The sequence below is a fragment of the Apteryx mantelli genome, chromosome 20 (assembly GCF_036417845.1).
Source record: "Apteryx mantelli isolate bAptMan1 chromosome 20, bAptMan1.hap1, whole genome shotgun sequence".
Classification (NCBI taxonomy): Eukaryota; Metazoa; Chordata; class Aves; order Apterygiformes; family Apterygidae; genus Apteryx; species Apteryx mantelli.
The window spans coordinates 5168258-5312436 of NC_089997.1; the positions used below are offsets into that span (position 1 = coordinate 5168258).

At 51.5% G+C, this 144179-nt stretch overlaps 1 protein-coding gene and 1 non-coding gene across 2 annotated transcripts; one reads left to right on the plus strand and one right to left on the minus strand.

The window, feature by feature from the left end:
- Positions 1-35409: 35409 nt before the first annotated feature.
- Positions 35410-119981, plus strand: LOC136993763 (scavenger receptor cysteine-rich type 1 protein M130-like; the record flags this gene model as incomplete). The annotated part of the gene is made up of 6 exons (XM_067308707.1): positions 35410-35711; positions 36072-36082; positions 37298-37509; positions 38601-38646; positions 39192-39287; positions 119830-119981. Coding segments are annotated over 6 exons (819 nt in total), but the record flags the coding sequence as incomplete, so codon positions are not given.
- TRNAA-UGC (transfer RNA alanine (anticodon UGC)) lies at positions 46028-46098 on the minus strand. Its single transcript has one exon. It is a non-coding gene; the product is annotated as a tRNA-Ala (tRNA).
- Positions 119982-144179: the final 24198 nt, after the last annotated feature.

Below are 144179 nucleotides of genomic sequence, written 5' to 3' on the forward strand. Positions count from 1 at the left end.
CCCGCCCTGGTGGGAGGCACCTGCCGCCATTTGAACGCGCCCGCAGCCCCCACCAAACCCACTCCCACCCGATCTCTCCTCGCCTCCTTTGCTCCTGCTCTGCTTTCACCGCTTTCTTTGATGTCTTTTTTTTCCCTACAGACTGTACTGCAATTGGCTGAGAGAGCTATCAGTGAAATCGATGCCCGCCCTCCTCCTCCTGATAGCCAATAGGAGGGCTGCACTGGGCAATGCCATGGCAACATTTGGCCCTCCTGCCCTGGAAGCCAGCTCCGCCCCCTCCCCCGCAGTCGGGCGCCATGTTGTGGGAGGCAGTGTGGGGTGCGGTGGGGCCTGGGGGCAGCGCGGCACCATGTGGGCGGGCAGTGCGGGGCCCCGTGGCGCGGCCGCTGTCCCGGTGGGACTGGGCTGTGTGGCAGGGTCCCCGCGGGGCTGCTGGGTGACCTGCGCCCTGGGGGCCATGTGGGGCATGGGGGGACAGCGCTGGGGCGTGTGCTGGTGGCAGCCGTGGTGCCAGTGTGGGGGCCCTGGGGCTGGCCAGGGCAGCGGAGCCCACGGGCAGTGTCCTGCTGCCCCCAGGGCAGGGCAGGGTAGGGCAATGTCCTCTCGCCCCTCCTACCCCATCAGGACCCTCAGGCAGAGCTCTCACGGCAGCCCCCAGCCCTGACCAGCTACCCCCACAGCCTGGGATCCACAGCAGTTTTTGCAGTTAACAGTCTCAGTGCGACACCTTGGGAAGGAGCTCCCGAAGCCCTTACCCTTGTTGGAGAGCCTCAGGAGCATTGGGAACAAGGAACAGCAGTGCAGGCTGATAGTATCCGTCCAGCAGTCCTCCATCTCACTTGCCCCCTTGTCCTCGTTTCACCTCTCCAGCCGGGGAGGAAGGACACTCTTCCCATCTCATCACCCAAAACACCTCTCCAACATGCCCCTGCTCCTCTGCCTGTTGGTGAAGTTCCCAGCATGGCTCCCGTCCCTCCTCCTTACCATGGCATGGCTCCAAAGGGCAGCAGTGAGGAGTGCATCAGCAGTGTCCAGCAGCAACCAGGCCTTGCAGAGATGTGAGGGCACCGCTGCATCACCAGAGAGACCTCCCTGTGATGCGGCACATCCCACCGTGACCTCAGCTGGTGTCATCTGGGGGCTCAGTAGGTCACTGCCATGGAGATGGCACAGCCAGGGAGAGAGCAGAGAGATTTCCCCTCACATCCTGGAAGCAGTCACCTCCCTTCAAAACAGTTATTTTCCAAAACTTGCTGATAAATCCTTCAGGAATGTCTCTAGATGGCGTCAAAGACTGTGAAATATCTCAAATGGGGCACTGGAGAAGTCACTTCTGCACCCCTGCACTGACGGGTCTCTGCGCTGGGCAGACCTGTGTGGGAAGCCTGGGCTTTGGGATTAGTCTGGGGTTTGGCATTTTTCAAAGCTGAGATCAAAGTCACATGGGATGAAACATCACAAAGTGTGGCCACGGGCTGAGATGCTTTGGTGAGCCTCAAAACTGGTTTCTCCTGTGGGTCACTGTTTTTGTAGAAGTAGGATGTAGGACAATATGGGACAGGATGTAGCCTTCCTCTTTCAGACACTAAAGCCACACTCTGCTTTTAAAAGTCCTCAACAAGGTTTCTCAGTCTGCAGTGCTTAAGATAGAGATGATCTGCCAGAAAAAAGCAAACATGCCCCTAAGATACATCATCCAGAGGGCTTTATCCAGGACCCTGATCTCTGCCAGGCTCCAAAGCCATGGCGAGGCCAGGGAGCAAGTCTGGGCAAGTTTTCTCATTTCCCATGAATTTTTCCCAGCTTTCCTTCTGGCTGAGTTTGCAGAAAGACAATTCTCATCTCTGAGCTTCAGTTGGTCCTTGTGCTTTTCAGTGTCACCTTGGGGCAGTGCTTCTCCCTGGGTACACTCCCTGGCACCCTGGACACCCCTGGGAGTTGTGCCGCCCTGGTACCCTGGATCTCCCACAGTTTTGACCCTGGGCTTCTCAGGACATGCCCACACACTGCTGTGCTGCTGTCCAGGCTCCGGTGCAGAGTCTATGAGGCAGCGAAATGCCTCAGGACCTGCATTTTGACTCATTCAGAAGTTGGTGAGATGACCAGCTCCCAGCTCTGCAGCTGCTGAAGCTTGAGAGCATCCCTGCAACCAGCCTTCGTGCTCTTCCTAGTCTCTGCACAGTCCTGGGGCAAATCTTGCAGAAGGGAGACTCCATCCCCTTGAATACTGTCAGAGATGTGGCTTTCCAAGTCACTGCAAAGGGAAGGATGCGTTTACTCATTTCTTTTGGTTGCTTATTCAGCCTCTGGCATTCCGTCTATGGCACTGTGAGCCCTGCTCTGCACCCTGGGGTCTCTGCCCTTTCTCTCCCCCATCTCCTGTGTGTCCACCCAAAGTCTTCTCTATGCACCAGGGGCATGGGAAGTGTTGCTTTAGAGAGCTCACTTGAAGCTGTGACATGTTGTGGAGCTGAAGGCTTGATTGAGGCTAGTCTGGGATACGGCTGTGCCCCCACACCCCCTCCTGCTCCCTGCCTGAGGGTCCAAGAAGGTCTCCAGGGAGAGCAGTGGGTTTAGTGTGGGTGGGATGGGTTTCTTGCGACAACCCCAAGTCCTGCCTGGGCTGCTCTGAGCGCCCAGGAAAATTCTTCTTCCCTAGGGGCTTGCATCAAGGCTTTTCCGGACTTTTGTACAGAAACACAGCCTGGTCCAGGATCCCCAAGAGCAGCATGGCCCCTGGCATGACCAGGACCCCCAGGAGCTGTATGGCTCTCACTTCCATTTCCACATGCCCTGATTAAATTGACAGTGTCTAACATCACCTTTACGGCATATTATCTGGACATTGCAACATTACAACATTGTGACACCTCCCCTAACTCTTTGTTCATTCAAATTGACAAAGCTGAACCTAGCTGCTGATTTGCACTTCAGGGAGTTTAAAACTTGCTCTGCTTTTCAGTAGTCTCTCCCTTTAGCCAAGTCCTAAATTCTGTTTATATCTAGCCTTTCCTATCTATTAAAAAGATTTTTATTAAGGCTGTCCCTTGTGGAAAGTGGACCTCATTGGAGGCAGCTGCGACTCAGCATGAAGTTGAGGAGTGCATTTTATTTTTTATAAACTGTATCATATTTTATTTTTCTCTGTTTGCAGTTAAGAGAAATCTTGCTGTATCTGCAGCTAGTTGTCTAAGGAAAGCAGGTGGGAATTGGGGCATATAAGCTGTAACATTCAGTTGCAGACTTCGCTGGAATAAGGGTGGCTTTTAACCAGAGTGATGTAAGGTCCAGGTGGCTGATGAGAGAAATGGCAGGGTTGGGGAGATGGGGAGGAAGGTTGTCCATACAGTGCCTGACCTCTGGGACACTGCTTTTCCTGCATGTCCAGACTTCAAGGGAGACACTCTGGATTGATATCAATTGGAGAATGTTCCTGTCACTTATTCTGTAGCTGAATAATAATAATAATAATAATAATAATAATAATGATAATAATAATAATAATAATACCCTTTAAAAGAAGAAATACTTGTATGTTATTGAAGTCTCCACCTTTTGGCTACACTCCTGAAACCTCTCCAATTAGCCATGCAAGACTTGAAGAAAATTACAGGGAGAGACCTGGTTCATCAGGGCTTTTTGCATTTTAATGAGCCCCATGGTGTATTTGGTGCTGAGTCCGTGAACCTCAGCTACTGAGATGAGATTTAGCAAAACATTCAAGAAGTCCAAGTCAGAAGCAAACGCCAAAGTTTTGTAGAGCATTAATGGGTCCCATTGAGGGCCATTGGCAACAACAACTCCCCAGGGGCTGATTAGAGCAGAAAATTGTAATCCCTGGTTACAGGTAGGCAGAGGAAATGTGCAGGTGGCTCTGATGCCATGTAAACCCTTCATGTGTTTTATCAAACCAAAAAGCCAAGCATGGCCACTGAGGCTCTGGAAGGGAGATCCTTTCCCTCATGCATTGCCCAGGGCTCTTCCTGGTGTCAGTGTGCAGGTGAGGGTGTGCAACGCTGAGTGCAGGACAATGATATGTCACCTCTCAGGGTCCCCGGGGAGGGCATGGGGGCAATGAGGCCCTGGTGTCTCCTGGTAGGCCTCAGTGGCAGAGACAACAGCCAAGGGGACAAAGACCTCAGTTCTGTCGGGGCCCTTCAGCCTTGGCAGCACCCTTGGCCATCTCCACCACAGGCTGTCCTATGCTGTCCCACACCTGTGCCTGTGTCCCTGCAGACTGTAGACACCCAACCTGCTTCCCCACCTTGCTCTCACCCAGAGATCTCCCTCCCTTCACTGATGTCTCTCCATCCTCACTGGCTATTCCTTGAAACACAAAGCCAAGGGCTGATCACAGACTCCCTCTGGGTGGCCTGCTCCACCACAGCAATACTCTTCAAGTGATAGTTCTTCATCCTAATGTCCAGTCTGAACTTCCCAAGCTACAGTTTGGGGCTGTTTCCTCTTTTCATGCAGGTTCCCAGTACCAAGAAAAGCTCCTGGCAGCCCCCAAATAGGACACACTAGTGCTGAGTGGAGGGGGATAATAACTCCCCTTGTCTGGGTGGCCACCTTCCTCCTAATGCACCCCCATAGGTGTCTGGCCTTATTTGCAGTGAGCATGTACCACTGGCTCATATGGCATCCCTCGTAACGCCTAGGCCCTTCTCCTCAGGCCACTCCTGAGCTGGTCAGATCCCAACCTGTCCTGATGCATAGGGTTATTCTTCCCCATGGGCAGGACTTGCCACTTCTCTTTGTAAAACTTCCTGAGGTTTCTGTTGGCTGAATCCCCAAGTTTCTCTAGGTCCCCCACAGTGAAGCTCATTGTGTCAGCTGTTAATGTGTGCATGGAGATGGCTCACCCGGACTTGCAATGCCTTTAACAAGACAACAGTATGAGGAATTGGAGGTCACCTCAAGTACTAAAAGGAGGTACTAGTTGAATGGAATTGCTGACCTAGGTAGGAATTACAGTGGCAAGCATCTCAGAAATGCCAAGTGAGCGTACAAAGCAAGCACAACCAGGGCCTATGAAGAAAGGGTAAAGAGAGGTGGGCTGTTTGTATGGGAGGGTATGAGGATAGTAAGAGAGCAGAACTTGGAAGGAGTATAGGGGAGAAAAAGTGAATAAAAGGTGAAGCAAAGGAGTGATCAGGGCTGTTCGGGGTACCTGCGAAGCAGCTCTGCTTCTGCACATCTCTGACTGGAGCAGGAGAGGAAAGCTGCTTGATCTGATCACTTGTGTCTAACTTACTTCCATGGTCAGGACAACTGAGTGCTTTCCCTACCATCAGAGAGAGAAGACCCTTGGTGGAAGGAATGCAATAATGTTGGAGGCTGGATGGGACTTCATGTGGCCTCTAGCCCAACCTTGTGCTCCCTGCAGGGTCAGCTTTGGGGTGAGACCAGGTTGCTGAGGGCTTGATCCAGTCTTGAAAACCTCCAGGGACGGAGATGGCACAGCTCCCCTGGGCAACAGAGACCCTGCAGTATCCAAGGCCAGAGGGAAACAGAGCTGGGCCATGCAGCTATGGCAGGAGAGGTGTTTGGCTCCTGAGCTGACTCTGCAGCACCTTAGCACCTGTGATGGAGATGACTGGATCTCCAGGAAGGACAAGCTGCCCCTGAGAAAGTCCCTGGGTCTGAACAGCCTGCAATGCAGCCACGCTGTGGGTGAACAAAGGTTTCAGGAGAGGAGAGCTAGTGGGGTTTGAAAGTGTAGGCATATGTGTGGAGACCTTGGTGTGATGTGCCTTCCATCTTGGCAGCATGCTCAGATGTAGATGGGATAGACTTTGCCTAAAGGCAGTGGTGGGAATCCCTTGTTTGGGAACAGGTAGGAAATCTGAGATGCCCTGGGGTGTTTGTTCACCAGCCACTCCAAAAGGGCCTGATTTTCTTGTTGGTCCCATGCTGTATCTGCTAGAAACATGGTGGTTTTGTCAGACACCCCATGCATGTGACATGGCCCTGCAGGCCTATTGTCATTGCATGAAATCAAGTGTCTGCACTGAATTACATAAGCTATTTGCAATGTCTGGATTTGCATAGGTCTGAGCTCCTTAGTGAGTGGAGCTCTGGGGATAGCAGGCATCAAGTGTCCTTTCAGATGGCCAAGGAGATTCTCCACCTGGTCCCCAGCTGATGCTCTAGAAGGATGTGGGTCTCCTAGTTGTTCCATTAGAGCAAGAAGACAATTGCACATGTGTTGGACCACCTCTGTCCCTTCAGAAGTCCAAGGGGGTGTGAGTGTGTAGAGCTGACTCCCTCCCTCCATCTCCATTGATTACAGTGAGAGCTTAGACAAGGAGCTCGTATACAGACACCCACTGTGTGCATCCCAAAACTTGGGCAAGGGGAAACCTCCTGTGAGCTTGTGGAGTGCATGGGAGGGAACTGAATCCCACACTGTCCCAGGGGATTCTCAATGGGCAATAGATATATTGATTAAGTCCTCTAAATAAGTCCTTGAAGCACGAATAAATGAACTCCCTTCTCATCCCTGTGCAGGTGTCCTGTCTTCTTATGAGATGGGAAAAGGGCCTTTCCAAAGTGGGACATTTCCACCTGTCTTAGATAACTATCCTCTGATGAGACCAACTGCAATGCTGGGATCAGTCTCTCTCCACTGTTTAGAGATCACCATTGGTGATCATTTTAGACTACTTCAGCATATATTTTCCAGGGGTGACCCTGCAGCCTTTCAGGAACTGTCAGCCCTGGAGCCCTGGAAACATCTCAAGGCTTCACAGGGGACAGAATATGTCACATCTTCAGCTGGGCATGTGTTCCTCAGCTGGGCCTGGCTCCTGGGACTGCAGGAGCCCATGGCAACCTGGCAGATGCTGCACAGACGCAGCTCTGTCCAGGAGCAGCTCCTCTTAAAGGAGCAGCAAGACTCAGGGCACTGCCTGCAGGCTCCAGGATGAGATGAGGCACTCAGAAGTTAAAGACAGTCAGGAATGGGAAGACAGCTGAGAGCTCACTGCAGGGAGAAATCTTCACAGCCCTTCACACAGTAAGTCTCTGGCTGCAGGGCAACACTGCTGCAGTTCCTGGAGAGTTTTTCTGAAGCTGGCATCTCCTACAGCTGACAGGATCTGTCAGGATGGCTCTCCCAGCTTCTCCTCTGTGGAGCAGTCATGCTTTAGAGCAAGGATTCCCTGCCACACCATCAGAGGGACAGGGCATCACGGCTACCTTCTCCCAGCGATGGTGGAGGGTTGTGAATCCAGGGAGTGCAGCCAGGTCTGCACGGACTGTAATTCAGAGCAGTGTCCCTGCACCCCAGGGTGCTGTGTGCCTGGGGCAGAGACTCTGCCTCCTGCGAGGGTCAGCACTTAGCCTGCCTGGAGACCTTCCCACAGCGCTGCAGGAAGAATCTCTGGGTGGAAGGAGCGACCCCTGGCAGGGCAGGTTCGTTTTCCAGTTTAGAGGGTGCCGTGTGGGTCAGGGCTGCCCACAGCTCTAGCTCACCCCCAGAACATTTTCTGAAGGAGCCTTTTCAAGAGGACAGCCAAGGCAGTGTTTACCTCAAAGATTAGGAGCTTTCCTGAATGTCTGTTTTCAGTTTCCTACTGTTTCGGGGGGGGGGGGGGAGGGTGTGGATAAGGAGCTGTCAGATTTGGACAAGAGACTAACACTCTTAGTCCTTTATACTGAGAGATCAGGAGGTCTGTGAGGAACCTCAGAAAGCCCTTTCCCCACTCCCCTGACTACAGAAAGCACCACTATCATCATCTTCTCTGGCCTCATCAGCATTTGTCTAACTGTCTCCTTACCACCTGCAAAGATGGAGGTGCCCCTGGACAGTGCCCTGCTGCCGAGAGACTTCTGTAGGGCAGACTGAGTGCTCAGAGGGTGGGATGGGGTCTGTGAGCACCGACAGGGAAAAGACATGGGACAGAGAAACAGCAGCCAGCAGGAAAAGCTCCGGGCAGTGGAGATACGATCAGCGAATGGGAGGAAAATAGAAGCATAAATGCTGTGGGAGGAGGAATTTGGAACACTGCTGGTCAGTACCTACACTGCAGACATCTTTCTCTAAGCAAGCCCCCCTGTGTCTCTGCTCCCACCCAGCAGAGCCTCTGCCCTCAAGGCCATGGGGTCCAGGCCATGAGCCACCTCCTTGGTAGAAGAGGGGGTGCATCTCTCCTGCGATGTGCCCATTTCCCTCTGCAGGACAAAGGGACTGAGAGTGACTGTCCTGAGATGTTGCTGTCTAGGAGGTGGTGTGCACAGCTGGGTGAGGTGAAGGCTTTCCTGAGTGCTCATCTGTCTGTCAGTCCTTACTTCCCCTTGGTAGAAGGGTCATAGAATTGCTCTTCATTTCTTCTCCTCTCCGTGCTGGTCTGGTTCTTGCTCTCTGGAGTTAAGGAGGGGCTTCAGCTGCAGTTAAGGCAGTAACTTCGCACTCCCACTACATTGCCTGAAGCAACAGTGAAGACAGTAAACTGATGTGAGGACAGGGTCCATCTCAATGGGACAGAGATGTCTGGGAAGGGTCAGGTCAGCCCCTGCCTTCACTGCCCTGTTTCTCTCCTTTGCCAGAGTGGGAGCTGGTGTGGCTGATTCAGCTACCGACACCTCTGTTCAAGAGGACAAGGTTGGGGGGGATGAATCCCTCACAAGGATCTTCTCTTTCAGACACAGCTGGCATGAGTGCTGTATTCATCTCTCACAATAGTAAACAGAGAATATTCCCACTGGGTCACTGGACCAAATCCCCTTCGCTCGGTTCACAGTGCCCATCCCCAGGTATCCCCACCGAATACACAGGGCAGTTTGACACCTCCATTTGCACACCCCAACAGAGCAGGACTGAGGGCAGAAGCCCCTGCTCTGCACGGCACACTCAGCCAGCACAAGCCAGAGGTCAGGAAAGGGAGCGGAACAAAGGTAAAGGAGAGAGGAAATGTGGGGGATACTACGAGAAGTGGAATGGATTTTGCTCAGAGAAGCCTCTTCTAACATGTCAATGCGTTTTCCTCCTCGGACAGTGCCCCGAACCAAGAGAAAATGTCCAACAGCAGCTTCCTCAATGAATTCCTCCTCCTGGCATTTGCAGATACATGGGAGATGCAGCTCTTGCACTTCTCACTGTTCCTGGGCATCTACCTGGTTGCCCTCGTGGGCACCGGCCTCATCATCACAGCCATAGCCTGTGACCACCACCTCCACACCCCCATGTACTTCTTCTTCCTCAACCTCTCCCTCCTCGACCTTGGCAACATCTCCACCACTGTCCCCAAATCCATGGCCAATTCCCTCTGGAACACCAGGGCCATTTCCTACTCAGGATGTGCTGCCCAGATATTTTTGTTTGTCTTTTTCATGTCAGCTGAGTATTATCTTCTCACAGTCATGGCCTATGACCGCTTTGTTGCCATCTGCAAACCCCTGCACTACGGGACCCTCCTGGGAAGCAGAGCCTGTGTCAAAATGGCAGCAGCTGCCTGGACCAGTGGTTTTCTCTATGCTCTCGTGCACACTGGAAACACATTTTCACTACCACTCTGCCAAGGCAATGTCGTGGAGCAGTTCTTCTGTGAAATTCCCCAGATCCTCAAGCTCTCCTGCTCAGACTCCTACCTCAGGGAAGTTGGGGTTCTTGTGGTTAGTATTTGTTTCGCTTTGGGGTGTTTTGCTTTCATTGTGCTGTCCTATGTGCAGATCTTCACAGCTGTGCTGAGGATCCCCTCTGAGCAGGGCAGGCACAAAGCCTTTTCCATGTGCCTCCCTCACCTGGCCGTGGTCTCCCTGTTTGTCAGCACCTCATTTTTTGCCTACCTGAAGCCCCACTCTGCCTCCTCTGCACTTCTGGATCTGGCGCTGGCCGTTTTGTATGCGGTGGTGCCTCCAGCAGTGAACCCTCTCATCTACAGCATGAGGAACAAGGAGCTCAGGGATGCACTGAAGAAATTGATCCAATTGGTACTAGTTCAGCAGCAATGAGGTGCCCATCCCTCTTCACAAGTGATTTCTAATTCATCTCAGACAACTCCTGTGCTTTGGGCATTCTCACTGTGATGATAATGTTTGTGCAGAAGTGTTTGATTTCATCCCACTTCTCCAGAGGCACAAATCCAGTTGGTCTGACCCAGAGGCCTTCTGCGAATTTGTCTATCACTGTGTCAGAGCTGGCCTTTCTGTAATAAAAGGGGATTTCCTCAGTGCAGTGCTTGAGGGTTGGTTTCTTCTTCCAAAGCTGGAGCCAAGAATGCGCTCCAGGACTTTCACCCTGAAAGGGCCTGTTGCTTTTCCAGGGCTCTCCATGGGCTCAAGGCAATGAGCTCATGGGGTGATGTGTTAGGGAATGAGGCTGGATTCAGCTTTCACTTGTGGGTTCCCAGTGCTCCTGAGAGTGGTGAATGATCATGTGGTATCTGCCTGAGACTGTCTCCCATATGACAGGGCTGGTGACAGATACCCACAGTGCAGACCCTGCAGGCACAGGGAAGGGTACCTGCAGAGTGGTTCATGTACACTTTTCATTTTCAGTGAAAAACCACAGGTTGGGTCTAGGGACACACCTGACCACAGCCTGAGCCATTTGAAATGCGCTGTGATTGCTCAGAGCATCACTTTTGGCCACAGACCCCTTGGTAGGGGGTTTTCAGGTGCAGTGATGCCTGTCCATCTGGGTCAGCTTCCTGCCCTGCCCACCATAGCCAGTGCAGCATCACCCCATGGTCCCAGGGCACCACAGCCCACTCGCTTTGCAGAGCAGCACCACCAGCTCGAGACCCTGCAGGGAGCACAGAAGGGGGTCTAGAAACGGCTGAGTAGGCCAGCACTGACGCACTCATTTGGGGAAAGGCTCTCCGGGGAGCAGGGACGTCCCTGGAGAAGAGGAAAGGAGCAATTGTGTGCTTGGAAAGAGGAAGAAATGAGAAAAAGAAATCTGTTTCTATGTACATCAACTAAGGGCAGGCTGCTGCATCCTTGGGGCAACAAGAGCTGCCTGAGGAGCCCCAGGGCAGGGCCTCATATGCTGTCCTGGAGAAAGGGGCTGGCACGGGGGGCTGCAGGCAGTCTGGGGGTAGGGAATCTCCTGGACACAAGAACAAGGGACACGGAGTGTCACTGTCCTCTGGGTCCTTGTGCCACGGGGGCCAGTTCCAGCTTGGAGGCTCATGGGGCAGTTGACACACATCCCTGCCCCCCGGAGCTGCTGTGCCCACAGTGGGGCTTGGGTTGTGGTGTGAGTGCCCAGAGCTCTGCAGCACCCTGCGCTGGGCACTGCTGCAGGGCGACCCCAGCCGGGGCTGCTGTGCTGGGTGGGCTGGGGAGAGGGCAGGGGATGTGGGGAGAGTCAAGGAGGAGCTGGGCTGGGCTGGGCTGAAAAGGGCCCTGGAGAGGAAAACAGCAGTGTTAGCTAATCTATGTGAAGAGGCAGGGTGAGGACATGCACTGGTGGGTTTGTGGTGCAGAGCCAGGTCTTGTGGAGGGGAACCAAGACATGCCAAGCACAGAAGAGAGGAGGCCAGTCTGTGCCTTTGGTTGCATGGGCCGACCAGGAAGGCTCCCCCGGGCATTTGTCACACACCAGCCTCTCACATCATCTCTTTCTAGCCCTGGTGGTGCACCCCAGGTTTCGGGGTGCATCTTGTTGCATGGCCAGCTCTGTCCTGCTGGGCTCAGTGCTGTATTGAGGGGAATGGCCAGCCTTGCTTGGCCTCTCTCCTGGCCAAGACCCTGGCACACCCTGGGGATGGCAGTGTGCTAACCCCTGAGTGGGACGCAGCCAGGGCTGGGCAGGGGCTGGGTGCTGGGGGAGGCTGCCAAAGCAGGAGGGCTGTGGAGGGATGGGGCACAGAGGGCCCCATCATGGGGACCGCATTGGGGGGAAGTTTCCCCAACCCAGAATGCACCTTGTCCTATGCGGTGCCTGCACAGTCTGGCCATGGGGCTGTATGTGGGGCAGGAAGGCTGAGTGGGCACAGGGACGGGACACACATGGGAGCCATGATGCTCCTTACTGCTCCTCTGCAAAAGAGAAAATCCCAGGGGAGCTCTCCCAGCCCTGCCCAACGAGCTCTTGTCCCTGTTCCAGCCATGGCGGAGCAGAGGCCGAGGACCAAGAGGTCCCTCAGGCAAAGCTGTGACAGCCTTGGGGAGCTGCCCTGAGTACCAGGAGGCCCCCTCCTCCTACGTCCCTGTCCTGCTGGGAGGGTGGCACGGGCACCAGGGATATAGCCTGTTTCTGCCTGGGGTCAGCGTGAGACTTTTGCATGTGAGATGAATGCAACAGCCACTGCGCTGCAGAAATGCCGGCCCCAATCCCTCGCTGCAGCCCCCACTGCCCCCTGCCCCTGCTGACCTGCTGCCACCCCTGTGCTGCCCCATCTCCTGTCCCCTCTCCCCACACTGCAGGGACCTGTGGTGCAGCAGAACCATCACAGCCCCACAGCCACTTCCTGGCCCCTGACACTCTCCATCCCCCTCCCAAGCACTACATCCATCTTCAAGAAGGAAAGAGGATGTGGGGAATGACAGGCTGGTCAGCGTCACTCCTGTCCCTAGGAAGCAAATCTTCCTGGAAGCTACTTCCAGCCACATGAAGGGACTGGGAACAGCCAGCGTGAAATCCTCAAGGGCAAATGGTGCCTGACCAACCTGATTGCTTTCTGTGATGGGGTGACTGGCTGTGTGGACAAGAGGAGAGCAGTGCATGCTGTATACCTTGAATTTCAGAAGGCCTTTGGCATGCTCTTCCATAACTCCTTTGTAGCCATACTGGGGAGGTGTGGAATGGAGGAGTAGGCAATGGAGGTGGGGGAAATGAGCTGGAAGCCTCCTGGCTCAAAGGGTGGAGAACAGTGGTCCAAACTCCACCTGACTAATGGTTACCAATGCTGTTCTTCAGAGGTCAATACTGGAGCCAATGCTGTTTGTTTTTATGAATGATTTAGATGATGGGATGGAGTGTACTCTCAGCCAGTTCATGGACGATGCCAAATTGGGGTGAGTGGCTGATATGCTGCAGGGCAGGGCTGCTAAGCAGAGGGGCAGTGGCAGGCTGTGATACGGGCTGAGAGGAACATGGGAGGATCAATCAAGTCCTGTCCCTGGGATGAAATAACTCCATGCAGCAGGACCAGGTGGGGCTGGCTGGATGGAAAGCAACTTTGCAGGAAAGGGCCTGCAGGGTCCTGGTGGACATCAAGTTGACAAGAAGTCCTCAGGGTGCTCTTGTAGCAAAGACAACCACCCTTATTTTGGGTTGTATTAGCAAGAGTGCAGGCAGCAAGGCGAGTGCAGAGGGACAGATGAAATATCCTGTCAGCCTTGAAGAAAGAGAAGATAAAGAAAGGGTAGAATTGGCAGACTACCAATCTTGGAGAGAGAGGTATGAGCAATGGAGTGCCCAGGTACTGCAAACATTTGAAAACAGCCCAAAACGTGGCATTTCAGCCTGCTGCCAAGGGGCTAGAGCCAGATGTACCCAGACTTGCTCAAGGGTGGGAGCTCCAGGCAACTTCTGATTTACTCTACCTCTAATAGCATGGCCAGGATTATGCTTTTTTAGTGACAGAACATGTTTTTGCAAGTCTAACTTTTTAATTAAAGCATTAGAACAAACGCTCAAGCACACCAATGGGGGGGGGGGGGGGGGACACTGTTTCCATTGGCTCCAGCGGCTGTGGGATGAAGCCTGAGTTTGGTTTGAAAGAGAAAAGATTAGGACTGAATGTCCTGCAAGTGACTATAAACTACTTGATGCCTTCTGTGCTTTTCAGGGATATTTCTTCTGGTTGCTACTCAGTCTACAACACACTCTAATTTTTCCTTTGCATAACAGATCAGATGTGTGGAGAAAGAACGGAATCCAGGGAAACAACATGCAAATAATCTGGGCAGCCCACTGAAATGGTACGTGTGTGTGAGAGAGCTCACAGCAAAGGCCTGGAAAAGCCAGTTGCCGTGGGGCTGGATACGGCCTCCTCTGATTGCTCATGACACGGGCTCATGACACACCTCACAGAGTCAAATAAATTTCTGTGGGAGAATAGAAGGAAGAAAGTAGAAATGAATCAAAAGATGGGAAATGGAGGGCAGGAGTCCTATCAGTAAACATCTCCAAATACAGCTCTCCAGCAAAGCTGTTTCTTCCATGACAAGCAGCACATGGGGGAAGGAGGGTCTTTTCCTGACGCCCCTCTCGGGATGGAGGGCAGCAACATTGGAGAGACCCCTTCCAGCCAAGGAGGAGTTGCTGGGCACTCAAGCAAAGATTTCAGTCTGGGACCTTAAAGTCCTGGGTGGCTGAAGACTACAAGATGCCACCAATGTTTGGCTCTCCTGTTTTAAACCAGAGTCTCTTTGCTCTCTCAGAGGATCAAAACCAAGATGCCTTTCCCTGGGGGTCGATACTTGCTCAGACCAAGGTTTCAGCCCTGCAGGATTCAGCCCCAGGCTGATAAGCTGCGCACGGGACTGTGTAACTGGCTTGGTCTCAAGGGACCTGAGTCATATCACAGTGACCATTGAAATACCCCCAGAAGCAGATCCTGTGACATCTGGCCTGAACGAGACCTGCTGTATTTCTCTGCCTTTCTCCCTGCACCTAAAACTTTCTCTTTAGCTCCTTAGTACTGGGGAGAAGACTCAGCTCCTGGACTGGCGGGGAAGGCACCAGTGCCTGCCAGTCCTGACGCTACACTCACATTTTCCTTCTGTTGAACTAAACCAAGTCCCCAGGTGACCAGCTCTGCAGTGTAACTGTCTGTGTGTCCACACTTTTCTCCAGTCCAGGAAAATGGGCTGCAGGTGGGAGGGAGCCAGCTCAAGGTAGGAATGGAAATGCCTCCGCTCACCACCACCTGCCCTGGGGTGAGGGAGGAAAAGAGGCCCTGAGGCCAGTGCCCGCTGTCTGCGTGGCTTTCTCTGCAATTGTCTCCTTTTCTGTTCCAGGCTCTGGAGACGAAGGGGCTCGCTGGCTGCAGCCAGCCTGGACACATGGAGTGGCAGAGCTATGGGAACAGTGGCCAGGTCCCCCCTGCAGGCAGCTGGACAGGCACAGATGGGACCTGGCCCTTCCTGCTCTTCCCAAGCATGTCATTCGAGGAAGTGCTGGAAGAACAGGCCTGGAGGGATCCTCATGGAACTGCAATGCCTGTGGCTGTGATAACTGACCAGCCCACTCCTGCAAACGCTTCCTGGGCCAGGCGCTTGGGGACAAGCAGCTGGCAGTGCTTATGGGAGTCCATCAGCACCATGCCCTCTGGGTGGGCAAGGACACCTCAGGTTCTTGGTACCCTATTGGAGAGGAGCTGGCTGTCGAGAGGACTGAGGGGAGGTGGGACAGCTTCCGTGACTCACGAGGTGAAGGTGCTGACACATGCCTGGGTCTAGGGCCGTGCAACCTCCTAGGCCTCTCCCAGCTGCTGGGAAGCCACTGCAGAAGCAAGCAAATCCCAGAGAACAACCTTTCCCATGTTCCTGGGAGCCAATGACAGGGACACTTGCGTGTGAGAACATGACAGACCAGCAGCAGGGAGATGACTGGGGTTTGTGCTTGTGGGGTCCCTTCTGCCTGAGGAAATGATAGGCCAGTGCTAGGCACATGCTCAGCTATGGGCCTGTGAGGTCACTGCTGCCTCAGCACCTGATAGGCCAGCAGCAGGCACATGGCTTCAATGCTGATTGTGAGGTCACTTATTCCCTGGAGCTGATAGGTCAACAGGGGGCCCTTGGCTCATGTAGGTTCTTCTGATGTCACTTCAGTCTCTGCTGCTGATAGGCCAGAAACAGGCTTCATGCTAGGATGTTGATTGTGAGGTCACTGCTGCCTCAGCACCTGATAGGCCAGCAGCAGGCACATGGCTTCAATGCTGATTGTGAGGTCACTTATTCCCTGGAGCTGATAGGTCAACAGGGGGCCCTTGGCTCATGTAGGTTCTTCTGATGTCACTTCAGTCTCTGCTGCTGATAGGCCAGAAACAGGCTTCATGCTAGGATGTTGATTGTGAGGTCACTGCTGCCTCAGTACCTGATAGGCCAGCAGCAGGCACATGGCTCGGATGTTGATTGTGAGGTCACTTCCTTCTCTGTAGACTGTCTGCCATCAGCAGGCTCTCGGTTCCTGTGGTTTCTTGTGAAGTCCCCTCTGTCTCTGCTGCTGACAGGCCAGAAGCAGGTTGATGGCTTCAGTGCAGACTGTGAGGTCCCTGCTGCCTGTGCACCGGATCGGCCAGCAGCAGGAACAGCGTCAGCAAAGCAGCTGTGAGGTCACTTCAGCCCAAGCAGCTGAGCAGCAGCAACAGGGCTGTGAAATGGCTTGTGAGGACGCTGCTGTCTCTGAAGACGACAGGCCAGAAAGGCGCTGGCCTTGCAGGGCTGGTCCCTGCTGGACTGGGGCTCTCCAGGGAGGCCTAAGCTGCCCCAGGCTGCGCTGGGCAGGGGGCTTGTGCCGGGCTCCCGCTGCCGTGGATCCAGCAGGGTGCCTGGAGTCCACTGAACAGCCTCATCACCGAGTTCACACAAGCAGGGATTTGGTTGCTTTGTTTGGGATATTTTGCATGCCGAAAGAAAGAGCCTGCTGTTGCCTTTAAAAACAAGTATTTATCAGCCTGCACAAATGAGCTATGATAATACAGTTCATGCAGTTGTGTGGTGACTCTGTTGTTCTACGCAAGTGCTCTGTCATGAAATATGTATATATACATATGTACATATATATGTATATATAAATACACACACACACACATATGTATATACATATATACATTATATATATTGTATAGGTGTCTAGGAACTACAGAATGTGTTCCTGATCATCATCTACTTTTATTCTTAGGAGAACAGGTGTTTTCAGCACTGGAGAAATATAGTGAGGCAAATCACGATATTTAGGAGAGCTTTGCAGACACTTGTACAGTCTCTTTTGCTGTGTGCTACGATGAAGACTTCAGAATATAGTCTGTTCCCATTAAATCAAGAACTGCAAGAGAATGTATTTCAGCACTAATTGAGAAGGTGTACTAGTGCAAGTGGGGGATATGGACGATTTAGGGACTATGAGGACATGTTGATTTAATCCATAGTATTCCTTCAGGGACTCAAGACCAAAGAAACATGTTGTCTAGCCTTTTAGATAAAAAAACATACGAGTTTGTGTAGCCATCTCTGCCTTTCTAGGATTGTTAAAACAGCAATGAATTATGTAGTGGGAACAAAATTGAGAAAGAGTTTGTTAAAACAGCATAAGAAAAAACTTGAAACAATGTCGGCGTTTGTTACCTTTAAGCCTCTAAGCTTATGTTAATTTTTTGATATTTCCCTGTGGAAGTCATTTAAACCCTCAGGTGAAAAGTGAGGTTGGATTGTCCCGGTTGGGTCAATCATTTATCTCCATTTCTGTTACTGTGCTGGTCAGGAAATCCTCTGACCTACCAAACTCAGTTATGGCTCTAGGATCTGTGACTTGAGCCAGTAAAGGTACTGCAGTGCTGTGGTGGCACAAAGAAATGCTGTCCACAAATGTATTTCCTAATACTAAAGCAGCATAGCTAGAAAGCTTATTTGCAGTTCAGGTTAGTAATCAACACACAAGGAAAGATGAAACCAGTGGAATGGCTGAACAAAATAAGTATCTTTCATGCACTTATGGTAATGCTGTAACTTCACCCATCCAATTTGCAATTCTTTAGATACAGCTCCTGTGTTTCAATGCCGATGCTTTTTTCTAAAAATGTTATTCTGCTCCTTCTTCACCTCCCACCTTCTTTGATAACTGTTGGCCAATTTCAGCTAAATTTGACAAATGTAGAGATGTCAAAGTTTTTGAACTCCTGGCATCACAAAAATTAGTGCCTGGATGGTGAAGAGAACCCGTCAGGTGTGTGCTGAGAGAGAAAGCTGAAATTCTCCCCCAATCAGCTAACTGACCCCTTGCCCTGCGTGCTTTTGGCTGGCCAGTGCCCATGTGTGATGGGAGATGATCACTTCCCCAGCCAACATGGTGGGGACCAGCAGACATGGTGGGGATCGGCAGGATTGCTTAGGGGAGGGATGGTACGAGCCAGCAAGGAAATGGGCTTTGGGAGTCGTCCTGACCACTGAACAGCTTATTCCTTGCTGGAGGATGGAAAGTATTAACAACAACAACAAAAAGTGGTGGGGAGGGGGAAAGAAAAGACAAGAACATTAACATCTTTGTCTTCCGTGGTCACTTTATTTTTAAAATTCTTGCTTGATAAATATTGTTCTAGAAATGCTTCTTGCCAGCCAGCATAGTACAGGCCAGGGTTCAAAACATCTGGAGAGCCAGGATACAGGCAAAGGTCTCCCTTGGAGCCTGCAGGAACACGTGCTCGGGAAAAGCTTGCAGTTCATACCCTGGACCTGTCAGCTCTGGTTTTTAGCACCACATCCCCTGAAGAAAGATGCATGCAGGTCTCTCTTCACTTCTTTAATCTCACAGGATTAACTGACTCAAGTGAGGTAGGTGGAACTTATGGTTAAGGAAGTGGCCTGGTTTTAATGTCCTTTATGTTATTTTCACCTGAAAATCCACATTTCTTTTAGATTGAATGAAATAGAGCAAGGATGTTGTGCATGGCCATATTTTCCATTCCAAATTAAACAGTCAGAAGGTTGCTGGCAGCTCAGGGAGCTGGAAAATGCTGCTCATAAACTTCTCTCCATGGGCAGAACTCCTGCTGACCTCAGTGGGATTCAGACTGTGGTTCTCATCACCTTTTAAGACTCTGTTGCTCCTAGTAGAGCTCCCAATAGCTCCATCAGCCTGATGGCATGTCATGCTGTTTTTCTAGCTTCTTTTTATAATGGTGTAATGCAACAAAGGATTTTTTGCACAAACAAATCTGTTTTTTTTTTCCTGTCGTTGTACTGAGGAGGAAATATTATAACACACTTGTCAGTTAATATAAACATTTCCTTTAGTTGAGTACATTTACCAAGCGTAGACAATGCCACAGCCTGTAATGCTGCATTGTAGGCACTAAAAGCATTTCAACTCTCAGAACACTTCTATCTGCACATGTGTGTCTTTTTCTTAAGGAGAAAAAGCATAAACAGACTTAGTGCTGCTTTGTTCCTTTTTACTTTTAGGCAGGAAATCCATTCTGTTGTTTGCCATCCCTGTATTACAGCATCTGGAGCTTTAGTAGAAGCATTTGGGAGCTGTCACAGTATGGACAGGCATGTTACATGGTTGAGGGCTCATCTGTCACATAAGAGGAAGATCTCCATTTGGGTTATGTGATGGTTGTCCCTGTGGTCATCTACCAATAATGTCTAGTCAGTGCCCGCATGTACCAGCAGCATGTGCTAATGTGCTTGAGGCACCACGTACAGGCAACGGCTTGTGATGTTCCTGAGCAAGAAACCTGGTCTGAAGGAGCCTCTGGAAATGAGGCAGCAGCCTGTGAGCTGGGGAGCTCTTCAGACAGCTTGAAGGCTGGTCACCTCTGACAAAATGACCTTTGAAATTACGATTCATGACCAGGCGAATAGCACAGTGCCTGCCCTCACCTTTCCTGCCTTGTGCTGCAGACTGACTTGGGCACAAGCTCATCCTGACCTGAAAACTTGGCAGTCCCGGGGGTGCAGCAGTGCAGCCAGGCTCATCCACCTTGCTGAAGGGCTCGGCTTCTTTTCTCAAGTACACCCCCACATGAATCGAGCTGTGAGGCTCCTTAGCAGTGACCTTACAGCTCAGTAGCTCTGAAGTCGTGCAGAGGTTAAGGTCCATTTCTGTCTGTGTAGCCATATCTGTAATTTAATCGAAGTAGAAATTATTAAGGAATTGTTCTCTCCTGGCAGGTGTTTTCTGACACTTTGTCTCTTTGTCTCTACTATCTGGTTGATACAGCTTACATTTTACATCCTGTTTACATGTGTTTACATGTGTTAGTTTGCATAGATGCATAGTTATTAGTTACATAGCAGCCTATTCTACATGGCTCAATATTCCCATACAAACTTCCTTTTCACCAGCACATGGGAAGCCCAGAGGACAGCACCAACTATCATTTATGTTCCACATGTCCATGTATAATGGGAGGATACTGGAGTCTCACTGAAAGCTACATTACCACATTATTACAGAACAGTCCAGCATATGCACCAGTTTTGTTGCTTGCAACTTCAGATGGATGGATACGTATATTTTTGAGTTTCATTTCATTTTCCTTTTCCAGTTTCATTTTCATTTATGTGCCCTTGAAGCACCTGACCACTGCACTTTCCCAAGCAACTGGATACTGTTATCACAAGGGCACCTACCTGAAGACCTTACAAGTTGCTTACAAAAACCTTGACTGGATGCGTTTACCATCAAAGGCTTTGAAAGTGCATAACTTGGATACTGTTGGCAAATTCCTTCTAAAATTGAATACTGAAATTCCAGCATGTCAACAGTTTCTGGCATCAAAGCAGGTCCCTTTTCTCACAGAAGACTCCAGTAGTTCAGGGCTAAGTCCCCAGGTCAGGGCTCAGTGCTGGCCCTGGAAGCAGTCCTCCATTTCCTCAGGATCACCTCTCTGATGTCCAGTAGCCAGGGGGCAAAGGTTCTACCTCATTTTTCCAAAGAGGATGAGAAAAAGTGGATTTAGGATAAAATAGTTAATGTAGGCCTCCTCAAAGAGTTCAAAGCCATTCAGCCCAAGAAGCACTACCTCAAACATTGACACCTTTGAGGCTCTACCTGAAGCCATTCTTGCAGTTCCTTCAAATGATATCAAATATCATGACTAATGCTGTCCTGCTATCTAAAGCCTTGCAGCGTCTCCACAAACTTTTGCTGCTTCCTCACAGTCCATCTGCCTCCTCCCATTTCCACTTCATATCTTTAACAGTTCACTAAATTCAGTCTGCTAGTCCATGGATCTGATCTATCTCCAGACAGACAAACTGGACTTGATAGGAAAGCCTTTCATTCCTCCTTAAAAAGTTGCAAGTTATTGGATTTTGTCTCCCAGATTTGGTCAGCAATAACTGAGGAGAAATTCTAAGGCTAGGAGGAAGAAAAAGGTATTCTGCGTTTCCAGATAATACTTAAATAGCAACTAGAAAAGCTAACCTGCTGTTGTTTAGAAGAGAATGTCAATGAAGAAAGCAGCAAAACATTTGAAGGTTTTTGTTTCCTTATTGGCAGTACTTTTAACCTTATTGAAAGAGAAGAATTTAAAGTTATATTTTATCATACTGTGAGCTGAGTTTTGCTGATAGAGAATACATACAGCTAACTGTTAAATCTACAGATATTGTGCCCATAAAGGGAAACACCTGGTCTTTCAAGCAAAAAATTACAATCGACTTCCAACAGATAAACCTCTCCTGCTTATAATCTCATCAAGGTCACATGTACGTAAAACACTCAAAGACAACAAAACCCCCCAAACCACCTTTTGAAACCGGGACACCTTTTGAGTATACTTTCCTTTTATCACACAAGACACTAAGCCTTTAACTATGGCAAGGAATTCCCTCTACTTTGAATCTACAGATATGCTGCATTTTAAAAATTCTTAAGAAATGACTTTTTACTGCTACTATAAAAGCTCAGTATTGGCAGAAGTTTTTCAAGCACACAAATGTATTGATGCCTCAGTTTACCTAAAGATAAATTCAACAGAACTCATGTCCTAGGTTAAAGGAAGGCAAAGAAACCCCATCCTTGCCTCTATTTATACTTTTTGTGTTATGGGGGTTGTCTTTCTGAATAGCCTACTGTAAAGCAGAGGGGCAGTAGAATTTTACATTAAAATATTTAGAGTTTACACCTAACCTCTCCAGAGAAATCCAATTGCTCTTAAAGAATCAATTGTAGAAGTCCAATGGTAGGGAGGTCACTTAAGAGCCACCAGTGCCAACAAATTACATATTATGCCAATGGATTAAATATTGCCACTGTTTAGACTCTGTACAGGAGCAGGGAGGAGAACACTTCCCAGTCAGGCAGCTGTTCCTCCTCTTCAGTAGATTCCTGGGCAAACTGTTCCTCATCATCATCAGCGGAGGATGGGGAATCAGTGCTGTAGACTGCATGTTTCCATCTGCAAGCATTTCAAGGCAATAACAAAAACAAGATTAGGTCACACTATGTCACATCAAAAATCAAGTGAAGTCTACCCCAGAAGGTACTGTGAGATCTGTGAAGTTTCCAGCCCATTATATGTATACCTCATGCATCTGATTTCAAACTGCATTACATGTTCTTCCTTGGGAGAGCAAAATTCTGTCTTTGTTGGGAAGTTAAAAAAAAAAAGTACATGGTACTTATATGCAGCTTGACTTTGGCATATGATAGGCCAGAGCCTTGCAAAGTAACTGTATTTGTGAATCTAGTCCCCCTGATTTCCCCTGAACTTCATGTTCACAGCTGTTACCAAAAACAGCAGGACAGGTCAAGAAGGGGGCTCCTGAGAGAGTTTCAATTAATTATGATGCATACAGGAGGATAATTATGATGCATACAAGTTTTGGCTTGAGCCTTTTTATAGGTTTTTATTCCCCTCGTTCAAGTCTTGAACAGGCTGTGGAACATAGGCGAGGTACTGCCTTCATGAGGTATTGCATAATTACACCTCTTCCTCAAGGCATGATCAGCTCAACTACTGCAACATCCTCTTCTCTCCTGAAGTACAGCCTTGCCCCACTCACATCCATTCAGAAAGTTGCTCTAAAGATCTTCTTCTGAACTTATTCCCTTCATCACAAAACACATGCTCCTGAAACCCTTCAAATTTATTCTCTCACAGCAAACAGAGTTGCAAAGGCCTTTCACGAATCACCCTCATTCCTACAGTATTTCCCACTGAGTGCCCACAGGAGAGCTCTGAATTCCGAGCTGGCCCTGACAGCACCTCTCACTGACGAACCTCTCAATACAAAAATGCAGAAGCATGTTCTCTTCTCACCTGCCACCTTCACGCTTGGCAAAAGGTTTTCATATGCATCTAGCAGTCTTCCTTACCTCCTGAAAATTCTCTCTGCGCTGCTCAAAACTCATGAAAACTGTCAGGCTACTGCTGCAGGGAGAGCAGTGCTCATCATTCAGAGTAGGACTGTGCATTTCCTTGTATTCCCACCTGTCAACAGCCATCTCTTGCCTTTTCTCTTGTGCTCGGTTATAAGCATTTGGGAAAAGGACTGGTTTTGTTTCCTGACTCTTTGTCCGGAGCTTATTAGCAGGGCCCTGGAGTCCCTGACTATGGCTTGTAAGTGCTAAGGTATACAGAAATGTGAATAGATAAAAAATGGCCAGTAGTCCAGCTCCTTTCAGATGCTTCAGAGGAGACTTTTGGCCAAAACACAGTGAAGAAAATTGAAAGCCAGAACTAACCTGCACTGCCATCTTGAGTGTCAGCGATCTCATCAACAGTTCTTTCTTTAAGTTTTTTTCTGGTTCTTCCCTCCTTGGGAGTATGCCTCAAGGTTTTCCTAATGACAAGAAACAAGAAGGATCAGTCACAAACACGCAGAAAATCTGACATGTGCACACTTGGTGCCTACACAGTAGCTTTATCAAGGCTCTGCATGTACACAAAAGATTAGCATGCAGTTCTACGATGCAGAAAACAAGGAAGGATCACTGGAATCCAACCATAAAGGTCTACTTGTTTTCACAAGAGGCCCATTCTATTTTAGGCCTGTATCTGTCAGTCTAAAAAGAGATGAGAAAATGGACGAATATTTTAATACAAGAAGAAAAACAGTACTTTTAAATTTAGTTTGTGGCCTACTTTGCCTCTCTGTTAACATGTTGACTCATGGACCAGGACATGTTAAAAAAAAAAAAAGAAAAAAAAAGAGATTAGCAGAACAAAAAGCATGACATGCACAGGGATTCCTGAAGTACATGAATCTATCTTTGCTTTTTATCCTAGAGTTCTCAAAGAACAGGGCAGTAGTACCCACAGGAAGCACCCAGCAGAGAGAATTTAATTTAATGGAGCAAAACGAAGACAGAGGAAACATGGTTGGTAGAAGTTGCTCTAGGGACAGAGAACCAGCTACACTCACAGGTAATGCTGGCACAGGAACAAATACACATAGAGTTGCCATCAGGAAATGCAGCCTGGATTTGAGGAGGCTTCAGATCCATGAAAAGCAAATTCTGGAAGTGGCTCTCCATGAAGGGAGCAGTTCACAAGGGAGCTTAAGTCCATTTATGAAAACGATCCTAGCACACATTTCCCTCTAACAGGCGACTAAACTACAAGACCCAGGAGATTCTCTGGGAGGTGATGAGATGTCAAGGAAAAACAGGCAAACGGGAATCCAAACCTCAGTCACTGGGACAAGCACAGGAAGCTGTACAGCACCTTTTTAGCCCGTAGGCTAACCACCCTGCCCAAGCAAACATCATTCCTTTGTGCATGAGGAAAAGTAATATTTAGTAACTGAGAACTAAAAGCACAACAGATAAACAGCTTAGTTGTGCCTATGCGATGGAAGGCATCACACAGTCTTCCTGCATATTTCAACGCCAGCCATTATTTTTGGTAAGTTTTAGAGTGAAAAAGCAAGTCCTGAAACAGCTGTTTGTAAACAGAGTGTCCATTCAAAAAAATCACAAAAAGGCAATTCAGAGAATGCAGCATAAGATGTAGACAACTTCTGACTGCTATTTCACATTTTCTGAGGAAGAAGATATGTCCTCCCTGCTCAGAGGATGCCTCTAGTATGGTCATACCTATCAATATGTAAGTTATAATTAGAGAAGAAAAAAAAAGCTTTCTCAGACTGTGGTACTCTGTGGAAGAAGTTACTTCAGCTACATTAGAAGTATTATTTTGCTGTGTGAAATATATTACACAAAAAGAGCAAGATAAATGAATACTTAGATTTTTCTGCGTTGCTGAATAACCCAAGATCTTCCATCACCTTCACGTCATGCGCTGGTTTGCAGTACTGCTTCTGCAGGACCAATACAGAGCTGCACTTGTAAGAGCAAAGAAAAGCAAGTGTGAAAAAAGGTTTGAAAAAATAAATATAAGCAGTAGGGCATCTTAATATAGAATGCACATAATGACAGAGTCAAACTGACACTTAGCCAGGTTCCTAAAACCTAAAAAAAAATAAAAAAAAATAGTTCAAATGTTCCCTTCTGATAGAGACTTAAGAACACGTTTGAGAATTTGCAGTCACGCTCTGTACTTTGGTTCATTTTCCCTCCCACTGAATACAGTGAAAAATCCACTTTTGTACGAGAAAAAGAGAAATTTTAAAGATCAGAATAAGATATTATAAAGAAATTATGGCAGCTTTTAACAGTACTTCAACTGCTCTGCATGGTAGCAGTAAGTCATTCACAGCTAACACCTTCCCCAGATACAGCGACTCTTTATTCTTAACTGTGGTGCAAACTGCAGCATTTCTTCCACGGTTGCACCCATCACACAGGCCACCCCATGGCTGGGACACACTGCAAGTCCTTGAGAAGACAACGCCAGCCTGGGCTGCGCAAAGGCCATGTCGGGAAGGAGGCCGCAGGCAGAGCTGCAGAAACGCCAGGACTCCTTCAGGTGGGCTGCAGCCCCCTCTTCCTCCGTGTCCTGACTCGCCCCATGCACGAACCGTGTTTCAACGTGCTTCAGCCCGGAACAGCAGCTCATCAGCACTGAAGGGGCCTCTCACATTGCAGCCACCACTAAGATGGCGCCATCCTGCCCCGGGGGGGGGGGGGTCGCCGCCGGGACACGTGGCCATGGCATTGCCATGGCAACGCCCGCAGTGCGGTCCTCCTGTTGGCTGGCAAGAGGAGGAGGGCGGGGCTCCCTCAGACTGATGTCTCTATCAGCCAATCAGAGTCCAGAATGCAGGGCCCGCAGGAAGGGGAGGAAGGGGTGGGGCCTGACCTGGGGGAGAGGAGAGGGAGGAGAGAAAGAGGGAGCGAGGGGGAGAGGGAGGAAAAGGCGTGAAAGAGCGAAGCGAAAGGGAAGGCAGAGTGGAGAGGAGAGCGGAGAGGAGAGCGGAGGAGCAGGAGAGCAGGGCAGCGCTGAGAGCAGGGCAGAACCATGCAGCAGCGGCACCCTGCGGCCCCGCAGGGCCGGTCACTCAGGGCAGGGCACAAACAGCCCCCTCAGGCAGGGGCGTCAGGAGCGAGGCAGCTCCCTGCGCCAGCAGCCGGCAGGGCAGCTTCCTCCACTGCCAGGTCTGTGCCCGGAGCAGGGCGCTGCGCTGCTCTGCAGCGACCCCCGGGGAGAGGGAGGCCGTGCCCTGAACCACAGCAGGTCCCTGGGGAGCCAGTGGGGAAGAGGGGAGGGAGGAAAGGAGAGAAGGGAGCGGGAGAGAGAGCGGGTGCGAGTGGGTTTGGTGGGGGCTGCAGGCGTGTTCAAATGCGGCGGGTGCCCTCATGCCGGCGATGGGGCTGCTTTGCTGCAGGAGCTCCAGAAGGTGAAACCATGAAATAGGAGAATGCTTGTTGTCCTGGATGTGTGGAGGATTTGCTGGGTTTGTTCAGCATTGGGGAAGGAACCAGACTTCTGAGTTGTGGGAAGGCTTCTCCCTCTGCCTGGGACATGAGGCCCTGCTGTCTTCAGTTGCAAGATCACTGCTCCCATACAATGCCCCTGTTAGAAAATGTTGCCAGGAATTACAGGCTGTTCCCCAATTCCTAAGTATCATAGACTAGGTGTAGGTAATACCTGGGCAGAAGTTAATCCTTTTTTGGTGTAGTAACTGGTACATAACGGGTGTTTTGCTCACTATGAGTGTTACCAGGGGCCTCAGACAAGGAGTCTCAAAAGGGGGAGAAAAAGGGGGGAACTGTTACCAGGAGCTTCAGACAAGAATGCACCCAAAGACAGAATTCTCGCAACTGTAACTGACACATCCTAGAGGAGTACAGCTAAAGCAGCAGAAACCAGTTGAAACCAAGATTAGGAACCAGACAGCTTTCTCAAGCAAAGAAATGAGCCAAGCTGAGACCGTATATGGAAAAGGAGCTCAGAGTTCATGGAAAAGGCACCTCTTCAGCAACCACTAGGGACCACCAGAGACCCCCATAGAAGACCCCCAGAGACTCAAACTGCATTCGTAATGACTACGTAAATATGATAATTAGTTCCAGGAAGTAGAATGAATATGTATAATCATTCTGGGAAATTTAATGCATATGTATGTAACAGAGCAATATAAGCTTTGGCTAATGCAACATACGGCATGCACATTGGGTGGAGCGATCCCCCGTGCATCCGGTGCCTGCTTCTGAATAGTACATTATTGTTAAGGAGTTTTACTTCCGATTTCAGTGACATGAGCGTTGTGAAGCCACGAGGTGATTCACGGAGTCCGTTCAGGAGCTGGCTCAACCTTGGGGGAGGGCAGGGAGAGCTGCAGGTGGCAATAGCCCCGTGGCCGGGGTGTGGGTAGTGAGGCCACCACTGTTTGAGAGAACTATGCCAGAAAATCACCAGTGTCAGGTTAATTCTTTGTAAGTAGCTGACAGGCCAGCAGGAGGCACATGGCTCAGCTATTGATGATGAGGTCACTTCTGCCTGAGTACCTGATAGGCCATCTGGAGGAAGAAGGCTTGTCTGTTGATTGTGAGGTCACTTGTGCATGATGAACTGATTGGATAGCAGCAGAGATGTGTCTGGAAAGGTGATTGTGAGGTCACTTCTACCTGAGCGGTTGATAGGGCAGCATTTGGTTCATGGCTGGGGAAGTTATAGTGAGGTAACTTCTGTCTCAGAGGCTTCTAGGCCAGTGACAGAGACGTGGCTGTGAAGGTGAGTGTGAGGTCATGTCTTTCTGAGTCCCTGCTAGGCCAGCAACAAGCACATGGCTAGGAACTGACTTTGAGGTCACTGCTGTCCCAGCAGCCTATAGGCCTGCAGCATTGGTCATCTCTGATTTCCAGGGTCTGTGTGCTGTAGAAATTCCCCCTGTCCAACAGCAGGGAGCTTGTGAGATTTTCCTGCAAGGTCCGTACTGGGTCTCTGTTCTTCATGTGTTCACCTGCTTTAATATCACCTTTGGGACTGTAACATGTTAGTGGTCTCCGATTCTCTGTCCAAGTATGTGCTGATTGGAGGCTGGGTGCAAAGGCTCTTGGAGGAGACAGAGGTAATGTCAGCCCCAAAGAAAGGCATGAGAAAAATTCCCACAGAGGCCTCTCTTTGGCAGCAGATTAGGCACAAGAGAGAGGACAGATTCGGCCAGGTAAAGCCCCTTGGGACCACTTCATCTGCTTCCTTGAGGTGGGAAGTGAACATGAGCAGGGCTGAAAATGGATGTTCCCAGAAAGTCCATTTTCAAAGCCTTTGGTGGAATAAAAGGAACTTCCAGGGATGGAGAGTTGGCCTTGCTGCGTTTTCAGGCCCTTGGGGGGCTCTGCCTGCTGCCATGTCTAGTCGTGTCCCCTCTGTGTCCCTGATGCACCATGCTAAGGCAGCAGTGACCTCAGAATCCAGATCCAAGCCAAGTGCCTTCTACTGGCCTATCAGGTACTCGGGAAGAAGTGATGTCACAGTCAACAACCAAGCCATGTGCTTGCTCCTTGCCTATGAGGGACTCAGTCAGTAGTGACCTCACAATCACCATGCAAGCCAAGTGCCTGCTGCTGGCATATCAGGCATTCAAGCTGCAGTGACCTCACAATCAGCATCAAAGCTATGTGCCTGCTGCTGGCCTATCAGGGGCTCTGGGAGAAGTGACCTCAGAATCAACATTCAAGCCCTGTGCCTGCTGCTGGCCTATCAGTTACTGCAGCAGGAATGACCTCAAAAGCACATGTCCCACCCATGTGCCTGCTGCTGGCCTATCAGGCACTCTGGCAGCAGTGACCTCACAATCAGTATCCAAGCCGTGTGCCTGTTGGGAAGGGAAGGGAAGGTGAATAAGTTAAATGCAAAGTGCTCCTGAGAGGATAAGGACAGCATCCCATGGAAGGGGAACATAATGCAGTAATGTGAGAAAAGAAAGGCACAATGATATTCAAAGAGCCTAATAAAATGCCCCAGCATTTCTGAATAGAAAACCACTGAGTAAGTGGAAAAGTAAAATACATGACCATACGTGAAAGTCTAATGGCACTGAAATGTATGAAGGTGTGCAATAGCAGCATGGTGGGGTGGTGTGAGATGCAGCGTCACTAATGAGAAACTGCAGTGAAATGTGTGTGGTGTTTTGCATAAATGGTGGTGTGCGATGGACGGGAGTTACAGAGAGATGGCGAGGTGCCAAGTGCCGATGGCCCTGGGCTGTGGTAGCGCTGTGAGCTGTGAGCACTGAGACCCTGCTGCACAGGGGACACCCGTCCCCCTGCCCAGCTTTGAGTGCAGGGCCCGGGGGGTGGTTAGGTCACCTGCGAGGAAAAATCCCCCTCTAGGAGCTGTGCCCAGCAGCCGTGTCTGCAAAGGCAGCGAGAGCAGCCCCTGCAGCGCCATCCCTGGGAGCAGGTTTGGGGCTGGAGCTGGCACAGTGGCTACATGCAGTGACAGTGCTTGGGGAAGCAAGCCCAGAGAGAAACCACCGTCTTCCTGGCTCGGGCGCTGCTGCGGGGAGAGCGCAGCGCAGGCTGCCGAGATCACGTGGGCTGTGGTTTGTGCACCTGCAGGCGAGGCTTTGATCTCCCGATCAGCCCCTGCGAGGGAATAACGGGCTGTGGGGTGAACATGCTGAGAGTCGGGGGGGTCTGAACGCCTGGGCTGCCCTGTGTGCTGTCAGAGGAGTGAAATGGCCCAGCTCCCTGCTCCTGACCAGGGCACCCACCGCGGGGCTGTCCAGGAAGGGATCGACGAGCCCGCACTCACGGGATGGGGCTCTGGCCATGGCAAAGAGGCCTTTCACCGCTGCTGCTCCCGACACAGCAGGGCTGTAGCAGGGTGAGGGGCTGTTTCTGTTTCCTTCCCTTCCTGACACAGCCCGTCCCAGGGGCAATCCCAGCTCCACGGTTCCCATGGTGCGGGGACAGCTGGACACTCACACCTTGGGCACTCGGGCAAACACAGCGTACGACATGCCCAAAGCTCCCGGTCCCCACAGTGGGGTACAAGGGGCGACAGACCCATTTCCCCACCATGATCTGCCCTGTCGCACTGGGATGGGCCCCGTGATGATGCCCCAGAGCAGCGACCGTGACATCCGCAGTGGAGCCGTGCCTCATATATGGTCATGAAGAGCGCTGGAGAAGTTCATTGGAGGGCTGGGCTGTGTCAGAAGGGAGATAACCCCTGATAATGTCTAAAAAGGTGCCTGCTGCTTCGATTGGCTCCTCCTGCAGCTGAGCCAGCACCTGCAGATATATATTGGCCTCCCATCTTTGTTGTCCTGTGCGAGTCCGCAGGAGCTGTGTCAGGGAGTGGGGTGCATCAGGGCAGTGCTGTCAGGGCAGGAGGCTGCAGATGGAGGCAGAGGGACTCCTCGTCCCTCGGGTGCTGTGGCTGCTCCTCTGGGTGCAGCTCTGCTGGGGTAAGTGCCTGCTTTCTTGTCCCACAGCCCTGGGTCCAATGGGCACCAGTGGGGTCATGGGGATCCCTCTGGAAAAGGGGTTTCATCCCAGAAAGCAGTGAGACATGGGTCAGGAGGTACTCAAATCCATCGACCTGTGCCTCTCTGGGTGGGAGAAGGGTATTGGTGCTTCCAGGGCTCGTGTGCTTATGGCAGTCAGTGCCTGGGTGTGCTTATAGACACCTTGTCCTTGGGCACCCTTTGGGGATCCCTGTTCCCCCAGTGCTGTGCCCCAGAGCTGGCAGTGGGTCAGCTGGTGGCTGCAGAACTCAGCGATCCCCAGGACACAGCCAACCCTCAGGGTGCCCAGGAGGGTTTCTGTGCTGTTCGCTGCCCTGGGGTCAGGGTGTGCCTGGCCCGAGGAGGGGCAGTTTGTGCCCTGCAGAGAGAAGGGAACGAGGGGATCTGCATCCACAGCACAGCAGAGAGATGTCCTTTGCAGCGGCCCTGGCCAAGGGCAGGGGCTGGGCTCATCCCCGTGGGTGAGGAGGGGATATGGGTTGGGAGGGATCGTGGAGATCATCTCGGTGCTCTCTGGGGACACAGAAAGCCTTGTGGGAGGTGGGTGGGTTTGGGTGGTGCCCAGGGCAGGTGGTGGGCAGGAGGCTGGCGTCCTGGGGAGAGCAGCCTGGGGATTTGGGGCTTCTCACAGAGAACTGGACTGGGGAGGAGCAGGTGCCCTGTGCAGAGCCTGGTGTGGTGTCTCCGTGGACATGTGCAAGGTGCAGGGGGGCTGATGGGGTGCCAGGAGGTGCCAAGGGTTCTGGGGTGGGAATGACCCGGCAGGGCCAGAGCTGGGCATCCCCCAGCCCAGCCCAGTGCAGCCTGCAGGGAGAGGAGGGACCCCGACACTGCCCCTGGGACAGCCCAGAAGGATGAGGGCTCACAGCCCCGGTGCCTGGGACTCGGCCCTGGGCAGGGGATCCTGCACAGCCGCAGCGCAGGGCCTCGGCACTCTCCTAACCATCCCCGTGTCTGTGTTTGAAGGTGCTGCGGAAGTGAGGCTGGAGGCTGGAGACTCTCCCTGTGCTGGGAGAGTGGAGGTGAAACACCAGGACCAGTGGGGGACGGTGTGTGGTTTGGGCTGGGACATAAAAGACGCTGCTGTAGTTTGTAAGCAGCTGGGCTGTGGATCTGCTCTCAAAGTTCCTCAGTATGGATATTTTGGGCCAGGATCTGGCCCGATTTGGCTTAGCTGGCTTCGCTGCACTGGCACCGAGACTGCTCTGTCTGAGTGCAAACATGCTGGTTGGGGTGGACATGACTGCGTTCATGCTTGGGATGCTGGAGTGATTTGTTCAGGTAAGGAGTCAGCCAGTTCCTCACCTTTGGGGCGGGTCCTGGGATCAGGGACTAACTGGGCTGTGCCCTGAAGGAGAAATACGTGGGTACTGGAGTAGGCCCTGACGTGGCTACTCTCACAGCCGAGCTGGGACTGTTGCTGATGCTGTCCCTGGGGAAAGCCCCGGGTGAGCCCACTGCAGCGGTGTGCAGACCCCATCAGGGTCCCGGGGGCCCAGCCACCCTCAGGCAGTGCCTCAGGCTGGGAGATGAATCCCCCACCCTGCCTCTTGGTCTCTATCAATCTCCTCCTGTTCTGCCAGGACCTGGCTGGCAATGCTGGGGGTCCCCGTAACCCAGACACCGGGGACGACTTGCTCAGTACCCAACAGCCAGGGGAACAGCACAAGATGGCCAGGGCCCCTCAGGTCATTCCCCTCACAGACAGGAGTCTCTGGCTGAACCAAAGGGGCTTGTCAGAGAGTAAAAAAGCAGGGCCTGCGGTGGAGGAGCAGGGCGACATGCAGCACCTTGCATGCCATGCCCAGTGCCTCCCTGCGAGGACCAGCCCCATGCAGGCTTGGGGCTTGGCATCTGCAGGGCTGCAGACTGCTCCCTCCCACATCACCGCATGCTCAGGTTGGCCCTGCCGGGTCCCTGGGTCTGAAACAGCCCTGTGGGAACTCAGCCTGTCCAGGCAGCACTGACCCACTGTCCAGCTGCTCCTGCCGGCCCTCGGCTCCCTGTGCTACCCCATGCCACAGGGCTTTGCCAGAACTTGCTGACCCTTGTCTGTGCCTGCTTTTGCAGTGCATGCCAGCGTTGGCCCAGGGCTGCATGCGGATCTCCTGCTCCTCTGCCCAGTCACTGGCCTGAGATGTGCACACCCCCAGCAGTGTGCTGTGGCCTTGCCTGGGGACACCACTCCCTGGGAACATGTTGGAGGGGGGATCTGGCCCCCAAACCAACACAGTTACAGCTGCACCATTTCTGTGCCTGGGACGTGTCTCCCCTCACAGACACCCCAACACCCCAGGACACCCCCAGGAACAGGGAGCATTTTGGGCTGCTCTGAGGTGATTCCCCAGCCTGGCTCTGAGCTTCGCAGCGCCTGGGCCTGTTTCCCTGGTCCAGGCACTGTGGTGCTGGGGGCCTGTGCCGGGCAGTGCCAGGCTTCTGGGGCAGCAGCATTTGCCTGAGCAGTGCCTGTGGCTGTGGGTCTAGGATAGACACAAGCTCTGGAGTGCTGTGTGGCTGTGAGAGAAGATGCAGGTGGGAGCCCTGAAAGGTTTGTGTCATCAACACCCACTGACGGCTGCTGCTGGGATGTTCAGAGGTCATTTTGGATGTGGCTGCCTTGGAAATCATGTGGGATGCAGGTATGTAACTGCTGGAAGCCTCTGGGAACTGCCTGTCATTGGTGTTTTCTCCAGGATTTGTCCAGCTGGTTGGAGGGGCCAGCCCCTGCTCAGGACGTGTGGAGATCAGAGATGGAGACCTGAGGAGAACAGTCTGTGACTCACACTTTGGTGTCAAAGCCGCTGACATTATCTGCAGGGAGCTGCAGTGTGGCACAGTCCTGTCCATCCCTGGGGCAGCTCACTTTGGAGAGGGGGTCGGTGCCATCTGGGACGAAGAGCTGCAGTGTGTGGGGAATGAATCCCTCCTCTCCTCCTGCCCCAGGATGTCCCTCAGCAACCAGACCTGCACCCACGCGAACGACGCTGGTGTCACCTGCACACGTGAGCATTCAGGGAGGAGGTGTGAAATGCCTCCTGTGAGCTGTGCACTGCGGGGTAGGGGAGCAGGGGAGTGATGGTGCTGAGCATGGTGTGAGTGCGGGAGGGGTGGAGTTGTTCGTAATCTTAAAATGATGTGGAAGGAGCAGAAAGGGCTGCTATCCCTTTGGCATCTCCTTCAACACCTGAGGGTGCAAGAGCACAAAGCCATCCTCACTTTTTCTCCTCTTTCCCCAGAGTACACAGGATTCAGGCTGGTGAATGGCAGCACGGTGTGTTCGGGGCGGGTGGAGATCCAGGTGCTGGGTACCTGGGGAACCCTCTGTGACTCTCACTGGGACATCTCCGACGCCCACGTTCTCTGTCATCACCTCAACTGTGGATTTGCTGAGTCTGTTCCTGGAGGAGGGTATTTTGGGAGAGGAACCGGCCCTGTCTGGAGAGACACCTTCCACTGTGAGGGGACCGAATCCCATTTGAGACAGTGCCCTGTGACTGCCCTGGGGGCCTCCCCATGCTCACATGACAACGATGCTGGTGTTTTTTGCTCAGGTGAGTGCAGGGAAAATGGAGGATTAACTAAACTTGCCCTTTCTGTGTGACACGGCAACCCAAAGCTGGGGAGCCCATGGCAATGACAAACTGAATTTCTCCCTGGAGAAATCCTGGTTTCCCGTGGAGGGGTTCAAAGGGCTTTACCTGCTCAGGTGTCTGCCTCCCCAGGGCAGCTGGTTCAGGTCTCAGAGACTGCCGCCGGGCCTGGGCTCCTCCGCTCCCCTCCTGCAGCACAGGCACAGGACGGGGCTGTGGGACACAGCTCCACTCAGTGCAGCTGTGAAGGACCCTCCGCTCCCTCCTGCAGCACACAGCCCCGTCCCAGACCACAGAGAGCCCTGCAGACCCTGATCCCACCGCCTGCAGGGGCTGCTGTGGGTGCGTCCAGCAGGAGCAATCCCTGAGGCCGAGCTGCAGAGCGGGGCTGGGATTTGCCCTTGCTTCTTGTCAGTATGAACCCCAAACTCATCCTGTTTTGTAAGAAAGGCCCTTGTGCTTCTGCTTCCTGCCCAGGACACAAGCTCCACATCCCCGATCCCTAGGGATGCAGAGGGGTAGAGACATGTGGGTTCTCCCCTGGGTGTCTCATCAGGGGCCAGTCCCAGCGTGGAGATGGAGCAAGGCTTGTGCTCATCCTGTCCATCACCCAGGCCATTGCACAGGCCAGTGCTTCCTCCTGCTGAAGCTGCTCCACATTCATCATTAAGGACATATCTGGTGGCTCTGGGATTTGCCCTCACCTCCCATGCTTCCCCATCCCTGTCCCTTCCTGAGAAATGACATTTGTAGTCAGCAAGGTTTAGTGACTGGAGGAAAAAAAAAAAACCTTGGAAAACTTCCATCCTCAAGTTCCTCACTGTGAGCCGGCTACAGATGGGTGAGTCCCTGGGTGTCCCAGGGCATCAGAAATGGGAGACACATGGCAGGGTGCAGGGGTCCCTGGTGTCACAGAGGGTCCAGGGCATTTTGCCTGTCTCTGAGCAGGATCCTCTGAATCCCTGCAGCTGGTGGACGGAGGGAGCCGCTGTGACGGGCGAGTGGAGATGCTGCTGCACGGGACATGGGGCAGAGTCCTGGATGACCAGTGGGATGTGAACGATGCCAGCGTGGTGTGCCGGCAGCTCCAGTGTGGAGAGGCAGAGCGAGCCTACAACCCGCCAAAGTCTGAGCGAGGGACGGGCCCCGTGGGGCTGAGAAGGGTCCAGTGTGCAGGGAAGGAGACTCGCCTGACCCTCTGCAACACCTCCCTTCCTGAGGCAGAGCCGGAAGGAATTGTGGAGGATGTGGGAGTGGTTTGCTCAGGTGAGTCGCTGACAGTCCCCAACACACTGTGCTCCCCAGGGCCGCGAGCACCTGACAGCTGGGGTTTCTCCCGGCTGCAGGGAGCCGGCGGGTCCGGCTGGTGAACGGGGCAGGGCGCTGTGCCGGGAGAGTGGAGATCTACTACGAGGGCACCTGGGGGACCGTCTGCGACGACTCCTGGGACCTGTCCGACGCCACTGTTGTTTGCCGCCAGCTGGGCTGTGGGGTGGCTGTGGAGGCGGCCGGCTCTGCTCATTACGGGGAAGGCTCCGGGCAGATCTGGCTGGACGAGGTGAACTGCTCCGGGGGTGAAGCTGCTCTCTGGGACTGCCCTGCCGAGGCCTGGGGGCAGCACGACTGCATGCACAAAGAGGACGCAGGAGTCGTCTGCTCAGGTCTGTGTGGGGAGCAGTGGTGGGAGCCTGGTGCTTGGGGAGGTAGGGATGCAGGGAGAGCAGGGCATGGCCGAGCCTGTCCCTGGCTGCCCTGAGCCCCCTTCCTGCCCCCATCCTGGGGACATCCGTGCACAGTCCTCACTGGACCTAGTCAGGGTTATAGGGAGAGCACAGACGTCCCCAGGACTTAGAGGGGAGGGTAGTGCTGCACGTTGGGGACTTCTCTCTGCTTCCTTGGTGAAACAGTGACTTGCTGGCAGTGCCCTCTGCCTGTCTGAGCCCTGGGGTGTCCAGAAGAGTTCCTGCTCCTTGCAGTAAGCCTTCCTGCCCATGGATGCCATAGAATAACCTGGGGGATTTTCAGGGATGCTTCAGGTTTCTCTCTCCTCACCCCAGGACCAGCTTGTTCCCCCCAACTTTGTGCCTTTCCTTCCAGAGTTCACGGCCCTGAGGCTGGAGAAGAGCGACGGCTGCTCTGGGCGCCTGCAGGTTTTCTACAATGGGACATGGGGGAGTGTTTGCTCCAACTCAATGACTTTTGACACCGCATCCCTGGTGTGCAAACAGCTGGGCTGTGGAGATGAAGGGTTCATTGAAACAGTCCTGCCATATGGCAGGGTATCTGGCCCCGCATGGCTGGATCGTGTTCAGTGTGGGAAGATGAACAGCTCCTTTTGGCAGTGCCCCTCTGCTCCCTGGGACCCGCAGTCATGTGATGACCAACGAGAAGAGACTCACATCACCTGCAGTGGTAAGGCTGGAGCCACCTGGGCACAAAGGCTCACAGCAGGTCCTGCTCCCTGTTCAGCAAGGTGCAATGCAGAGAAAGAGCTTGGAGTGGCTTTTACGTTCCATTTCGGACCACTGTGCTGTCAGTGACACAAACAAGACTTCATCTCTCAGAGTGACACGTGTCCATCAGCAATAGCTGTCCTGAGTTCCCTGCGTAGCCCAAGGAGGGGCAGAGGCACCTCCAGGCAGGGTCTCCTCCAGCTCCCCTTGGACACCTCTTGGAGGTGCCTGTTGCTCTCTGTTGCCCATAGAGAGGGCCCAGACAACCACCTTTTAGCTTGGGAAGTCCATGCAGAGCATCGTGCTCATGGCTGTGTTTTGCTGAGGGAACGGGAAGGGGGAGAGTGAAACCAGTCCTGGTGGCTGAGGGTTATGTAGGAAACAGGCAGCGTGCAGGGCACTGCTGGCAGCAGAGCTCAGAGAAGCCTCCCCTCTGGGAACATCCTTCTGCTCCTCTGCTAACCAGGGAGCCTTTGGGGGTGAGCAGGCAGGGGTAAGCCTTCAGTGCTGTGCTGTTCTACCCTGAATTGCCAGGGATCCAGCTGTGTCCAAGAGCAAGGAGGCACTGGGAGGTTCAAGCACAGGTCAGTCCTGCTCCTGTCCACATGACTCCCATGAAGCAGCCCCTTCACTGCAGCATTTCCTTCTGCAGGGAGACGACCAGAAGCCACTCCAGCCCCGGTGGCCAAATGTCCCAACTCTACGAACTGCACAGGTAGCTGCTCCTCCATGTGCCCTTCTCACTTGGTCAGGCTCTCCCAGCTGCTCCAGTGACATGGGGGGTTCTGTGTTTTCCAGAGATGGAGAAGATTCGTGCTGTGGGAGGGGAGGACGGGTGCTCAGGCAGAGTGGAGGTTTGGCACCACAGCTCCTGGGGGACGGTGTGCGATGACTCCTGGGACATGAAGGATGCCGAGGTCGCCTGCAGGCAGCTGGGCTGTGGCCCTGCAGTGTCTGCCCTGCGGAAGGCTTCATTTGGGAAGGGGACAGGTCCCATCTGGCTGGAGCGGGTGGAGTGCAGAGGGATGGAGCGATCTCTCTGGGACTGCTGCACCCAGCCTGGGGACAGCGGTGCCTGCCAGCACAAGGAAGATGCTGCTGTGAATTGCTCCGGTGAGTAGCAGTGCTTCATCCCCTTGTTCCAGGACATGTCTCCCCAGCTGTGTCCTCACAAGGCTCCAGAGCTCCTCAGAGCAAGGATGTCCCTGGGGAGGTCAGGTGTCTGGTGTCAGGTGGGGAGCAGCTGTTGTGGGTCTGGGTGTCCTCGGGCCTCTGCCCGTGGGACTCCTGCAACCCCTGTTAGTGCATCCCCTGGTCTGCCGGTGCTGTCCTCCCCATGGCCCAGAGCAGAGGACCCTGGGCCTGTCACGGGGACCCAGAGAAGGACAGTTTAGATGGGACTTTAAGGGGATGTCTGCGCGCGTGCGCACACACACACACACACACACCCCTCTATCTCTCTCTCTGCTCTGCAGCTGCACCGAGGACAACAACGTCACCTCCTCGAGCAGGTAACCTCCCCTCCTCCCTGGGGTTGATCTCTCTGGGGCCAGGTTGTGACCTGCAGCCCGAGGGAAGGGGCTCTGTGCTGGGGTGTGAAGCCCCGGATAGGAGGCCCTGGGGTAGGAGCAGGTGTCTTTGGGGAGGGTTGTGATTCACCCAGCAGGGTGGGAACTGCCCCATGACCCAACCCTGTGCCCCCACCCCCTGCTGCCGTGTGAGTGGGGGCAGGGGTCAGGACTGGAATGTCCCTGGACCCCCACCTCCCCCAGACCAGGGCTGCCTCGTCCATGTCCCTGCCCATGCAGATCTCACCCAGGGCCGTGTGAGGGACAGCGGGAGAATCTCGGTGCCTGTCGTCATCTGCATCATCCTGGGGGCCCTGCTCTGCCTGCTGCTGGCCCTCCTGGTGGGACAAGTGCGAAGTGCCAGGGCTCAGCGCAGAGGTGGGTCCTTCCCCATCGGTCCCAGGGTGGGCAATGCCTCTTGGCAGCCCCGTGGGTGCTGTGGGTGTCTGTGAGGAGCATAGATGGAGCTGGGGTGGGGGTGCTGCCTCCTGCCCTATTCCCTGCCCCTCCACTGTCTGGCTGTGGGACACCAGCAACCAGGGGAGGAGAGAGTCCAGATGCAGGAGGAGATGGTGATGGGTGAGGAGAAAAATGGAAGCAAGAGGCCGGGGGAGATGGGAGCAGCAGGAGACATCTGAGGATGCTGCTGGCTGTGCTCTGGGCAGCGTTGGAGGGGAGGCTGTGGGGCAGGAGCGATGCCAGGAGGAGCCCAGGGCAGGGGATCCCTCAGTGCGGGTGTCTGGTCCCCAGGCTGCTCTTTCTGTCCAGTTCTGCCCACCCATGGCAGGGCAGGGCCGTGTTATGGACCTGTCTGGCATAGAGTGGGGAGCTCCCTGGGGAGAGGAGCCACAGGAGCTGCTCCAGGGTCAGACCAGGGACCAGACTCGGTGCCAAAAGGGGCATGGGGCTGTCTCTGAAGGGACAGGGTGAGGGTGACATTGTCCCAGACCATCTCCACAGAGATGTTGCTGTCACTGGGGATGTGGCAGTGGTGCCTGGACAGAGCAGTGCGTCTGGGCTGTGGGGTCAGTGCTGGTCTGGCCTGGGGGGAAGGGCTGGGCGACCACATCGGAGTCTGGTCTCCTGTCTCCATGTCCCTGTGCCGACCCTGCCTCTGTCGCCAGGCTCCAGGAGGTCTCTGGAGCCCTTCTCTGAGGCCATGTACCAGGATATCGACTACGGCCTGACTTGGGAGAAGCAGGCGAGGTTCAGTTGCTCAGGTCAGTGTGGGTCCCTCCTGGGAAAGAGAACATCTGCAGGGCCCCTTTCCCTGGCCCTGACCCAGGACAGGACCTTGGCAGCACCCAGACCAGTGGTCCCCATAGCACTGGGCCACAGGGTCTGTGGGGAGAGCAGCCCAGTGAGGAGCTTCCTCCCCACCAGCTCTGCCCATCCCAGCCCGGGGCACAGCTCCTCCCTGCCTGCCGGGCTGCCTGTCCAGGGTTGTACCTGGTGGGTGAGGGAAGGGGCTGTCCCAGGGCAGCTCCGAAAGGCCCTTTGAGATGGGGTTTGTCCCATGGGAGCAGGACGAGCCCTGAGCCCTCCTCCCCATGCAGTCCCTGCTGTGTGGGTCCCCGTCCCCAGCAGTGCTGGCTATGAGCAGGGTCAGCAGGGCTCACCCCAATAACACCCGCTGCTCCTCTCGCCAGGCTCCTCTTTGGAGGGGTCCCTGACCAAGCTGCAGCCCGAGCCTGGGGACAGCGAGGAGGAGGACGGTCCTGGGTCAGCACCAGGTAATGGAGGGTGAGGCAGAGGAAGGGTTGGTCTCTCCTCCCTGTAGCTGTGTGACCAACAGCGTTGTCACTGGGTGTCTCTGTCAGGGTGGGGAGGAATCGCCCTCGGGAGTGACTCCAGAGCCATGCAGAGCATGTGAGGGTCGCACATGCCCGTCTGAGCTGGGTGTCTGCAGCCCTGTGCCCCAGCGGGTCGCAGGGGGACTTCCCGGGCTCAACTTATCCCTGCCTCCGGCAGGCCCCAAGCTCACCCTGAGGCATTGACGTCTCCCTGAGCACACAGGGAGTCTCCATAGCCAGATCCGGTGCAGATCCCAGCACTGCTGTCCCTGCAGCTGGGCGAGAGGGATCCCCGCTGCCATATGCACACTCCCACAACCCCGGGGGAGGTGGGACGGATGCTGAGTCTCCTGTGGCCCTGCCAACACCGGTGTCTCAGCCCCTCATTCCTGCACATCCTTCCTTCCTCCACTCTGCAGGAGGGCTCTTCTCATTGCCACCAGTTCCCCTCTCCTTTCAGATGTCCCCGTCCTGCCCAGAGGTGACCCAGCAGACGGCTATGATGATGCCAGAGAAGTCTCTGACCCTGGGGAGGATGTTGTTCCTGGGCAGCGAGACTGGGAAGTGCCCAGGGAAGCAGAGGAGGGAAACAGGCCTGGGGAAGCTCAGAGAGGTGAGGGGGAAGTGCAGTGCTGCCGGCTCCTGGGGTGCCGTCCCCAGTGCCTGGAGAGTCACTGCATACTGAGAGCCCGACCTCCCGGGACAGGGAGGGAACCTGCGCCAGGAGTTTTCCTGCTATGGAAAGTGGGGTGGGATAAGGGGCCAGACATCTCGGGACAGTGAGAGGAGGGAGAGGAAGGGGATTTACAGCCCAGGAGGGGCACGTGCATGGGGCCAACTGCAATGCAGCGGCCTTGCTGCTTCCAGAGGGGAGCCTGCACTCCTGGGGAAGTGATGGGGCCCCAGGAGCCAAGAGAGACGCCCCATCCCTGATCCCCACAGACACAGGGTACGATGATGCTGAAGAGGCAACTCTGACACATCCCCATGAGGACACCAAGGCTGAGAGACTGGACCCTGGTGCCCAAAGGTCCCTGAGCCCAGGGCCAGGAGAGCCCACCCCTGCCATGCGGTTGGGTGCACCTGGGATGGAAGAGAGGTCTGTGCAGCTGGGAGAGCCATGAGTGCCAGAGACCAGTCTCCCTTCTCCCACTGGTAGCAGAAAGAGCTGGGCATTTTGTCTGTTTTTGTCTACTTCTATGCCATGCATTGGTATTTGTTCTTATTAAAACCATTTGGGAGTTTGATCCAGAGCTGGTGCTTCCCTCCCCAGGTGTCGGGGTGTCTCCCCGAGGCTGATCAGGGAGGGTGAAGCACCAAGAACCAGCAGTGGGGAAGGGGCACATCTTGGGACCAGCGGGCTCTGAGACAGGCTGTGCACCTGCAAGTGCCCATGGACCCTGGAGTGCGGGAATAGTGAACAGTCCAGCTGGAGGATATTCCTGCTGGCAGAGACATTTCCATCCTGCAAACCACACGCAGAGCTTCCAGCCAAACTGGGTCTCTCTGCAGGGTCCCGTAATGCCCCTCTGGGCAGGGAGGTCCAGTCCCCTCACCCCGGGAGTGCCCCTGCTTGCTCTTTTCCCAGGGGCTCTGCCCGGGCCACCCTGGTCCCAGGCAAGGATGCCACCACCGAGAGGCAGTGACAGGGTTGGTCCTGGGCTGTGGCCCCACAGCAGTGAACCTGGAGGTGACAGCAGAGCCCTGAACACCCCAGCCAGCCCCAGAGGGGCTCATTGCCTGGGGATCACCTCCCCACAGTAGCTGGGAGGCAGCTCTGCTTCCCGCTGACCCTGCACATGATGCAGAGCAGCTTGTTGAGGTGCCAGGGGCTGGGATTTCCCCTCCTGTGGCTCCACAGGATCTCCCATTTCCAGGGGCTGCTCCTGGCTCCCGTGGCCCTCACGGACCCCCGAGCACTCCTGGCACAGCCCAGAGCTGGCTCCTTCCTGGCAGGGGCTGTGAGGCACCAGGGCTCAGGGAAGCCCTGAGACGCCCCCCTGCTCCCATCCACCCCCACCCCTCTGCCCTCCCGCTGATGGGCTGCAAGGGCAGAAGAAGGAGCTGCCTCAGCTGGGGCACCAGTTTGGCTCTGTGCAGGGGAATATCTGCATGCAGACGCAGGGGACGGGAGCAGTCAGTGACAGGAGAGGACATTTCCTTCAGCAGGGTGGGAGGCAGAAGAGGGAGAGGGCAGTGGGCTGGAGAAGGGACCACCACAATATGCAGGCTCCAGCCCAAAGTCACGATTCAGCCCCCGGCCTTGGGACAGGCCCATCCCTGAAGATGCTCACAAGGGCATATTTCCATGGAGAGAAGATTTCACGCCCATCCCTAAAGCAGGTGCCAATGGCAGCTGAGAGAGGATCCCTGGTCCTAGGCCGGGTTTTAACCAACTGCGCCCCAGCACCCACAGGTGAGAAACTTCTCACACAGGAGCTGAGTGGGGAGGAGGGTTCAGCAGCTGTGCAGCATCTGGCACCCAAACTGCCCTCCCTCCTCCAGCCGGGGGGGGGGGGGGGTCTCCGCACCCTGCTGGCTCTTCCTGATGGATTCCCCATGCCACACACTGACAGGCAGTGGGGCTAAGGCCAAGCGCACAAAAACACACTCCGCCTTCACCCTGGCTCATTTCCTTTCCTGTTCCCTACTTTTTGCCTTGCATTTTTCTCTTTCCTTCCTTTTCTCATCCCCCCACCCCACCACTTCTGCATCCATCCTCCACTCATTTACCGATTTCAGCCTTGGCAGGCACAGGAAAGCATGGGACCACGCCACTGCCGTCAGCTCTCCCTGCCCAGCTGCCCCATCACAGCTCGCCTCTCCCCCGCAACAGGCACCATCAGGCCAGGAGACAAAAATCAGATGTCTCTGCCCAGGGTCTGGGGCCTCTCTTGGGGAGGCAGAGGATAACGTCCCCAGCCCCAGTGCTGCCCAGCGCTGACTCAGCTTCACAGGAGGGTTTCAGCTCTGGGTCCCAGGAGGGGCAGCTCTCCTCTGCCCCAGCAGCCAAGCCACAGCCCGGCAGTGGGGCTGTGTGAGCCCCCTCCACCCCCCCCCCCAGCCGGGTCAGGGCAAAGCTGGGCTCCCTGCTGGGAACAGCCACAGCTCGGTAGTGCTGCAAACAGCAGGATCCTGCCCTCGAGGAGAGGAGGGAGCCAGTGGCTGTCACCAGCACCCTCTCCCATGGCAGCGTTTCCCCATGTTGGGCTGGGAACTCCTCCAGCCCCAGGCCCTGTACTGACCCTCCACGGGCAGCAGCATGTCCCAGGGCTGGGGATGTCTTGGCTCCTCTCCAGGACAGAGCCCTGCTGCTGGGGACCTTGCAGGATGGCTGGGCCGTGTGTGCAGAGCTGGGAAGGGATCACAGGAGGGGCCTGGACCTTCAGTGTAGGCGTGAGGGAAAAGTACCAGCACTGCTCAGCAAGGGCTCTCAGACATCTCTGTCCCACTGGCCTCAGGGCTCAGCCCCAGCAGCCCTGCATGTGCCAGGGCAGGGGGACACTGGGGCGCAGAGGGGCTCTTGCTCTGGGGCAGACACCTCTGTGCTGGAGCACCCGCTCTGCAGGGACCTCGTCCTGCACCAGGCGCCCCTAACCAGCCTCTTCTGCCCTGGAGCTCTGCCCATGCCGAGCTGTGGCAAAGACCGAGATTTACACCTCAGGACCATAGCGCAGTGTGAGCAAGGGCCGGATCCTGCTCCCTCCCCTCGCTGCTCCCAGACCAGCCACTCTCCCCTCGGGGCTGGGCAGGGGTCCTGCATGAGCCCTGGGCTCTGGGACTTGCGCAGCTGCGAGGAGCGCAGGGGTCAGCTGGCGCTTGGTGCCATGTCCAGCCCTCGGCTGGGCTGCAGGAGAGCTGGGCTGTGCCGGCCCCGCTCAGGGTCTGCCCTGCCCTCCTGCCCCTTCCCGGGAACACGGCCCTGCTCAGCCTGGCTCTGGCCCCACATGCACTGCTCTCTGCCAGGGACACCCATGGTGTCACCAGCACAGCCCCAGGGCGGTGGGGCAGGGCAGGGGTGACCCTGGGGGCTCTGGGGGGAGCTGGGGCTCAGATACCACCTCTGTCCCCAGGACCTGGAGCCTCCCTGCTGGCAGCCCCTGCCCTGAGACAGCCCCCTCCCTCCCCAGCCCCTGGCCCCTCTCTCCCTGTGGGAGATGCAGGGCTCAAGCCTGAGTCCAGTGGGAGTGGGGGTTTCCCATGCGGAAGGGGGTTGGGTTTGCAGCGCCCACGTGCATTACTCACCTCCATGGGGGGGGTCTTGCTCTGTGAACACCCTTCTCCCATGGGCTTCCCACAGTCTGGCTGGAGACAAGTGGTGCCGGCTTTGCTCAGCCCCATGGCCCCTCCACCATGGGGTTAGCACCTGCTCAGACAGTCCTGGGGCTGCATCAGGCCGTGCCCTTCCCCATAAGGGCATGCGGGGCTGGGCTCATCCCTCACATGAAGGACACGCTCTCCCCAACATCTGGTGCAGGGACCTCTCTGCTCAGCTGCAGAAATGTCACCACACAGACACACGTGGACATGGGCCAGAGATGGACAAAGAGTGAAAACATGAAGACGTGGCCCTGTTCCATCGTCAGGATGATGTCTTCAGCATCCCTGGGAGATGTTTACCAGGCTCAAGACCAGACCCGCAACCGAATCTCTTGCCTTGGCTATAGGAAACTGTGTGCCTGCTCTGATGCTCCATGCAGAGCCTGCAAGAGGAGCAGAGGGGCACAGCGCAAGAGCCCGGGTCCATAACCAAAAGGTGATGGATCAAAACAATCCATGTTCTTCACAGACATTCATGGTCAGAGTGTTGGTCTAAAACAGAAGTCTAATTCTTCAGGATCTTTTGCTTAGGGTGATGCCCATGTGCGGAAACCAAACCTCTTGAAGAGGATTGCTGGTCGCTGTCCAGATGTTGATGGTAGTCTCTATCACAGGTGCCCTTGCAACAGCATCTTCAGCTAAACTGGGTGAGAATCCCTGAATGGGATTTTTCCAGTGAATCCTTATAATCTGGCTGGCCCATGGTCCTACGTGACCACTCCAGAGCATGCACGATCCATTTCTGTTGATATAGGACTATATCGGACAAATCTGAACATCATCCTTGTATCATAGCTGTAACTTTAATTCCAAAGATCTTACCACAGTGCAAAAGAAGTGACATCCTCATTCCAGCATTGTCCCTCCTTACCTGCCTGTCCCTCTCCCCTCCCCCTGAGCTCTCCTTTCTGCTGGCGGGAGTTTTCTGATGTTCTTGATGACCTCACTACACCTCCCTGCTGACCTATGGGCTAATGGCCAATCCAGCTGATGCAAGGAATTGACTCCACAGTCAACATCCCAGACACGTCACCCTGACCCACCTCTCCCTCTCCCCTCCCCCGAGATCTCCTCTCCATGGGGAATGTTCTGACCTGATTCCTGACCTCACAGTGCCAGATTGCTGCCCAATCAGATTGCTGCAATAGAGTGACCTTGCAAAGAAGGTCCCAGCCATGTCACCTTTATCCGCCTCTGCCTCTCCCCTCTTCAGGAGCTCTCCTCTCTCTTGGGGGCTATCTCCTACCCTTGATGACCTCACATGCCTGCCCACAGCTCCTGTTGCCTGCGGTGACCCCAGTGCCTGCTCACCTGCTGCTCGCTAGGAGGTGCGGGGACAGCAGTGATTCACCAGTGACATCCCAGTGACCACCTCCACCTGCCTCCTCTCTCCCCTCCTGCTGAGCTCTCACCTCCCATGGTCAGGTGCATCTGATGAGCCTGATGCCCTCACAGTGCCTGTCTGCCTGCCCAGGGCAATCCTGCTGCTGCAGCTGAAATAACCTCCCAGCCAGCATCCAGTCCTCTCACCTTTATGCATGCTACTGACTCTTGTCTCACAGGGCTGCCATCTCTCCTGAGATGCACTTGATGACCTCCCAGCTCCTGCCTGTTGCCTACTGCTGGCCAATCAGGTTGTTGCAATAGTAGTGACATAATGATGTCATTTCACCTGGGCAGGCTTTCTGATGATCTGCCTGGGCTCTTCCCACATGGGAGGCTCCACTTCCCACATGACACCCTGTCAGAAGGCGAGACTACACTTTCTGGAGAGGAGCAATCCATCCTGTTCCCAGCTCTCACCCTTGTTGGGGGGGAGGGATGGAGATTCAGGACAAAAGCTTCCCTGGAGATGCTGGGGATTGAACCCAGGACCTCCTGCATGCAAAGCAGGTGCTCTTCACTGAGCTACATCCCCTAAGAGCCTGCTGAGGGGTGGGACATACTCTTCTCCCATGATGTGCCCCTGACAAGTACAGCCCTGTTGGCCCCTGGTGCCCTGAGAGCCTCAGCAGAAAGCAGCATTTGAACCCTCCTGCTGGGCCACAGGCTGGGATGGGGGAAGTTGAGATCACCTCTCAGCTGGGGCTGGTCCTGCACCAGGGCTGCATCATGGAGTGCTGCCCCTTCAACATCTCTGCAGCTGATGGGGGCAGGAGGAGACTCTCGCTGCAGGTGCTGCTCCCATGCTCAGGCCCTCCCAGGGAGGGTCAATGGAGAGGAGCAAACCCCTTCCCCGAGTCACCTCTGCCACCCCATGCAGCACTGCTGTGTGTGTCACACCTGTCTTCGATGACAGCAGCAGGAGCAAATGGGGTGAGGGAAATGCCCTCCCCAGGGTGATGTGCCCACAGCTCCAGTTGCCCCCTGGCGTGTGCACTGGAAGGGCCATGAAAGCAGGCAGAGCCGATCCTGGGCAGGGAGCTGCCCACAGCCCCTCACCTAGGTATTAGGCCTCCCTCTGCACTGCTCTGCCCACCAGCACCTGGCAGTGGGCAAATGGCAGTGTCCCCTTCCCTGGGAATGGGAACGTGCCTGGGACCAGGGACATTCCCATTACCTCAGCACCGGGAACTGGACACTGGAGCTGCCCCAGGAGAGCACCAGGTGGGAGTCTCTGTGGCGCAGCAGGTAGTGCATTTGGCTGTTAACTGAAAGGTTGGTGGTTCGAGCCCACCCAGGGATGTTGCCCTGTTGGTGGGGTGCCTGGGGGATTGTGCTGCCCAGCACCCTGGGTTTTGCTCACAGTCACCATGTCCCAGCTCTGGGACAGCAGATCTGCTGCTGGCTGGGACATGAATCTTGCTGTGGGACATCCTTTCTAGACCATGGGGGATGGCCAGAGAGGCTAGAGAGCAGCACGGAGGATGTACATGGGAGTGATTCAGACATCTGCCTGATGTGCAGACAGCTCTGCCAGAGACCCCCCACCCTGTGGCAGGGTCAGTCCTTCATCCGCCCCAAGCAAAACCTCAGGGTGGAGGACAGCACTCTCTGTCCAGTCTGTGCTTGATCCTTAGACTGACTCCTTGGCTGGAGAGAGGCTGAGTCTGGAGACAGAGAGGGATGTCCTGGGTCGCAGTCGCAGCTGAGCTCCTGATGGGTCAGCAGGGTTCAGAAGCAGCAAGAGCTGCCAAGACGGCCAATGCAGCATGCGGGGCTGCAGGAGCAGGGCTTCTCCCTCTGTGTGGGGACAGGAGGCTGCAAGGTGCTGCAGCTGGGCTGGGCAAGGCAGCCTGATGGGTGAGTACATTTGGGTAAGGAAAGGGTTTTTTTTGTGCCGTGAGCTGGTACTGAGGGGATAGAGAACACAAAAGCAAGTTTGTGTGCAATCTTCAGGAGATATTAAAAAAATAATAAAGTAAATTTGGAGAGCAAAACAGACTGCCAGTCTTTGATCTGGGGCTGTTGTGAAGTCATGGTTTTACAGGCAGCTTTTAGCCTTCCTGCTAGACCCCAGGGGAGTCACTGCCTTTCTGCCCTGCCTTGCGCCCTTTCAGCAGGAAGGAGCTGATGCAGAGGGATGTTCATTAGGGGTCCCAGACAGGTCCCTCTGTGCTCTTCCTCACACTGAAGTCCCTGCTCCCTGCGCAGCTGGTTAAACAGCCCCCTCCCTGCCACTCGCATTCAGTGCTTCTCCCTCTACACCTGCTGGGCCAGGACGCCAAGGACAGACCCCACTCTGCACTCTGCTTTGTCTCTTGCCATACAAATCCCATCCTTTTCCACAAATCCAATCTTTCTGCCTCTCAGGCCCACTGCCCTTCAGAGGGCAAGGGCCAGCCTGCCTACTCACCCCTCCATCTCAGTCAGACATCTCCCATAGCATCGCAAATGAGGGGAAGAAATTGCCATGGGCAGAGCAGGAACTTTTAATGCAACCCTACTGGGAGGTTTGGCAGGTCAGATCAAATGACCCCAAACACCCCTTAGGAACTCAGCTTTTACTCTCAGCATCAGTGTTCATGGCCTCACTTGAGCTTCCCCAACAGCTGACAGCCCAACTATGGGACTTTAATAACGCTGGGACTTCGCTTGGACCACAAGCCCCCTTCCTCATGGTTCCTTGCCTCTTACGGATGCTTCTGGAAAACAGCTCCAGAGGAAGCACTGGGGTTTCTTCACATGAGTTCTCCAAAAATGCTCTTCTCTCTTCACTTGCCTTGCTTCAAAGGGCAAAGGGCAGTGTTCCCTTCCTTGGGGCTGGGAATGTGGCGGGGATCAGGGACATTCCCATTCCTGCAGCACCGGGGACTGGATACTGGAGCTGCCCCAGCTGCTCCAGTTTGTGCTTGATCCTGGCCTGACCTGTTGGCTGGAGAGAGTTGCTCTTCAGCAAAAGGCACAGGAAAGGGAAACCTTCCCAGGGCTTCAGATCAGAGGAAAGACAAGAATCCCCTCCCCCATTACTCTGAAGTGATATTCCACCTGGAGGGCCACAGAAAAGAAACAGCAAAGATTATCACTGGCATCTGGTATTTTCCAGTGCACAAAGGTCATTTCTCATCCTCCCTTCTGCCCCTTGTCTTCAGCCTTCCTGTCAGTGCTCTTATGCCCCTGAGCTAATACTGGCAGGTCCACAAATCGCATTTTTGATCTGACCAATGAGCTAAATGATCACTGAGCTAAACAGAAACTGTCCATCTTCTATCCCTGAAAGGCCCAGCAGGTACATTCCCTCTAGAAACAGGGTCAAAGGGGAGGTGTTCTTCTGAGGTGTTTCCTGAGAATGCAGCAGTGACAAATGCATTGCAAAACTAGAGCATGCCCTGCACCTTTTAAAGCAAGGCCTGACAAGGTCGGTCAATGGCCAAATGAACACGCAGGAAGGGGTCTTTCATACTCACTGCCCATAGAACTGCGCTTTTCCACAAGTCCATATGGCACAAGGAGGACCTCACTCAGTAGCGCATATCTCTCCTGGCCACCTCTGGATTCTTGTAACCAGTTTCTCAGGTGGCGGCATGCCTTCAGCACTGCCCTTCCTCCTGCCTCGCTCCACCTTCCTTGAGCAGCTCCCTTGGATGCCTGGCAGCACGCTGAAAATACACATTGTGGGGAGGTGGTGTGAGCACAGGCGGAGTTTGGTCTCCGTCCTGTACTCACAAGCTGGGCAGAGACAGAGATCACCCCCAGCTGAAACGCCCAGGGCTGCATGATGTGCCCGCAGGAATGCTCAGCATGCCCAGATACAGGCTCTGTCTTGATGCGGCAAGGAAAGCAGCAGGGTCCTTTATAAAGACAGCCTCTAAGAGACACAGTTACCCCGTCCTCGCAAATATATTAAACACTGCTCGATGGTCTCAGCTGCTGTGTGTTTAGGTATGGAAAACTGATTGTTCCTGGAGACCCAGTGTCAAAGAAGGAGAAAGTGGTGTAAAGGCATTCTTGCCATCGAGGGATCAGGAGTCACCGCGACATGTGATAAAAGATATTCAGAGCTGCTATGAACCTGGTGTCCAGAGGAAGCATCTCACCCAAACAAGCACAAGAGTCCAGGGTCACCCTCATCCATTCCTCCAAGGGTCTCACCTGCCATGAGGCGCTTTGCCCTCAGCTTTCTTCCCCTTTCCTTTCTGCATAGTCGGAGCTGTTATTTTGGGTGGAGGATGCCTCCCTCTCAAGAGGAAGCACTGGGCAGGAAGATTTCCTGTAAGCAGGAGACAAGAAAACACCTCAGGATAGAATTGCAGAGACCTTTTGAAAAGGAAGGATATGCAGATCTGATCAAGCCTGTGATAAAACTGTCAGGCCTCCAGCTGATTGCTTTCAAGCCTTGTTTCCTGGGTGGTCTTTGGCCCTTCCGGACAATGGCTTCTCTCTTTCTTTTCGTTTTTACTGTGCAACATCATTTCCTGTGGTACTGTTTTTTTCTGTTCTTTCATGTTCTATCCTAGTCACATTATGAAAAAGGAGGCTTGCTGGGATGTACTGGTGAATGAACAAAGCCTCTCTGGGGGCAACAATTTCACACAAGGGGAGCACATCCTTGGATCTGTCTACTGATCTCATATGCCTGCAGTTCCTCTGTTGACACAGTCAACCCAAAGGCACTGTTTTGGGGATGTTTATGAGAAATTCAGAAAGAAAGCTTAGAACTCAATGTTTTGAAAATGAAAGGAAGTCTTGGCATAGGTTACCAGACTTTGTACCATCTACTCAAGGTGACTCTTCCCACCACTTGAAAACACACTGATTCCATGAAATAGCTCAGCCCCTCCATTACATACAGCTCCAGGCACAATTTAGGATTCACATTGCCCAAGGACAGTTCTCAAGTTTGCCTCCCTTCTGCACCAAAGCCTCAAATGGAAGAGCAGTTTGCAGTGCACGCCAGGGCACTGAGTCCTGTGGAAATGGGGGAAAATTTAACTTGGAGGTATCAGCTGCAGGTGGGAGTGTTGGGCTGCCCCGAGGTCTTGTTCCCTCAGGAGTCACTTGAGATTTCCCATATTGGGTAAGCAGCATCACCTCTAGTGCCTCATGCTACATGAGACATCCCACTGTCACCTTGGCTCCAATGCCCTGCCAAAGAGGACAGAGGGAGAAGACACAAACCCCTGCCAGGAACCAGCTGTTTCATTACCTTTCTTGACACTGGACTCATCTTTTCCCATCTCTTCTTCCCGGGTTGGCTTCACAGGTGCCACAGGTGGTTTTCTAGCTGTACTCTCAAACTTGTACCTGGAAACAGGAAAAAGACACCAGTCTAAAGGGAGGGCACCACACTTCCTTTGCCCCTTGGGTGATTAATGAGGACACAGGGGCATTTGGGAGCTACTGGGAAGGCCATCTTTTTCCAAAGCAGAATATGAAGAATACGCCAGATGCTGGAGGAGTGCAGTAGCAAGCTGAGTGACATCGTGAAGACCTCGAGAACCTAGAGGGGCATGAGCTTCCTCATCAGGCCCTTTGAGAGCTTTCCTAGCCTTCCTATGAGAAAGCTCATTTTAACCCAGATCCTCTCTGCTGCCATTGTGACCATCTCCCATCTCCCGTTCAATGTTCATGTCCAGGCAGAACACAATAGTCTCCTTCCCTACAGCTTTCCAGCACCATTTCTAATTCCCGTCTCACCCTCCAACTCACTTGCAGGCCCTCCCAAGCTCATGTCTATCCATCTGTAAAAAGGAACCTCCATCTCCCAGACAAGTAATGGAACAAAACACTGAGCATGATGGGAGCCAGGACAAAGCTCGCCAAACCCCCCTGGGCACAGCCTTCACTTTGGCCTAGATAGGCCTCCCACAAAAAAACTTTTGACCCAAGGAAACACATTCAGGACACATTTGATTCATGCAGGTCTCACAGAAGACATGAAAATGTCCCAAGCCAGCAACTAGTAGGGACCTGCACTTTGATGCACATTTCAAAGAGTTACTCTCAGATGAGTTTCTGAGCAGCCTTCACAAGCACTGGCAACACAATGCTACCAAACATGCCGTGAGAAGCTGCTCGCTTGGCCACCCAGGGGCTAAGAAGCAAACATACTCACTCAGGAAAGATGATGACCTGACCAGAATGGGGCTGAGAAGCAGCAGTTTTGGTGCCTGAGAGGACTGAATCTCTCATCTCTGGCATCTGCAAAGTGACAGACATGTGTGAGGTGATGCCAAGAAAATTATCTCAGTGCTCACAAGGGCAGCAAACTTTTCCACTGCTCAGAGAAGAAGCTGCCTCACTGAAATGCTGAATTTCTCCACTCCTCTCAACAGTCCCTCAGTTATGAAGCACAGAAGCTGGAGAGAAACTAAGGAGAGAGGGTAAAAACACTGTCAGGCTTTTTGCAAGGCTGAGAATCCAGAGACTCAGTCAGGAGACTAGGTCTTTCCTAATGCAGAAGCTGATGGAGGCAAGCACACGAGAAGGCATTGCACTAGTTGGGATTCCCGGCGGCTGCATTTTCCCTGCCGGCTTGATGTGGGGTTAACCACACAGTCTCTCCTAACATTCAGACAACTGCCTCTGCACCATAGAGGAATGGAGAGGCAAAGCGGGTAACAACTGGGAGGGCCAAACTTCTGGGGTGTGTTCAAGGGGCAGCTGCTCTGGGACCCACTGCAACAAAGGCTGGAGAAAAGGCCCTGGCCCAGAGAATGGACTGAAAAGACACCACGCACTAGGACAGAAGGAAGAGACAGAGCTGGGAAGCCTACAGGCCTACAGCCTGCTTACATCTCTGCCTTAACCCTCGAGGGGCTCACCTCAGCCTGCTTTCACATCTCACCTTTCCAGATGCACCTGAAAGACCAGCATGAAGGACAGAGCTGCACTAGAGACCTGGGGAAGGGCATTGGGCTCAAATGATTCTCACTTTGACATGCTGCAGCCACGACTGCCAGTGTGCAGATGCACACATTAGGACAGAAAGACCCTCTTCATGCTGGTGACCCTCCAGGGCACTGGGAAGAGCTGGTCAGCACAACTAGACCAACACAGCAACAGCAGCAACAGGGGGCTGGTCCCATATGGGCCTTGGTCTGCCTGGGCCTCTGCTTCCTGCCCAGAGAGTGGGGTCAGCAATGATCCCTGCAAAAACAAACCTACACAGACACAGACCTAGAAACGCTACAGAGCAAGAGCATGAGAGTGATAAATATTCTGACCAGCTGCCATATGGGAGAGATGAAACACACTCAGGCCCTCCAGCTTCAGAGAGAGAGGACTGAGGTCAACAGAGAGTTCACAGCGATGTCTGACATCCCCACTGGTCCAGGCAAGGGGAGGAGGGATCCATTACGATTCCTCACCACACCAGAGCTCAAGGGTGTCCCATGAAGGGATCAGGCCAAGCTTCCAAAGGGACACACAGAAATATTGTTACACAGCTTAAGGGCAAACTGCTGAACTCACTGCCTTACCATCCCAGGCACAGCCAAAGGACGCATGGGTTCAAATGTGATCACTAAAGGGCACTAAACCATGGCTTCTGGAAGGAGGGAAGTCTACCTGGAAAAAACACACAAGACCTGCCCTTTCCTTGGACTTTTTTCCCTCAGCACATGGAAACAGGCTCCCGGGCTGGATGAATCTTTGGGTGGACTCAGCACAGCTATTCCCAGGGTCATCATTTTGCCAAATCCTCTGAATGCTCAAGACAAACTGTCCAGGGAGTTGTCATTACTCTAGGCCAGGACCGTCCATGTGCTTAAACAGGTCATGGCAGGCTAATAGAACTGCAGTCACTTGTGATTTAAAAAAGGACTGCAAGTAGTGCTGGAGAAATGGAAAACTTACCCCAAGAAGAACTTCTACCAGCTGCTCCGTCCCATTCAGCCTTCTCAGAAAGTCTCTGTAAAATCTCATTTTCACATCTACTCCTTGAATAACAAGCATGCCAATGTCCTTCAACACAAGGGCAACATTTTTCCCACTCTCCAGGCAGCGGGAGAAAAGACGCATGGTCTCTTCTATGCAAGCCTCCACTGTTTTCCGAGGAACAGAGATGTCCGAGGCTATGCGAGCATACTTCAGGGGCTCGGAGAGCTTATGACCTAGGAAGCAGAAAAAGAGGAACAAAGCCACTAGTGCAGCAGGCTAACACAGAGCAGCGGCAGCTTTGAGGTCTTCAAGCAAGACACTGCTACAGAGCTGTCTTCTTTAACATCTGGTAAAGCTCCTGAAGGAATCTCATGTCATCTCTCCCTAGGAGAAGTTCAAAGCACTCTGCAAACGGATGTGCCAAGTGTACAACAATGCTTTCTTCCCTACAGAGATCGAAAGAAAGGGCCTGGCCATCTCCTATGAACATGGGGCACGATGGCAGGACAAGGAGAAGAGAAAGGGAACCAGTTCCCAAGAGGGCGGAGTGGGTGCCAGGTACTTGTGCTCACACTCCGTGCATTCCAGGTTGGGAGACATTTAGCTGTGCCACATCACATGGTGAAAGAAAGAAGGAAAACACAAGCATTGCACTACTCCCCTTCAGATCCTTCCAGCTACCCCCAGCACCCTCAGAACTGCACAGCAAACATCCCTGCTTTTGGTGCCAGAAGCCCAGCTCCAAGAAGTGCCACACTGATGTTGACATCACAGAGAACATGTGGAGTCCTTTGAAAGGAAAGACCCACTGCAAACACAACTTGGAGCTCCTGCTGCCCCACAGGCATCACTGATATCCACTACAGATGCAGGGCTCACAGGGATGACCAGCAATCACAGCACAGATGGCCTCTGATGGGTTTTCATACATACTATTGTCCCCATTTCCATTTCAAAGCTCTCTACAGCTGCCTTTGACCTACTTCAAAGTAGAAGGAGAATGGAAGAGCCAGCATGAATGCCCTTATTCAACTTTACAACCTCCAGTGTGGCATAAACATGGACCACTGTTTTTAAATCAATTTGATGAGAAGCAGCAGCCCCAATACATCTGGCATGTAGCCAGCTATTAAACAAGTCAGGGAGAGAGGGAGCATAATTGTAATGTGCATTACGATGACATGATAATTAAAAACTGAAGCTGTTCTCAGGACCTGGGGAAGCAATTCTAGGTTTCTAACAGTCACCACTGAACAGCAGTTATGCACACCCCAAAGATGTCCTAAGGCAAAGCAAAAGTTTCAGCCTGTCTTCTTACCAGGAGCATAGGCCTTATCATAGGTGAGGCCATGAACCTCTGCAATAGTCTTCGAAAGACAGAACATGGGTCTGCGAACAGCCAGGAAACCATGCTTCCCAACACCAACTCGTTCAGTTACAACACCAAAGGTCCCAAGCTGAATAACCCTCACTCCCTGAAAACACAAAGCAAGAGAAGAATTATGAGACTGGTAGGTGGACAGGCTGGTGACTTGTCAGCGCATGGGGATGGTGCTCAGTGCCCTGCCCAATCCTGCTGTACAAAGGGGACAGACGAAGCACTCAGAAAAGCTTTGGAGAAGCCTTGGAGAAGTTCTTCTGAAGAACTTTCCAGATGTTTTCATCCCCCTCCCCTTCACCCTCTCAAAAATACAAGTCAAAGCAGAGAAATCATCCCTCAGATCCAGAAGATCCAGAAGAAGGCTTTCCTGGGCAGGCCCACGATGGCAGACCCACCTGGTTCAGCATCAGCTGCTGTACAATGTAGTCAGACACACCTTCCCAGACAGCAAGGGTCTCTGGAAAATAAGGGAAAGACACGTCATGCTCTGGGGGGGCCAGCTCACAGCCGTTCAGCACATGCCTAGCCAAGGAGATGACAAGTGCAAGCATATTCGAACTGCATCCCCCTCCCCAAACATACCCCATCCCTGACAGGGGCTCAGCAGTTGAGGTGGGCACTGCCTTGAGGCTACAACCTTTATCTGCCCCCACGAGGGGTCTGCAGCTGAAACAGAGGCATTAGGACATGCAGATCCTACCACGGGACATCCACAATGTGTCCCTGAGCTCAAAGTCTGCGGGAAGGAATTACAGGCAGTGCTCAGGGTCCCAGAAAGAAAGACTTGCTGAGCTGAGGAAAAGTCTAAGGATTCCTTTCCAGCACATGTGATTCTATCTGCTTCTTCAGAGCCCAGCAGCAGCTGGCTGGAGCCCTCAGCCTTTTTCAGACATCAGGGCCAGCACCCAGGAGTTCTGCTGGCCACAATGGCACCTGAGCCAGAGGGGACCATCAGTGGGGGATCTGGCTGCAGCCCCCAGCCCCACCCAGCCTCCCCCCGGCCCAGGGTTTCCACAGCCATGTTCAGAGTTAATGGTCTCTGCGACAGCTCCCGGGAAGGAGATCCTGAAGGCCTTACCATGGGTGGGGAGCATTGGCACCACCTGCCCATGCTGCGTCCCATGGCCAGTGTCCCAGAGCTCCATCTTTGTCCTCCTCGCCCTGGGTCACCCCGCAGCAAGAGGTGACAATGAAACAGCTTCTCTCCTCCTCCTCCTCCACACGTCACTGCAGCCCCGCTCTGCCCCAGCCTCCCCTCGCCGGCTCCTGCTCAGGGTCGGCAGCTCCTTGCAGCAGAGTGGTGCTGAGAGCAGCCCCAGTGCCTGGGCTCCCCCGGCCTCGCTGCGACGTGTGGGGAGAGGCCGGGCCGCACGGGAGAGGGCAGCTGTTGCTGTGACACGGGATGTCCCCTGTGACCACAGCCCGTGTCACAGAGGGGGCACGGCCCCCCTCACCCCAGTGCCCTGGCCAGGGCTGGCCCTGCAGTGGGCAGGGACTGCATGGAGCAGTCGGGGACTGCCCCTGCCCCCACGCAGGCTGGGCCGCAGGGAGAACCCCGCTGGGGGTCCCGGCCGGGCTGGGCACTGCGTCTGTGCTCACCCGGCCATGGCCCCCATGCGGGAAACCTGGCTGCGAGGGAGGGCAGCGGGCACTGCACCGCACTCGCCCCATGGCGACACAGCACAGGTGGCTGCTGCCACCGGGGAGGAAGCGCTGACAACTGACCGCACCAAAACACCCAGCAATGACTTGGCAGTGACCAAAACCTTCTTCTGGGTGCTTGAACCAGTGGGTCCTTCCCTTGCCAGTGAGATTCTCCAGAAAACTTGCAGGGAACCAATGTTCAGCACCGTTAACCTGCAGACGTGGTTTAGACCTAGTCACTGCGGCACCTCAGGGCCTGGCGTGGATGGGGACTGAACAGGGGAAGAGGCAGCGCCAGCAGAGCTGCAGGCACCAGCTCACTAAACACACAGGGGTCACAGACTGCTCTGCCTGCACTGCTCTCACACCTGCACCAGCTATTGGCCTCCTCACACCAGCCCACAAACACTTAAACCAGCAGAACTGGAGGAGCGCGGGGACCCTGAAGCCAGGTGTGGGGCTGACCCTCGCAGAGGCAGGCAGCAGCTGCAGGGACTTGGCAGCAGGTTAAACACAAGCTCTGAAGATTTCACAAAGATGCCGCAAGAACCATCTCCAAGAAACAAGAGATACTCAGAGGTGTTGCGCAGACCTCTGCTCTGAACACGCTCAAATCTAGGGTAGAAATGTCTAAGGGGGTGAGGAAATAAAAGATGGAAAAGCAACTCATACACCCACTTAAATAACTTACTCCTAAAGCAGGGCTCAGCAACTAGGTCTGTAAAAACTTCTCAGCCGCACACTTCCCCACTCAGCAGAAGGCAAGAGGCAAAGTATTAGATCAGCTAAGGCAAAGAGGAAGTCTTGGGAAAACTTCTACTTCAGGAACAGAGAGCAGAAGCACTTTCTAAGGGTTTTTTCTATGTCCTTTCAAAAAGAATAGGAGACACTGGAAGGGTACTTTGGTCTTTTTTCCAAAAAAATCATTCCTTTGCCACTGTTATGCTCCCAAACCCAGCTGGTGCTGTCACTGGCCTGACAGCAGAAGGGGCCCAAGAGTCGGGGGCTCCCGCGGGGCCGGAGGCGGCCCAGGCCGGGCCGCGCCTTCCCCAGCAGCTGCTCGCACACACCGGGCTGCGGTGCCTCCGGCTGCCCCTGCGCACGCAGCCGCTCGCTCTGCCCAGCCCACGGCCCGCGGCCCTCGGCCCCGGCGCGGCAGCTCCCAGCGCTGCGGCTCGAGGCTCCGGGCGGCCACACGCCAGGAGATGCTGCCCCGCGCGGCACCAGCCGCCTCTCGCCCCCTCCCTCCCCGCAAGGCCCGGGCAGCCCTGACCCTGCCCCCGCCCCGCCCCTCACTGCCCTCCTCTGAGCCAGTGCACATGCTCCGAGGGAGGAGGCGGCACTTCCGGCCCTGTGGGGGCAGGGCCTGTGTTTCCATGGCCACCGCCCCTGGTACCGCTGGCCCCGCCCCCGCCGGGTCCCGCCACGGCGCCGCTCTCGAGGCCGCGGAGAAGCAGCTGCAGCAGCAGCGGGTGTTGACGGCTGCTGCGCAGGGAGCCCGGAGCGACGCTGCGGCCCGGCATGTGCTCGTGTGTGCGGAGCCTGCGGTGGCTGCTGCCGGCCGGGGCTGGGGCCGGGGCGGAGAGCGGGGAGCGAGGGGGAGCAGCGCCGGGCTGGCCCTGGGCTGCGGGAGTTGTGCTGCAGGGGAGCGTCGGCAGGGAAACGCTGCTGCCGGGGCGCTGCTGCCACAGGGCCCCGCTCTGCCCCGGGGCCTGGGCGAGTCTGCACCAGGGGACGCACGCGCACATGACGGGAGCCCCGGGAGGCCGCGGCCTTTTGTTCAGAAGTGGGCGAACAAGCCAGGGGCCATCGCAGCCTTTGGCATTATCTGCCATGAGCGGGTGGCCCTGAAATTTTGTCTCCATCAGCAGCCCAAGAAAGGGGCTGGAGGGTGGATCCCAGAGTGTCCCTCTGCTGGGAGAGCATAGAGAAGCGCTGGAGGCCGGCCCAGAGGAGCCACCTGACCATAGAGATGGGCTGTCCCCTCCAGGTGACCATAGAGACGTGGCATGGTATGTTGCAGACTGTCCCTTTGCTAGGAAGACCATGGAGCCAGCGCTGGCGGAGCCAACTCCAGAAAGTCCCCGAGAATCGTGACCCTCCTGAACTCCCCTTCTCACTGCACTTTCCTTTCCACCCGTTCTTCATCCCACGCTACTTCCAGTGCTACCTCCAGGAGAGAAACGTGACTTGTCCCAGTTTCCTGCACATGTTACGTATCACAGCAAATACAGCCCTTCCCTGTTTCTGGGGTTCGACCACAGGTGTGAAACACTGGTGCTGGCTGACGTTCAAGATCTTTTCACGATACAAACTGCATTCCCAGCTTTTACATTTGTGATGCTTTTCCATGCAGACTGGGCACCTCTCTCACAAAATCCTGGACAAACCATTTAAAGACTAACAGCCAGGGCCTTGTGCTGGCCCAGATCTGCACATCAGCTTGCAGCTAGGGCACCTTCTTCTTGTGCCCATGTTATCTGCAGTCTCGCAGCAGGCAGAAATGTCAATAATGCAGCTATGGAGATGTTTGTGCAATGCCTGACAGAGCTCAAAAAAGTTTCTTGACCCAAATACCTTCCTGCCATCCTTAACATGAGAGTAATGTCTGTTGTGCAAAAGGAGAAAACAGGATTGGAATATTTGAGATCATTTTTTGGCTTAAATATCCCCCAGCTTTTTTTTACCCTTGGACATGATGAAGATGTGTTTAGTAATGTGTAGCAGATCCTCAGACAATGGAGTTTTGCTCAGCACGACTGTCCTGTTCATGGACCACCAACAAAACAGTGGTCATTGCCCCTGCTATTTAGCTTGACTAAGTAGTGCTACTTTCTGTGGATGGTTTAGAAATGGAGCGTAGAGCATATGGCACTGCCTGTCCAACCCCAGCCACTTTTATGATAAAGGTTGGCAGATGGAAAGTCTGATCAGAAAACAAAACAAAACTCCCTTTGACTCTAGTGGATCACTGACCCGAACACTTATAAAATCTCTGTATTTGTATTGCTTAACTTAATAGTGGGGAACTACAAAGATGTGTGCCAAAGCTGGTCCTTCATGCTGCAACCCCAAAGCCTAAGCCTCTGTGCCCTTTGGGAACCACAAGGTGATGGAGAAGCGGGACCTCGACATCAAGACCAAGTACCTGCAGCACCTCCAGGGCCTGTGCTGTTAAAGGACGCTGGATCCAGTGGATTTTTGAATAAACGGATTCCTCCTTCCTGGTCTGCTGGAAGGGAGACTACTGCAGTTCTCTGTTCCCTGGTCCTGCCAGCAGTGAGACGTGGCATGTACTTCCAAGAGGCATACACACACTCTGTACGGATATGGTCAACCACCCAAAAATCAACTCCGGCAGGGGCACAGTACCTTTACAGGCACCACGGAGACATGAGCAGCACTCATAAACATGAACGATACAAACGGCCTGGTCCTGTTCTTGCTCACCAGCTAATCAGACTCAAAGCTTGCAGGAGACCTCACACGCACCCTCGCACGGGTGTCTCTGGTAGCTGGCTGCCTTGACGTCTGCAAGCCTTCCACACGTGCACTCACGCAGAACAGCGAGCACGCTCACCCAGAAAAGAGCTAGGAAAAGGATTTAATACAATGATAGGCTACACCGCAGAGAGCAGGTACACAGCCTGGCCAGACAAGTGTCCTTGCCAGCAGCTTGCTTACACATGACTGGCCCCTTTTATTCCCTCTGCCTCCATTTTCCCATGCTTCTTCTCCCATGATCCAGCCTGATCCCTCCCTTTCTCCAGCTTTATCACCTTTGAAATAAACAGCCCATCTCTAAGTATTTTTTTTCTTCATTGGTGCCAGTTTTACTGCCTACGTACTCAAGTTTAATATTTCTGGTACTGTTAGCTAGGTAACCCCTGGCTCATATGGTGCTTCTGATATCGTTACCTCGGTACTGCTGGTGCTGCAAGAGTCTGCTCCCCGGAGGATCCCCAATACGCCAGTTATGTGTGAAGCTTGTCCTTTTCTCATATAAGTCTCCCTTAACCACCGCTGAAATGCAGCCATCGCTCACCGTGCTGTCTGGAACTTGGCAGGGTCTCATTCTGTTCCCTGCAGTGTCCAATGATTTCTCATAGCCACTAGTTTCTCACGCCCTGTTCAGTTATCTCAACCCCGAGGCAGAGCCTAGGCGTCTGCCTGCATCCCCTAACCCTGTGTTGCCGGTGGAGCTGTGGGCCTGGATGGGAAGACCCAGGGCCACCACATCCTTCACTGTGGTGCACAAGGACCCACCCAGAGCAAGATGACTGAGCTGCCCAAGAGTGCCCAGGTGCTCTGCTGGGCTGAGCTTTGGTCACCCAAAACGCCGTAGCTTCCCTGGGGTCCCATGTGAGGAGACGGGCTGCAGAGATGAACTGGACCCAGTTTTCCTAAAAAGAGTTCACCCTTGTAGAATTCCCTTTGGAAATGGGATGCTCACACACAAAGTTTAAAAGAGCTGTTAACAGTAATTCTGCCCCTCAGAAGCCCTAACAAAATGAAATGCTGATTAGAAACAACTGCCAAGGAGTAAAGCAATGGCAATGCTTTCCCTTCCCCTGTGCTTTGTTTTTCCCTGTGGACTGCAAAATAAAAGGAGAAAAGGGATCTCTCTGTGTGCTGATTATTTCTCTAAAAGATGTTTCCTTTTACCAATTGTACATGCTTCTGCCCCTCACTTTGCCATGTAAAGATAGGGATAGAGACAGAAGTGTAAAATAAGGGGGGAATATATAATTTCATTGATGGACAAGAAGAAAAAAGTGTGATAGAAGCATACATAGTTTATTTGAAATAATTCTCAATCATGAAATACTCCTTCAACAAAGAAAAAGAAGGTAGAAAATGCCTAATTATCCAAGAAGAAATACATTCTTTTTTTTTTTCCTTCAGGAGAATGCATCCTGGAGTCACCAGTGGAGATAAAGCAGGGCTTTTAATAGTGGACAAACTGACAGTATGTTACGAAAATATGAATTTTTAAGAAATCTTCCTCTAAAGTGAATAAAAAAAGCTATAGTCTGCATGCTATCACTGGCAAATCAATGAGTCTGTCTTCATCACACTAATGAAACTGAGAAGTGTTTTATGGATTTGAACCCAATGAATCTGAACCCATTGTAATGTCTGAGCTTAATTTTCATGCTTAGTATCTTCTGTTATTCAGGGAGAGAAGGTGTTTTGAGCTTTTCTCAACAGCCCTTGGACATTGTCCTCAGAGTTTTCAGCTAAATTTCCTGAGATGACTTATGAAAACTTCCTTGTGTCAGCATGCGCTGGCAGTCTATGTCCCAGTCCCAGCAAAGCATGTGTGTGTGTGTGCAGCATTTTATCAATATTTTTTAGATTTTGTTTATAATAACCCCCTGTAACCAAGACACACAATTCACATTCCTTCCTTTCACTGCTACAATCCAATGAGAAAATAAATCTCCTGAGACACCTGTATTTAGTAGCTATATATATGTGTGTGTGATATAATACATGATACATAATTAGAATTGCTGTCATGAAAAGCATCATGACCGGGGGAAAAGCCAAACCTTTGCACGGCCAAGGGCTTCCTCCAGGGCCAGCTTCACAGTCTTGTTTCTGAAACTGTAGATGAAGGGGTTTAAGAAGGGGTACAGGACAGTGTTCAGCAAAGCTACAATTCTGTTGGTCTCCAAGGAAATCCCTTCTGAGGGCTGTGCATAGAGAACAATGCAGCTTCCATATGCGATGGCTAAGGCAGTGAGATGGGAAGAACATGTAGCAAAAGCTTTCTTCCTCCCAGATGCTGATGGCATGTGTAGAATACAGTGGAAGATGCGCACGTAGGACACCAGGATTAAACATAAGGAACCCAGCAATACAAATGATAGGAAAACGGAGTCTATTTTCCAAAGCAGGCTGGTGTCAGAGCAGGAGAGTTTGAATAAGGGGGAGCTGTCACAGAAAAAATGGTGGATCTTGTTGGGGCCACAGAAAGTCAGCTTTGAGAGCAGGACCACGTGGTAACTCGAGAGTGTGAAGCCTAGGATCCATGCAGCAACAACCAGGTGGGTGCAGAGCTGCTGCTTCATGATGGCAGCATAATGCAAAGGTTGGCAGATGGCAACGTAGCGATCAAAAGACATGACAACAAGGAGAGCAAACTCTGTACAACCCAGGGCAACATAGAAATAGGACTGGGCAAAGCAGCTGCTAAATGGGATTGTTCTCCTACCAGAGCTCAGAATCACCAACAGTTTGATGGTTGTGGAGGATGTGAACCAGATTTCCAGGAATGCCAGATTGCTGATGAAAAAGTACATGGGGGTTTGCAGGCGGTGAGCCACACACACGAGGAAAATGATCGTTGTGTTCCCCATCACTGTTGTCAGGTATATGAGTAGAAGGATCAGGGAGAGAAACAGCTGTAGCCTTTGATCAAGCCCTGAGAAACCCTCCAGGGTGAACTCAGCAACCACAGTTTCATTTCCTGCTCCCATGCGCAATTTCAGTACGTCCTACTGAGACAGGAGCACGAAGAAGCAAGTGTGAGAATTTCACAGTCTCAACGGGAGGGGAGATCCTTCCTTCTTTGCTCCCTTGCTTGCTTCCTATGTAACACAGACAGAAATATTCCTCTCAGCCATGCATCACACCCTGATTTCTCTGCTTCACATTTCACTGAGAGGCCTCAGAGATTTTACTGTCTTTTTTCTACCTTTTCCAGCCACTCACAAAGGATTCTTTCTCACGAGCACAGTATTGTAAAGAGGTTGTGAACTATTTCATGCCATGCCTGGGAAATTCTCTGTTCACTTCGACCTATTGCAAACATCCATCACATCTGTGTTTCAAAAGGCAACCTAATCTCCCAGCAAAAATACCTACTAGTATCTGCAGATGCCAGTCCATCCATGTAGATAAGTATGTTGAAAGTTATTCCTTCTACTTTTCAGTCCTTGCCTTTTTTGACTTGGAACTTCTGTGAGGCTGTTGCTTTCAAAACAAGCCAGTGCTGAGCATCTCTTCTGTAATCCCCTGCTTTCTTCCACAGCTTCTTCCTCTCTGTTTCTCCAGAAGCATTGAGGAAACATTGTTATTAAATGTCCTGACCTAAATGCCTCGCTTTCCCTTTAGGGGAAGGGGAAATCTTCTCATCTTAAAGAACTTAAAGGCTGTCCTGTTGATTATTTGAAATAGGAAGGGTCTGGAACAACAACAACAACAAAATACTAAGCAGGGTTATATTTTAGAAGTTTGGCACTTTGGTTTGAGCAAGTTAGCTTCCTCCCATCTTGTCAGTGCAGAGAGAGAGAGAGAGAAGAGTGTCTGGAAGAGACTGGTAACACTTCTTTCACCTGTCAATTACAGTCTGGGAGGACCCAGCCTCTAGAGCTCTCTCTTTGCTGGCTATATAGGGACCAAGGGAAAATGAGTACAGGCACCAGCTGCTCACAGACACCTCTAATGAAGTCAATGAAACTCACTATTTCTGTCTCCACCCTCTTAATTTATTTAGTAGCTAATTTCTTTTTCAAACCAAAGAACATGTCCAACAGAAGGAAGCCCAAGGAAAACATAGGCAATAAATGCTGACATTATCCATCCACCTTTGCATTTGGTTTTAAACATATAAAGGAAAGGAGCAGATGACTCCACAAATAGGATGCTTCAAGAGTGCAAGGGCAGGAGGAGGAGATGATGGGTTTCAAGCAGTGAAACAGAGCTTCTCCACAGACTGTGTTCTTAGTCTGCTGGATGTCACCTAAAATCATGCTTCTCCTGAATGTGCTTTCTTAGAGGAACCTGCAAAGCTGCTGAGAGCTTACAGCAAAGCAGCTTCTCTGCTCACCATGGGAGTATCCCTCTTGAACCCTTTTATCAGGCTTTGGTTGGCGCAAAGGATTTGCTGTATTCAGGCCCCACGTAGCCAACAATGGAGCTACCATATGCAATAGTGACTATGGCGGTGTGAGATATGCAGGTGAAGAAGGCTTCTTACGGCTTTCCCAGAGGGTATTCTCAGGACAGTGCATCTAGTGCACACATAAGCCACAGGGGTCAGTGTGAAGGAGCTCAGCAGCACAGCAGAGGAGAGAGCAAAGCTCATGTTTGAAGGTAGCTGGTGCCCATGCAGGTTGCTCTCCTCAAAGGGATGAGGCCACAGAAGAAAGAGTCTCTTTACTGGGGACACAGGGTACCTTGGTATATAAGATGGTGGAGCTGAGCAAGGATAGAGATGCCATCACCCAATGGATAAAGATGAGCGTGGAGCACAGCCAGGGCTTCATAAAGATGATACAGTGCAGTGGGTTGCAATTGGCCCCGCAGCAATCGAAAGACATCACAACAAGCAGGTTGAACTCAGCTGTGCCCAGGAGGATGGAAAGGAAGGTCTGGAACCAGCAAGCAGCCATGGGATGGTCTTAATCTCCAAGATGAGGCCGACAAACCTTTTAGGGGCAAAGGGAACCAAATATCTGGGAAGGTGAAGCTGCTGGGGAAGAGATACGCTAGGTGTGGAACTGGTTGAGCCAAATGATGGCTATCATGACCATATTGCCCATGGCAGTGAGCAGATAAATCACCCATGACAGCATGAAGAAGAGGATTTGCATTTGAGGAGTGACTGAAAAGGCCTTGAGGAAGAACTTGCTCGCTATGGTACGGTTGGGAGGATCCATTTCAGAACATAGTCAGCTGAAGGTGTGACAAGACTAACTAATGTCATGCATGGTGAAATTTGTTTTGCTGCCTTCATCAACTTTCCCTTCCCTTTTCCTAGTCCTACTTTTTTTTCTTGAGGTGGGAGACCAGAACTGCACGAGGGATTATCATTTTCTCTTTGTTTATATCCAATGCCATGAAGCAAATGTTGATGCTTTTTGTATTGTGAAAAGACCTTGAACATCAGTCAGCCAGCACCAGTGTTTCACACCTGTGGTCAAACCCCCAGAAATATGTAACATATGCAGGAAACTGGGACAAATGCCCCAAATCACATTTCTCTCCTGGAGGTAGCACTGGAAGTAGCATGGGATGAAGAAGGGATGGAAAGGAAAGCTCCATGAGAATGGGAGTTTAAAAAGGTCATGAGTCTCATGGACTTTCTTGGGCTGCTTATGAACACAAAATTTCACGGTCACCCCCTCATAGCAGATAATGCCAAAGGCTGTGATGGCCCCTTTGTTGTTAGTCAACTTCTGGAAAAAAAATGGACCTGGCCCTAATCACTGAGGATGTTAAATGCATCGAAGTCCCCAGCCTGAGCATATGCTTCATAGGCTCCTTAAACTTTTCGTCCATGAAACCAAGAAGCCTTCCCTAAGCATTGGGATTTGAGGGTTGCAAAGGCAATTTTCTCCATTTTTTAAACACTGCTGAAAATCAAAAGTTATGTAGGCCCTCCTCCATAACCTGTGTATCATGGATTAGACAGCATGCTGCCCGAGGAGAAGAAAGCAATTGCTGGCATGACAGCAAGTGAATGAGGGGAAGATCTCTGACATGCAGAAAGGACTGTGCTGCTATAGCCAAGAAGATATGAAAATTTTGAGGGAAGGGAGACTGTCAATTAGGGACTAAAATGTAGCTACGAGTTTGACTGCAAGTGTTTATGTGAGGAGGAAAGAGGCTCCTGCTATCTTGTTGTGAAGGCTTGTGAGTCTGGAGGGCTTGGTGAGGTCTCACAGCATTTCCTCTGCCATGTTGTCCGGTGCTGAGGCAATAATTCTGCACATACACAGGTGTGTAGCCAGTCTCTGGTGAGCTCCTTCAAACCACAACTCTGCTTATGGCCTCAGAAAGAACCATGCACCTACTCTTTATACATTGCTGCACTGCTGGCTGTGACTGAACCTGTGCCAAAAGCTTTGCCCAGCCCAAGTGCGCGGCATTCTCGGTAACAGCATCGCTGTCTGTACCCAAACACGCCTTGTCATGGGGACCTGGTGCACACGCTTGAGGGAGCTCTCTCAGGGCAGCGCTCACCGCCTTCATGTGGATGAAGGTGACTTCTGAAGAGGAAGATGTGCTGGAGGGTGGTGGGGGAAATGGAGATGAAAGTTCAGCACCTATGTCTTCTGCAAAGCCATGTGGTACCTCAGCAGAGGGGCATTTGTGGCTCATCTCAGTGCTTGTTATTTTGGTCTCCTGTAAAACCCTTTGGCAGTTGTCTCCATCTGCAGGGTGTATATGTGACTGAAGACAATGTTTCTCCCAATGACCCTTCATCCTGGCAGTTGATATATTCTCTCCTGACCACGGCGCTCAGACTCTCTGCTGATGATCACCCTTTTGGCATCTGTATATGCCGAGGTTTCAAAGCTGTACTCTTGAGGATGCCAGAGAAGCTGGAGTGAATAATTCTGGTGGCCAACACAATCTCCTCAGGAGAGGTTCACTTGTTCTTTGAGAGGCTGTAGGTCTGGATTTTTGGGTGCTGAGAACTCGCTTCACACTGCAACAGTTGAATGTGCAGTCATTTCAGAAGGCCGTGCTTCAGCATGCCAGGCACAGAAATCTTGGGATGCGGGGAACACCATGCTGATTATTCCATTGCCCTTTTCTTTTAAAACGGTGTTAGGAAAAACCCTGCCCAGGGGCTGTGAAGGCCTTGGCACTGTTTTGCGGGTTGGCCAAGGCTTGTCATGTTCCTTGCATGTTAGGATTTGCGGGTGCAAGACCATGAGAACAATAAAAAAAAAAAACACACGAGAAGAAAAAAATCCTGCCATAGAGTCTCTGGAAAACACTGCTTCAGTGGCTTCAGTGAAGGGGTACAGAGCTGCAAATATCAGGCCCCTCGTGTTACCATGATTGACCACAGGGTTGCAAAGAAAGCAGAATTTATCTCAGCGCAAAGGGGACTGGAGGGTGGCCCTTGTTTTAGACAAACACCTATATCCGTTGAGTGGAACAACTGGCTATGTGCGACCACAAGGTGGGAAAGGGAGGATTGGATACCAGTGAACAGAGACACTGCAGGTTCATGAGGGGTTAAACAGAGTAGATTTAATGAAGGACTTGCACTCCAAACTGCACAGGGAGCCCCAGGAACTGCGTGGAAGGGTTGATGATGGGAGGCTGCTGGACGCCCGGATCAGACCCCCAGGTGGGACTCAGCTTGTTGTATCCTAAGGTCCCCTTACAGCTAGTTGAACTATTTCCTTGTCTCAGCTGTGCTAAGCTTGAGTAGCTACTGTCCAGGAATCAGCTGGATGTTGTTGACAAAAGGGAATATGCCTGCCTGGCCCTGATGGGAATTTGGTCAGTGTGTAGTTTCACACGCTGGGGCTGCTACCATGTGCGCTGCCCGTCACTGACTCCTGGCCAGATCTTCTGCAGGTGTTCTCACTCCACTCCACCCCCTGACTGACAGAGACATGGTGTTGGTGCCACCAGTGTGCAGACAAGGTTTGGACATGCTTTTCAGGATTCAGCTTAACTAACAGCTGAGTTGTACAAACAATGAAATTCTAGTAAATAGATGGTAAAATATAACATACATGCACGCAAAAATAATCAGCTCAAAAGACCAGGAGTATAATGCGTTTTCCCCATAGTCCTAAATCCAACAACCATGATGACAGTCGTTGCCAGGGGTTGTACCATGCTGGTTCTTTGGATCTGACATTGTGTAGTAGTTGGAGTAGACTCGTCATCTTGTGGATTTCCGTTTCCATGGGCTTGCTGCAGTGTTGTCGGCTTCCCAGCTAACATCAGTGTATGGGGTTAGGATGCAGAGCAGCAATGTCGAGCAACGTTGCAGCTCTGCTCGGCACGTTCATCAGGTCACAATTCTCTGGGAGAGAGTCTCCTAGAGGGAATAAGGACTGGGACACTTTCCCCTTTGATTAGTACCAAATGGGTGTCCTCTCAAAATAGTAACAGCTGTTGTAATGTATAGGGCCGCCCAAAAAAGAAGGGACCCCATTCAGTATCGATTATTTCTTCATCGGAGTATGTTGATGCCTAAAATACACTCTCAGATTAAGGGCAGCAACACAAGAACCCTGATGGGGGCTGCTTTGCTCATTGCCAATTTTAATTGCATAGGAGAGTCTTGCACATCGGCCCTGCCAAGGCCACTCATGGTTACTGAGCCTCCTCAGTGGGACGGGGTCTTGTACAAAACGACAACCTCCTCCCCCGTGTCCACCAGCTCTACTACTCGCTGTCATCCCCCATTAGGCCAGTAAATTTTAATTGGGACAAAAGGGTGATGGACCCCCATTACATATCATCTAATTTGGATGGGGGATGGGGGGACCTGCCTCCCTTTCAATATCGGGCTGGCAGCTCCCCCTCTGTGCACGCTGCCGGTGGGCCAGTGGGTGTCGTGGGCCCCCCCTGTGCTCTCCAGGCTGCTCGCCATGCTCCCCACCCCCGGGGGCTTTGTGTGCTGCTCTGGGTGAAGCTGCAGCCACCACTCGAGCAGCTCAGCCCTGGGTTTACCGTCCACCCCCCCGCCATGGTATGCCCACTGGCAGCAGGTCTTGGAACACACTGCCGCGACTCACCCTTTCTTTCTTTTCCACATTTATCCGCCTGTTTCCCGACTTGCCATCCCTGCTAACAGAGGACGCCTCGGCTAACTGAGATAGCAGCACTGCGACTCCCCGCACCGTACCTGCCCCATCAATCACAGGTAGCACCATCGCTTGAAGATGGGGAGGGGCAGCGCGCAGCATCTTAGTGCAGATGGTTTTGCTCATGGGGATCTGATCCGGTTCTGTAAACTCAGGGGAATAAATTCCGGACAGCATTCCTAATTGCCACAGCTGGTTTATCCCTGCTGCGACAGTAGTCCACGTGCTGAGCCCACCATCAATGTCCACATCAGTTGGCCAGGTTAAACGCACCGCACCCAGCACCCACTCCATTAGGGAGGGGAAATGTTTTGGTTTTGCTGGTGCAGGGTGCAGAGAATGTTGTGCAGCCTGGGACCCTGGGGCAGAGCCTCCATCCAACCGAGCTCCTCTCTGGTAAAATGAACTGCATCTGCCCCATCGTCCCACAGCCTTCACAGCCACTCTAACAACCCTTCGCGGGGCTGCTGCCTGTAGCGTCCCTGCATATCCTGCAGCTCCGATGCTTTAAAATCGCCAGGAGTTGTGGTCCCTTCAAACTGGCTGCATTCGGTGCGGTGAGCTGCTGCTCTGCCTCCGGCCGGGCAGCTGCCTCCCCCTCAGGCTCAGTGTCTGACTCTGAACTGGGGAGTTCATCGGGGTCCCAGATATTGCCATCCCAAATATTCATTCACCACTTCTAATTTTTCAGATATACATCAGAAAGGAAACCGACGGGTCTTTTCCCAAGTATTCATAAATGCACTTTATAATATTGAATACACCCTTTTGGATGAAAAGAAATGAAAAATGGGAAAGCTACATCTGTGATTACTATGGTATACTGAACCAGAGTCATGTGAGTCTGTACTACTTTTAGAATGACAGTGTATGACACAAAAAAACATGCATTTCTGTTTAATGGTAACTTCTTTATACAACTAAAATTGGAAAGCATAAAAACAAGGGGTCAGAAGCACCATCTTCTGCAGTTGAAATACAGGCTATCTGAGAAAGAAAACCCATGGAAGCTAATATCAAAGGTAATTCACAGGTGCTGGGAAATACAAAGCAGAGTGAAATAAATTTTAATGTTTACAGAATGCAGTCTTTTTTTTTTTTCTTTATATTCACCATGATTTCAGTCCCTTATTTGATTTGGGCTTTCCTGTCCCATGCCTAACCAAAGATATCCCAGATCTCTTGTGAAATACATATAAATGTGCAGCTTAGAGTATTAGGACTATAAGAGGTCATCTTTCAGAAAGGCTTCCTTGGAGGAGTTTCTTGAAGATAACACTTCTGAGATCTGTCAAATCCCAAGATTTGTTAGACTAGAGGCATAGTAGCTGCCTCAATCTCCTGCTAATAAAGTCTTATTGGGGGTTGTACTACCAATAAGCATAATTGGTGCAAACTCTCTTTTCTTCTAACATGGCAGTATCCTAGAAACTCTTTGCTCTTAATTAACCATCTAAGTAGCCCACCAATCCAGTGAAATAATGGGGCAGATGGGGGAGGGGAGGGCAGGCTCTTAATCTCTCCCTGCCAAAGGGCTCGCTGCCTTGGGGATCTCTGCTGCAACGTGCACACCGCCCCAGGCCCTGAAACAGGACATCCAGGGCTGACTTCCAGGAAGAGGCCTCAGAGAGCAGTTTTGACATGGCAGGACTTTTTTCTCTGGCATAGTTAACAAGGAAATGGTCTTGCCATGACGGAGTGCTCAGAGGTCCTCTTTTGAGCAGCAGTGCCACAGGCATTACCTTTCGAAATGGGTAAATAGGGAAAACTTCCAAAGACAAAGTATTTCTTCAGAAAATAATTGGCCTCTTGCAACCACTGCTACCAGATGTGCATACTACAGTGAGTGATGTTTCAAGGGCTCAGAGCTTATTTTTTGTGCTGAAAATGAAGCAGATCACAGCATTGCTTTTGGACCCTGAAAATCATCGCCTGATGCTCAAGCACTTTCCTGCAAGTCGGCAGGAAATGCTTGAAGGGTCATAGCTGAGAATCAGCTTGCAAAGTTGAAGTGGTTTTATGCAAATAACTCTGCAAAACCCTTCCGTGTTATGGTCCTCACCTTCCCACATGCTCCTCTCTTCTCTAAGGGAGTCATTTCTAGCCTGACGGTTCAGGTGTCCCTCTCATCTGAGCACATTTTGCAGTGTGTCACTAGGTTGGTTGAGGCCTGCAGTTTCTGAAATTCTTGCCAGGATCTCCAGCCAGGATGCTAACTCAACCCCCACGTTCAGCTGAGCACATACAACTGACCTCACCACCATCATCCAAGCCATGTGCCTGCTGCTGGTCTATGAGCTGCTAAGGCAGGAGTGACTTCACATGCCCATGCCCCAGCCATGAGGCTGCTGCTAGCCTATCAGAGGTTGAGTCAGAAGTGACCTCCCAAGAGAAAACACAAGCCTTGTCCATCAGAGAAGCTGAAAGGCCATCAGCAGCCATGTGGGCTTGGTAGATGATTGTAAGGTCACCTCTATCTGAGCAGCTGATAAGCCAGCACTTGGCTCATGCCTAAGGTAATTGTTTGTGAGGTCACTTCTGCCTGAGGACCTGATAGGCCACCAAGCAGCACAGGGCTAGGATGCTGATTGTGAGGTCATTCAGAACTGAGTAGCTGATAGGCCAGAAACAGTTACATGGCTTGGATGGTGACTGTGAGGTCACCTCTATCTCAGCCTCTGATAGGCCAGCAGCAGGCTCATGGCTCAGGTGAGGATTGTGAGGTCATTGCTGCATGAATACCTGACTGGATGGAAGCCAAGACCATGCTGAGGTCATTTCCATAAGGGCAGGTGAAAGACCAGCAGCAGGCCCATTGGCTTGGTGGGTGATTATGAGGTCAGTTGTGTCTGATCAGCTGATAGGCCACCAGGAAGCTGATGGCTGGGGACATTTTTGTGAGATTAATTATGTCTCAGAAGCTTATAGGACAGTAGGAGGCACACAGCCATGAAGGTGCCTGTGAGGTCACTTCTGTCTGTGCAGTTGATGGACCGTGAACAGGCACATGCATGGGAAAGTGGCTGTGGGGTGACTACTATGGGTGAAGCTGATAGGCCAGCACTTGACTCCTGTCTGCAGTAAGGGGTTGTAAAGTCCTATCTGCCTGCATACCTGACAGGCCACCAACAGGCACAGGGCTCGGATGTGGGTTTTGTGGTCACTCCTGTCTCTGGTGAGTGCCACTCGCTCTGTAGAGTGAGGAGTGGCATGGACAGCCCTGGGCCATGAGTGGTTTTGGGCCACTGGACTCTGTGCGAGACACAGAAATATCTTTTTTAATGGTGCAGGCCTGATAATACCAGAGATATTTAGAAAATGTGAATAAAGAATGAAAGAAGAGAGAAATTAAGAAAATGATCTAAAGGGAAGAAATGTTTTGTTACACTTTCCAGCTTTTAAATATTTGTGTTCTTATTGTCTTTCTTTGCTTTGTTGTCTTTTCTCTTAATATCCTGGTCTTTTCTTTTTTTTTGAAAAGGAAAGTGATTTCCAGGATTGGGGTGGGATGCAATCACAGGGTCACCGATGGCTGGTAGGTTCCCTGGTCTCCTCTGCTCAGCCTCCATCTGCAGCTCCAAGGGGCTCTGGTCTCCCGCAGGTCCCCTGTGAGAGCTGCCAGGCCCAGGCAGGTACCTCTGATACACCAGGGCCTCTCCAAGTGCCACCGGATGCTTGTGGTTAGAACAGAGCTCTGCCTGAAAAGGTGAAGAAGAGTTTTCAACATTTAAAAAATATGAACACACTTTCACCAGCTAAAATGACTGACTACTTTTAAAGTCCACTTTTCCCATGATAAAATCATGGAAATGTTCAGGCAGGGTGTGAATCTCAGGAGAAGAAATACTAATCTGCCCCTGAACTTGTTACCACCGTTCTGCTTATTATGCCGTGGATATAGTCTCAGTGATTTCTCACATATTTTCACGTCTTGATTAAATTGATCATTTCTAAAGGCATCTTTGCATCAGACGAACTGGACATATCTTACTCTTGATCCGTCCGATACCTCTCAACTCTCCAGTTGCTGCTCTGAGCTTCAGGGAGTCTGAAGCTTGCGTCGTCTTTCAGGATGCTCATTGTCTCTTTGTCCAACTCCTCAGTTCTGTTTCTATCTATCTGTCAAAAAACACTTCAAGGAGGGTTATTCCTTACGGAAAGTGCACCTCATTGGAGATAGCTTGGACTTAACATACAGCTGAGGAGTGTATTTGACTTTTTATTAAACTGTATCATATTCTATTTTTGCTTGTTTGCAATTAAGAAAAATCCTCCTGTGTCTGCAAGTAGTTGTCCAAGGAAAACAGGTGGGAATCGGTGCATAGGAGCTGTAACATTCAGCTACAGACTTGAGTGGAAAAAGGTTAGGTTTTAACAGGAGTGAGGTAAGTCCCCAGTGGCTGATGAGAGAAATGGCAGGGTTGGGGAGGTGAGGAGGAAGGTTGTCCATAAAGGTCTCATATCGAAAATACTGCTTTTCCTGCATGTTCAGACTTCATTATGGCAGAGACCCTCTGGGTCAGTATGAATTGGAGAGTGTGGATATCAATTATTCTGTAAGCTGAAAAATAAAGAAAGCTTAAAAAGGAGAAATCCTTTCTTTTTCAGGTGCTCATTGAAATCTTACTGTTGTAAATACACCCCTGAATCCTCTCCAATTAGCCACACAAGAATTGAAGAACTGAAGAAAATTAGGGGGAGTGAGATTGGTTGTTAGGGCTTTCTGCATTTTAATGGTGCCTCTGGTGTATTTGGTGCTGAGTCCATGAACCTCAGATACTGAGAGGACATTGAACAAGCCTCTCAAGAAGTTAAAGTCAGAAGTAAATGCCAAAGTTTCTTGGAGTTGTAATGGGTCCCAATGAGGGTTGTTACCAAAGAAGGCTCCCCAGGGGCTGATGAGAGCAGAAAGTTGGAGGCCCTGACTGCAGGTAGGCAAAGGCAATGTGCAGGTGGCTCTGATGCCAAGTAAGCCTTGATGTGTTTTATCAAGCAGAATGGCCAGACACTGACACCCAGCCCTGAGTAGGGTGATCCTTTCCCTCACACTTTGCTCAGGGCTCTTCCTGGGGGCAGTGTGCGGGTGGGGGTGTGCAACGCCGAGTGCAGGACAGTGATACAGCACCTCCTGAGTCCCCGGGGACAAGAAGGCAGCAAGGTCACAGTGCTTTAAGGAAGGATCTTCTTGAGGGCCTCAGTGGCAGGGATAACAGTCACAGTCAGGAGGACAAAGAACTCATTTTTGTTGGCATCTTTCAGCCTTGGCAATGTCCATGACTGTCTCCACCACAGGCTGTCCTACGCTGTCCCACGCCTGTGTCTGTTTCCCTGCAGTCTGCAGACACCCAACCTGCTTTGCCACATTGTTCTCACCCATGGATCTCCCTACCCCCACTCATGTCTCTCTGTCCTCACTTGGTTTTCCTTGAAACACAAAGCCAGGGGATGATCACAGACTCCCTCTGGATGACCTGTAGCACCACAGCTCTACCCTTCAAGTGACATTCCCTTTTCCTAATGTTACATCTGAACCCCACAAGCTGCTGTTTGTGGCTGTTTTCCCTTCTCGTGCTGCTTCCCACTACCAAGAAAAGCTCCATTATCTCTGAAACCACCCTTCAAGCACTCACAGGCTCCTACTCTCCTGTCCTTCACCTCCACTTCAGCAGGCTAAAGAAGCCCAAGTCCCCCAACCTCTCCTCATGGGCGCAGTTATTCCTCCCTACTCACAGGACTTGACACTTCTCTTGTAAATCTTCATGAGGTGTCTGTTGTCCAAGTCACCCAAGTTTCTTAAGGGCCTTCAGGACTGAAGTTCCTCTGTGTCAAAAAAAAAGGAAAAAACACAAAACACAAACCAGCACCCATGGGGAAAGCTATCTTGAGGGCCCTCTGCCAAACTCACTTCCAGTTACCAACCTCTTTCTTCTTCTGGGGACCCAAACTGGATGCAGCACTCTAGACATGGTCTAAAGAATACTGACTAGAGGGGGATCATCATTTACCTCCACCTCCTGACTATGCTCCTGGTCATACAGCCCACAGTGCTTTTTGGCCTTCTTTGCTGCCAGGGAATGATTCTGGCTCATATTTTGCCTCCTGTCCACCAGGACCCTCAGGTCCTTTTCCACAGAGCCGCTCCCCAGGCACTCAGGCCCCAGCTTGTAACACTGTGGGGTGTTGGTCTATGCCAGGTGCAAGACCTGGCCTTTGTCCTTGCTGAATTTAGTGAAGTTTCTGAAGCTTATTCCTCCTGCCTGTCTATGGCCCTCTGAATGGCAGCCCTCAAGCATATGACTGGTCTCCCCCTTTCAGCATGGCAAGTGTTGCCTCCTCCGTGTCACTGATAAAGATGATAAACAGGACTGGTTCCTGGAGAGATCAGTGGTGCTCCACTGTTCTCTGGCCTCCAGGAAGAGTACTACCCATTCGCCACTGCTCTCTGAGCCTCATCATCCAAGCAGCTTTCTACCCATCTGGTTGTCTATCCCTCTAGACAGTAAGGTTCTAACTTGCATACAAGAACATTGTGGGAGACAGTATCAAACACCTTGCTAAAGTCCAGATAAAAGTCATTTACTCTTCTCCAGCCGCAGATACAGTTATTTAATCATAGAAGTCAATCATGTTGGTGAGGCACAGTTTACCCTGGGTAAATCCATGCTGACTGTTCCCTATCACCTTCTTCTCCTTCATGTGCCCAGAAATGTGATCCAAGAGGATTCACTCCATGACATGCTCCTCACCAAAGAGAGGCTGAACTGCCTGCAGCTTCCCAGGTAGTCCTGTTGGCCTTTCTTGAAGATGGATGTAACTTTTGCCTTTCTCAAGTTATCGGGACCTCGCCCAGTCTGCACAACCTTGCAAAGATGATAGCGAGTGGCCTTGCTATGACAGCAATCAGCTCTCACAGCATCCTCATATGCAGCCCATCCAACCCCACTGACTTGCATAGTTTGTTATTGCTAACGTCATCCACTGCTGGTTGTTTTTCTCCTCAGGAGTCCTGACTGCACGCACAACAGTCTGGGAGACCTTCTTTGTGAAAACTGAAGCTAACCATGCATTGATTTCTTCAGACCTATCTGCATCTGCTGTTACTAGATTCCCTGCCCCATTCAGCAGTGAGCCCACCTTCTCCTTTTTATTCTTACTGAAGCAGTAGCAGCTCATCCTCATGCCCTTGACATCCCCTGCAAGTGTCAATGCTAGGGAAGCTTTGTCTTCCCTGACACCATCTCTGCTTCGCTGGACAATATTTCTAAATTCCTCCTTTGCAGCCTCTCCCTCCTTCCCATTTCCATTCACTGCCTTATTGCCCTGGAATTCAGGCACGAGTTCCCTGTTTAGCCAAGCTGGTCCCCTGACATGTCTGCTAGCTTTACTGAGTATTGGGATGGACCATTCTTGTGCTTGGTGGATGCTGTCCTTAAAGACCTGCTGGCTTTCATGACCTCCTGTGCCCTTCGGAGCTGCCTCCCATGGGATTCCCCCACCAGGCCCCTGAAGAGGCCAAAGTCTGCTCCTCTGAAGTCCAGGGTCTGTACTCTGCTGCTGTCCTTCCTCAATCCCTTCAGGATCTGCGACTACACTATTGGTCACTGTAGGCAAGGCTGACACTGACTATCCCATCCCTGCTCAGTTCCTCCTTGTTTGCAATTTCCACATCCAGGAAAGCATCACCCTTCTTGGCCCATCTGGCAGATTTGCTAAGAAGTTGTCCCTGACTCCTTCCAAAAAACCTCCCAGACTCCTTGCACTCTGCTGTTTTCCCTTCCAGTGAATGTCAGGGAGATTAAGCTCTCCCCATAAGAACCAGGGCCTGTGACCCACAGACTTCTTCAGGTTGCTTAAAGGAGATTGCATCCACCTCCTCACCCACATCAGGTGGTCTGTAGCTCCCATCACAATGTCACCCTTACTCTCTGGCTCACCAACAAGCTCTCACACAGCTCCTTGTCCATCCCAGGGAAGAGCTCCATACATCTGAGCTGCCCCTTCACACAAAGGGCATTCCCCCTCCTCGTCTTCCCTCACAGTCTTTCCTGAAGACCTTGTACCTGACCAGCATAGCCCTCCAGTCATGTGAGCTGTCCCACCACACCTCAGTTATTCCAACCATGTGTCAGTCCTGTGACAACTTGTGCATCTCCATCTGCTATTCTCTGCGCCCCAGGTTGCATTCATATGCACATATTTGGGTCACAGAGCCTCAGCTGTGGCACAGAGTGTAGATTGCTCATGGTGAACCATGTTACCAAGAGTCAAGGACACCGTATGTGCAATGGCCCACTTCAGTGCAGGGACATGCCGGCATAGATAGCAGGTGGCAATGTAACGGTGAAAGGAGGTTCCCACTAAGGGAGCAAACCCTGCAGTAGCTGAGGCCAGAGGAAAGCAGAGCTGGGCTGTGCAGAAATGGCAGGAGAGGACTTTGCTGCCTGAGATGACTTTGTAGCACCACAGGGCCTGTGACAGAGGTCAGGTGATCTCCAGGAAGGACAAGGTGCCACTGAAGAAGTCCCTGGGCCTGGACAGCCTGTGATGCAGCCATCCTGTGGAGATCATTAGCACAGTCCCTGTTCATATCATCTGGGATGAGAAGAGGTTCAGGAGTAGGAGAGCTTGAAGGGTTTGAGAGTGCAGGGACATAAGTGGAGTCCTTGATGAGATGTGCCTCCCATTTATGCAGCTGCTTGAATGCAGACAGGATGGACTTTGCCTAAAGGCAGTGGTGGCATTCAGTTATTTGGGCACAGGTAGGAAACCGGAGAGGCCCTGGGGCACTTGCCCAGCAACCACTCCAAAAGGACATGGCTTTCCTGTAGGTCCCATGCTGGATCTGCTAGAGACCTGTGCTTGTGCTGGACACCCCAGGCATCTGACATGGCCCTGCCAATGGCTGATTTTCATGTCATTAAATCAAGGATCTGCACTGAATTACATGAACTGTTTGCAACATAGAGATGTGCATGAGTCTCAGCTTCCTAGTGAGTGGAGCTCTAGGAGCAGTGGTAGGCATCCAGTGTCATTTCAGATGGCCAAGAAAATTCCCCACCTGGCCCCAACCTCATGCTCTAGAAGGAGGCAGGTCTCCTAGTTGCTCCATCAGAGCAAGCAGACCCTGGCACATGCCTTGCACCACCTCTGTCTCTTCAAATATCACCAGGTTTTTGTGTGTGAGCAACTGACTCCCATCCTCCATCTCCACTGATTACAATGGGAGCTTAGACAAGGCACTCGCATGCAGACATCTCTCTTGTGCACACTTCAGCTTTGGCAAGGGCAATCCCACCTCCTGTGTGTTTGTGGAATTCATGGGAGGGATCTGAATCCCACTCCAGCCCAGGGGTTTCTAACCTGGCATGCGATGTCCAGACTGACCCATCTGAATTAACACCTGAACCATGAGTAAATGAATTCTCTTCTTGTCCCTGTCTAAGTGTCCTTCCTAGTCAAGAAATGGGAATAGGGTCTTCCATAGTGGGATGTTTCCACCTCTTGTAGATAACCATCCTTTGATGAGACAAATTGCAATGCTGGGATCAGTCTCTCTTCACTGTTTAGAGAGAAATCATAGATGATTATTTTAGTCCACCTCAGTGAACGTTTCCCAAGAGGAGGGAGTACAAAGGAGAAATGAAGTCACACCTTCAGCTAGGCCACTGTTCCCGAGGGGGCCAGTCTGCTGGGACAGAGGGAGCTCATGGCAACCAGTCAGCACCGCCGAGAGACAGCTCTGTGCAAGAGCATCTCCTCTGCAAAGAGCAGCAGGGCTCCAGGCACTGCCTGCTCTTGCTGATGTGAGATGGGAGAAGACAAAGAGAAGTGAAAGGCAGTGTGGAGTGGGAGGAGAGAGGAGAGCTCACGGAGGGACAAATCTTCACAGCCCCTGACACAGTAAGTCTCTGGCTGTAGAGCAATACTACCAGAGTTCCTGGAGGGGTCTTCGGTTCTTTAGGATCGCTCCTGTCTTCTTGAGTGCAGAGGAGGAGGAGGTGCTTCTAAAGCAGGGTTTCCCAGCCACACCATCAGAGGGACAGGGCATCCTGCTACCTTCTTGCCTGGATGCAGCAGGGGTGTGAAGGCAGGGAGTGCACCCAGGTCTGCATGGGCTGTAATTGAGAGCAGTGTCCCTGCACCCCAGGGTGCTGTGTGCCTGGGGCAGTGACTCTGCTGCCTGCCAGGGTCAGCACTCAGCCTGCCCAGGGAACTCCCCACAGCATTGCAGGGAGGATCCACCCCAGCAGGGTAGGTTCATTCTCCTGTTGAGAGGGTTCTGCATGGGTCAGGGCTGCTCACAGCTCTAGTTCATGCACAGGACATTTCAGAGGGGACTTTTCAAGAGGAAGGTGAAGGCAGGGATTTCCTGAAAGAGAAGCCAATTTCCTGAGATGTTGCTTTAACTGTCCTGCCACCTGGCAAGGGGAAAATGGAAATGGAGCTGTCAGCTTTGAACAAAGGACTGAAACTCCTTAACAGTTTCAATGAGCAGTCAGTGGGTCTGCTAGGTACTTCTGAAAGTCCCTGCACCCATCCCTTAGTCTGTAGACAGCACCAGCTTCCCCTTTGCTGGCCTCAGCAGCGTTTATCTGCCCTGCTCCTTAGCACCTCCAAAAATGGGAATGCTCCTGGACAGTGCCCTGCCCCTGGGAGGTTTCTTTAGGGCAGAAGTGAGCACACTGGGGAAGGTGTGGGCATTGCAGGGCCTGACCATGACTTGCCCAAATCCATCCTCCCACGATGTTTCTAGAAGCAGTTCCCTCTCATTCACTGCCCATCTCTGCTGCCTGGAGCTGTCCCTGCTGGGAGCTGTTTCTCTGTCCCAGTGTCTTTTCCTGGTTGGTGCTTACAGACCCCATCCCATGCTCTGTGCGCTTGGTTCTGCCCTACAGAAAGCTCCCATGGGCAGGGCACTGTCCAGGGGCATCTCTGTGCTTGCAGGTCCTAAGGAGCAGGTCAGACAAACCCTCATGAGGCCAGAGAAGTTGCTGCTGATGCTGTCTGTAGGCTGAAGTAGAGATGAAGGGACTTGCTGTGCTTTCTCTCAGACCTTTAGATCTGTCAAAATGATGGGGGTATTCAGCTGCAGTTAAGACACCAACCCTGTGTGTCCTGCATGGTGTGGTCTTCATGGCAGTGAGAAGCACCAATCCCTTTCCAACCTGTGAGGCTGCTGACAATGCATTTCATCAGGTTGGGTGACTGGCACAGCAGCTCCTGGGGGGCAGAGAGGCGTATCACCCTTTCTCCACTGCTCTCTCATCTGGGAGACCTTATGGCTGACTCAGGTTGGCTGACTCTCCTTTAAGGAGAATCCACCTTTGGACCCTTGACTGTTTCTCTGGGGTGTCCTGCCAACTTGGAAGTTGCCCTCCAGCAGAGCACAGCTTCCCTCTAGCATTTCTGTGATATGTGAGTCAGATACACTCTTCACTCTCTCCATCTCTGGGCTGAGAGAGAAGAATTTGGAAATCTTCACTGTGAAACTGAACTCCTCCACTCTCGGCTCAGTCCACTTTCTTTCTTAGAGGAACTTGTGAGTGTGATTGTCCTTTAGCTGAGGGAGGTGCAAGTGCAGCCCAGAGAGGGGAAAATCTTATTGACAGGCCGGATCCTGTGACTCTGTACAACGTCAAAGCGAAAAGTTGAGCAGCCCTTTCACATAAGGAGTGGATGTAATCTGCTGCAGGATGTGTGTATCAGAGCTAGTCACTTCCCTTTCCCACTGCAGTGCCTGGAGGAAGGGTGCGGATGGTAAGTTGACATGAGGACAGAGTCTATCTCATTGGAACAGAGACGTCTAGAAAGTGTGAGGTCACCCCCTGCCTTCACTTGGCTGCTTCTCTCCCTTGCTAGAGTGGGCGACGGTGTGACTGGTTCAGCTACAGACACCTCTGTTCAAGAGGGCAAGGCTGGGGGAGATGAAGCCCTCACAAGGCTCTTCTCTTTCAGACACAGCTGGCATGAGTGCTGTATTCACCTCTCAGTATGGCAAATAGAGAATAGTCCCACTGGGTCATTGGACCAAGTTCCCTCTGCCGAGCTCACGGCACCAATCCCCAGATATCCAACCGAATACCTGGCACTGTTTGACACCTCCATTTACACCCCCAGCAGAGCAGAACGGGCTCTTCTGGAGACCATGGGCAGGGGCCCCTGCTCAGCGTGGCACACACAGCCAGCACAAACAGAGCTCAAGCAAGGATTCTGAAAGAAGGTGAAGGACAGAGGAAATGTGGGGGTACTATGAGAAATGGAAAGGTTTGGCTCAGAGAAGTCTGCTCTAACTTGGCACTGTCTTTTCCTCCTGAGACAGACCCCCCCCATGCCCAGGGGGAGCAAATGTCCAACAGCAGCTCCCTCAACGAGTTCCTCCTCCTGGCATTTGTGGACATGCGGGAGCTGCAGCTCTTGCACTTCTCCCTCTTCCTGGGCATCTACCTGGCTGCCCTCCTGGCCAACGGCCTCATCATCACAGCCATAGCCTGTGACCACCACCTCCACACCCCCATGTACTTCTTCCTCCTTAATCTCTCCATCCTCGACCTTGGCTCCATCTCCACCACTGTCCCCAGATCCATGGCCAATTCTCTGTGGGACACCAGAGCCATTTCCTACTCAGGATGTGCTGCCCAGGTCTTTCTGTTTGTCTTTTTCATTTCAGCAGAGTTTTCTCTTCTCACTGTCATGGCCCATGACCGCTACATTGCCATCTGCAAACCCTTGCATTATGGCACACTCATGGACGGCAGAGCTTGTGCCAAAATGGCAGCAGCTGCCTGGGCCACTGGTTTTTTCTATGCTGGCCTGCACTCTGCAAACACATTTTCAGTAACATTCTGCCAAGGCAATGTCCTGGGCCAATTCTTCTGTGAAATTCCCCAGATCCTCAGGCTCTCCTGCTCAGACTCCTACCTCAGGGAAACTGGGATTATTGTGGTTGGTGCCTGTTTATTCTTTGGGTGTTTCATTTTCATTGTGCTGTCCTACGTGCAGATCTTCACAGCTGTGCTGAGGATCCCCTCGGAGCAGGGCAGGCACAAAGCCTTTTCCATGTGCCTCCCTCACCTGGCCGTGGTCGCCTTGCTTTTAAGCACCTCATTTTTTGCCTACCTGAAGCCCCCCTCCATCTCCTCCCCAGCTCTCGATCTGGTGGTGGCTGTCCTGTATGTGGTAGTGCCTCCAGCAGTGAATCCCCTCATCTACAGCATGAGGAACAAGGAGCTCAAGGAGGCACTGAAGAAACTGATTCAGTTGCTGGTATTTTAGCAGCAAGAAGCTGCCCAGCTCTAGTCACAAGCAATATCCAATCTATCTCGGGCAACTTGTGTGCTTTGGGTGTTCTATCTGCGACACTCATGTTTGTACACAACTGCTTGCATTCATCTCCAGAGGCACCAAGTCCATCTGTCTGACCCAGAGGCCTTCTGTTCATCTGTCTACCACTGCATCAGAGCTGGCCTCCCAAGTAGCATCTCTGTAATAAAAGGGGATTTCCTCAGGACAGGGCCTGAAGGCTGGGCTCTTCTTCCAAAGCTGGTGCCAAGAATGTGCTCAGGGAGTTGCACCCAAAAAGGCCTTTTGCTGCACATGAGTTTTCCATGGGCTAAGGGGGACGCGCTCATAGGGTGATGTGTTAGGAAATGAGGGCAGGATTCTGCCCTCACTTGTGGGTGCCGAGTGCCCCTGGAGAGGGTGAGTGGTATCTGCCGGGGACTGTCTCACATATTACAGGGCTGGTGACAGATGCCGGTTCTTCTGGAAGGGAATATGGAGTCACCAGGGGAGCACAGGGCATCCCCAGGGACAGCGTGTGCCTGGGATGGGCAGTGAGTGGAGACTCACAGAAGCAAGTGCAGGCACCCAAAGCAAAGGGCTAAACCAAAGAAGGCACTGAGTGAGGGCTCTGCAAGCTCAGCAGAGCCAGCAGGGACTCAGCAGGCCCAGGGAAGGGACACTCCAGAGCGGTTCTTGTCATCTACCTACAAACCATGGGCTGGGTGCAAGGACACATCTGAACCCCTCCTGAGCCATTTGAAATACCGTGTTTGCTTTGAGCATCTTCCACAGCCACAGACCCTGGGGAGGGGGGTGTCAGGTGCAATGCTGCTGGGCCAGCTGGCTCTGCCACGGCCAGTGCAGAGTCACCCCATGGCCCCACAGCCTGCTCGTGCTGCAGAGTAGCAGTGACAGCCCGGGGCCCTGCGGGGAGCCGGAGAGGGGTGGAGGAACAGCCGGCCAGGCCAGCAAGGACACTCACCTGGGGAAAGGCCCTCTGGGAAGCAGGGAGCCCCGAGCAGGGCTGTTCACCCTGCCCTGAAACCCCACACACTCCCTGTCCCCCTGTGCCCTGTCCCAGCCCTGGTGCTGGCCAGCTGCCCTGGGCTGGGGCAGTTCCAGCCCCCCAGGAGGGGGAAGGGGCATGGGGGGAGCAGTCCAGGGAGCTGAGGGGAGGTCAGCGTCCCACTCTCTGGCTGGGAATGGAGCCCCAGCTTGGGCAGAGGTGGGGATCGATACATGGATCATTAACAGGATGAGCACAGGATGTAACATCGATCACAATACAGTGGTCGCTTTTGGTGACCAACCTTTAGAGATATCATACCCATGACGTTCAGCAAGGCTGGTTTCCACTTTTGCTAACCAAATCCATTAACTCTTATAATAGATCATCATTCCTTCTCTTTCTTCTAAGCATTTTCCGATTTCAGACAGATGCTTGGTGTTCTGTTTGAGAAAGCTGTCTAGTTGATGGAAGGTTACTCCAAGTGTTCCTGATGCTTTAAACAGTGCAAAAAGAAGACATCATTTCTTCACTCATATGAGAAGTAGGTCTGCTTTGCAATTTCAGCAAAAAGATATGTCACATTACAATGGCAACTGCTGCCTTACTGTTATGGACAATTAGGCTCGCCAGCCACCATAACAGGGTCTGACCCCAGGCTCCTGCTGAGACAGAAGTTCGAAGTCAGATTGGAGCGAAATAAATTTTAATGACACACATGCGGTAATTACAGTTCGAGTTGGGTGCCTCCAAAGAGGGACCCCGTTTGAACAAATCCCTGGGAAATTATACCCTTCCCATCTAGTATCCACCCCATACTTCTGAACCAATCATATTATTAGAGTTTGGGGTCTTCCAGCTCCCGGTTGGTCCTTTCCGGAGTTTCCAGGTGTGTTCTTTACTTCTTATCGCACTTCTGCATAGGTGTCAATGGCTCTTTTACTCCCTTATCTTGTCCTCCAGAATCAGTCCTGTGGTTCCTTCGTTTCTTCCTTCTGTGTCCTAGGTTAAAGACCATCTCCCTGCTGGTGCTCATTAATGTTAAACTGTTTGTTTCTCTCTACAGTCCCCCCTCCTGCCCTTATCTCTCCGACTTGAACCTGCTTTGGGGCCTTCTTTTACTTAACTAGCTAAAAGTTCAACATATCTAGCTGAATGGTCATAGCTTGCGGCCTCAGGCTTCAGCAAATTTAGCTACTAACGCTAAGCAAGTTATGCTAAGTGATCAACTCTAGACAGCTTCAGTCCAATATTCTCTAACAGGCCTCCCTTTGTTTTTATTAAGCATCCCTGCTAACATGTTAAGCAGAGTTCTCGAAGCCTTTCGAGGCGTACTGTCACTTTCCATAATTTTATGTACAGTATGGCTGTAGGTAATAGGCATAACACGGTTAAACTTCACGCAACTACTACCGGGTGCAACATGTGATTATAGATGCCTGTTGTGGTTGGTGACCATCCCAGAAGAGTCTCCCAGCAATCATATTCTCCATCCTTCTTTACTCTTTCCAAGATGTGGTGTACCTCTTCTGTATCATGATGAACGGTGATTAGAGTTTTTTGTCCATTGTTTCAGATGCGTTCTAACAGTTGACACAGGTCATCATGTTGTAGTAGTTTCTTCACCAATGTAAGATTCATTCCGATGGGGGTAGGCAATAAATCTTGACTTAAGGTATAATTAGATTGTAATAATTGATAAGACACAACAGGAGCTGAATAATTAAAGGCACATCCCATAATTTTAGTAAAACTACAAACACAAATATTTGAGTGATAACTTGTGTTTACAGTAATGTTACCTACGAATATAAGATCACAGAGGGTTCCCGTACAAACACATCCTTTTCCAATATATAGGAGTACAGTTTCAGGGGTTTCATCAGCATGTATTTCAAAATGACAAACATTTTGTTCAGTATCAAGACAAATGTCTTGGGCTTTGATGGTATTATTCGCACAAATAAATCCTTGTTTTTCCCGTACAACACACATGTTAACATCAACAGTTTGCCATTTTCTTCTGCTGTGTTGGGCCCACACTCTATGTTCTATCGGATTCAGTACAGCTCCATTGTGATTTAATCCCAGCACAATGATTGGGTATATGGTGTATACCGAAGCATTGCATATTGTTAAGACAAAAGCTATAGCCTTATTGTTGATGGGGTCATAAGTAAAATTGACTAGACACCACCAAGAGTGCAATTCCTTTTCAAATTTAGTTGCATTATCCCAAATTACCTTTCGAATTTCAGTGGGTAAGGTGCCCTCTTCACCTTCTCTAATAATTACCGCTACCACAGATTGCATCCACAGCTGAGCTTGCATACAACTAAGAGCTAGAGAAACATTATACTGGGCTACACCAAGTGCATTTACAATTAAGCGGTGGTCTCTTTCATTAATTCTTTCCCATTGAGGTAATATATCAGATAAGAGCCACTGGTTAGTTCCTAATGCTAATACAGAGGAATGCAATGGATGTTCTAATTTGTGCAAATCACTTGTCGCTATACTTAGTTTATTCATGAGCACTTCGGCATCTATACTATTTAAAACTCCTAATCCTGCCCCTATCATACCGGTCACATCCCTCCTCGTTCATTTGGGAGAGGTGAGGGTTCGCCTATGCAACCATGCTGACCATCCTGCATAGGAGGTACTTAGAAACGGTGAACAGGCCAGTTTGACTGTAGAGATGTTAATTTGCATCAATAGCTCTACTCGTTTAAGAGACCAAGATGGGTTAAATAACACTCGTTGTTGGCCTGTATTTTTAACTACATATGGTCCTGCCTTTACTATTATGGGAAACATCTTACTTGAGGGAATAGTTCTTGATTGATCCAGGGGAGTCGGTTTGGACTGATCCGAGCTAACACGGGAGACCTGGGCTTCTATTTCTCTCTTTGAGGATACAGATATACAACACTTTTGGTCAGTTTTACACTGTTTTTTACAGCATTTGCTTTTAGTTTCTGTCAATACTGTTTCATGTAAATTTGCTGACATATAACAAAAGGTTAAATTGAATTCACTCACTCCTATCCCCGAATAATTAAACCAAATTTGGTTTCCTTTGGTATTGTTTTCAGAATACCTTTGTGTATCATAATTATCTCATCTTCTTAATTGTATACTTATCCATCTGGAACTTGCAGTTAGAAACAATATTAGGCACATCTGGGGAGCATGTGTGGTTGTCTTCATTGCTCCATAGTGACACCTGCCATACTCGCTTCTTGGTCATTTCATGTGTGAGTGGTGAATCCAATTCTCTTTCTTTTCCTAAAACTTTAACAGCAAAATAAGAACTTAACAATACAGTGTAGGGTTCTTCCCACTTTGGTTCCAACTTAGTTTTTCGTGAGAATACTTTTACCAATACTTCATCTCCAGGTTGTATATCATGCACTTGTATTTCAGGTGGTGTGCACTGATACCATTGAGCATATTTTTTAAGATTTTCAAACCTTTTTTGGATACCTAGAACATATTGGGTTAGCTGTTCATCTCTGTCCAACAGGCTGGTCTTAGCCAGGATATAAGTCCCTGGGATGGCTAAATGACTCCCGAAGAGAATTTCTGCTGGTGTTAGTCCTGTGGGTTGTTGCGGAGCATTTCGAACATCCCATAGGACTAAATGTAGGGCTTTAGGCCATTTTAGGTTAGTGTGTGTGCATACTTTTGCTGTTTTTTCTTTTAGTGTTCTGTTCATTCTTTCTACCTGTCCTGAAGACTGTGGGTGGTAAGGGGTATGTAGGTTTTTCTCTATTCCCAGTGATTTATATAATTGGTTGATTATGTTGCTGTAGAATGGGCACCCTGTCGGAATCAATGGCTCCTGGAACCCCATATCTGGGTATGATTTCTTTTAGTAAGGCTTTTACTACCACTCCTGCATCGGCCTTCCTTGTTGGGAAAGCCTCTACCCAGCCTGATAACTGATCTGCTATCCCTAACAAGTGTTTGTACCCATTGGCGGATGGCATATCTGCATAATCTATTTGTAGCCTTTGAAAAGGGAAGTAGGCCCACGGTCGTTCCCCTAACTCTGAGCTTGCTTTGCTGCTTGAGAACTTTTGGCAGGTCGGGCAGCTCTTGGTTATCCTTTTCGCAGCAGCATAAATTCTTGGAGCTGCCCAGACTTTTTTTACCTGCTTAGCTACCGCCTCTGCTCCCCCATGAGCTTTATTGTGGAACCACCTAGCTACAGTAATTACATATTTCTTTGGTAGAAGTGTTTTTCCTCCAATTGTCCATATTTCATCATCATTTTGTTTTGCTTCCCACTTTTCCCATTGTTTTTTCTCTTCTGCTAAGCAATCTTCTCCATACATGGTTTTGGGGTCTATTAAATTTGGCCATTCGCTCTGGTCCATCATTGGAATTGCGAACATACAGTCCCTCAAAGGTTGTCAGGCGGCTGCCTTCGCAGTGGTGTCAGCTAAAGCATTTCCTTTACTAATTTCTCTAGTGCCTTTAGTATGGGTTGGGCAGTGTATTATAGCAATTTCTTTGGGCAGTTGGACTGATTCTAGCAAATTGCGTATTTTTTTCTCCATTAGCTATTTTCTTTCCTGATGATGTAAAAAATTCGCATTCTTTCAATAACATCCCAGTTGCACAACATACTCCGTATGAATATTTTGAGTGAGTACTCCACTTGCTACTCCCTGTCATTCATGAACAAATAATTCACATGGCTTACTATAATCTGGTAGTCCTAGAGCGGGGCTGAGACCAATGCCCTTTTTACAGATGTGATAGCTTTCTCTTTTTCTGGACTCCAGGTCAAAGGCTCTATATCTCCTCCGTTTTTGCTGCCTGGACCAAAGGTTTGGTAAGCCCTCCCACCCTGGGAATCCATGGTTGGCAAAATCCTACAGCTCCTAAAAATCCCCTAAATTGCTTTTTTGTTATAGGATGAGGCATATCAAGAATTGTCTTTACTCATTCTGGATCAATTAAGCTGTGCCCTTCCTTCAACATAAACCCTAAATATTTTACCTCTTGTTGACACAGCTGGAGCTTGGATGGAGATGCTTGATGCCCCTTCTCTGCAAGAGTATTACATAGAGAAATAGTGTCTTTCAAGCACATCTCATAATCTTTACTTGCTAATAACAAATCGTCCACATATTGTATTAACACTGAACATCCTGGAAGTTTGATATCTGCAAGATCATTTTTAAGTATATGTGAAAAAAAATAGTCAGAGACCCAGTAAATCCCTGTAGTAGCCTAGTCCAGGTCAATTGTTGTCCCTTCCAAGTGAAGGCAAAAAGATCTTGGCTCTCCTCAGCTACCGGTATACTAAAAAAGGCTGCCGTTAAATCAATCATGGTAAAATAAGTTGCCCAGTGGGGTATCTGTGGTAATATAGTTGACGGGTCAGGAACTACTGGATGTGGAGCAATTACATGTTGGTTTATAACTCTTAGGTCTTGTACAAACTGATACTCTGGATCGCCATTTAGAATCCTGCCTATTCTTTTTAACTGGCAGAATTGGAGTGTTGTATGGGGATTCACAAACTCTAAGGATACCCAATTTTAGATAGTGATCAATTTGCTTTTGGATACTCTGCTCTGCTTCCTTTGGGATAGGGTATTGTTTAACCATGGGAGGTAATCCTCCCTTTGTTTTGATTGAGACTGCACTAGCTGATTTCAATAGTCCAACATCAATTCCTGAAGAGTTCCATAGCTTTCCAGGAACTGATTCTAATCCTGTCGGAATTTGCAGATTAGTTAGCTCTGGTTCTGGTGTCTCAGCCAGAACACATGAGCCCATTATTATTAATTTCATCCCTTCCGGCTGTAAGCAGATCCGAGTATCCAGGGCTTGTAAGAGATCCCTCCCTAAAAGGCAAAAGGGTGAATCCATAGAAATTATGAAACGTCCCCACACTCCTTTACCTCCAATAGTGAGCAACAAGGGCTTAGTTAACGTTCGTTCGCCTTTTCCCGTTACTCCCTGTATTGTTATTTTATCTGATGACTTACATCCTTTAGGCTCAAAATTCAGAAGGGAAAGGGTAGCTCCAGTATCCACTAAGAAGGGAATTTCTTGACCTGCTATATTTGCCATTACCTGCCCCCTGAAATCCAAATCTATATCCCATGAATTCACTCCAATTCCCACAGTATTTTCTGGGTCTCCCATCTCCTGTCATTGTGGACTGGCTGGGAATTGCCTGGTGTCATTCCCAGTACTCGACTGTCCCATACTGTCCCCTCTATTCCTGGGCATGCGGGGCTTCACTGGGCATTGCCGCTTCCAGTGCCCTTGTTCCCCACAAGAATGGCAATAATCATTAACTCCTAAGCGTACAATACATTCGCTTTGGTTCCGTCCATCTCCTCTGACCCTTACTCACCCCCTTCCTCTAGTTTCTTTAAACTTGTTTCTTAACACAGCCGCTAACACACTCACTTCCTCTTTCTTCTGTCATCTCTTTTCTTTCACCTTCTCTTCATCTCGACCGTTATATACAAATGTGGCTAAGGATACTATTTCGTCCATAGACTTCCCTGGCCAGTCAGGAACATGTTTAGAAAAATACTTCTTAATGTCAGAGGCCGTTTGATCTATAAATGTAGAAACTATTAGAGGCCTGTTAGCCTCAGCTTCTGGGTCTGTCCCCCCTCCAAGCATTCTGATTTGTTTAAATAGTCTGGAAAGGAAAGCTGAGGGCTGTTCCTCAGGTTGTTGCTGACACTCCCTTATTTTAGACCAATTCGCAGTCTTTTGTCCTGCCAAAAGTATAGTATAGCTTCTTCTAAGTCTTGCCTGGTTAATTGCAAGTGCCTGTAATCTGCCTCTGCATTATAATTCCACCCAGAGTCCACAGCCAGCCAGGCTGTTCGAGCAGCCAGAATATCCCCCTCTTCTGCCCAACAACAGTTTGCATCCAGAATTGAGTGTTTTTCATCTGGAGTGAACACGGCTTCAAGGAGCATTTGCACATCCCCCAGGTAGGATCATATGCCCGCACTATTCCTCTTACAATTTGTAACACTTTCTCGGCATCTTCCCTAAGCCTGGCAGTTTGTTCACTCCATGCAATCCAATCTTGGGGCCCCCAGGGTTGGTAAATTCGCATTGTAGCTACCCGAGGTGCCCCGTCAGGACCTGGTGGGGGCACTCCTGGCACAGGAACGACATGCAAAGGGGCCTGAAAGGCAGAGGGTGAAGGCAAGGGGGGTATAGAGAAGCTGAAACAGAGGATAGCGCAGAGGGTGGAGCGGTTTCCACAAGTGTTTTAGCAGCTGCACTACTTTCAATACTCTGAGAAAATTTTTCTTTGCCCAACTGTCCCATACATACCAATAATCCATTTGTCTGGGGAACCTATCCTGCAAATGGTGACGCAGGAAAGTTAACTCCTGATGATCAAAGGATCCCTGTGGCGGCCATCGTTCTGCCAGGTTACCAGCCTTTGTCAGGAACAGCCAATCCTCCTGACATAGTTGGATCAACCTTTCTTTTTTTTTTTTTCCTTTTTCTTAGGGTTTTTGTACCATCAATCTTACTCTAGTTTTGCAGAATTTCGGTTAAGGGCATCCCCTTTTCTATGCCAAACTTATTTCCGATATTGAGTTCCTGAAAAGTGCGTCTTATGCTGATCAGGCAGCACACTTCCTTATAGTATACCTATTTTTTCCTTTCTTTTTCTTTTTTTTTTCTTTCTTTTTTTTTTTTTCTCCTCAGCAACACCAGAATTTAAATTTTCATTACCCCCTGCAGCCAGCATGTTTACACTCTCTCTCACTCTCTCTCTCTGGGAACCGCACTCACACCACCCGAGTCTTTGACTGCTAGGACTGCCATCCCTTCACAGTGGGCGGCTCTGTCAGCCGACGGGTGCCCCTTTCGGTTCCCAGGTCACACACACACACACCAGTCACAGTACTGGTATCCACACTCAACTAGTCACAGTAACTCTAAGTTAGTCTTGCGGTGCGCCTTACGCTGATCAGGCTGCGCACTCCCCCCTTCCGGCCGGAGTGAGACGGGACTCGAACCCTCCCAAATCCTTGATGTGGGACTCGAACCCCCTCCAGCCCTGGGAGTGGGACTCAAACCCACCCCAACCCTGGGAGTGGGACTCGAACCCACCCCAAACTTGGGAGTGGGACTCGAACCCACCCCAAAACCTGGTATGCCTTATGGGGATCAGCCTGCATACCCCTTACAGTGCACTTTGTTACCAAACCAGAATTTAGAATTTAGGCAGGAGTTTAAGACTCACCCTCTCGGTGCCTCCCGTTGCCAAAGATCCCAGGCGAACTCACCCGATGGCGCCAGATGATCGTTTGAAGACAAGAGGCCCCAACGGTGGTCGCCTAGGGTCCCATCTGGGGTGCCAAACTGTTATGGAAAATCAGGCTCGCCGGCCTCCATAACAGGGTCCGACCCTAGGTTCCTGCTGAGGCAGAAGTTTGAGATAGGAGAGAAATAAAATTTAATGATACACATGTGGTAATTACAGCTCGAGCTGTGTGCCTCCAAAGAGGGACCCCGAATAAAGAAATCTCTGGGCAATTATACCCTTACAATCTAAATTCCCCACCCCTTCAGTGATAGTTTGGACCAATAGTAACAGTTAGGTATGGGGTCTTCCCCTTCTTCACTGGGCCCCTTCATTGTCTCTAGGCAGGCTGCTTCTTTTCTTATCTTCAAGATTGGCTACTCCTGCTGTCCGTGCAACATCTTTATTCCTCCAGCTTGAACCAGATCTGCAGCCCCCTTTTACTTATCTAAGTAAAAGTTCACAGACTGAAGGCCTAAGGCTTCAGCAAATGTAGCTACTAAATCTAAGCAAGTTATACTAAGCAATTAATTCTAGATATCTTCAGTCCTATATTCTTTAACAACCAGCACTGGCCTATCAGGCATTGAGGCACAAATGACCTCACAACCACAAACTGCAGCCACAGGACCAGCACTGGCCTATCAGGCACTGAGCCACTAGTGACCTCACAACCACAAACAGCAGCCATGGGCCTACCACAGGCCTATCAGGCACTGAGCCACTAGTGACCTCACAACCACAAACAGCAGCTATGGGCCTAGCACTGGCCTATCAGGCACTGACACACAAGTGACCTCACAACTGAAAACAGCAGCCACATCCTAGCACTGGCCTATCAGGCACTGAGCCACAACTGACCTCACAACCACAAACAGCAGTCATGGACCTAGCACTGGCCTATCAGGCACTGAGCCACAAGTGACCTCACAACCACAAACAGCAGCCATATGACCAGCACTGGCCTATCAGGCACTGAGCCACAAGTGACATCACAAACACAAACAGCAGCAATATGACCAGCACTGGCCTATCAGGCACTGAGCCACAAGTGACCTCACAACCACAAATTGCAGCCATGCAACTAGCACTGGCCTATCAGGCACTGAGACACAAGTGACCTCACAACCACAAACAGCAGCCATGCAACTAGCACTGGCCTATCAGGCACTGAGACACAAGTGACCTCACAACCACAAACAGCAGCCATGCAACTAGCACTGGCCTATCAGGCACTGAGACACAAGTGACCTCACAACCACAAACAGCAGCCATGCAACTAGCACTGGCCTATCAGGCACTGAGCCACAAGTGACCTCACTACCACAAACAGCAGTCATGGGCCCAGCACTGGCCTATCAGGCACTGAGCCACAAGTGACATCAAAACCACAAACACCAGCCATGGGCCAAGCACTGGCCTATCAGGCACTGAGGCACAAGTGACCTCACAACCACAAATTGCAGCCATGCAACTAGCACTGGCCTATCAGGCACTGAGACACAAGTGACCTCACAACCACAAACAGCAGCCATGCAACTAGCACTGCCCTATCAGGCACTGAGCCACAAGTGACCTCACTACCACAAACAGCAGTCATGGGCCCAGCACTGGCCTATCAGGCACTGAGCCACAAGTGACATCACAACCACAAACACCAGCCATGGGCCAAGCACTGGCCTATCAGGCACTGAGGCACAAGTGACCTCACAACCACAAACAGCAGCCATGCAACTAGCACTGGCCTATCAGGCACTGAGACACAAGTGACCTCACAACCACAAACAGCAGTCATGGGCCCAGCACTGGCCTATCAGGCACTGAGCCACAAGTGACCTCACAACCACAAACAGCAGCCATGGGCCTAGCACTGGCCTATCAGGCACTGAGGCACAAGTGACCTCACAACCACAAACAGCAGCCATGCAACTAGTACCGGCCTATCAGGCACTGAGCCACAAGTGACCTCACAACCACAAACAGCAGCCATGCAACTAGTACCAGCCTATCAGGCACTGAGCCACAAGTGACCTCGCAACCACAAACAGCAGCCATGCAACTAGCACTGCCCTATCAGGCACTGAGCCACAAGTGACCTCACTACCACAAACAGCATCCACAGGACCAGCACTGGCCTATCAGGCACTGAGACACAAGTGACCTCACAAACACAAACAGCAGCCATGCAACTAGCACTGGCCTATCAGGCACTGAGGTACAAGTGACCTCACAACCACAAACAGCAGCCATGGGCCTAGCACTGGCCTATCAGGCACTGACACACAAGTGAACTCACTACCAGAAAAAACAACCATGGGCCTAGCACTGGCCTATCAGGCACTGAGCCACAAGTGACCTCACAACCACAAACAGCAGCCATGCAACTACCACTGGCCTATCAGGCACTGAGACACAACTGACCTCACAACCACAAACAGCAGCCATGCAACTAGCACTGGCCTATCAGGCACTGAGACACAAGTGACCTCACAACCACAAACAGCAGCCATATGACCAGCACTGGCCTATCAGGCACTGAGCCACAACTGACCTCACAGCCACAAAAAAAAGCCATGGGCCTAGCACTGGCCTAACAGGCACTGACACACAAGTGACCTCACAACCACAAACAGCAGCCATGCAACTAGCACTGGCCTATCAGGCACTGACACACAAGTCACCTCACAACCACAAACAGCAGCCATGCAACTCGCCCTGGCCTATCAGGCACTGAGACACAAGTGACCTCACAACTGAAAACAGTAGCCATGGGCCTCGCACTGGCCTATCAGGCACTGAGGCACAAGTGACCTCACAACCACAAACAGCAGCCATGCAACTACCACTGGCCTATCAGGCACTGAGACACTAGTGACCTCACAACCACAAACAGCAGCTATGGGCCTAGCACTGGCCTATCAGGCACTGACACACAAGTGACCTCACAACTGAAAACAGCAGCCACATCCTAGCACTGGCCTATCAGGCACTGAGCCACAAGTGACCTCACTACCAGAAAAAACAACCATGGGCCTAGCAGTGACCTATCAGGTACTGAGCCACAAGTGACATCACAAACACAAACAACAGCCATATGACCAGCACTGGCCTATCAGGCACTGAGACACAAGTGACCTCACAACCACAAACAGCAGCCATGCAACTAGCATTGGCCTATCAGGCACTGAGGCACAAGTGACCTCACAACCACAAAAAGCAGCCATGCAACTAGTACCGGCCTATCAGGCACTGAGCCACAAGTGACCTCACAACCACAAACAGCAGCCATGCAACTAGTACCAGCCTATCAGGCACTGAGCCACAAGTGACCTCGCAACCACAAACAGCAGCCATGCAACTAGCACTGCCCTATCAGGCACTGAGCCACAAGTGACCTCACTACCACAAACAGCATCCACAGGACCAGCACTGGCCTATCAGGCACTGAGACACAAGTGACCTCACAAACACAAACAGCAGCCATGCAACTAGCACTGGCCTATCAGGCACTGAGGTACAAGTGACCTCACAACCACAAACAGCAGCCATGCAACTAGCACTGGCCTATCAGGCACTGACACACAAGTGAACTCACTACCAGAAAAAACAACCATGGGCCTAGCACTGGCCTATCAGGCACTGAGCCACAAGTGACCTCACAACCACAAACAGCAGCCATGCAACTACCACTGGCCTATCAGGCACTGAGACACAACTGACCTCACAACCACAAACAGCAGCCATGCAACTAGCACTGGCCTATCAGGCACTGAGACACAAGTGACCTCACAACCACAAACAGCAGCCATATGACCAGCACTGGCCTATCAGGCACTGAGCCACAACTGACCTCACAGCCACAAAAAAAAGCCATGGGCCTAGCACTGGCCTAACAGGCACTGACACACAAGTGACCTCACAACCACAAACAGCAGCCATGCAACTAGCACTGGCCTATCAGGCACTGACACACAAGTCACCTCACAACCACAAACAGCAGCCATGCAACTCGCCCTGGCCTATCAGGCACTGAGACACAAGTGACCTCACAACTGAAAACAGTAGCCATGGGCCTCGCACTGGCCTATCAGGCACTGAGGCACAAGTGACCTCACAACCACAAACAGCAGCCATGGGCCTAGCACTGGCCTATCAGGCACTGAGCCACTAGTGACCTCACAACCACAAACAGCAGCCATGGGCCTACCACAGGCCTATCAGGCACTGAGCCACTAGTGACCTCACAACCACAAACAGCAGCTATGGGCCTAGCACTGGCCTATCAGGCACTGACACACAAGTGACCTCACAACTGAAAACAGCAGCCACATTACCAGCACTGGCCTATCAGGCACTGAGCCACAAGTGACCTCACTACCAGAAAAAACAACCATGGGCCTAGCAGTGACCTATCAGGTACTGAGCCACAAGTGACATCACAAACACAAACAACAGCCATATGACCAGCACTGGCCTATCAGGCACTGAGACACAAGTGACCTCACAACCACAAACAGCAGCCATGCAACTAGCACTGGCCTATCAGGCACTGACACACAAGTCACCTCACAACCACAAACAGCAGCCATGCAACTCGCCCTGGCCTATCAGGCACTGAGACACAAGTGACCTCACAACTGAAAACAGTAGCCATGGGCCTCGCACTGGCCTATCAGGCACTGAGGCACAAGTGACCTCACAACCACAAACAGCAGCCATGGGCCTAGCACTGGCCTATCAGGCACTGAGCCACTAGTGACCTCACAACCACAAACAGCAGCCATGGGCCTACCACAGGCCTATCAGGCACTGAGCCACTAGTGACCTCACAACCACAAACAGCAGCTATGGGCCTAGCACTGGCCTATCAGGCACTGACACACAAGTGACCTCACAACTGAAAACAGCAGCCACATTACCAGCACTGGCCTATCAGGCACTGAGCCACAACTGACCTCACTACCAGAAAAAACAACCATGGGCCTAGCAGTGACCTATCAGGTACTGAGCCACAAGTGACATCACAAACACAAACAACAGCCATATGACCAGCACTGGCCTATCAGGCACTGAGACACAAGTGACCTCACAACCACAAAAAGCAGCCATGCAACTAGCACCGGCCTATCAGGCACTGAGCCACAAGTGACCTCACAACCACAAACAGCAGCCATGCAGCTAGCACTGGCCTATCAGGCACTGAGACACAAGTGACCTCACAGCCACAAACACCCGCCATGGGCCTAGCACTGGCCTATCAGGCACTGAGACACAAGTGACCTCACAACCACAAACAGCAGCCATGCGCCTAGCACTGGCCTATCAGGCACTGACACAGAAGTGACCTCACAACCACAAACTGCAGCCATGCAACTAGCACTGGCCTGTCAGGCACTGAGGCACAAGTGACCTCACAACCACAAACAGCAGCCATGCAGCTAGCACTGGCCTATCAGGCACTGTCACACAAGTGACCTCACAGCCACAAACACCCGCCATGGGCCTAGCACTGGCCTATCAGGCACTGAGCCACAAGTGACCTCACAACCACAAACTGCAGCCATGCAACTAGCACTGGCCTATCAGGCACTGAGCCACAAGTGACATCACAACCACAAACAGCAGCCATGGGCCTAGCACTGCCCTATCAGGCACTGAGCCACAAGTGACCTCACAGCTGAAAACAGCAGCCACATTACCAGCACTGGCCTATCAGGCACTGAGCCACAAGTGACCTCACTACCAGAAAAAACAACCATGGGCCTAGCAGTGACCTATCAGGCACTGACACACAAGTGATCTCACAACCACAAACAGCAGCCATGCAGCTAGCACTGGCCTATCAGGCACTGAGCCACAAGTGACCTCATAACCACAAACACCTGCCATGGGCCTAGCACTGGCCTATCAGGCACTGAGCCACAAGTGACCTCACTACCACAAACAGCAGCCATGCAACTAGCACTGGCCTATCAGGCACTGAGACACAAGTGACCTCACAACCACAAACAGCAGCCATGGGCCTAGCACTGGCCTATCAGGCACTGACACACAAGTGACCTCACTACCAGAAAAAACAACCATGGGCCTAGCAGTGACCTATCAGGTACTGAGCCACAAGTGACCTCACAACCACAAACAGCAGCCACATCCTAACACTGGCCTATCAGGCACTGACACACAAGTGACCTCACAGCCACAAACACCCGCCATGGGCCTAGCACTGGCCTATCAGGCACTGACACACAAGTGACATCACAACCACAAACACCAGCCATGCGCGTAGCACTGGCCTATCAGGCACTGAGACACAAGTGACCTCACTACCACAAACAGCAGCCATGCGCCTAGCACTGGCCTATCAGGCACTGAGCCACTAGTGACCTCACAACCACAAATTGCAGCCATGGGCCCAGCACTGGCCTATCAGGCGCTGAGCCACAAGTGACCTCACAACCACAAACTGCAGCCATATGACCAGCACTGGCCTATCAGGCACTGAGACACAAGTGACCTCACAAACACGTACAGCAGCCATGGGCCTAGCACTGGCCTATCAGGCACTGAGCCACAAGTGACCTCACAGCCACAAACACCCGCCATGGGCCTAGCACTGCCCTATCAGGCACTGACACACAAGTGACCTCACAGCTGAAAACAGCAGCCACATTACCAGCACTGGCCTATCAGGCACTGAGCCACAAGTGACCTCACTACCAGAAAAAACAACCATGGGCCTAGCAGTGACCTATCAGGCACTGACACACAAGTGACCTCACAACCACAAACAGCAGCCATATGACCAGCACTGGCCTATCAGGCACTGAGCCACAAGTGACCTCACAGCCACAAACACCCGCCATGGGCCTAGCACTGCCCTATCAGGCACTGAGCCACAAGTGACCTCACAGCCACAAACACCTGCCATGGGCCTAGCACTGCCCTATCAGGCACTGAGCCACAAGTGACATCACAAACACAAACAGTAGCCATGGGCCTAGCACTGGCCTATCAGGCACTGAGCCACAAGTGACCTCACAAACACAAACAGCAGCCATGCAACTAGCACTGGCCTATCAGGCACTGACACACAAGTGACCTCACAACCACAAAAAACAGCCATGGGCCTAGCACTGGCCTATCAGGCACTGAGGCACCATGGACCTCTGAATCGCAGTGATATCGTGTTTCGTTCTTGCCTGTCATTTATACATGCACAACTGGCCTAACAGTGTGTATCAGAGGAAGTTCCTTGCTACTTGCCTTTACCATTCCGAGGAAGTAGTGACTTCACAGGCTTCAAATCCACAGTGACTTCAAATCCACATCCCATCTGCTGGCCTATTATATAGGAAGGCAAGAATGACCTCACAGGCGAAAACAGCAGCCATGTGCCTACCCCTGCCCTTTCAGTACTGAAACAAAAGAGACCTCACAGTCTGCACTGAAGCCACGTGCCTGCTGCTGGCCTAGCATGGACTGAGGCACACCATCTCCAGAAGCACAAACACCACTAACCTCCATACTGCTGCTCTACCAGGTGCTCATGCACCTGTACAAAAAGGAGCAATGTTCCTGCTGGTGGCCTGGCAGATACTGAGCCCGAATGACTTCACAAACACAAACAGCAGCAATATGCATCGAGCTGGACTGTCAGGTGTTGAGGCTGAAGTGAGAGGAGAGGAGAAGCTCACCTTGGCCACTTGCACGTCCCTTGATTACGCTGTTATCACTCCATACAGAACAGTCGTCTGCAAACGGCTTTCATCTCCTGGCAAGACTCTCTCCACATCATCGGACAGCTCCATTCTGGCAGCCTGGTGACAAATCACTAAAAGGAGCAATTGGTCTTGCTCTTCCTTTAGTACCATCAAGTCCCAGCTGGGAGCCTTTGCACTGCAGCACCTACACAATGACAGCAGGATGCCACTTCCATTTCTAGTGCATTTCTAGGGACAGAGATCAGCTGACGGAGCAGCTGCACTGCAAAGGTGTCTGACATTGTCACATCAACTCAGCACTGCACCAGCCATCAACCTGACGCCAGACCTCTGCTCTGCCACCTACTCTACAAACACACTCTCTCTGCCCCACAGACCTGGCTCTTCTGCTAGGTACAACCAAGCACCAGCAAGAAGAGATGCATGCAGGACACTCGCCACTTGCACACTCCCCAGCCACTGCTCTGCTCGCTGCCTTCCCTTGGCTCCTCAACCCAGACACGCAGCCAAGCTCTTGCAATAACACCATAAGGTGGCCAAGGCACTCTAGGCTCAGAAGGCCTCTGCAAATGAGCAGCACAAGATCAGGCACAGAGCTGCCTCCTTGCACGATGCTGCTCTTTTCAGAGGGAAGGATCCTGCTTGCTTTGGGCACAGCAGGCTGCTGCTTTCCACCCCCATGCCCTCAAGAACCTCCAGCTAGGAATGGGGGGATGGGGATATTCTTTACTAATACAAAAGATACAGATAGAATGCAGAAACATTTGAGAGTCCGGAAGGCCTCCTGAGCCCAAAGGAACCTCCCTTCCTTTCCTTTAGTTACTTGCACAAGGAGCCCCGGGGAAGGGAAAAAGGGTGCAGAGGCTTTGACATGAGGCCCAGGCAATGAGACAGACCCACACTGGATGGCTGCTGAAATGACAGCTCTCCTGGCTGCGCAGCCTCTGCAGCAGCAGTCCAGGCTCCACAGCTGGCTTCACAGAGCACTGAGGGCTGGGTGCCACGGACAACCTGGCCCTGGGCACATCTTCACCCCTCGCAGAGCCAGCAGCACAAGAGCTCTGAGACTTCCTCAGGTCAAGCTACGGACACTTTGGGGCACTCACACAAAGGCACTCAGGACATGCTGGCATCTATGATAAGGGTCTTGCACTCACCCTGTATGGCACCACAACCTTCGAGGAAAAGGAGGGGACACAATAGCATTTGCTGAGCGGGCTGGCAGTAACAGCAGCTGTGGGACGCGGAATTTGCAGCACAGCAGAGGCACCAGGAGCTGAACCCACACCCCAAGTCACACAGGCAAGCCAGGCGCATTTATGGAAGCCTTCGCATCCATACGTAGCCTCTTCTCAGTCACTTGCAGCTGCTTTCACACAGGGCTCACGATGTTGGCAAAGATGTTGACAGGTACAGGGACACACCCTGGCATCCTGCCTCCACCCTCAGGGGCTCTAGGGCTGCACTGGGAACCTCATGAGTGGAGCAACCTAGAAAGAAAGAAAGAATCGGAGTGTTACTGTCAGTTCTGCTGGCCTTACAGAGTCACAACAGTCAGGGGCAAATGTCTCCTCTCTGTGCTGAGCTGTATTGGTGAGAGCACAGCCAGCAGATCCACCGAGATGTTCCACCCCTCTTTTTGGCACGGGTGACACCATGTCTGTATACCAGTGCTCGTTTGGGAGACACCATTCAGACCTTGCAAGAAAATCTCACATGCTCCCTGCTGTTTTGACAGGGGCAAGTTCTAAAGCACACACACCCTGGCAATAAGAGATTACTAACACCACTGCTCACATCAGCACTAGATTCGTTTAGCAGCCCAAAATGTCTAGCTGGACTCCCTAGATGACTGGGAGGAGGCTGCAACCTTCTACTTAGCAACAAGTGGAAAGGCAAACTCCATCTCCATGTTCACCACAGAACATCATCCACATTTGAAATGTTGCAGTACTAACTCAGGATGATGGAGTGGAACAAAATGTGTGTCAGATGATGGGGAACATCGACTTCTGCTTGATTAATTAGTTGCATTTCTGTATTGCTGTAGAGCTCTGCAGGGGTCAATCCCTCCTCTGAGCACACGCAACAAACCCAGAACTGACCTCACCACCACCATCCAAGACATCTGTCTTCTCCTCACCTCTCAGCGGCTCAGATCGAGGTGACCTCACAAGTCCATATTCCCACCACATGCCTGCTGATGGCCTATGCCCTTCAGAGACAGAAGTTTCCTCCAAATAACTTCCCCAGCCATCAACTACTGCTGGCCTAGCAGCTACTCTCACAAAAGAGACCTCACAAGCAACGCCCATGCCTAACTGCCTGCTGCTGGCCTAGCAGGCACTCAGAAAGACATCACCTCACACTCACCTTCACAGCCACGTCTCTGTCATTGGCCTAGAAGCCTCTGAGACAGAAATTACCTCACTATAAGTTTCTCAGCCATGAACCAAATCCTGCCTTATCAGCTGCTCAGGCAGAAGTAATCTCAAAAAGACAGATCCCAGCCATGGACCTGCTGCTGCCCTATCAACCGCTCAGGTAGAAGTGACCTCACAATCACCTTTCCAGACACATCTCTGCTGCTATCCAATCTGTTCAGCACTCACAAGTGACCTCACAATCAACACCCAAGCCTTCTTCCTCCAGATGGCCTATCAGCTACTAAAGCAGAAGTGACCTCATCATCCATAGCCGAGCCATGTGCCTCCTGCTGGCCCGTCAGCTACTTACAAAGACTTGACTTGACACTGGTGATTTTCTGGCATAGCTCTCATAGACAGTGGTGACCTCTCTACCCACACCCTGACCATGTGCCTGGTGCCACCTGCAGCTCCCCCTGCCTTCCCCCAAGGCTGAGCCAGCTCCTCAACGGCCTCCCTGATTCACCTCGTGGCTTCACAATGCTCGTAGTGCAGCAAAACACCCCAGTACCAGTTTCTACCCCAAAAAGAGATTAGCTTTTGCTCAGGTAGTCTCTACACATAGCAAGACAGCAGGACCTCCTGTCCCAGGCAGAGGGAGAAGCCTTCCCACAACTCAGAAGTCTGGTTCCTTCCCAATGCTCAACAAAACCAGAAAATCCTCTACACATCCAGGAAAAACAGCATTCTCCTGTTTTATGCCCTGACAACTGGAGACAAGCAGAAGGACTCAGGCCAGGGCATCTCAGTGAAACCAGCAGAGACACAATTCAGCAACTCTTCACCCTGACCTAGGAGCATGGAAAGAACAACAGCAAGTGCAAGCACTGGCCGTTCATCAGCTTTCAAGGCCCCTGACAAGCAAAACAGCTCACACTTACAGAGCTCTTCTGCAAACACCCTTCAGGCTGCTGCCGGGGTCACAGGTCTCAGGGCAAAGCAAGAGGCAGGGAGCAAAAACAACAGCCAAGGCACGGCATGACATGCGGGGACAGCCTCTCTCAGAGACACTCGGAAATGCCATTTTCACAACAAAAGACACCATTGGGAAGGGCACCTCGCGAGGACACCAGCAGCCTGCTCACACTTTGCCCAGCACCTCCCAAACGCAGCTCCGAGCAGCACCTGGGGCTGCGCTGGCAGCAGCACCTCAGGGAAACGTTTTAACAGGGATCCCAGAGCCACCACAGGGCCAAAGGTTCCTGCACCCAAACCCCACCGAGACGCCCCGGCCCAGCTGCTCGCGGCAGGCCACCACGTCTGCCTGCAGGGCAGCTCCCCCCTCTGGCCCACGTCGCTCTGGCCCCTGCTCACGGCCCCACCAGCCCCTGCTGCAGCTCCTGCAGCAAAGCAGCCCCGGCACCAGCACTGCTGCCCCCGCCCCGGCGGGAGGGCACCCGCCGCCATTTCAACGCGCCCACAGCCCCCACCAAAGCCACTCGCACCCGCTCTCTCTCCCAATCCCTTCTCGCCTGCTTTGCTCCCGCTCCTCTTGCACGTCTTTCCCCCCCCCATGTTGGACTGCAATTGGCTGACAGATCCAGCAATGAAATCGGTCCCCGCCCTCCTCCTCCTTCCAGCTAATAGGAGGGCTGCACTGGGGCGATGCCATGGCAACGCTGGGCCCTCCTGCCCTGGCGGCCAGCTCCGCCCCTCACCCGCGGTCGGGCGCCATGTTGTGGGCGGGCAGTGCGGGGCCCCAGGGCGCGGCCGCTGTCCCGGCGGGGCTGGGCTGTGCAGCAGGGTCCCCGCGGGGCTGCTGGCTGCCCTGCGCCCTGGGGGCCGTGCGCGGTGCGGCAGGCAGCGCTGGGGCGTGTGCTGGTGGCAGCCGTGGCACCGGTGTGGGGGCCCTAGGGCTGGCCGGGGCCCGGGAGCCTGCAGGCAGTGTCCTGCTGCCCCCAGGGCAGGGCAGGACAGTGTCCTCTCGCCCCTCCTGCCCCGGCCCCCTTCCCACAGCAGCCCCGGGGCTCGGCTAGGGAGCGGTGGTGTGGGGTCGTGAGGGGGCTGGGGGAGAGATGGCTGTGTTGGGCTCACCCCAGCACTGCCCAGCACAGCTCAGAGAAAAATCCTTGGGGTCAGCCAGGACTTGTGCACTGGGGATGGTGTCCCCCACCTGTTTCCAAGATGCTTTCCCAAACATGCTATCTTTTGGGTGTAGATATATGAGCCCAATTGGCAGGAGGACAGGGGCTGTGGCCATCTGATGATGATATTTGTGAGCCCAAAATATGCTCTGCCAAACTGGAAGCATAAAAGGATCCAGGGAGAAGGAACAGAGGTTTTCCCAAACATGGAGAACTTGAGGTTATTACAAGGTGAAGGTTTCATTATCATATATGGACATTTCCATCAGGCTCCTGAGAGCTGCACAGGAGCTGCATGACACCCCAGCCTCTGGGATGCAGGACTCCTTTCCTCTCAGAGCCAGATCAAAGTGGAGAACCCAATCCCAGGAAAACCTGACTATGGATTCCCCCCTCCTGTCCTCCCCCTCCCCCCCTCCACACACACCCCCACAAGGGGATGGAGCTGGCCCGACAGAAGTCTTGGGGCTCAGGGCAGCCCCAGTCGTAGGAAAAAGAAGTTCTGGCTGCCACATTGTCCCCCAAGCCAGAGGGGACCCTGAGGCAGGACTCTTGTTGCAGTCCTCAGCCCTGACCAGCCACCACCACAGCCCAGGATCCACAGCAGTTTTTGGAGCTAACAGTCTCTGTGCGACACCTCAGGAAGGATCTCCCAAAGCCCTTACCCTTGGTGGAGAGCTGCAGGAGCGCTGGGAACAAGGAACGAGGAGATAACATGGGTCCAGCATTCCTCCATCTCGCTTGCCCCCTTACCCTCAGCTCACCTCTCCAGCCGGGGAGGAGGAAAGACTGTCTTCCCATCTTGTCATCCAAAACTCCTCTCCGATGTACCGCTGCTCCTCTGCCTGTCGGTGAGGGACCCCAGCATGGCTCCCGTCCCCCCTCCTTGCCACAGATGACTCCAAAGGGCAGCGGCAGGGAGCATGTGAGGAGTGCCCAGCAGCACCCGGGCCTCACAGGGAAGTGAGGGCCACCCGCCACGACACCAGGTAGACGTCCCTGTGATGTGGCACATCCCACTGTGACCTCAGCTGGTGTCATCTGGGGACTCAGTAGGTCACTGCCATGGAGATGGCACAGCCAGGGAGAGAGCAGAGAGATTTCTCTTCACATCCTGGGAAGCAGTCACCTCCCTTCACCCCAGTTATTTTCCATAATTCTCTGATAAATCCTTCAGGAATGTCTCCAGATGGTGTCAAAGGCAGTGAAATATCTCAAACGGGGCACTGCAGAAGTCACTTCTGTACCCCTGCACCGACAGGTCTCTGCACTGGGCAGACCTGTGCAGGAATCTGGGGTTTGGGGGTTGGTTTGGGGGTTGGCATTTTTACAGGATCCAAGTCATGTGGGATGAAACAGTGCAAAATGTGGCCACTGGCTGAGAAATGCTTTGGTGAGCTTCAAAACAGATTTCTCCTGTGGGTCACTCTTTTTGTAGAAGTTGGATGTAGGGCAATATGGGTCAGGATGCAGCCTTCCTCCTTTAGGCACGTCTGAGTTTTGTCAGGAGCTCCTGACTCATACATGCAGGCCTCCTGACACTTCTTGATTTTCAGCTTGTCGGGATAAATCGTTCTTGAGCTTTGGAGAGATGATCCTTGAAAATCAACCAGCTCTCCTGGACCCGTCTTCCCTCCAGGGCTGTATTCCTTGGGATTTGTCTAGAGCAGATCCCTGAAGAGGCTTTGGGGCAGGCACTTCATGCCAGGCCACGTTATCCGGGGTGTTGCCTGCTCAGCTGTGCCGCATCCCCCCACCACTCCCACTGTGCAATCTTGTCCAGAGGAACTCTGCTCTCCAAGATGCCCCTTTTGCACACCTGAGCTAGCCCACCATTCCATGCACCTGAGGCTGTCTGAAGTTTATGGGGGTGCTTTGTCTCGCCCAAGAGCCATACGCTTCCCTTGCATCTGCTTGTCTTTGTATGAAGTGTTGGAAGTTGACCTGAACCATTTCTGGCCTGGGAATCTACATGGCCATGTGATTTTCTCCCATTGTGCCTTTGTGCTGTTCCCCTTCCTCTGGGTTTTTCATTTAAGTTCAGGATAACTGCACGCAGAGGGAGTTGCCAACATTGCAACTTTCTTGATGGAGTCAGGTAAAACCCACCCACTGTCCCCAACACACTTTGCACCAAAGGCAGCCAGGCTGGATGGCAACATCTGTGAGAGCAAGGGTGGTCAGATTGACCTTCCGCAGTGCCTCCTGGACCTCACGCTCCTCAACCTATAGGTGAGCAGATTGACCAGGGAAGTCCCAACCATGCACAAGATGGAGACTATTGTTTTAAGAATGTGTGTTGGTCTTTGTCAGTGTGTAGGGACTTTCCAGGAGCCACAGAAAACTGTTGCCACCAAGAAGTGAGAGGAGCAGGTGGGAAGCAATTTGTATCCCAAGGGTGAAAGGAATCCTCAGGATGCTGGGGATGACACATGCCCAGCTGGTTGGGGTTAAGGGAAATGGAAGGAGGGTTGCAATGGAGGAGGGGAACAAGTTCACAAAAATGGTTAGGAGTCAGTGCATGATAGTGGCAGGCATGTAATTGCAAAAGATATGGTTAATTACACTGAAGCCTCAAAAAAATTCTGTAACCTCTAAAAAAAAGTGATGTTGTATCTGTCTATCTATATGCAAATTATGTTACATTACCTGAAAGTTTTCCTTGCTTCTTGCACGCTCATCTGTATGGGACTGAGTCACCACAGGAGGAAAAGTCTGGCAGTCCTCAGGCAGCGCTCCACTCTCAGGGCCTGTTTCACATTCCCACCCTTGAGCCTGCAGAAGGAGGATTCAAGGAGGGCCCATGACAGTGGTCACTCTCGCTGAACTGCCAAGCTCAGAGGTTGTGATCAGCCTCATGGAGTCCAGCTGGAGGCCAGTCACCAGCAATGTACACCAGGGGTTGGTACTGGGCCCAGTACAAGTTCAGTATGAGCCAGGAATGTGCCCTTGCAGCAAAGAAGACAACCACATCTTGGACTTCATTAGGAAGAGCATTGCCAGCAGGTCAGAGGAGGTGATCCTTCCCCTCTCCTCAGCACTGGTGATACCACATCTGGAGTACTGTGTCCAGTCCTGGGCTCCCCAATATAAGATGAACATGCACATGCTGGAGCAAGTCCAGGTAAGGGCCACAAAGATCCTTAAGAGCCTGGAGCATCTGTCATACGAGGAGAGGCTGAGAGCTGGGACTCTTTAGCCTGGAGAAGAGAAGGCTCCAGGGGGTTCTTACCAAAGTGTATAAATACCTAATGGGTGGCAGTAAAGAAGATGGAGCCAGACTCTTCTCAGGGGTATCCAGGGACAGAACAAGAGGCAATAGGCACAGAATGAAATACAAGAAAATCCATTTAAACTTAAGAAAAAATTTTTTTACGGTATGGGTGGTCAAACACTGGAACAGGCTGCCCAGAGAAGTTGTGGAATCTCCATGTCTGGAGATATTCAAAACCCAACTGGAAATGGTCACTCTAGTGACCACTCTAGTTGACCCTGCTTTGAGCAGGGCAGTTGGACTAGACAATCTCCAGAGGTCTCCTTCCACCTCAACCATTCTACAATTCCACAAATCCCCTCCAGGCACTTTTAGGCACAGCTGTGTGGAAGTAAATTAGTTAACACCTCATAGGCCTTTGCAGGCCTATCTAGCAAAAAATATCTGCAACAGCCTTGCCAAAGTCAGCGTGAGCCAACTATCAAAGGAATGTATCTTTTGTAAAAGAATGTACTATTTGTACCCTTAGAGCTTCCTTTTCTGAAGTAATTCACGCCCTGTTGCCACTTACCACATCCTGCTCATCCATATGGCTGTAGTTCTGTGAAGGACAAGTCATATAACCCAAAGGTATATAAACTCTGTAACTGATTCGCTTGGGAAGAGTTCATATCAGCAGAGTCCGGCACTCTGCTGCTCTCTGTTCTCTCCTACCGCTATAGTAATAAAACTTCTGCTCTGACCTGAATCTAAATTGTATTCTGGCTATTCTGTGACAATAGATATTTTACAATATATGTGGGATATTTTATATCTTTGGTTAAACATCAGCTCATGAGACAGGAAAGCCCATATCAAATAAGGAATATTGAAATTCCTATCACTACTCTTTGCATTTCCCAGCACCTGTTAATTATATTTAATATTAGCAAATACACCTTTCATGTGTTTTCCTTCTTGGATAGGCTATATTTCAACTGGACGAGATGGTACTTCTGAGTGCTTTGTTTCTATGTTCTCCAATTCTTAGTTCTATAAAGGAGCTGCCATTAAACAAAAAGGTATGTTTGTTTTTGCTTCACACACTGTCATTCTAAAAGTAGGACAGACTTACATTAACTGTGGTTCAGTATACCACAGTAATCACAGACCTGACTTTTCCATTTTTCATTTCTTTTCACCAAAAGGGGTGTACTCAATATTATAAAGTGCATTTATGAATACTTTGGAAAAGACCTTGTTCCTCCTCTCTGTTTCCTTTCTGAAGTATAGTTTAAAAATTATAAGTGGTGAATGAATAGTTTGTTTCTTTGCAGCTTTTGGAATAGATCTGAAGCACAGAGTCACAGAGGTAGATTAATACATATAACGTGAAGAGCTGAAAGTCACTGAACAAAATAATGCTTGTTCACCACACTTCAGTTAACTACAACTCACTTTTCACTTCCCAGTAAGAGCAGAGGAGGTTGTTCCAGTGCTTCTTGGCCAAGGTAAGTCTATTACAGACAGGGTAAGTCTATTGACAGGCGTGTAGAGATGCAATGACAGTTTCTAAGCTAGAGTTGAAAAATTAGAGTTCAGACAATAACAGTGTCCCACTGGCAAACTAATATGACGTCATCATAATCTTTGTGTGCTTCAGTTGCTTCTGGGTCCTTCTGTGTGAGGAGAATATAGAAAATATAGTAAACAGCACACTAACTACCTCCAGAGTGAAACACTGGGGGCCATTTGGGGAGTGCAGTGTTTCATTTCTGTTATCAGAACAAGTCAAAAAAGCCAGACTGAAACTGAACACATTGCAGTTGTCTGATAAAAATAATTTATATTCTATTCTATTTCTCTTCTAGAATAATTTCCATTTCTATTCTATTTCTATTCTAGAAGAAAAATTATTTTTATGAAAGCAAATACTTCTTCTCAGTTTTCGTCTTTATCATTTTTATCCAATGCTTTTCTATTCATGTATTGCAAGATTCTTCTTCATTATAGTGAAAGAGATTATGACTCCGTACATGTAAAGGTTTTCTTTGTACTTTCATGAACCTACTGTCATCATCCTGTATCTCTAGCACTCCCTTCTAGATCCTTCCAACTCACTTTGTCCTCCTACATCACGTTATTTTCAGGGACCCCTTGAAAGGTGTGCTCAGCATAGCACCACATTTGAAATGACGACTGCAAGGCAGTGATTTTTAGGACAGAGGCCCTCATGTTGTGTTTTGCACGAATGTAAAAAGCCCTAAGTGCTGTGATTCAATGAATCTTTCCCTGGGAAGCTCTATAAAGACAGAATAGGCCGAAGAAGAAGAAAGGACAAAGAGGCAGAAGATATGGGAAATATGGCAATATAGATATAGTAATTCCTCAGAACTTCTCCATTCAGAGTGTTGGTAGGAAAAGTATTCTGATGACAAACTGTATATATAGACCTGTATCTATCTCTCTATCTATATATAGTCGCATAAGGAGAGTAATTGCTGTAGTGCATCACATAGTGCTGCCAATTAAAAAGAAAGAATTCATTCATTCAAATTGAATGCTGGTCACCCTGCTTTCCTCTGTCAGTTGAGAGAGCTCAACACCTCAGGATACAACTTGCTCTGTGCAGTTAAGAGTTGCGTGTACAGCCCTGGGGAGGGAGTGTTTGCAGGGGCACTGGACTTAGCGCGAGACACAGAATAACTTTGTAATGGTGCAGTCTTCATTATAACAGAAATATTTATAAAATGCCAATAAAAATAGAAAAAAAAAGAAATTGAGAACATGATCTAATACAAAGAAAATGTTGTTAAGCTTTTCAGCTTTTACAATACTTTGTGTTTGTTTTACCCTTCTTGGTTTTGATTTGTTCTAATACACTAGCCTTTGGGGGGGAAACTTTTGTGATTTGTATGATTTCTTCTTCTTCCTTTTTTTTTTTTTTTTTGAAAAGGAAAGCGATTTCCAGAACTGGGGTGGAATGCAATGACGGAGTCACCGACAGCTGGTGCCATTGTAGGTGTCCTGGTCCCCTCTTCCCAGCCTCCATCTGCAGCTCCAAGGGGCTCTGGTCTCCCGCAGGTCCCCTGAGAGAGCTGCCAGGCCCAGGCAGGTACCTCTGATACACCAGGGCCTCTCCAAGTGCCACTGGATGCTTGTGGTTAGAACAGAGCTCTGCCTGAAAAGGAGAAGGAGAGTTTTCAACATTTGAAAACTGAATATACTTTCACCAGCTAAAATGACTGACTACTTTTAAAGTCCACTTTTCCCATGATAAAATAGTGGAGATGTTCAGGCAGGGTGTGAAACTCAGGAGAAGAAATACTAATCTGTCCCTGGCTTTGCATTACCGCTGTTCTGTCTATTATGCTGTGGATGTAATCTCCGTAATTTCTCACATATTTTCATGTCTTGATTAAACTGATCCTTTCTAAATGCATCTTTGCATCAGACGAACTGGACATGTCTTACTCTTTATCCATCCGATACCTCTCAACTCTCCAGTTGCTGCTCTGAGCTTCAGGGAGTCTGAAGCTTGCCTCATCTTTCAGGAATTGTATTGTCTCTTTAGCCAGGTCCTTACTTCTGTTTCTATCTATCCTTTCCTAGCTATCTGTCAAAAAACACTTCAAGGAGGGTTATTCCTTGTGGAAAGTGGACCTCACTGGAGGTAGCTTGCAGTTAACATGCAGTTGAGGAGTGTATTTGACTTTTTACTAAACTGTATCATATTTTATTTTTGCTTGTTTGCAATTAAGAAAAATCCTCCTGTGTCTGCAGCTAGTTGTCTAAGGAAAGCAGGTGGGAACTGGTGCATAGGAGCTGTAACATTCAGCTGCAGACTCGAGTGGAAAAAAGTTAGGTTTTAACAGGAGTGAGGTAAGTCCCCAGTGGCTGATGAGAGAAATGGCAGGGTTGGGGAGGTGAGGAGCAGAGTTGTCCATAAAGGTCTCATATCGAAAATACTGCTTTTCCTGCATGTTCAGACTTCATTATGGTAGAGACGCTCCAGGTCAGCATGAATTGGAGAATGTGGATATCACTTATTCTGTAAGCTGAATAATAAAGAAAGCTTAAAAAGCAGAAATCCTTTCTTTTTCAGGTGTTCATTGAAATCTTGCTCTTATAAATACACCCCTGAATCCTCTCCTATTAGCCACACAAGAACTGAAGAACTGAAGAAAATTATGGAGAGTGACATGCCTTGTTAGGGCTTTTTGCATTTTAATGACCTCTCGAGTGTATTTGGTGCTGAGTCCATGAACCTCAGGTACTGAGAGGAGATTGAATAAGCCTCTCAAGAAGTTAAGGTCAGAAGTAAATGCCAAAGTTTCTTGGAGTTGTAATGGGTCCCACTGAGGGTGGTTACCAAAGAAGGCTCCCCAGGGGCTGATGAGAGCAGAAAGTTGGAGGCCCTGACTGCAGGTAGGCAAAGACAATGTGCAGGTGGCTCTGATGCCAAGTAAACCTGGATGAGTTTTATCAAGCAGAATGGCCAGGCACTGACACCCAGACCCTGGGTGGGGTGATCCTTTCCTTCACGCTTTGCTCAGGGCTCTTCCTGGAGGCAGTGTGCTGGTGGGGGTGTGCAACGCCGAGTGCAGGTCAACGATACAGCACCTCCTGAGTCCCCGGGGACAAGAAGGCAGCAAGGTCACAGTGCTTTAAGGAAGGATCTTCTTGAGGGCCTCAGTGGCAGGGACACCAGCCATAGCCAAGAGGACAAAGACCTCAGCTTTGTTGGGAGTTTTAAGCCTTGGCAGTGCCCATGGCTGTCTCCACCACAGGCTGTCCTACGCTGTCCCACGCCTGTGTCTGTTTCCCTGCAGACACCCAACCTGCTTCCCCACCTTGCTCTCACCCATGGATCTCCCTACCTCTACTCATGTCTCTCTGCCCCCACTTGGTTTTCCTTGAAACACAAAGCTGGGGGATGATCACAGACTCCCTCTGGGTGACCTGTAGCACCACAGCTCTACCCTTCAAGTGACATTCCCTTTTCCTAATGTTACATCTGAACCCCACAAGCTGCTGTTTGTGGCTCTTTCCCCTTCTCATGCTGTTTCCCACTACCAAGAAAAGCTCCATTATCTCTGAAACCACCCTTCAAGCACTCACAGGCTCCTACTCTCCTGTCCTTCACCTCCACTTCAGCAGGACAAAGCACCCCAGGTCCCCCAACCTCTCCTCATGGGCGCAGTTATTCCTCCCTACTCACAGGACTTGACACTTCTCTTGTAAATCTTCATGAGGTGTCTGTTGTCCAAATCACCCAAGTTTCTTAAGGGCCTTCAGGACTGAAGTTCCTCTGTGTCAAAAAAAAAGGAAAAAACACAAAACACAAACCAGCACCCATGGGGAAAGCTATCTTGAGGGCCCTCTGCCAAACTCACTTCCAGTTACCAACCTCTTTCTTCTTCTGGGGACCCAAACTGGATGCAGCACTCTAGACATGGTCTAATGAATACTGACTAGAAGGGGATCATCATTTACCTCCATCTCCTGGCTGTGCTCCTGGTCATACAGCCCACAGTGCTTTTTGGCCTTCTTTGCTGCCAGGGAATGATTCTGGCTCATATTTTGCCTCCTGTCCACCAGGACCCTCAGGTCCTTTTCCACAGAGCCGCTCCCCAGGCACTCAGGCCCCAGCTTGTAACACTGTGGGATGTTGGTCTATGCCAGGTGCAAGACCTGGCCTTTGTCCTTGCTGAATTTAGTGAAGTTTCTGAAGCTTATTCCTCCTGCCTGTCTAGGTCCTTCTGAATGGCAGCCCTCAAGCATATGTCTGGTCTTCCCCTTCCAGTCTACAAGCATAGTGAGTGTTGCCTCCTCCGTGCCACTAATAAAGATGACAAACAGGGCAGGTTCGTGGAGAGATCAGTGGTGCTCCACTGTTCTCTGGCCTCCAGGAAGAGCACTACCCATTCACCACTGCCCTCTGAGCCTCATCATCCAAGCAGCTTTTTACCCATCCGGTTGTCTATCCCTCTAGACAGTAAGGTTCTAACTTTCATAGAAGAATATTGTGGAAGACAGTGTCAAACACCTTGCTAAAGTCCAGATAAAAGTCATTTACTCTTCTCCAGCCGCAGATACAGTTATTTAATCATAGAAGTCAACCATGTTGGTGAGGCACAGTTTACCCTGGGTAAATCCATGCTGGCTGTTCCCTATCACCTTCTTCTCCTTCATGTGCCCAGAAATGTGATCCAAGAGGATTCACTCCATGACATGCTCCTCACCAAAGAGAGGCTGAACTGCCTGCAGCTTCCCAGGTAGTCCTGTTGGCCTTTCTTGAAGATGGATGTAACTTTTGCCTTTCTCAAGTTATCGGGACCTCGCCCAGTCTGCACAACTTTGCAAAGATGATAGCGAGTGGCCTTGCTATGACAGCAATCAGCTCTCACAGCATCCTCATATGCAGCCCATCCAACCCCGCTGACTTGCATAGTTTGTTCTCGCTAACATCATCCACTGCTGGTTGTTTTTCTCCTCAGGAGTCCTGACTGCACGCACAACAGTCTGGGAGACCTTGTTTTTTAAAACGGAAGCTAACCATGCATTGATTTCTTCAGACCTATCTGCATCTGCTGTTACTACATTCCCTGCCCCATTCAGCAGTGAGACCACCTTCTCCTTTTTATTCTTACTGAAGCAGTAGCAGCTCATCCTCATGCCCTTGACATCCCCTGCAAGTGTCAATGCTAGGGAAGCTTTGTCTTCCCTAACACCATCTCTGCTTCACTGGACTATTTCTAAATTCCTCCTTTGCAGCCTCTCTCTCCTTCCCCTCCGTACACTGCCTTATTGCCCTGGAGTTCAGGTGTGAGTTCCCTGTTTAGCCAAGCTGGTCCCCTGACATGTCTGCTAGCTTTACTGAGTATTGGGATGGACCATTCTTGTGCTTGGTAGATGCTGTCCTTAAAGACCTGCCATCTTTCCTGGGCTCCTGTGCCCTTCAGAGCTGCCTCCCATGGGATTCCCCACCAGGCCCCTGAAGAGGCCAAAGTCTGCTCCTCTGAAGTCCAGGGTCTGTACTCTGCTGCTGTCCTTCCTCAATCCCTTCAGGATCTGCGACTACACTATTGGTCACTGTAGGCAAGGCAGACACTGATTATCCCATCCCTGCTCAGTTCCTCTTTATTTGCAATTTCTACATGCAGGAAAGCATCGCTCTTCTTGGCCCATCTGGCAGATGTGCTAAGAAGTTGTCCCTGACACCTTCCAAAAACCTCCCGGACTCCTTGCACTCTGCTGTTTTCCCTTCCAGTGAATGTCAGGGAGATTAAGCTCTCCCCATAAGAACCAGGGCCTGTGACCCACAGACTTCCTCAGGTTGCTTAAAGGAGATTGCATCCACCTCCTCACCCACATCAGGTGGTCTGTAGCTCCCATCATAATGTCACCCTTACTCTCCGGCTCACTAACAAGCTCTCACACAGCTCCTTGTCCATCCCAGGGAAGAGCTCCATACCTCCGAGCTGCCCCTTCACACAAAGGGCATTCCCCCTCCTCGTCTTCCCTCACAGTCTCTCCTGAAGACCTTGTACCCGACCAGCATAGCCCTCCAGTCATGTGAGTGACCCCACCACATCTCAGTTATTCCAACCATGTGTCAGTCCTGTGACAACTTGCGCATCTCCATCTGCTATTGTCTGTGCCCCAGGCTGCATTCATATGCAAATATTTGGGTCGCAGAGCCTCAGCTGTGGCACAGAGTGTAGATTGCTCATGGTGAGTCATGTTACCAAGAGTTAAGGACACCGTATGTGCAATGGCCCACTTCAGTGCAGGGACATGCCGGCATAGATAGCAGGTGGCAATGTAATGGTGAAAGGAGGTTCCCACTAAGGGAGCAAAACCTGCAGTACCTGAGGCCATAGGAAAGCAGAGCTGGGCTGTGCAGAAATGGCAGGAGAGGATTTTGCTGCCTGAGCTGACTTTGTAGCACCACAGGGCTTGTGACAGAGGTCAGGTGATCTCCAGGAAGGACAAGGTGCCACTGAAGAAGTCCCTGGGCCTGGACAGCCTGTGATGCAGCCATCCTGTGGAGATCATTAGCACAGTCCCTGTTCTTATCATCTGGGATGAGAAGAGGTTCAGGAGTAGGAGAGCTTGAAGGGTTTGAGAGTGCAGAAACTACAGCGGAGGCCTTGGTGTGATGTGCCTCCCATTTATGCAGCTGCTTGAATGCAGACAGGATGGACTTTGCCTAAAGGCAGTGGTGGCATTCAGTTATTTGGGCACAGGTAGGAAACCGGAGAGGCCCTGGGGCACTTGCCCAGCAACCACTCCAAAAGGACATGGCTTTCCTGTAGGTCCCATGCTGGATCTGCTAGAGACCTGTGCTTGTGCTGGACACCCCAGGCATCTGACATGGCCCTGCCTATGGCTGATTTTCATGTCATTAAATCAAGGATCTGCACTGAATTACATGAACTGTTTGCAATGTAGAGATGTGCATGAGTCTCAGCTTCCTAGTGAGTGGACCTCTAGGAGCAGTGGTAGGCATCCAGTGTCATTTCAGATGGCCAAGAAAATTCCCCACCTGGCCCCAACCTCATGCTCTAGAAGGACGCAGGTCTCCTAGTTGCTCCATCAGAGCAAGCAGACCCTGGCACATGCCTTGCACCACCTCTGTCTCTTCAAATATCACCAGGTTTTTGTGTGTGAGCAACTGACTCCCATCCTCCATCTCCACTGATTACAATGGGAGCTTAGACAAGGCACTCGCATGCAGACATCTCTCTTGTGCACACTTCAGCTTTGGCAAGGGCAATCCCACCTCCTGTGTGTTTGTGGAATTCATGGGAGGGATCTGAATCCCACTCCAGCCCAGGGGTTTCTAACTTGGCATGAGATGTCCAGATTGACTCATCTGAATTAACACCTGAACCATAGGTAAATGAACTCTCTTCTTGTCCCTGTCTAGGTGTCCTGCCTAGTCAAGAAATGGGAATAGGGTCTTCCAGAGTGGGATGTTTCCACCTCTTGTAGATAACCATCCTCTGATGAGACAAATTACAATGCTGGGACCAGTCTCTCTTCACTGTTTAGAGAGAAATCATAGATGATTATTTTAGTCCACCTCAGTGAACATTTCCCAAGAGGAGGGAGTGCAAAGGAGAAATGAAGTCACACCTTCAGCTAGGCCACTGTTCCCGAGTGGGGCCAGTCTACTGGGACAGAGGGAGCTCATGGCAACCAGTCAGCACTGCCGAGAGACAGCTCTGTGCAAGAGCATCTCCTCTGCAAAGAGCAGCAGGGCTCCAGGCACTGCCTGCTCTTGCTGACATGAAATGAGACAAGACAGAGAGAAGCGAAAGGCAGTGTGGAGTGGGACGACAGAGGAGAGCTCACGGAGGGAGAAATCTTCACAGCCCCTGACACAGTAAGTCTCTGGCTGTAGAGCAATACTGCTGGAGTTCCTGGAGGGGTCTTCTAAACCCATCCCATCCCATGACTGCTCAGTTCTTCAGGATGTCTCTGCTGTCTTCTTGAGTGCAGAGGAGGAGGAGGTGCTTCTAAAGCAGGGATTCCCAGCCGCACCATCACAGGGACAGGGCATCCTGCTACCTTCTTGCCTGGATGCAGCAGGGGTGTGAAGCCAGGGAGTGCACCCAGGTCTGCATGGGCTGTAATTGAGAGCAGTGTCCCTGCACCCCAGGGTGCTGTGTGCCTGGGGCAGTGACTCTGCCTCCTGCGCAGCAGAGCACAGCACTCAGTCTGCCCCAGGAACTCCCCACGGTGCTGCAGGGATGATCGACCTCAGCAGAGCAGGTTCATTCTCCCGTTGAGAGGGTTCTGCATGGGCAGGGCTGCTCACAGGTCTAGCTCATGCACAGGACATTTCAGAGGGAACTTTTCAAGAGGACGGTGAAGGCAGGGATTTCCTGAAAGAGATCCAGTTTCCTGAGATGTTGCTTTAACTTTCCTGCCACCTGACAAGGGGAAAATGGAAATGGAGCTGTCAGCTTTGAACAAAGGACTATAACTCCTTAACAGTTTCAATGAGCACTCAATGGGTCTGCTAGAAACTTCTGAAAGTCCCTGCACCCATTCCTTAGGCTATAGACAGCACCAGCTTCTCCTTTGCTGGCCTCAGCAGGGTTTATCTGCCCTGCTCCTTAGCACCTCCAGAAATGGAAATGCCCCTGCACAGTGCCCTGCTGCTGGGAGGTTTCTTTAGGGCAGAAGTGAGCACACTGGGGAAGGTGTGGGCATTGCAGGGACTGACCATGACCTGCCCAAATCCATCCTCCCATGATGTTCCTAGAAGCAGTTGCCTCTCATTCACTGCCCAGCTCTGATGCCTGGAGCTGTCCCTGCTGGGAGCTGTTTCTCTGTCCCAACGTCTTTTCCTGGTTGGTGCTTACAGATCCCATCCCATGCTCTGTGCGCTTGGTTCTGCCCTACAGAAAGCTCCCACAGGCAGGGCACTGTCCAGGGGCATCTCTGTGCTTGCCGGTCCTAAGAAGCAGGTCAGACAAACCCTCATGAGGCCGGAGAAGGTGATGCTGGTGCTGTCTGTAGGCTGAAGTGGGGATGAAGGGACTTGCTGTGGTTTCTCGCAGTCCTTTTGATCTCTCAAAATGATGGGAGTGCTCAGCTGCAGTTAAAACACTGACCCTGTGTGTCCTGGATGGTGTGGTCTTCATGGCAGTGAGAAGTGCCAGTCCCTTTCCAACCTGTGAGGCTCCTGGCAATGCATTTCATCAGGTTAGGTAATCAGCTGACTCTCCTTTAAGGAGAGTCCACCTTTGGACCCTTGACTGTTTCTCTGGGGTGTCCTGCCAACTTGGAAGCTGCCCTCCAGCAGAATGCAGCTTCCCTCTAGCATTTCTGTGATATGTGAGTCAGATACACTCTTCACTCTCTCCATCTCTGGGCTGAGAGAGAAGAATTTGGAAATCTTCACTGTGAAACTGAACTCCTCCACTCTCAGCTCAGTTCACTTTCTTTCTTAGAGGAACTTGTGAGTGTGATTGTCCTTTAGCTGAGGGAGGTGCAAGTGCAGCACAGTGAGGGGAAAAACTTATTGACACACCAGATCCTGTGACTCTGTACAAAGTCACAGCGAGCTCTTTATTTCCCCTTGGCATGCACAAGTGCTCATGCTGAGAGCAACTGAAATGCCAAAGGTTTCTACCCCAGCAGAGAATGCTCCCACAGTAAGATGGAGGCACCTAAAAACTAAATAAATATATAAACTGACTCCTCCACTGAAGATCATTTTCTGTAGAAAATGGGTTTCAAAATGTTGAGCAGTTCTTTCACATAAGGAGTGGACGTAATCTGCTGCAGGATGTGCACATCAGAGCTAGTCACTTCCCATTCCCACTGCAGTGCCTGGAGAAAGGGTGCGGATGGTAAATTGACATGAGGACAGAGTCTATCTCATTGGAACAGAGATGTCTAGAAAGTGTGAGGTCTCCCCCTGCCTTCACTTGACTGCTTCTCTCCCTTGCTAGAGTGGGTGACGGTGTGACTGGTTCAGCTACAGACACCTCTGCTCAAGAGGGCAAGGCTGGGGGAGATGAAGCCCTCACAAGGGGCTTCTCTTTCCGAGACAGCTGGCATGAGTGCTGTATCCAGCCCTCATTATGGCAAATAGAGAATAGTCCCACTGGGTCACTGGACCAAGTTCCCTCTGCCAAGCTCACGGCACTGATCCCCTGGTATCCCTCCAAATATCTGGGACTGTTTGACACCTCCATTTACACCCCTGCCAGAGCAGAATGGGCTCTTCTGGAGACCACGGGCAGGGGTCCCTGCTCAGCATGGCACACACAGCCAGCACAAACAGAGCTCAAGCAAGGATTCTGAAAGAAGGTGAAGGACAGAGGAAACGTGGGGGTACTATGAGAAATGGAATGGGTTTGGCTCAGAAAAGCCTGCTCTAACGTTTTACTGTCTTTTCCTCCTCAGACAGACACCCATGCCCAGGGGGAGCAAATGTTCAACAGCAGCTCCCCAAACGTGTTCCTCCTCCTGGCATTTGCAGACATGCGGGAGCTGCAGCTCTTGCACTTCTCACTCTTCCTGGGCATCTACCTGGCTGCACTCCTGGGCAACAGCCTCATCATCACAGCTGTAGCCTGTGACCTCCGCCTCCACACCCCCATGTACTTCTTCCTCCTCAACCTCTCTCTCCTCGACCTTGGCTCCATCTCCACCACTGTCCCCACATCCATGGCCAATTCCCTCTGGAACACAAGGGCCATTTCCTACTCGGGATGTGCTGCCCAGCTCTTTCTGTTTGTCTTTTTCATTGCAGCTGAATATTTCCTTCTTACCATCATGGCATATGACCGCTTTGTTGCCATCTGCAGACCTCTACACTATGGGATCATGATGGACAGCAGAGCCTGTGTCAAAATGGCAGCAGCTGCCTGGGGCAGCGGTTTTCTCTTTGGTGTCCTGCACACTGGGAACACATTTTCACTACCACTCTGCCAAGGCAATGTTGTGGAGCAGTTCTTCTGTGAAATTCCCCACATCCTCAAGCTCTCCTGCTCAGACTCCTACCTCAGGGAAGCTGGGGTTATTGTGGTTGGTGCTTGTTTAGCTTTTGGGTGTTTTGTTTTCATTGTGCTGTCATATGTGCAGATCTTCACAGCTGTGCTGAGGATCCCCTCTGAGCAGGGCCAGCACAAAGCCTTTTCCATGTGCCTCCCTCACCTGGCCGTCGTCTCCCTGTTTGTCAGCACTGCAGGCTTTGCCTACCTGAAGCCCCCCTCCATCTCCTCCCCAGCTCTCGATCTGGGGATGGCTGTCCTGTACATGGTGGTGCCTCCAGCAGTGAACCCTCTCATCTACAGCATGAGGAACAAGGAGCTCAAGGAGGCACTGAAGAAACTGATTCAGTTGCTGATATTTTATCAGCAAGAAGCTGCCCATCTCTAGTCACAACCAATATCCAATCTCTCTCAGACAACTCAGGTCCTTTGGGTGTTCTATCTGTGAGACTCATGTTTGTACACAACTGCTGGAATTCATCTCCAGAGGCACAAAGTCCATCTGTCTGACCCAGAGGCCTTCTGTTCATCTGTCTACCACTGCATCAGAGCTGGCCTCCCAAGTAGCATCTCTGTAATAAAAGGGGATTTCCTCAGGACAGGGCCTGAAGGCTGGGCTCTTCTTCCAAAGCTGGTGCCAAGAATGTGCTCAGGGAGTTGCACCCAAAAAGGCCTTTTGCTGCACATGAGTTCTCCATGGGCTGAGGGGACGCACTCATAGGGTGATGTGTTAGGAAACGAGGGCAGGATTCTGCCCTCACTTGTGGGTGCCGAGTACCCCTGGAGAGGGTGAGTGGTATCTGCTGGGGACCGTCTCACATATTACAGGGCTGGTGACAGATGCCGGTTCTTCTGGAAGGGAATATGGAGTCACCAGGGGAGCACAGGGCATCCCCAGGGACAGCGTGTGCCTGGGATGGGCAGTGAGTGGAGACTCACAGAAGCAAGTGCAGGCACCCAAAGCAAAGGGCTAAACCAAAGAAGGCACTGAGTGAGGGCTCTGCAAGCTCAGCAGAGCCAGCAGGGACTCAGCAGGCCCAGGGAAGGGACACACCAGAGCGGTTCTTGTCATCCACCTACAAACCATGGGCTGGGTGCAAGGACACATCTGAACCCCTCCTGAGCCATCTGAAATACCGTGTTTGCTTTGAGCATCTTCCACAGCCACAGACCCTGGGGAGGGGGGTGTCAGGTGCAATGCTGCTGGGCCAGCTGGCTTTGCCATGGCCAGTGCAGAGTCACCCCATGGCCCCACAGCCTGCTTGTACTGCAGAGAAGCACTGACAGCCCGGGGCCCTGCGGGGAGCCGGGGAGGGGTGAAGAAACAGCTGGCCAGGCCAGCACACACACACTCCCCTGGGGAAAGGCTCTCTGGGAAGCTGGGAGCCCCGAGCAGGGCTGCTCACCCTGCCCTGAAACCCCACACACTTCCTGTCCCCCTGTGCCCCGTCCGAGCCCTGGTGTGCCAACTGCCCTTGGCTGGGGCAGTTCCAGCCCACCAAGAAGGGGAAGGGGCATGGGGGGAGCAGTCCAGGGAGCTGGGGGGAGGTCAGCATCCCACTCTCTGGCTGGGAATGGATCTCCAGCTTGGGCAGAGGTGGGGATCATTAACAGGATGAGCACAGGATGTAACATCAATCACAATACAGTGGCAGCTTTTGGTGACCAACCTTTAGAGATATCATACCCATGATGTTCAGTAAGGTTGGTTTCCACTTTTGCTAACCAAATCCATTAACTACTATAATAGATCATCATTCCTTCTCTTTCTTCTAAGCATTTTCCAATTTCAGACAGATGCTTGGTGTTCTGTTTGAGAAAATTGTCTAGTTGATGGAAGGTTACTCCAAGTGTTCCTGATGCTTTAAACAGTGCAAAAAGAAGACATCATTTCTTCACTCATATGAGAAGTAGGTCTGCTCTGTGATTTGGGCAAAAACATATGGCACATTACAATGGCAACTGCTGCCTTATTCTTATGGACAATTAGGCTCACTGGCCACCATAACAGGGTCCAACCCTAGGTTCCCGCTGAGGCAGAAGTTTGAAGTCAGATCGGAGCAAAATAAATTTTAATGACACACATGCGGTAATTACAGCTCGAGCTGGGTGCCTCCGAAGAGGGACCCCGTTTGAACAAATCCCTGGGTAATTATACCCTTCCAGTCTAGTATCCACCCCATACTTCTGAACCAATCAGAATATTAGAGTTCGGGGTCCTAAGGCTCCCGGTTGGTCCTTTCTGTAGTTTCCAGGTGTGTTCTTTATGTCTTATCACACTTCTGCATAGGTGTCGATGGCCCTTTTACACCCTTTCTTGTCCCTCTGGAATCAGTCTTGTGGTTCCTTTGTTTCTTTCTTCTGTGCTCATCAATGCTAAACTGCTTATTTCTCTCTACAGCCCCCCCCACCCCCCTTATCTCTCCAACTTGAACTGGCTCTGGGCCTTCTTTTACTTAATATCTAGGTGAATGTTCACAGCTTGCGGCCTAAAGCTTCAGCAAATTTAGCTATTAATGCTAAGCAAGTTATGCTAGGAGATTAATTCTAGACAGCTTCAGTCCAATATTCTCTAACAGTCCTCCCTTTGTTTTTATTAAGCATCCCTGCTAATATGCTAAGCCGGGTTCCCCAAGTCTTTCGAGGCGTACTAACATTCTCCATAATTTTAGTAGAATTACAAACACTCAAATCACGAAACACACATATGTGAGTGATTACTTGTGTCTACAGTACTGTTATCTACGAATATAAGATCACAGAGGGTTCTCATACAAACACATCCTTTTCCACTGTATACAAGTATAGTTTCAGGGGTTTCATCCGGATGTATTTCAAAATGACATTTTGTTCAGTGCCAAGACAAATGTCTTCAGCTGTGATAGTGTTACTCTCACAAATAAATATATATTTTTTAGGATTTTCAAACCTTTTTTGCATACCTAGAACATACTGGGTTAGCCGTTCATCTCTGTCCAACAGGCTGCTCTTAGCCGGGATATAAGTTCCTGGTATAGCCAACAGATGCCCAAATAAGACTTCTGCTGGGCATAATCCTACCGGTTGTCTAGGGGTGGTTCTAATTTCCCACAGCACTAAGTTTAAGGCATTAGGCCATTTGAGACCTGCCTGTGTACATACCCATGCTAACTTGGTTTTAATAGTTCTGTTCTCTATGAGTTCCTAGCATTTGATATAATCTCCCTAAAACTCCTGCTGAAAAGTGAGAACCCCTATCTGAATCTACAGTTTTCTGGTACTCCATACCTAGGGACAATTTCTTTTAACAAGGCTTTAATCACTGCAGTCGTATCTGCTTTGCAGGTAGGAAAGCATTCCACCCATCCACTTAGTTGATCAACTGTCACAAGGAGCTGTTCAAATCCTTCTGCTGCTGGCATGTCAGCATAGTCAATTTGTAGATGCTGGAATGGAAAATAAGCCCATGGGCGGCCTCCTCTGTTAATCTTTGGATGAGTATTTTTAAATTTTTGGCAAGTTGGGCAGGTTGTTGTTATGCGTTTTGCAACCACATGCACTCTGGGAGCTGCCCAGGTTTGTAGAATACATGAGGCGACAGTCAATGCTCCTCGATGTCCATGATCATGGTACCTCCTAACCTTAGAAAGTAAATACCTTAAGGGAAGGATGGGCTTACTCCTGATAGTCCAAATTCCTTTTTTCATCTTGAATCACTTCCCACTTTTTCCATTTCTCTTTCTCCTTCTGTGGCGTATCTTCATACATTTCTGCTGGATTCAATACATCTGGCCATTCTCATACTGCAACTGCAGCAGCTAAAAGGAGAGGCTGTCTAGCAACAGCTTTAGCTGCCTTGTCCACCAAGTCATTTCTTTTAGCTACATCAGAGGCTTCTTCTGTATGAGCAGGACAGTAAATAACCGCAATTTCTTTGGGGAGTTTCATCACCTTTAATAATTCCTGTACTTCTTGTCCATTAGCGAGTGCTTTCCCTGCAGATGTGAGGAATACCCTTTCTTCCCACAGCATTCCTGTTGCTTGACATACTCCAAATGCATATTTTGAGTCAGTATATACATTTACTCGCAGGTTCTTACCTATCTTTGCTGCTTGGGTTAATCCTATTAATTCTGCCCTGTGAGCACTTACAGACGGAGATAAGGGATTAGCCTCAAGTACCTCAAAGAGGCTGGTGACAGCACAGCCTGAATGGCGTTTTCTGTCCAAATAATAGGATGATCCATCTGTAAACAGAACTAGGTCTGGGTTTCCCAAAGGGTCATCTTGGAGATCCTCCTGGGGCTTACTCGAGTTGACAACCACCCGGTCACAGGAACGATGAGGCTCTCCATCTTCAGGTGGAGGTAGTAGCATCACTGGATTTAAGATGTTACATCTCTTTAAGGACACATTATCTGCAAGTAATATTATTAGTTCATAGCGATGAGCTCTCTGTGGGGACAGTGCTTGAGTAGCATGTTGTCTCATTAACAGCTCTACTTCATGTGGCACATACACAGTCAGTGGGTGACCCAAAATTACAGGTCGTGTTTTTTCAATAAGGGCTGCTGTAGCTGCTATTGCTCTGATGCATCCTGGAGTGCCTTTGGTTACCGCATCTAGCTGGGTGGAGTAATAGGCCACTGGCCTACGGTGAGGACCCAGTTTTTGAGTGAGTACTCCACTTGCTACTTCCTGTTGTTCATGAACAAATAATTCAAATGGCTTACTATAATCTGGTAGTCCTAGAGCCGGGGCTGAGACCAATGCCCTTTTTACAGATGTAAAAGCTTTCTCTTTTTCTGGACTCCAGGTCAAAGGCTCTGTCTCCTCCTTCTTTGTTGCCTGAACCAAAGGTTTGGTAAGCTCTTCCAACCCAGGAATCCATGGCTGACAAAATCCTACAGCTCCTAAAAATCCCCTAAGTTGCTTTTTTGTTATAGGATGGGGTATATTGAGAATTGTCTTTACTCGTTCTGGATCAATTAACCTGTGCCCTTCCTTCAACATAAACCCCAAATATTTTACCTCTCGCTGACACAGCTGGAGCTTGGACAGACATGCTCGATGCCCTTTCTCTGCAAGAGCATTACATAGAGAAATACTGTTTTACAAACATGTTTCGTAATCTTTACTTGATAATAACAAATCATCCACATATTGTATTAACACTGAACGTCCTGGAAGTTCGATAACAGCAAGATCAATTTTAAGTATACGCAAAAATATAGTCTAGAAAGGAAAGCTGAGGGCTGTTCCTCAGGTTGTTGCTGACACTCCCTTATTTTAGACCAATTCGCAGTCTTTTGTCCTGCCAAACATATAGCTTCTTCTAAGCCTTGTCTAGCTAATTGCAACTGCCTGTAATCTGCCTCTACATTATGATTCCACCTGGGGTCCACAGCCAGCCAGGCCGTTCAAGCAGCCAGAATACCCCCCTCTCCTGTCCAATGACGGTTTGCATCCAGAATTGAGTGTTTTTCATCTGGAGTGAACACGCCTTGAAGGAGCATTTGCACATCCCCCCACGTAGGATCATACACCCACACTATTCCTCTTACAATTTGTAACACTTTCTCGGCATCTTCCCTAAGCCTGGCAGTTTGTTCACTCCATGCAATCCAATCTTGGGGCCCCCGGGGTTGGTAAATTCGCGTTGCAGCTACCCGAGGTGCCCCGTCCGGACCTGGCAGGGGCACTCCTGGCACAGGAACGACGTGCAAAGGGGCTTGAAAGGCAGAGGGGGAAGGCAAGGGGGGGTATAGAGAAGTTGAAGCAGAGGATAGCGCAGAGGGTGGAGCAGTTTCCACAAGCGTTTTAGCAGCTGCACTACTTTCAATACTCTGAGAAAAATTTCTTCTTTCTTTCCTAGGTGCCTCCTTTTGTCTAGCAAATGCCCAACTGTCCCATACATACCAATAATCCATTTGTCTGGGGAACCTATCCTCCAAATGGTGACGCAGGAAAGTTAACTCCTGATGATCAAAGGTTCCCTGTGGTGGCCATCGTTCCGCCGGGTTACAATACTTTGTCAGGAATAGCCAATCCTCCTGACATAGTTGGATCAATCTTTTTTTTTTTTTCTTTTTCTTAGGTTCTTGGTACCATCAGTCTTACTCCAGTTTTGCAAAATTTCGGCTAAGGGCGTCCCCTTTTCTATGCCAAACTTATTTCCCATATTGTGGGGTTTTTGTTTTTGTTTTTTTTCTTTCTTTTCTTTTCCCCCTGCAGCTGGTGTGATCACTCTCTCTCTCTCTCTCTCTCTCTCTCTCTTTCTCTCTCACTCTCAATCTCTGGGAACCGCACTCACACCACCCAAGTCTTTAACTGCTAGGACTGCTGTCCCTTCGCAGTGGGCGGCTCTGTCAGCCGACGGGTGCCCCTTTCGGTTCCCAGGTCACACACACACACACCAGTCACAGTACCGGTATCCACACTCGACTAGTCACAGTAACTCTAAGTTAGTGCTGCGGTGTGCCTTACGCTGATCAGGCTGCGCACTCCCCCCTTCCGGCCGGAGTGAGACGGGACTCGAACCCTCCCAAATCCTTGATGTGGGACTCGAACCCCCTCCAGCCCTGGGAGTGGGACTCGAACCCACCCCAAACCTGGGAACGGAACTCGAACCCACTCTCCCTGACCTGGTACGCCTTATGGGGATCAGCCCGCGTACCCCTTACCGGGCACGCCTTACGGGGATCAGCCTGCGTACCCCTTACAGTGCACTTTGTTACCAAACCAGAATTTAGAATTTAGGCAGGAATTTAAGACTCACCCTCTCGGTGCCTCCCGTTGCCAAAGATCCCAGGTGAACTCACCCGATGGCACCAGATGATCGTTTGGAGAAGAGAGGCCCCAACGGTGGTCGCCTAGGGTCCCATCTGGGGTGCCAAACTGTTATGGAAAATCAGGCTTGCTGGCCTCCATAACAGGGTCTGACCCTAGGTTCCTGCTGAGGCAGAAGTTCGAAGTCAGATTGGAGAGAAATAAAATTTAATGATACACGCGCAGTAATTACAGCTCGAGCTGGGTGCCTCCGAAGAGGGACCACGAACAAAGAAATCCCTGGGCAATTATACCCTTACAATCTAAATTCCCCACCCCTTAAGCGATAGTTTGGACCAATAATAATAGTTAGGTCTGGGTTCTTCCCCTTATTCACTGGGCCCCTTCATTGTCTCTAGGCAGGCTGCTTCTTTTCTTATATTCAAGGTCTGCTACTCCTGCTGTCCATGTAACTTCCTTATCTCTCCAGCTTGAACCAGCTCCGGGGCCCCCTTTTACTTATCTAAGTAAAAGTTCACAGCCTGAGGCGTAAGACTTCGGCAAATTTTGCTACTAATGCTAAGCAAGTTATGCGAAGCGATTAATTCTAGACAACTTCAGTCTGATATTCTTTAACAACCAGCAGTGGCCTATCAGGCACTGAGGCATAAGTGACCTCACAAACACAAACACCAGCCATGGGCCTAGCACTGGCCTATCAGGCACTGAGGTACAAGTGACCTCACAACCACAAACAGCAGCCACATGACCAGCACTGGCCTATCAAGCACTGAGCCACAAGTGTTATGGAAAATCAGGCTCGCCGGCCTCCATAACAGGGTCCGACCCTAGGTTCCTGCTGAGGCAGAAGTTCGAAGTCAGACTGGAGAGAAATAAAATTTAATGACATACATGTGGTAATTACAGCTCGAGCTGGGTGCCTCCGAAGAGGGACCCCAAACAAAGAAAGCCCTGGGCAATTATACCCTTACAATCTAAATTCCCCACCCCTTAAGCGATAGTTTGGACCAATAGTAATAGTTAGGTCTCGGTTCTTCCCCTTCTTCACTGGGCCCCTTCATTGTCTCTAGGCAGGCCGCTGCTTATCTTCAAGGTTGGCTACTCCTGCTGTCCTTGTAACTTCTTTATCCCTCCAGCTTGAACCGGCTCTGGGGACCCCTTTTACTTATCTAAGTAAAAGTTCACAGCAAGTTCACAGCCTGAGGCCTAAGGCTTCAGCAAATTTAGCTACTAATGCTAAGCAAGTTATGCTAAGCAATTAATTCTAGACAGCTTCAGTTCAATATTCTCTAACAAAAAGTGACCTCACAACCACAAAGAGCAGCCACATGACCAGCACTGGCCTATCAGGCACTGAGCCACAAATGACCGCACAACCACAAACAGCAGCCATGGGCCTAGCACTCGCCTATCAGACACTGAGACACAAGTGACCTCACAACCACAAAGAGCAGCCACATGACCAGCACTGGCCTATCAGGCTCTGAGCCACAAGTGACCTCACAACCACAAACAGCAGCCATGCAACTACATTGGCCTATCAGGCACTGAGCCACAAGTGACCTCACAACCACAAACAGCAGAGAAGCACCTAGCACTGACCTATCAGGCACTAAGGCACAAGTGACTTCACAACCACAAACAGCAGCCATGTAACTAGCACTGGCCTATCAGGCACTGAGCCACAAGTGACCTCACAACCACAAACAGCAGCCATGCAACTAGCATTGGTCTATCAGGCACTGAGCCACAAGTGACCTCACAACCACAAACAGCAGCCATGCAACTAGCACTCGCCTATCAGGCACTAAGCCACTAGTGACCTCACAACCACAAACAGCAGAGAAGCACCTAGCACTCGCCTATCAGTCACTGAGCCACTAGTGACCTCACAACCACAAACAGCAGCCATGCAACTAGCACTGGCCTATCAGGCACTGAGCCACAAGGGACCTCTCAACCACAAACAGCAGAGAAGCACCTAGCACTCGCCTATCAGTCACTGAGCCACTAGTGACCTCACAAACACAAACAGCAGCCACATGACCAGCACTGGCCTATCAGGCACTGAGCCACAAGTCACCTCACAACCACAAACTGCAGCCATGCAACTAGCACTGGCCTATCAGGCACTGAGCCACAAGTGACCTCACAACCACAAACAGCAGACATGCAACTAGCATTGGTCTATCAGGCACTGACACACAAGTGACCTCACAACCACAAACAGAAGCCACATGACCAGCACTGGCCTATCATGCACTGAGCCACAAGTGACATCACAACCACAAACAGCAGCCATGGGCCTAGCACTGGCCTATCAGACACTGAGCCACAAGTGACCTCACAACCACAAACTGCAGCTATGCAACTAGCACTGGCCTATCAGGCATTGAGACACAAGTGACCTCAGAAAGACAAAGAGCAGCCACATGACCAGCACTGGCCTATCAGGCACTGAGCCACAAGTGACCTCACAACCACAAACTGCAGCCATGCAACTAGCACTGGCCTATCAGGCACTGAGCCACAAGTGACCTCACAACCACAAACACCAGCCATGGGCCTAGCACTGGCCTATCAGGCACTGAGCCACAAGTGACCTCACAGCCACAAAAAAAAGCCATGGGCCTAGCACTGGCCTAACAGGCACTGACACACAAGTGACCTCACAACCACAAACAGCAGCCATGCAACTAGCACTGGCCTATCAGGCACTGACACACAAGTCACCTCACAACCACAAACAGCAGCCACATCCTAACACTGGCCTATCAGGCACTGAGCCACAAGTGACCTCACAACCACAAACAGCAGCCATGCAACTAGCACTGGCCTATCAGGCACTGAGCCACAAGTGACCTCACAACCACAAACTACAGCCATGTGCCTAACACTGGCCTATCAGGCACTGAGACACAAGTGACCTCACAACCACAAACAGCAGCCATGGGCCTAGCACCGGCCTATCAGGCACTGAGCCACAAGTGACCTCACAACCACAAACAGCAGCCATGGGCCTAGCACCGGCCTATCAGGCACTGAGACACAAGTGACCTCACAACCACAAACAGCAGCCATGCAACTAGCACTGGCCTATCAGGCACTGAGGTACAAGTGACCTCACAACCACAAACAGCAGCCACATGACCAGCACTGGCCTATCAGGCACTGAGCCACAAGTAACCTCACAACCACAAAGAGCAGCCACATGACCAGCACTGGCCTATCAGGCTCTGAGCCACAAGTCACCTCACAACCACAAACAGCAGCCATGCAACTAGCACTGGCCTATCAGGCACTGAGCCACAAGTGACCTCACAACCACAAACAGCAGCCACATGACCAGCACGGGCCTATCAGGCACTGAGCCACAAGTGACCTCACAACTAGAAATGCAGTAATGTGCTTGATGCTGTCTAATCAGATGCTGAAGCAAAAGACACCTCACAAGTACAAAAAGGAGCAATATGGCTGCTGTTCACCCAGCAGATAGTGAGGTCAAATGACTCCACAAACATAAACAGCAGGAATATGCAGCGAGCTGGACTGTCAGGTGCTGAGGCTGAAGTGACCTCACAGGCAGCCATGAAGCCATATAGCTGCTCCTGGCCTGTTAGTAACTGAGGCACGATTGACCTAAACCAGCACAAACAGCAGCAATGTGCATGCTGATCACCTGTCACAGACTGATGCACAGCTGACCACAAAAGCACAAACAGCAGCAATGGGCCTGCTCCCCTTTTATGAGGCGTTGAGACACAAGGGACCTCACCATCATCACCTAAGCTATGGCCATGCTGTTGGCCTACCAGCTGCAGAGGCACAACTCACCTCACAAGTGCAAATGGCATTGACGTGCCTGCTGCTGCCCTATCTGGGACCGAGTCACAAGGGATCTGAAAAGTGCAAACCTTCACAGAGGAGAAGCTCGCCTGGGACACTCTCATGTCCGTCGATTACGCTGTTATCACTCCATACAGAACAGTCGTCTGCAAACGGCTTTCATCTCCTGGCAAGACTCTCTCCACATCATCGGACAGCTCCACTCTGGCACCCTGCACACAAATCACAAAAGGAACAATTGGTCTTGCTTTCCCTTTAGTAGCATCAAGTCCCAGCTGGCAACCTTTGCACTGCAGCACCTACACAATGACAGCAGCATGCCACTTCCATTTCTATTGCATTTCTAGGGACAGAGATCAGCTGACGGAGCAGCAGCACTGCAAATGGTGTCTGACATTGTCACATCAACTCAGCACTGCACCAGCCATCAACCTGATGCCAGACCTCTGCTCTGCCACCTACTCTACAAACACACTGCCTCTGCCCCACAGACCTGGCTCTTCTGCTCGATACAACCAAGTGCCAGCAAGAAGAGATGCCTGCAGGACACTCGCCACTTACACACTCCCCAGCCACTGCTCTGCTCGCTGCCTTCCCTTGGCTCCGCAACCCAGACACACAACCAAACTCTTGCGATAACACCACAAGGTGGCCAAGGCACTCTAGGCTCACAAGGCCTCTGCAAATGAGCAGCACAAGATCAGGCACAGAGCTGCCTCCTTGCACGATGCTGCTCTTTTCAGAGGGAAGGATCCTGCTTGCTTTGGGCACAGCAGGCTGCTGCTTTCCATCTCCATCCCCTCACAAACCTCCATCTAGGGACGGGGAAATGGGGATTTTCTTTAGTAATACAAAAGATACAGATAGAATGCAGAAACACTTGAGAGTCCTGAAGGCCTCCTGAGCCCAAAATAACCTTGCTTGCTTTCCTTTATTTACTTGCACAAGGAGTCCCAGGGAAGGGAAAAAGCGGGCAGAGGCTTTTGAATTGAGGCCCAAGCAGTGAGACAGCCCCACACTGGATGGCTGCTGAAATGACAGCTTTCCTGGCTGTGAAGCCTCTGCACCAGCAGTCCGGGCTCCACAGCTGGCTTCACAGAGCACTGAGGGCTGGGTGCCACGGACAACCTGGCCCTGGGCACATCTTCACCCCTCGCAGAGCCAGCAGCACAAGAGCTCTGAGATTTCCTCAGGTCAAGCCACAGAGGCTTTGGGGCACTCACACAAAGGCACTCAAGACATGCTGGCATCTATGATAAGGGTCTTGGACTCATCCTATATGGCACCACAACCTTCGAGGAAAAGGAGGGGGCACAACAGCATTTGCTGAGCGGGCTGGCAGTAACAGCAGCTGTGGGAGGAGGAATTTGCAGCACAGCAGAGGCACCAGGAGCTGAACCCACACCCCAAGTCACCCAGGCAAGCCAGGCGCATTTACGGAAGCCTTCACATCCATACGTAGCCTCTTCTCAGTCACTTGCAGCTGCTTTCACAGAGCAATCACGATGTTGGCCAAGATGTTGACAGGCACAGGGGCACAGCCTGGCATCCTGCCTCCACCCTCAGGGGCTCTAGCACTGCACTGGGAACCTCCATGAGTGGAGCAACCTAGAAAAAAAGAAAGAATCGGAGTGTTACTGGCAGTTCTGCTGGCCTTACATATTCACAACAGTCAGGGGCAAATGTCTCCCCTCTATGCTGAGCTGTACTGGTGAGAACACAGCCAGCAGGGCCACCGAGATGGTCTACCCCTCTTTTTGGCACAGGGGAGACCATATCTGTATACCGGCTCCTGTTTGGGCTCTCCAGGTCTGCAAAGGCACTAACACACAGCAGGGAGTCCAGCACAGGGACACCAAGATGGTCAGGGGCTGCAGTGTGGGGCATATAAGGAGAGGCTGGGAGAGCTGGGTTTGTTCAGCCTGGACAAGAGAAGGCCAAGGGGGATCTTCATGCTGTGCAAAGCTACCTTATGGAGGGTACAGAGAAGACATGCCAGATTTTCTTGGAGGTGCACACTAAGAGCAAGAGAGGCAACAGGGACGCATTGAACAATGGGAAACTCTTCTTAGATGTTAACAAGAAACCTTTTTCTCCATGAGGAGAAACTCAACTGCGGCACAGGGATCCAGAGAGGTTCTCACATCTCCATCCTTGGAGATAATCAAAACTTCACTGGAAAAGGCCCCAAGATACCTCCTCTACTGGCACCTGCCTTGAGCACGGTGCTGGAGCCCTACCTCCACGTCTCCCCCATTGCAGTCTCAAGGAATCTGCTATTCTGAGACTCTTGACAAAGGGACCAAGGCTTTGGAGATGCCACCTCCACCGCTCACCAAGGACAGGTGTCTCAGAGTCACCTATCACCCTCAGAGGCCTGACTTCTTGTGAGCTGGCATCTCCCCTCTCTGCAAGGGTCTGTGTAGGCACAAATTCGATTTGCTTTCATTAACTACTCATCTCTCTGAGGGATCGGAATGGATTAGCGTCTGAGATGGGAAGATGCAATGAGGGTCCAGCTTCAACAGAAAGCCTTTAAGGAGGGAGAAGATAACTTTCTCTAGCAGAGCCAGGAAAATCCCAAAGACTCACGGAAACATCAAGACCTTCCCAAACTGCAAGCCTGAACCTCAGCTGACAGAAAACACCACACTGTGAGCAGCCCTGCCTCGCACCACGATGCTCCAAGGAGGCAACACAGTCACCAACAGTCCTCACCCAGGTCTCCCAGAAGGACACTGTGATGGCAGGCTGGGCACTGCGAGCTGAGCACTGCTCTCCAGACACCTACTCCCAGGCTGAGCAGCAAAACACTGGGCCACCACCCAGATCCACCACAGAGCATCTCGCACTGTAAGACACCGCTACCCCTGCACCTCACAGAGGCTTCACAGCCAACATGCACCTCTGCATCAGTGACACACAGGGCACAGCACCACACATGGCAGCACACAGGGCACCCCAAGCACCCCAAAACACACAAAGCCCAACTCTACAGACCTTCCATTCCCTTCTAGGCCTCCAAGGCCTTGCAACAGGCACTGCCTCTGAACAGCCACTCACAGCTCGGGGCCTGCTCACTTCCCACCTCCAGGAAGCAGACAAGAAGTGCTCTCACAGCAGCTGATCAGGCCAGCTCTTGCCTCTTGCTTGTTGGTTGTCTTGCTTGCCTCAACTTCTCTGAACAAGAAATCTCTTGGAGAATGTGGACCATACATTTTTTGAGGGAGGTGACATTCCTTCTGTCTCCTCCAACAGCCTTTGCACCCATTCTCCAATGAATGCATACGTGGACAGAAAATCAGAGACCTCTAACGGGTTACAGCTCCAAATGTGTCATAAAAGCAGGTGGACACCTCAAAGACAGAGACAGCATTCAGACCTTGCAGGAAAATCTCACAAGCTCCCTGCTGTTTTGACAGGGGCAAGTTCTAAAGCACACACAGCCTGGCAATAAGACATTACTAACACCACTGCTCACACCAGCACTACATTCATTATAGAAGCCTCAAAAGTCTAACTGGACTCCCTAGCTGACCGGGAGGAGGCTGCAAGCTTCTACTTAGCAACAAGTGGAAAGGCAAACTCCATCTCCATGCTTCCACAGAACATCATCCACATTTGAAATGTAGCAGTAATAACTCAGGATGACAGAGTGGAATAAAATTTGTGCCAGATCATGTGGAACGTTGACTTCTGCTTGATTAATTAGTTGCATTTCTGTATTGCTGTAGAGCTCTGCAGGGGTCAATCCCCCCCTCTGAGTACATGCAACAAACCCAGAAGTGACCTCACCACCAACATCCAAGACATCTGTCTTCTCCTCACCTCTCACCTGCTCACATAGAGGTGACCTCACAAGTCCATACCCCCACCACATGCCTGCTGCTGGCCTATGCCCTTCAGAGACAGAACTTTCCTCCAAAGAACTTCCCCAGCCATCAACTACTGCTGGCCTAGCAGCTACTCTCACAAAAGAGACCTCACAAGCAACGCCCATGCCTAACTGCCTGCTGCTGGCCTAGCAGGGACTCAGAAAGACATCACCTCACACTCACCTTCACAGCCACGTCTCTGTCACTGGCCTAGAAGCCTCTGAGACAGAAATTACCTCACTATAACTGCCCCAGCCATGAACCAAATCCTGCCTTATCAGCTGCTCCTCAGGCAGAAATGATCTCAAAAACACAGACCCCAGACATGGACCTGCTGCTGCCCTATCAACTGCTCAGGCAGAAATGACGTCATCATCAATAGCTGAGCCATGTGCCTCCTGCTGACCTGTCAGCTACTTACAAAGAATTGATTTGACAATGGTGATTTTCTGGCACAGCTCTCCTAGATGGTGGTGACCTCACTACCCACACCCTGACCATGGGGCTGGTGCCACCTGCAGCTCCCCCTGCCTTCCCCCAAGGCTGAGCCAGCTCCTCAATGGCCTCTGCGATTCACCTCGTGGATTCACAATGCTCACAGTGCAGCAAAACACCCCAGTACCAGTTACTACCCCCAAAATAGATTAGCTTTTGCCTAGGTAGTCTCTACATGTAGCCCATAAGAATTAGGAATTGGAAAAAGGCCTGCAAGTAATTCTTGGCAACATTTTCTAACAGGAGGACTGCTTGGGATGAGCAATTATGAACCTGAAGACAGCAGGGCCTCAGGTCCCAGGCAGAGGGAGAAGCCTTCCTACAACTCAGAAGTCTGGTTCCTTCCCCAATGCTGAAAAAACTAGTAAATCCTCCACACATCCAGGACAACCAGCATTCTCCTATTTTATGCCCTGACAATTGGAGACACGCAGAAGGACTCAGGCCAGGGCATTTCAGTTGGTGAAACCAGCAGAGACACAATTCAGCAACTCTTCACCCTGACCTAGGAGCATGGAAAGAACAACGGCAAGTGCAAGCACTGGCCGTTCATCAGCTTTCAAGGCCCCTGACAAGCAAAACAGCTCACACTTACAGAGCTCTTCTGCAAACACCCTTCACACTGCTGCCAGGCTCACAGGTCTCAGGGCAAAGCAAGAGGCAGGGAGCAAAAACAACAGCCAAGGCACGACATGACATGCAGGGACAGCCTCTCTCAGAGCCACTTGGAAATGCCATTTTCACAACAAAAGACACCACTGGGAAGGGCACCTCGCGAGGACACCAGCAGCCTGCTCACACTTTGCCCAGCACCTCCCAAACGCAGCTCCGAGCAGCACCTGGGGCTGCGCTGGCAGCAGCACCTCAGGGAAACGCTTTAACAGGGATCCCAGAGCCACCACAGGGCCAAAGGTTCCTGCACCCAAACCCCACCGAGCCGCCCCGGCCCAGCTGCTCGCGGCAGGCCACCACGTCTGGCTGCAGGGCAGCTCCCCCCTCTGGCCCACGTCGCTCTGGCCCCTGCTCACGGCCCCACCAGCCCCTGCTGCAGCTCCTGCAGCAAAGCAGCCCCGGCACCAGCACTGCTGCCCCCGCCCCAGCAGGAGGGCACCCGCCGCCATTTCAACGCACCCGCAGCCCCCACCAAACCCACTCGCTTCTCGCCTCCTTTGCTCCCGCTCCTCTTTCACCTCTTTCTTTGACGTCTTTTTTTTTCCACATGTTGGACTGCCATTGGCTGACAGAGCCATCAGTGAAATCAGTGCCCGCCCTCCTCCTCCTTCCAGCCAATAGGAGGTCTGCACTGGGGTGATTCCATGGCAACACTGGGCCCTCCTGCCCTGGCGGCCAGCTCCGCCCCCCCCTCCCCCGCGGTCGGGCGCCATGTTGTGGGCGGCAGCGCCTGATCGCGGTGGGGCCTGGGGGCAGCACGGCGCCGTGTGGGCGGGCAGTGCGGGGCCCCGTGGCGCGGCCGCTGCCCTGGCGTGGTTGGGCTGTGCGGCAGGGTCCCCACAGGGCTGCTGGCTGCCCTGCGCCCTGGGGGCCATGCGGGGTGTGGGGGGGGCAGCGCTGGGGCGTGTGCTGGTGGCAGCCCTGGCACCAGCGTGGGGGCCCTGGCAGTGTCCTCTCGCCCCTCCTGCCCTGGCCCCCTGCCCAAGGCAGCCCCCAGGCTCGGCTAGGGAGCGGTGGTGTGGGGTCGTGAGGGGGCTGGGGGAGATGGCTGTGTTGGGCTCACCCCAGCACTGCCCAGCACAGCTCAGAGAAAAATCCTTGGGGTCAGCCAGGACTTGTGCAGTGGGGATGGTGTCCCCCACCTGTTTCCAAGATGCTTTCCCAAACATGCTATCTTTTGGGTGTAGATATATGAGCTCAATTTGCAGGAGGACAGGGGCTGTGGCCATCTCAAGATGGCATCTCTGAGCCCAAAACATGCTCTGGCAAGCTGAAAGCATAAAAGGATCCAGGGAGAAGGAACAGAGGTTTTCCCAAACATGGAGAACTTGAGGCTATTACAAGGTGAAGGTTTCATTATCCTATATGGACATTTCCAGCAGGCTGCTGAGAGCCCCGCTGGAGCTGCATGACACCCCAGCCTCTGGGATGCAGGACTGCTTTCCTCTCAAAGCCAGATCAAAGTGGAGAACCCAATCCCAGGAAAACCTGACTATGGATTCCCCCCTCCTGTCCTCCCCCTCCCCCCCCCCCCACACCCCCACAAGGGGATGGAGCTGGCCCGACAGGAGCCTTGGGGCTCAGGGCAGCCCCAGTCATAGGAAAAAGAAGTTCTGGCTGCCACATTGTCCCCCAAGCCAGAGGGGACCCTGAGGCAGGACTCTTGCTGCAGCCCTCAGCCCTGACCAGCCGCCGCCACAGCCCAGGATCCACAGCAGTTTTTGCAGTTAACAGTCTCTGTGCGACACCTCAGGAAGGATCTCCCAAAGCCCTTACCCTTGGTGGAGAGCTGCAGGAGCGCTGGGAACAAGGAACTGTGGTCTGAGCAGATGGTATGGGTCCATCATTCCTCCATCTCGCTTGCCGCCTTACCCTCAGCTCACCTCTCCAGCTGGGGAGGAGGAAGGACTGTCTTCCCATCTTGTCATCTGAAACTCCTCTCCGATGTACCGCTGCTCCTCTGCCTGTCGGCAAGGGGCCCCAATGCAGCTCCTGCCCCCCCTCCTTGCCACAGATGACTCCAAAGGGCAGCGGCAGGGAGCATGTGAGGAGTGCCCAGCAGCACCCGGGCCTCACAGGGAAGTGAGGGCCACCCGCCACGACACCAGGTAGACGTCCCTGTGATGTGGCACATCCCACTGTGACCTCAGCTGGTGTCATCTGGGGACTCAGTAGGTCACTGCCATGGAGATGGCACAGCCAGGGAGAGAGCAGAGAGATTTCTCTTCACATCCTGGGAAGCAGTCACCTCCCTTCACCCCAGTTATTTTCCATAATTCTCTGATAAATCCTTCAGGAATGTCTCCAGATGGTGTCAAAGGCAGTGAAATATCTCAAACGGGGCACTGCAGAAGTCACTTCTGTACCCCTGCACCGACAGGTCTCTGCACTGGGCAGACCTGTGCAGGAATCTGGGGTTTGGGGGTTGGTTTGGGGGTTGGCATTTTTACAGGATCCAAGTCATGTGGGATGAAACAGTGCAAAATGTGGCCACAGGCTGAGAAATGCTTTGGTGATCTTCGAAACAGATTTCTCCTCTGGGTCACTCTTTTTGTAGAAGTTGGATGTAGGACAATATGGGTCAGGATGGAGACTTGCTCCTTTAGGCTCCGAAGCAGGCTCTTTGCTTTTAAAAGCCCTCAGCAAGGTTTCTTGGTCTGTGATGCTTGAGATAGGGATGATCTGCCAGAAAAGAGCGTACATGCCCTTAACACACGTCATCCAGAGGGCTTTCTCCAGGACCCTGGTTCCCGCCAGCCTCCAATACTGTGCATCAGGCTTGACAGCAAACCTGGGGAATTTTTCCCATTTCCCATGAAATTTGCCCAGCTTTCCATCTGACTGAGGCTGGGGAAAGCCATTTCTCATCTCTGGGCTTCAGTTGGTCCTTGTGCTTTTCAGTGTCACTTGGGGCAGTGTTTCTCCCCTGGGTACGCTGCCTGGCACCCTGGATACTCCTGGGACCCTGGCTCTCCCCAGGGACTGTGCAGCCGTGGCACCCTGGATCTCCCACACTTTTGACCCTGGGCTTCTCAGGACATGCCCAAACACTGCAGTGCTGCTGTCTGGGTTCCAGTGTGGAGCCTATAAGACAGTGGAATGTCTCAGGACCTGCATTTTGACTGGTTAAGAAGTTTGTGAGATGACCAGCTCCCAGCTCTGCAAATCTTGCAGAAGAGAGACTCCATCCCCCTTGAATACTGTCAGAGAAGTGGCTTTCCAAGTCACTGCAAAAGGAAGGACTTGTTTACTTCTTTGGTTTGTTATTCAGCCTGTGGCACCCCATCTAAGACACTGTGAGTCCCAGTTCTGCACCCTGGGGTCTCTGCCCTTTCTCTCCCCTGTCTCCTGTATGTCCACCCAAAGTCTTCTCTACGCAGCAGGAGTATGGGAAGTGTTGCTTTAGGGAGCTCACTTGAAGCTATGACACACTGTGGAGCTGCAGGCCTGATGGAGGCAAGTCTGGGATGTGGCTGTGCCCCCATGTCCCCTCCTGCTCCCAACCTGAGGATCCAGGAAAGTCTCTGGGGAGAGCAGTGGGTTTGGTGTGGGTGGGATGGGTTTCTTGTGACATGCCGTGAGTCCTGCCTGGGTTGCTCTGAACACTTCGGAAACTCCATCTTCTCTAGGGGCTTTTGTATAGAAGTACAGCCTGGTCCGGGATCCCCAAGAGCAGCATGGCCCCCGCCACAGCCTGGGATCCCCAGGAGCTGTATGGCTCTTCCATTTCCATATGCCCTGACTAATTTGACAATTTTTAACATCACCTTCACAGCGCACTATCTGGACATTGTAACACTGTAACATTGTGACTTTGTGATTCCTCCCTTTACTCTTTGTTCACTCACATTCCCAGCTTCTGGTTTGCACTTCAGGGAGTTCAAAGCTTGCTCCGTCTTTCAGTAGCCTGTCCCTTTAGCCAAGTCCTTAATTCTCTTTACATCTAGCCTTTCCTGTCTCTCAAAAAGATTTCTAGTAAGGCTGTCCCTTGCAGAAAGTGGACCTCATTGGAGGCAGCTTGGACTTAGCATACAGTCAAAGAATGTAATTCTTTTTTATGAAACTATATCAGGCTTTATTTTTTGTTTCTTTGCAATTAAATTAACATCCTTCTGTGTCTGTTTGCAGCTAGTTGTCTAAGTACAGCAGGTGGGAATTGGGGCATATGAGCTGTAACATTCAGTTGCAGACCTCAGTGGAATAAGGGTAGCTTTTAACCAGAGTGATGTGAAGTCCCAGGTGGCTGATGAGAGAAATGGCAGGGTAGGGGAGATGGGGAGGAAGATTGTCCATACAGTGCCAGACCTCTGGGACACTGCTTTTCCTACATGTCCAGACTTCAAGGGAGACACTCTGGATTGATATCAATTGGAGAATGTTCCTGTCACTTATTCTGTAGCTGAATAATAATAATAATAATAATAATGATAATAATAATAATACCCTTTAAAAGAAGAAATACTTGTATGTTATTAAAGTCTCCACCTTTTGGCTACACTCCTGAAACCTCTCCAATTAGCCATGCAAGACTTGAAAAAAATTACAGGGAGAGATGTGTTTCATCAGGGCTTTTTGCATTTTAATGAGCCCCATGGTGTATTTGGTGCTGAGTCCGTGAACCTCAGCTACTGAGATGAGATTTAGCAAAACGTTCAAGAAGTCCAAGTCAGAAGCAAACGCCAAAGTTTTGTAGAGCATTAATGGGTCCCATTGAGGGCCATTGGCAACAACAACTCCCCAGGGGCTGATTAGAGCAGAAAATTGTAATCCCTGGTTACAGGTAGGCAGAGGAAATGTGCAGGTGGCTCTGATGCCATGTAAACCCTTCATGTGTTTTATCAAACAAAAAAGCCAAGCATGGCCACTGAGGCTCTGGAAGGGAGATCCTTTCCCTCATGCATTGCCCAGGGCTCTTCCTGGTGTCAGTGTGCAGGTGAGGGTGTGCAACGCTGAGTGCAGGACAATGATATGACACCTGTCAGGGTCCCCGGGGAGGGCAAGGGGGCATTGAGGCCCTGGTGTCTCCTGGTAGGCCTCAGTGGCAGAGACAACAGCCAAGGGGACAAAGACCTCAGTTCTGTCGGAGCCCTTCAGCCTTGGCAGCACCCTTGGCCATCTCCACCACAGGCTGTCCTATGCTGTCCCACACCTGCGCCTGTGTCCCTGCAGACTGTAGACACCCAGCCTGCTTCCCCACCTTGCTCTCACCCGGGATCTCCCTCCCTTCACTGATGTCTCTCCATCCTCACGGGCTATTCTTTGAAATACAAAGCCTTGGACTGATCACAGACTCCCTTTCGGCTACCTGTTGCACCACAGCAATACTCTTTGAGTGATAGTTCTTCATCCTAATGTCCAGTCTGAACTTCCCAAGCTGCATTTTGAAGTTGTTTTCCCTTCCCATTCTGTCCCCCACTATCATGAAAAGCTCCTGGGAACCCCCAAATGGGACACACTAGGGCTGAGTTGAGGGGGATAATAACTCCCCTTGTCTGGGTGGCCATCTTCCTCCTAATGCAGCCCCATAGGCATCTGGCCTTATTTGCAGTGAGCATGCACCAATGGCTCATATGGCATCCCTCGTAACACCCAGGCCCTTCTCCTCAGGCTGCTCCTGAACTGGTCGGGTCCCAACCTGTCCTGATGTACAGGGTTATTCTTCCCCATGTGCAGGACTTGCCACTTCTCTTTGTAAAGCTTCCTGAGGTTTCTTTTGGCTGAATCTCCAAGCTTCTCTAGGTCCCCAGCCTGAAGTTCATTGTGTCAGCTGTTAATGTGTGCATGGAGATGGTTCACCCTGACTTGTGGTGCCTCTAACAAGACAACAGCATGAGGCATTGCAGGTCACTTCAAGGGCTAAAAGGAGGTACTAGTTGAATGGAATTACTGACCTAGGTAGGAATTACCACGGCGACCATCTCAGAAATGCCAAGTGAGCGTACAAAGCAAGCACAACCAAGGCCTACGGGGAAAGGGTGAAGAGAGGTGGTCTGTTTGTACGGGAGAGTATGAGGATGGTAAGAGGATAGAACTTGGAAGGAGTAAAGGAGAGAAAAACACAATAAAAGGTGAAGCAAAGGAGTGATCAGGGTTATTCAGGGGAACCTGCCAAGCAGCCCTGCATTTGCACATCTCTGGAGAAGGACAGGAAAGCTAATTGATTTGATCATACTTGTGTCTAACTTACTTCCATGGTCAGGAGAACTGAGCGCTTTCCCTAACATCAACAAGAGTAGACCCAGAGGGGAAGGAATCACAGACTCTTTCAGGTTGAATGGGACCTCAGGAGGCCTCTAGCCCAACCTTGTCCTCACTGCAAGGTCAGCTTTGGAGTCAGAGCAGGTTACTGAGAGCTTGATCCAGTCTTGAAAACCTCCAGTGATAGAGATGGCACAGCTCCCCTGGGCAACGTGTTCCAATGCTTGACTATCCTCTCAGCAGAAAAGAAGTTATTGCCTAAAAGAAGGATATTGCCTGCAGACATCCCCTTTGTGCACCCCAACACTTGGGGAGGGGATCTCACTCCCTATGAGTGTGGAGTGCACAGGAGGGAACTGAATCCCAGTCCATCCCAGGGATTTCTCAGTGGGCATTAGGTGTATTGATTAACTCCTCTAAATTGGTCCCTGAAGCATGAGGAAATGAGCTCCCTTCTTGTCCCTGCCTAGGCATCCTGTCTTCTTATGAGATGGGAACAGGCCTTTCAAGAGTGGGCCATTTCCATTTCTCTTAGATAACCATCCTCTGATGCAATGCAACTGCAACCAACTGCAATGCTGAAATCAGTCCCTCTCCAGTGTTTAGAGAGGGACCATTGGTGATTATTGCAGTCTACTTCAGTGGACATTTCCCAGGGGTGACTCTGTGGCCTTTCATGAACTGTCAGCCCTGGAGCCCCAGGAACACCTTGAGGGTTTGCAAGGGACAGAGAAAATCATGTCTTTAGCTGGGCCTCTGCTCCTGAGCTGGGCCTGGCTCCTGGGACTGTGGGAGGCCATGGCAACCTGGCAGGTGCTGAAGAGAGACAGCTTTGTCCCGGTGCTGCTCCTCTTAAAGGAGCAGCAAGACTCAGGGCACTGCCTGCAGGCACCAGGATGAGATGAATGATTCAGAAGTAAAAGATTGTTGGAAACGGGAGGACAGTTGAAAGCTCACTGCAGGGAGAAATCTTCACAGCCCCTAACACAGTAAGTCTCCGGCTGTAGGGCAACACTGCTGTGGTTCCCGGAGGGTTCTTCTGAAGCTGGCACCTTCCAAAGCTGATAGGGTCTGTCAGGGTGGCTCTGCCAGCTTCTCCTGTGTGGAGGAGATTGTTCTTTAGAGGAGGGATTCCCTGCTACACCATCAGAGGGACAGGGCATCATGGTTACCTTCTCCCAGGGATGGTGGAGGGTTGTGAAGCCAGGGAGTGCACCCAGGTCTGCATGGGCTGTAATTCAGAGCAGTGTCCCTGCACCCCAAGGTGCCGTGTGCCTGGGGCAGTGACTCTGCTGCCTGCAAGGGTTAGTGCTCAACCTACCCAAGGAACTCCCCATGGTGCTGTTGGGAGAATCTTTGGGTGGGAGGAGCAACCCCTGGCAGGGCAGGTTCATTCTCCTGTTGAGAGGGTGCTGTGTGGGTCAGGGCTGTTCTTAGCTCTAGCTCACCCCCAGGATCATTCTGAGGGGCCTTTTCAAGAGGACAGTCATTGCAGTGGTTACCTTACAGATAAGGATCTTTTCTGAGTCTATGCTTTCATTTTCCTACTGTTTGCAGAGTGCAGGTGGGGAAAAGACATGGGACAGGGAAGCAGCTCCCAGGAGGGAAAGCTCCAGGCAGTGGAGATACAATCAGAGAGTGAGGGGAAACTGAAAACAGAAATTCTGCAGGAGGGGGGATTTGGAAATCTTCCAACAGTACCTACACTGCAGACATCTTTCTCTAAGCAAGCCCCCTGCATCTCCACTCCCACCCAGCAGAGCCTCTGCCCTCAGGGCCATGGGGTCCAGAGCATGAGCCCCCTCCTCAGCAGCCTGGGCTCCAGCAGAGCAGAGGGGCATCTCTCCAGCAGCATGCCTTTTTCCCACTGCACAACAAGGGGCTGAGAGTGACTGTCCTGCAGTGTTGCCACCTGGGAGGTGGTGTGCACAGCTGGGGAAGGTGAAGGCTTTCCTTATTGCCTGTCTGTCTCGCTCCTTGCTTTCCCTTTGATAGGAGGCTCACAGTATTGCTCCTTGTTTCCTTACCTCTCCATGCTGGTCTGGTTCTTGTTCTCCTGCTCTCTGGGGTTAAGCAAGGGGGTTCAGCTGCAGTTAAGGCATTGACCCTGCGGGTCCTGCGTGGAGTTGTCTTCATGGCAGTGACGTGCCCAAGTCCCCTTTCAACCTTCCAGGCAATTCATGGGGAATGAGCTGACTGTCTCCCTTAAAGAGACCCCCTCTTTAGCATTCTTGACTGTGTTTATGGGGGGGTGCTACCAGGCTGCAAGATGCTCTGCAGAAGACCAGAGCTTTCCCGCAGCATATTTGTGATCGCTGAGAGTCCTTGTGCTGGTTGTGTGAGTCAGAAACCTCATCATGCCTTCTGAAGAGCTCTCCATAGCACTCTCTCCATCTCTGGGCTGAGAGAGAAGAATTTGGCAATCTTCACTTTGAAACTGAACTCCTCTGCTCTCACCTCAGTTTGGTTTCTTTCTCAGAGCAACTTGTGAGTGTGATTGTCCTTTAGCTGGGAGAGATGCAAGCACAGGGCAGCAGGGAGCAAGTTTCATGGACAGACCAGATCCTCTGACTCTAACTCTGTATGCAGTCACCATGAGCCCCTTTTTCTTCTTGGGATGCACAAGTGCTCATGCTGAGAGCAACTGAAATGCCAGAGATTTTTATTCCATCAAAGAATGCTCCCACGGTGTGATGGAAGATGGGGTAGATCCCACTGGGGAACAGACATAT